This window comes from Phyllostomus hastatus, unplaced genomic scaffold, assembly GCF_019186645.2.
Source record: "Phyllostomus hastatus isolate PE091 unplaced genomic scaffold, TTU_PhHast_1.1 phas_contig_1162, whole genome shotgun sequence".
In the NCBI taxonomy this organism is placed as follows: domain Eukaryota; kingdom Metazoa; phylum Chordata; class Mammalia; order Chiroptera; family Phyllostomidae; genus Phyllostomus; species Phyllostomus hastatus.
In genome coordinates, this window is record NW_025333537.1 from 3129695 (window position 1) to 3236896 (window position 107202).

The 107202-nt window shown below is 53.2% G+C and overlaps 4 protein-coding genes and 1 pseudogene across 8 annotated transcripts; all 5 read right to left on the reverse strand.

Annotated features, from left to right (window-relative positions):
• Positions 1-18677: 18677 nt before the first annotated feature.
• On the reverse strand, positions 18678-25077 carry ACADS (acyl-CoA dehydrogenase short chain). Of its 2 annotated transcripts, none has more exons than XM_045845569.1 (10): positions 24921-25077; positions 23678-23829; positions 21656-21805; positions 21339-21450; positions 20787-20938; positions 20306-20476; positions 20085-20222; positions 19839-19934; positions 19612-19668; positions 18678-19430 (listed from the first exon to the last, which is right to left on the reverse strand). In XM_045845569.1, exons 1-10 carry the CDS (start codon positions 24967-24969, stop codon positions 19278-19280), a joined length of 1230 nt encoding a protein of 409 aa, XP_045701525.1. In that variant the 5' UTR covers positions 24970-25077; the 3' UTR covers positions 18678-19277. The 2 variants fall into 2 exon arrangements, with proteins under 2 accessions (XP_045701525.1, XP_045701515.1); XM_045845559.1 differs by having other exon boundaries at positions 23678-23874; positions 24921-25039.
• A 130-nt stretch (positions 25078-25207) lies between these two features.
• On the reverse strand, positions 25208-25330 carry LOC123823747 (annotated as a pseudogene).
• Positions 25331-28332: 3002 nt separating this feature from the next.
• Positions 28333-41085, reverse strand: UNC119B (unc-119 lipid binding chaperone B). Its single transcript, XM_045842678.1, has 5 exons — positions 40792-41085; positions 37705-37818; positions 35442-35553; positions 35147-35319; positions 28333-32875 (listed from the first exon to the last, which is right to left on the reverse strand). Exons 1-5 carry the CDS (start codon positions 41033-41035, stop codon positions 32763-32765), a joined length of 756 nt encoding a protein of 251 aa, XP_045698634.1. The 5' UTR covers positions 41036-41085; the 3' UTR covers positions 28333-32762.
• Positions 41086-51437: 10352 nt separating this feature from the next.
• On the reverse strand, positions 51438-60484 carry MLEC (malectin). Of its 2 annotated transcripts, none has more exons than XM_045842303.1 (5): positions 60353-60484; positions 54313-54491; positions 53563-53739; positions 53381-53438; positions 51438-52200 (listed from the first exon to the last, which is right to left on the reverse strand). In XM_045842303.1, exons 1-5 carry the CDS (start codon positions 60363-60365, stop codon positions 51971-51973), a joined length of 657 nt encoding a protein of 218 aa, XP_045698259.1. In that variant the 5' UTR covers positions 60366-60484; the 3' UTR covers positions 51438-51970. The 2 variants fall into 2 exon arrangements, with proteins under 2 accessions (XP_045698259.1, XP_045698249.1); XM_045842293.1 differs by having other exon boundaries at positions 60023-60427.
• A 10299-nt stretch (positions 60485-70783) lies between these two features.
• On the reverse strand, positions 70784-92267 carry CABP1 (calcium binding protein 1). Of its 3 annotated transcripts, none has more exons than XM_045843929.1 (7): positions 91548-92267; positions 78975-79154; positions 75783-75813; positions 75378-75521; positions 75048-75157; positions 74665-74812; positions 70784-71235 (listed from the first exon to the last, which is right to left on the reverse strand). In XM_045843929.1, exons 1-7 carry the CDS (start codon positions 92190-92192, stop codon positions 71210-71212), a joined length of 1284 nt encoding a protein of 427 aa, XP_045699885.1. In that variant the 5' UTR covers positions 92193-92267; the 3' UTR covers positions 70784-71209. The 3 variants fall into 3 exon arrangements, with proteins under 3 accessions (XP_045699885.1, XP_045699881.1, XP_045699872.1); XM_045843925.1 differs by lacking the exon at positions 91548-92267 and adding an exon at positions 83651-83827; XM_045843916.1 differs by lacking the exon at positions 78975-79154.
• Between the last annotated feature and the right edge of the window lie 14935 nt (positions 92268-107202).

A 107202-nucleotide genomic window follows, 5' to 3' on the forward strand; every position in this document is an offset into this window, starting at 1 on the left:
TACTAGAGATGATGTGTTTTTAAAAAGAGGCTGAGGCCTTGTTCGTACTGGGAGGCCCAGCCCTGACCTCTCAGGTGACAGAGCATCTCGGGTGAGTCCCAGTCTCCCAGTTTGACCCTGGGGACAGTGCCGCCCTCCCCGAGGCTGCGAGCGCGTCGGGGCCCCGGCCCACCCAGGACTCTGTAGACGGACAACACCCGCACCCCATTCGCCGCACCCTCCTTCCCCGCCCGCCTCCTCCCCTGCTCTGGCCCTTCCAACTGTCCTCGCTCACACTCTCGAGGCCCGCGCCGTTAGCTGTCACCTGGTGGGTCTCCCGGCTGCCATCTGGCTCTCACCATGGCCTCTGAGCTGTTTACCCAACAGACCCTGCCTTGCTGATGTGACCTGCAGCCGAGAGGGCCCTGGGCCGGCGGAAGGAGAGCGGATGGGAATCGCTGCGTTGGACGCAGACGGTGGAGTGGGGTCGGCCCCAGGGGCTGGGACCTGAGCGGTCGTCGGAACAGACCGAGAAGAGAAGATGCACGAGTTCTGTTCGGGCCAGCAGAGCAGCCCGCACCACAGAACGGGGCAGGGGTCTGAAGCCTGGGGAAACAGGGAGGTCTAGCGTGAAGGCGTCGGGCAGCACTTACACCTCCTGTAGCCCCGTGTGACCTGGCCTTAGTGACAGAGCCCTTCGGAGCCTTAATTTCTTGCTCTGGAGTGGGGATGAAGGAGCCTCATCTAAAGCACTAAGTGAAGGTTAGGTCCTGCCCACGTTGCGTTGACTGGTCGTCTGCATCTCCGTGTGCCCCGCACACTGTCTACCGGTCTCCACAGAGTCCGAGTACAATTAAAGTAACCCGGTTTAAGCAGATGTGCACACTCGCCTTGGTCAGACGACCACAGCTTCTGTAATACCTCCAGTTCCTCCGAGGGCCATGGTGGTCATCCCACCCCTCGGGGCGGAAGGGAGGGAGGGCTGGCACCTGAATCCCCGTCCAGGCTTCCAAAGCAAGTGGGTCTTCAGACAGAGCAGCATCTTTCACCGCAAGCCTCGGCCAGTCCAGGGTCTTGACCTTGTCCTCACACACTTGAAGGACTTGGTACGAAGGGGGGATGGTGGGCGAGCCTGTGCAGAGGTTTCCCATGTCTGCACGTCCACCCCCACTGCCGCAGACCCTCGGGGAAGGACCCGGCCCACGGACTCTGCCTGGCCAGGTCCCAGCAGCCACCTCCTAGTGCCCCGAGGGCCTTCCTCCAGCCAGCGTCCGCAGGTCGGCTTGGGCCAGTGACGACGGTTTGCAGCTGGGAGCCAGCAGAGTGCTCGCAGCAAGCACTGACCCCAGAACAAGGCAGGGAGGCCCCGGAGGTGCCCTTGCGGGTCACTGGGCCGGAGCAGGTCCCGCCTGGTGGATCCTGAACAGCTCGCTCAGCGCCACATCAGCCTCCGGCCCAGTTCCCCAGGCGGACGAGTGACGACACTATTCCATGCGTTCGCGTCTCTTCCGTGATGAGTGCCACCTCGGCCTCCCTTCACTCCCGTGCACCCGAGAGGCCTGCCTGCTGCCGGTCACGGCCGAGCTGCACTGCGCAGCGGCCCGTCGGCCATCCGAGGGCCTGTGTTCTCAGCCGTCGGGTTTTTCTCGGGCACAGTCGGATCCAAAGACCCAGTGGGCCGGATTCCCAGCCCAGGTTAAAACAGAGAGCAGGGTTGTCCTCGGCCTCCTGGTCCAGGTGAGCCCGCCGGACGGGAGAGGGGCAGGAGCCAGACAGGGCGCCAGACAGGGCGCCAGACGGGGCGGAGGGGAACGCGGGCGTGAGCGTGGCGTCCTGAGGGCTCTCTAAGCCGAGCTGGAGCAGTCCTCGCGGAAGTCGTCGCTGATGAAGCAGACTGATAATTACCTGAACGGCCCCACCCCAGAGGGACGGGGTGGGGGGATGGTCTCACAGTTACTAGGAGGGACAGCCCTGGCCTTTCCCCGAGGCCCAGCCTTGTCCAGCGTTTCCTCTGGACAATGTGGCTGAGAACTTGACCGCTGGGCTTAGCAAATTCGAGGAAAACTCCGAGCAAGGGGAAGGAGCGCACAGCTGGGATCCAGAGAGAGCTCAGAGGGCTAGGACGGCCGGTCCGTCCCGGGGAAGCTGGCGGAGAGCGCCTCTGCAGTGAGGGCCGGGCGTGGGCACACCTCGCCAGGGCGCTACCATTACCGGTTTGCCGAAGCGCTCCCCGGGCCCCCGAAACCGACTGGCCTGCGACCTTGACCATTGTACTTCCTGCTCACTGCAGAGTCACGGGTAGACCTCACCCTCAGAGAACAGCCGTTAAGCACTCCGGGATGGCTCACCACCGGCCTGCCAGCGCCAAAACGTTTGAAGTCCAGTTACTGCCCAGGGCAGATAAAGGGGGTTGGCACGGCCTCGACCCTGGTCTTGCCAGGCCCAGTGGGCATCCCCGTGGTGGGCCAAAGTGGGGGTCAGTCATCTCGGGTCAGTCACAGAAGTTCCTGGGGTGGTCCACGCAGGGCAGGTTTTATTGTCCGTTGTACAGGCGACCGGAAGACCCAGTTTCGAGGTCAGCTCGCTCGCCCCGGGTCTGCCTGCCTCCAGAGCGCAAGCTTACTGCCCAGGCTGTCAGAAGCCAGTCACCACACCCGGGTCTTGTAAACACGACTCGGTCAGCTTAACCGGCAGGGAGGGAGTCTGCACACCCAGGGGAGGACCGCACTGTCCCTTGGGAAGTGGGGGCCCGCCGACCGGGTCGGGGGGAGGGGAGCGCTGAAGTTCGGCTGCCTGAGCCCCGCGCTGGCCCAGCTGTCCAGAGGCGCACGCAGGGGTCCTCGTCCCGGTGACACTGTGGCAATGGGACTGCTCACCGGGACGCACGCCTGCTGGCCGGCCAGGACCAAACAAACAGACTCTCCCTGAGGTGCTCGCAGCGACCAGATGTCAGTGTCAAAATCATGACCCCCCACTGTTGTCACAAAGCAGCACGCCATGAAATCAGCTGTCAGTGCCTGTTCTGACCTCCAGCAACGATGGGCTGAGAGTCAGAGCAGCCCTCCTGCTAAAAAGCAACTTCATAGATAAAAATGTCTCCTGAAAGGCAACCGAGAGGGTTCTGCGGCTCCCGGGGAAGGGAGCCCCACCCACCAGCCAGTCCACAAGTGACAACTACAAATTGTCAACAAAACACGTAAGACAACTGTGTCACGGTGGAGAGAGCGGCCAGAGTTCCCAGGAGGCTGAGGGGAGCCGACAGTTGGACAGGAGGGCACCGATAAGTGTCCGGTTTCACGGCTTTTGCCTGAGGACAAGCCCCATCTGGCCCCAGACGGAGCTCGTAGACCTGCAACCGTACTGGCTTCAAAAGCCACAGGAAAGGGTTCAGAATGACCCCAGCACCTAAAAGTAAGGGGATAAATCCCAGAAAAAAAGAGAGGGGACCCTACCTTCTGTATATAAGCTCAGCTCAAATCTGTGGCCCCTAAATACACAGGTCAGATTTCAACCAGATTTTAAAATAAATAAATAAATTTCAGCTGCCACCCACCACAGGGTTTTTAGGTCTGAGTGTAGCCCAATTAACTGCTTGCAAGAAAACCTGATCCATACGCGAAAGAAAAGGCAAGTAATGGAAGCTGACTTTGAAATGACCCTGATGTTAGAATCAACGCTCAGGATTTTAAAGCAACTATTACATTATGCTCCAAGACCATAAAGGAAAAATGCTTATCATGAAAGAACACATCCGAATTGGCAGCAGAGAAACAGTAACAGAAAGAATGAAATAAAGATTCTAGAACTGAAGCCCTGGCTGGTGTAGCTCAGTGGATTGAGCGTGGGCTGCGAACCAAAGTGTCGCAGGTTCGATTCCCAGTCAGGGCACATGCCTGGGTTGCAGGCCACAGCCCCCAGCAACTGCACATTGATGTTTCTCTTTTTCTCCCTCCCTTCCCTCTCTAAAAATAAATAAATAAAATCTTTAAAAAAATGATCTCTATTAAAAAAATATTCTAGAACTGAAAAACCCAACACCTGAAGTAAACTCGATAGATGGGTTAATAGCACGTTGAAGGTGACAGATTAAAGAATAACTAAGCTTGAAAAACGGGGTTGAAAACCTCCTCAGTAAAGAGTAAATACTCCTGGCCTCACGGGTCACGGGTCCCCTCACGACCCGTGGGCGCTGCCACTGCCCCGTGAGAGCGGATGGGAACGCGAGGGCATTGTCGGATTCAGCGGGGACGGGGGGAGGGGCAACCAGCTTTTCCCAAACCCTGAAATATAGCAATGACCACCTCCTCTGAAGAATGGGGAGGAAAAAAAGATTGAAAAATTATCAGAGCCTCATTGACTTGTGGGACAATGTCAAACCGTCTAACGTACATAATTATAATCCCAGAAAGAGGGGAGGGAAAGAATTAGGAAGGCATTTTTTAGGGGCGGGTGGGGAGAATAATGGCCGCATGTTTCCGAAGTTGGGAGAAGTTCAAGGATCACAGCAATCTGCAAGCAGGATAAACACGAAGAAAACCACACCCTGGAACTTCATAGGCAAACTACGAGGAACTAAAAATAGCAAACCTGGAAAGCGGCAAGATAAAAGTGACACATTGCATAGGAGAATGACAACATAATTGTATGAATACGGCAACCTCCTCATCAGAGAGCAGAGAGACTAGAAGACAAGGTGATGACATCTCTAGAGGCGTGGAAGCAAAACATGTCCACCCAGAACTCTGCCTCCCGCGCAAACACCCTCCGAGCATGGTGCGGCAGCGCCGTGCTCACAGGGACTCTAAGTAACAGGACCCGCCAGCCGAGGACCGGCAGGATGGGCATTGCTCAAAGTTCTTCAGGCTCAAGGGAAGGGACGCCAGACGGGAATTCGGATTTACAGGAAGCGGTGAGACAACTAGCCAAGTCGTTTCGAAATGGTCCCCAGTGATGCCTCCTGGCGTCTGTTATGCTCTGCAGATGGCACCCTCCCACACTGCCCCAGACTGGTCTGAGTGGCCGCGGGAGTCTGAAGGGACAGCGTGTGGTTCCCCAGGCCACGTTACAGCAGATAGTGCCGCAGGTGTGGAATCTTCGTAACCGTGGGTCATGCCAAAGTTTCTTCGCTATAACACCTCAGGCACAAGCGACCAAAGAAGAAAGTCTAGTTACCCACGAGTTATCCACTAGTCTAGTTATCCAACTAGGTTAACTGAATTCAGATATCACTGAATATCCTATTGAATATCCTATTCAAACCAAGGTTTGAAGTCTAGTTATCCACTAGACTCCATCAAAGACCACAATCAAGAAAGTGAAAAGACAGCCCAAAGAATGGGAGAAATTATTTGTAAGTCATGTATCTGATGAGGATTTACGATATAGAATACATGAAGAACTCTTATGACTCAACAATAACTCGCTGGTTTAAATAGGCAAAAGATTTTAATATTTTTCCAGAGTAGATATGTAAGTGCTCAGTAAGCACATGAAAAGATGCTTTATGTTAGTCATCAGGGAAATGTGAATGAAAATCATGCAGTTTCTTGGGGAATGATGAAAGTATTTGGGAATTAAATGGTTCCACAACTTGGTGAATGTTTTTAAAAAACCACTGAACTGTATACTTTTTTAAAAGATTTTATTTATTTATTTATAGACAGAGGGGAAGGGAGTGAGAGAGGGAGAGAAACATCAGTGTGTGGTTGCCTCTCATGCGCCCCCTCCTGGAGACCTGGCCTGCAACCCAGGCATGTGCTCTAGACTGGGAATCAAACCAGCGACCCTTTGGTTTGCAGGCTGGTGCTCAATCCACTGAGCCACACCAGCCAGGGCCTGAACTGTATACTTTTTAAGGCTGAATTTTTGGGGTATGTGAATTATATCTCAATTTACAAAAAGGAAAATGGCATTTCCATCTTAATTTTGTGGACCACTCACAGCAGGGGGGGAGTTAAACACCACTTCATGCGGACACTCAAGCTGCCGTATGGAGAAGTTCATGTGGGGAGGAACTGAGGTCTCTTGCCAACCAACAGCCAGCATCCAATTGCTGCCATGTGGGAGTTCTTGGAAGCAGAACCCCCAAGTCAAGCCTTCAAATGACTGCAGCCCCAGCCAATATTTTGACAGAAATCTCACAAGAAACCACAAGCCAGGACCACCCAGCTAGGCCAGTCCTGATCCCTGCTTTGCAGAAACTGGAAGACAATAAATGCTCACTGTTCTCTCAAGTCACTGAGTTACGGGGTAGTTCATTATGTAGCAATAGGTAACTAATACAGCTGGCAACAGTAAATACGTAGATCCAATATGAAAGACTTTTCTCTTAATTTCTTTAATGTACCTATCACTGAGCAAAAATGTTAACATTGCGTAGTGGGGCTGGTGACGTATGAAGATGTCGATTTCTGTAACAACTATTGCATAAAATGTGGGTGGGTGGGGTGAGTGGACTTACACAGTTGCAATATTTTTATATTTTTGTGATGCGGTAAAATACTGACTCTAGGTAGGCTATCAAAGTTAAGGGTGTGGCCCTGACTGGTGTGGCTCAGGGGGCTGGGTGTCATCCTGCAAACAGAAAGGTCGCCAGTTCGATTCCCAGTCAGGGCACATGCCTGAGCTGCAGGTCGGATCCCCCACTGGGGGCAAGAGGCAGCCCATCTGTGTTCCCCCCTCTCTCTCTCTCCTTCCCTTCCCACAAAGTGTATTTTTTAAGTTAGGAATGTATTGGGTTAGCCAAAAAATTTCATTTGTTTTTTTTTCTGTAAGATGGCTCTTCTAGCACTTAGTTGTCTTAAACTTCATTAGAAACTATTTTGTTAGATTGTATCATGACAGCTGACGTATCAGCGTGCATTAAAAAAAAAAAAACTTATCGCCTGGCTGGCGTAGCTCAGTGGATTGAGTGTGGGCTTCGAACCAAAGTGTTGCAGTTTCGATTCCCAGTCAGGGCACATGCCTGGGTTGCAGGCCATGGCCCCCAGCAACCGCACATTGATGTTTCTCTCTTTCTCTCTCTTTCTCCCTCCCTTTCCTCTCTAAAAATGAATAAATAAAATCTTTTAAAAAACATCAAAATTGGTGAATTTTTGTGCAGCCATTTTAATATTGAAGATGGAAGGAGATACTCCACATTTTTAGCATATTATGTTTATTATTTTAAAAAGATAAAAACACAACTGAAATGCAAAAAATGATTTGCTCAATGTAGGGAGAAGATGCGGTGGCTGATCTAATGTGTCAAAAGTAGTTTGCAAAGTTTCTTGGTGCTGTTGACATTTTGGCCAAATAACTCTTTGCTGTGGGCTGCCTTATGCATTGGAAGATGTTTAGCAGCACCCCTGGCCTCCGCCCACTGGAAGCCAATAGTGGGAGATGGCCGACATACCCAAAATATCCAAATCGATAAAGTTACTGGTGAAAATGAAAAATGTGTCTTATTTTATGGGAAAAACTAAATGGACTTTTTGGCCAACCCAATACACACAATGGAATGAAATTTTGATACATGCTACAACATGGATGAACCTTGAAAACATACTAGATGAAATAATCCAGACAGAAGAAGACATGTAGTGCGTGATTTCACTTACATGAGGGACCCAAAATAGGCCAATTCATAGAGACGGAAAGTAGACCAGAGGCCATCAGCGGCTGGAGGAGGGACAGGAGGAAAGGTATTTTTAACGAGGACAGATTTTTGCTGGGGTGATGGAAAAGTTCTGGGTGTGTGCAGAGGTGAGGATGACACAACATTGTGAGTGTACTTAATGCCAATGAGTTGTATACTTACGAATAATGACAATGATAAATATGATGCCGTGTATACTCTACATAGGCAAAAAATAAAAATTAAAAATAAGAAAATGGAAGGTGAAATAAAGGCGTCTTCGGTTCAGACACGCAAAAGCGGAGGGAATTCATCATTTTTAGGCCGGCGCTATAAGACATGTTAAAGGAATGTCTTCGGGCAGGATGATGACACCAGACAGAGGTGGTATCTGCTTCCCCGGGAATGAGGAACACCAGAAACCGCAAATATGTAAGTAAGTATTTTAAAACTTTTATACTTTACATTTTTTTAAAGATAATTGACTGTTTTAAGTAAAAGCAATGAGATGTGGGCCCCATAATATACAGAAGTAAAATGTTCGGCAGCGATCACACAGTCTGGAGTGGGTGGGAATATCGATACATTGTTTTAACATTCGTGTGTGTGAAGAGGTGCAATATTACTTGAATGTGAACCGTGACAAGTGAAAGAAGTATGCTGCCAATCCTAGAGTAACCACTAAAATAAGAAAATAAGCCAAGGAAGGAGATAAAATGGAATTATAAAAATGACTCAGGAGAGGGAAGGAAACGAAGAAGAGAGGAGAAAAACAGAAAACAAACTGCGGGATGGGAGAGTTAAAACCAAACCTACCCACGACCACGTTGAATTGAAATGCTCCAAACACCCCAGCTGCAAGGCAGAGATTCTCAGGTGGGACTTTTAAATCGAGGCCCAATTATGAGAAACCGACTGCAAGGATTAAGTGAGCGATGAAGAGTAACGGGGGGAAAACACAGACCCTGCTCCTGCAGTGGCCGTGTTAATATCAGAGTAGATTTCAGAGCAAGGGTGATTACCGAGAATAAAACAGATCATTCAGCAATAATAATAAAATGGATAATTTATCAGAAGTACACATTAATCCTAAATGTTTATGTAGCTAATGATAAACTTCAAAGAACGTGAAGCAGAACCTGATAGATACAAGAGAAAAATAGTCCAACCTACAATTATATTTGAGATTTCAGTATCCCTCTCTCAGGAGCTTACAGACCAAATAACTAGAAAACAAGGACATAGGAGATTTAAATAACAAAATCAACCACCTTGACCCTAATGAATATTTATAGGACATTTCAACCAACAACAGAATACATATTCCTTTTGAGGGCACAAAGAACATTTACCAAGATAAGACCATATTCTGAGCCATAAAATAAGTCAGTAAATGAAAAAGGACTTAAATAATAGAAAGTACGTCTTCTACCACAATGAAATGAAATTAAAAGTCACAGAGATCCAAAAAATCCTCCAATATTTGGAAACTAAACAAGGAACTTGTAAATAACCCATTGTTATTTAAATAATAATCCATTGAATCACAAGGGGGGGAATCACACACACACACACACACACACACACACACACACGGAAGAAAACCGTTCTGAATGGAAAGAAAATGGAAACAAGTCTTGTCAAATGTGTGGGGTCCTGCCAAGGCAGGGCTTAGCGGGAATTTGTAATATTAATTGCTCATGTTTGAAATGCAGAAAAGTCTCACATAAATTACCTAACTTTCTACCTTAATAAACTAGACTAGGGAAGCCAGATCAACACAGAGTAAGCACAAGAGGAAATAATAAAGGTAACAGCCAATAGCAATGAAATCAAATATAGGAATATACTAGAGAAAAGTTAATTAGACCAAAAGCTGATTCTCTGAGACCGATAAACTTCATAAACATTTAACCAAACTGATTAAGAGGGAAAAGACACATATTACCAATATCGGGAATTAGAGTGGGGTATGTATAGAAAGCTATACATACAGAATCTGCATGTGTATATATATATAATAGTAGAATATTATGAAAAACCTTATGCCCATAAATACGGGAATTTAATTGAAATGGGAAAATTCCTCGAAAGACAAAAACTACCAAAGTTCAATGAAGAGGTAGCAGATAACCCAAACAGTCCTAGATCTATTCAATTGAATTTACAGTTTAAAGCCCGCCCACAAAGAGAACTCCGGGCCTAGATGTCTTCAGTGGTGAATGCTGCCAGATATTTGGGAAGGAAATATTACTAAGTCTCCAAGTTTTTCCCAGAAAAACGAAAATGCTTCCTGCAGGGGGTGGCGTTTCTGACGCCCAGGCTAGACAGACGGTACAAGAAAACCACAGACCAGTACAGTACCCTCGTGAATGCAGACACACAAAATCTTAAAATTTTAGCAAATTGAGCCCAACAACATATAAGAAGGATAATACATCATTGCCAAATGGGATTTGTTTCATGAATACAAGTTTGGATTAACTTTTAAACACCAATCAATGTCATTCATATTAACAGAATAGAAAAGAAAACAAAAAAACAGATGCAGAAAAGGCATTTAATAAAATCTAATATCCATTCATCATAAAAATCAGCAAATGAGCAACAGGAAAGAACTTAATAGGATGAAGTGCCTTTCCAAAAAAAACAAACAAACTAAAACAAGCATCCTACTTAATATTGAAAGAAATCAGCAGAAAACAGGAATTTGAGGGGGGAAAATGGTGATTCAGAAATCCATGTTCTGGGGTGTGCAGGGATGAATTTTGCTCATGATGCTTCAAACTATTGCTTTAATCAACTGTGTACGTGACACTGTCAGATTTTTTACCTTATATATGTTTGTGCTTGTAATTATCCTTAAAATCTTTTAGCTATAAAAATAAATTCACAAATTCTAAAACAATAATGACAAAAGAATGTAAATAATGGACTCACTAAATGGAGCTGAATTACTACACCTGCACAGAGCTGAGGAAATTATCCAAAGTGTAGCGCATAGAGACAGATGGAAATACGTAATTAAAAAAAATAATAAAATAAAGAAGTTAAGAAACGTGGAAGATAGAATGAGAAGGTCTGACGTGCATCTGCTAGGAATTCCAGGCGGAGCTGCCCGCGCCAGCCACTCAGGCTTGCTCCGGGGACCGGAGGAGGAGAAGGGCCATGAACCCCACACACGGCGTGTTCACCCGGGGCCACGGATGCCGTGTGTGGCGTTCCAGGGTGGCACGCCCACGCCAGCAAACACCGGGAGGCTATTCAGGAGCAGGAGGCAGATCTGTAAGAAGTGAGATCAGGTGTCCCTGCAGATCCGCGTTCCCGGGCGAGTGCGTGCCGCACAGGGGGGGCAGATGGGCCTGTTTATGGGAGCGCGACGCCAGCAGAAGCCACGGCCCTCGCCCAGGCGTCTGGGGGAAGGTAGAGGGACGGGTGACGGTCGCCGCTCCGCGGGGAAGCAGGGCAGGAAGTTAGACTGATGCCACTGTGAGCACGGCCTTTCTTTTTTCTTTTCTTTTCAGATTTTTTTTTATTTGGTTCTAGAGAGGGGGGCAGGGAGGGAGAAAGAAAGATCCGTCGGTTGCCTCTCGCACAGCCCCCGAGCAGGGACTGCCCCCGCCACCCGGGCATGTGCCCCGACCGGGAATGGAACCCGCGGCCTTTCACTTCGTGGGAACGAAGTCAGGGCACGGTCAGGGCACGGGCGCTCCTTTTCTGTGTGTGTTTTTAAATTTGCGTCTGCATGAATTAAAAAAAAAAAAAAACTTTAGTAAAAGAAAATTTTGCCAAGTAGTGGGAAACAGCCACCGGGGCCACTGCGTGTACACCAGGTGGGGTCCCGTCCCCAGGGTAGCCCCTGCGGTTGGTGACCACCGACTCCGGGCCGCCGACAGCCGGGCTCCTGGGCCGGGCTTGCCCGGGGCCCGGCCAGGCCGGGCGAGCGCTCCGCGTCCCAGACACGCCCTCCTGCGGTGAAGGGGAGCAAGACAGACGCGCCTGCTCCTCTTGCCCTCGGAAGGGGGTTAAGGTCCTGAAAGGAGGTAGCTTGTCATCACTCCCGAAGGAGGATACGTGATGCCGTAACAATCGGCGGCGGGGACACAATCCAGGGACAGGCTCCCGGAAGGCAAAGCGAGAAGCAGAAGTTCATGCTCTGTGCCCCTTTCTGGGAGACGTCATAGCCCCTCCCAGGCCCCCCCCCCCCCCACTTTCTGAGGAGCACAAACTGGAGACAGGGGCCTAAATATATTATTTAAAGGGAAAGACAGCAACTGGAAGAACGAAGAATGTCTTAGTTTTCCAAATCACCCAGGGGAAGACGTCACAGCCAAAGGTGAAGAGTACGGAAAACAAGAAAGAAGCATGAAAAGGGACCGTGTGGAAAAGGCGATGAATCCAACCACTTAGAAGTGACGCGGGAACTTCCAAAGTAAATGCTTGAGGAAAGATACACTAAGAAAATGTGCACTATAAGAAACAAGGGCATGATATTCCACATGCAACCCAGCCCAATTTTGGTAAAAAGTAGGAAGCACAATGCAAGTTTTGTAAAGTTTAGGACCCCAGTCCCCACTGAGTTTTTTTATGGATCCCACCTCGACTGCGAACTGGGGTTCCTTTCAGAGACGGGAGCGCAGCTCAGGGCCCAACACAGGGCCCGCCGGAAATTTTGAACACTTGGTGACAATGTCTTCAGTCGTTACTTCGGTCACTAGAAATTAAAATATTAAGATCTGGCATCGCTAGGAGCCTTCAGGGACAAACATATGGAACTATATAAGCAAAAATGCAAGACAAGAATCTGACAGAAACAGAAACGTTGTTGAATAACCACGCATTTCCTTTCAGCCCCTAACCATGCGGTCGTGGGGGAAGATGTGAATAGAAAGAAAAAGCTCCTTCCTGCTGAGACCGGTCTGGTGTTCTCCCTGACCACCACCTCTAATGATCAGTCCTGTCCCTCTCCGCATGAATGGCACTGCCTGCACTCCAGCCCGCCGAGCCCTCCACCCCACGCCTGCCCCGTCAGGCCCTCCCTGGCCCCTGTCCTTTTAACCTCCTAAGTGCCCTTGGGGGTCCCCGCTCCCCAAACCTGAGTGGAGAGACAGGACGGAAAATGTGCCTGGCTGACCTCCAGCATCCGGGCCTGTAATTGACCGAGAGCCCCAGCTGCTGGGCTTGGCAAGTCACAGGCGTCTCCCAGCCGAGGGCACAAGAAACGGGGACACTGAGGCAGGCCGGTTCCTGGGAGGCCCAGGACTCCTTTGACCGCCAAGGGGGCTTGAGGATTCCCTGACACCCTGGCAAAAACTTCCTTAGGCAGCACGGCCAACTAGGGCGCTTCCCTCCGACCTTGACCTCTGCTCTGTTCCACAGGTGCCGTTACATCTCAGTCTGACGGCCCTCCCAGCCTGAAGTGGCTCCCTCACTTTCTCTCGCACAGGTGTTTCCCCCTAAAAAAAGCCTTGCACCTTTAATCTCATCTGGGGGTGCTGCTTCTTGAAGGTCCGGGGCCAACAGGCGGCCTTCTGGAGGGACGGAACCTACAGGACATGTGACGCGCGTCAACAGGCAGAGAATAGAATCAGAAGAGTTTTTCTTCACTGTTTGGCGAGATTGGGGGAATAAGTGATAGGCACGCAGAACTAAACAAACAGAAAATGAGGCACTTACCCAACTCCAGGAAAGAAAACATAGTGGGGTGGGGGAACCACTCATTGCCTCGGCTGTGACAATAGGGGCATCGTCACAATAAGGTCAACACCAAATCCTGACCAAGACGGAAATGGTGACACAACTAGACTGAGCATGTGGAGGGAGAGGAGGTGGGAGAACGGGCTGGGGAAGGAGCGCTAGCATCTCAGCCTTTTTTTTTTTTTTAAGATTTTATTTATTTATTTTTAGAGAGGGAAGGTGTTTCTCTCTCTTTTTAGAGAGAAAATGAGAGAGAGAAACATCAATGTGCGGTTGCTGGGGCCCCGTGGCCTGCAACCCAGGAATGTGCCCTGACTGGGAATCGAACCTGCGATGCTTTGTTTCGCAGCCTGAGCTCAATCCACTGAGCTATGCCAGCCAGGGTGCATCTCAGCCTTTTTAACTGGGACATGAACATATAGAACCTAAAAGTTGTAAGTAAAGAGACAGAATAAATAACATACATATATAATCTCGGCACTAACATTCTTAAAGAGTGACAACATGTAAAGACTGGAAGAGTCTGGGGAAGCGAGAAGGGGGAGGGAGGGGACTGGGGGTTTAGTTACAGCCTTGCAACACTATTTCATCTTTGTACATTTTAAATTGAGGGGGAAATGAATATAAAATAAAAGCATTACATCCCAAAACCTAGAAGGCTTGTGCTGATGAAATTTAAGATCTGCACGCTTCCGTGGTCTGTTTTCTAGGAAAACATAAATTAACACACTTGATCCTAGAGAAGGCAGGAAAAAAGGAACCGGAAGAGACCGCTGCACATCTAGAACAAATAGAAAAAGTAGTTGAGAATCTGCCCTGCGTGGAAGTACTCTGTGTGAGACTGTAATGGTGGACACAAGCGGTTATACATTTGTCCCAACCCACAGAATGTACACCGCCAAGAGTGAATGAAGCCTAATGGAAACGATGGACTTGGGGGAAGAGAGAGGGGGAGAGAAACATTAATGTGAGAGAGAAACATCAGTCTTGCTTCTCATCATACACGCCCTGACTGGGGATCGAACCCACAACTCAGACATGGGCCCTGACTGGGAGTCAAACCGGTGACCTTTTGCTTTGTGGGACGACGCACAACACATTGAGCCACACCAGTCAGGGCAAAAAAATAATAATGTTTTACAACTGAATTTTAAAAAATGACCTGCCCCCGTCCTTAAAAAAAGGCATCTTACAACAAGTGTCCGTGAGGCTGCGGAGTGGCTGGAGCCCTCTGTCTCGGTGGGCAGGAGGGCGAACGGTGCGGCCGCTGGCGGGGATGCTGGGCCGCAGCTACTGAGTGCCGTGCACCCCCCGGCCGGCGGTTCCAGTCCCCGGCCTGCACCCAATGGAACTCAGTGCTTGTGTCCCCCGAGTGGTGCGGGCAAGGATGTTCACTTTGGCTACATTTACAACACACACAAAGGCTGGAAACAACCCCCAAATCCAGCAACAGTAGAATGGGTAAATAGATTGTGGCACATTATTATTATTATTATTTTATTTACTGGAGAGAGAGAGAGAGAGACACCAGTTTGTTTTTCCACCAATGCATGCATCCATTGGTTGGCTGTGGTATGTGGCCTGACCAGAGATCGAACCTGCAACCTTACCATATTGGGATGACACTCTAACCAGCTAAGCTGCTGGCCAGGATCGTGGCATATTATTAAAATGAATATATAGCCATAAAGAAAGAATGAACTACTGACCATAATTCAATATCACAAGTAAATCTCAGAGACACATATACACTGAGTGGAAAGAGTTAGACTCCAGGGGGTTCATATTGAACCACCATATTCTACGCACCTTGAACGCAGACAGAACCAATCTGTGACGATAGGGATGAGAATGGTGGTTGCCTGGGGGGGCTCCTGACCGCTCTGGAGGTACAAGGGAGCCCTGGGGTGCTCTGGGGATGTTCTGGACTCTTACCTGGATTCCGGTTATTCGAGCGTAGTTGTGTGGAAAAACACAGAGAGCTGTACACTTCAAATGTGCGGACCTTACTGGTTATAGTTCATTTTTTTAACAGAAAAATATGGTATCAAGCCCAGATGGTTTTATTGAAAGTTCTTTAAAGAAATGCTATTGCTAAATAAACTATTCCAGAGCACGTAAAAAGTTGGAAATGGCTTAACTCTTCTCCAACGATGACATAACCCTGACACCAGGACAGAATAAAACATGAGAACTTTATAGATCAACCATACTCAGGAATGCATATGCAAAAACCCTACTTGAATATTAACAAGCTAATTATCAACAGAGCAAAAACCCCACAGAATAGAAGAAAATATTTACAAATCACATCTCTGACTATGAGTTAATACCCAGAATATACAAACCACTCTTAAAACTCAATTGAAAAAGAAAAACACCCAAAACCCAAGCAACCAAATTCAAAAATAAACAAAGGACCTGAATAGGCATTTCTGCAAAGAAGATATACAAACGACCAATAAGCACATGAAAAGATGATCAATATCCTCAGTCATTAAGGAAATGCGAATCCAAACCATAGCGGTAAACCACATCATACCCAATTAGGATGGCTATTATTAAAAAACAAACAAACAAGCAAACAAACAAAATAACCAGTGTTGGAGAGGATGTCGAGAAACTGGAACCCTTGTACATTCCTGGTAGGAATGTAAAACGGTGCAGCCGTTACGGAAAACAGGACAGCGATTCCTCAAAAAGTTATAGAATTGCTATGTGATCCAGCAATTTTACCTCCAGGTATAAACCCAAAACAATGGGAGCTGGGGTTCAAACCGATATTTGTATACGCATGTTCATGGCAGTGTTATTCACAATACCGAAAAAGCAGAAACTAGCCAAAAATCCAACAGATGAGTGAATAAACAAAGTCTGTTATATGTTTCTAAAGACATATTATTCAGCCCTAAAAAAGGAGGAAGTTCTGAGACAAGCAACAATATGGACGAACGCCGAGGACTCGATGCCGAGTGCAATACACCAATCACAAAAGGAAAAATGTCGGGTCATCACTTACAGGAGGTTTCCAGGCATCAGCTGCGTAGCGACGGACGGAGGCGGGGCGGTTGCCAGGGCCTAGGGACGGGACTGGGAGAGTCACTGTCAAACCGGCACAGACTTCCGGTTTGCGAAGAAGCGACAGAGCCGCAGGCGGGTGAGGGGGGGGCCGCCCTGCGACGTCCGAGTACGGAGTGATCACTGACGTGCTCGCAGAAGCTGGGGTCAAGCCCGCTGTTGTGGCTGCAGCTCCTGCGCCTGGTGGCGTTGCCCTGAGCTCCCTTTCCGCCTCCCAGCAAAGAGAACCTCCAAAACGGTATAAGCTTCAAGTCTCAGAAAAGCTGTCTCTATCCCTGTGTCCCCGTACCCCAACACAGGGCCTTCCTCAGACTCTGCAGTCCCATTTTTATAATCCGCGTTCTTCCACATGTGAGCCCCACCCCCACCTCAGCCTCCTCCTTCTCAAGGAGACGTGGGAATCAAGGCAAAGTTCACAAACCCCTCCTTTGTTTCTTCCTGGCATCCTTGCATACAACGGCCCCCTCACCCTCCTCTGGGCCCGCAGGCCTCACGGAGCCACCTGTCAGGGACTCCGGCAGCGACAGGCCTCCATCTGCTCCCAGGTGAGGTGGGTCAAACCTGGTTGCCGCCCAGGGGCGGGGGGGAGGGGCGGGGAGGAAGCCTTGAAGCCCACCCAGCTCCCTACCCCTTCCGCTGGCACCTGAGCCCAGGGCGGGGACAGGGGACCCCAGGAGCCCCACAGAGGGTGCCAGCGAGGTGTTTACCTGGAGGGGGAGGAGGCACAGCCTTGGGCCTGCTGCCCTGGCGCCGCCGGAGCTCTGGAGCCCGCAGGGAGCTAAGTCCGACCATGAGGCAGCGTCTCATTCTCAAACTACGTCACCTGTGCACGGCGCCCCGCCCCACCAGCTCGTGGGCACCTGCCTGCCTGCAGGTGGTGGAAATCAGGACCTCAGTTCCCACGAGGAGCTCCTCTCTGCCCTGCAGGGCCCTCCACCCTCCGCCCTCCATGCCCCCTCCAGGGCTCCCTAGGCCAGGTGCTGGCCCGGAGTTTGTGCTAAGGGAGCCTCTTGCAAGGGGGCCTTTGTTTAGGCGTGGGGGCACTGCCTGCCGGGGTTTCTGGGCCCGCCGAGGTCAAGGGCAGCCTTGCAGCGTGCAGCCCTGAGCGGGTGGAGTGGGCAGCTGGAGGCTGGGTGAACCGTGCCTCCTCCCGCTCCAGGTAAGCTGGGAGGCCTCCAGGGCTTCTCCCCAGGAGCAGCCAGGTTTGACCCACCTCACCTGGGAGCAGATGAAGGTCACTTCCTGAGTGCCTGACCCCAAAAACGTCGGAGAGGGAGTGTCCAGGTGGCTCCATGGGGCCCCCCAGCCCCGAGGAGGGTGAGGGAACAGGTGCGAGGCTGTGGCTGCCTTTGGGGCATTCTCTCAGGTAGCGTGGAGCGGGAGGGGACTTTGAGGCGCAGAGGGAAGCAGAGGGAGCCCAAACTGAGCCTTAGTCCCAGGCAGGACACAGCCAGGCTGGAACCCAGCTCTCCCTGCTCAGGGCCAGGCCTCTCCTGGCTTGGTGGTCCAGAAGGCTTCAGGCCCACCGTGCTAACTTTTGGAAAGCTCCTGGGCCTTGAGGGGCCAACGGCAGCAGCCAGCAGGAGCCACTCCCGACCTCCAGGGCGAACGGCTGACCGCAGAGGAGTCTGCCCAGGCCCCGGGGGTGGGGGGGTGGGTAAGGGGGACAAGGGGCGGCAGCACCAGGCTTGGCACGGAAACCCACGCACAGCGAGGGCCCGGTGTTTGGTGCCCATTCGGTGGTGGCTCCACAAGGGTCATCTCTCCATTGTCTTCCCCTCCAGAGACCTCACAGCAATGACAGGTCAACCACCTTGCCCTTCCTGCTCCGTAGAGGGCTGTGCCCACCTCCTTGGGAATCTGGGCTTGCTCTCTGTCCTGTCTTCTCTGAACTCACCTCTCCGGGCCCCAGAGATGAAGCTCGAGGGCTCCGGCTGCAGAGGCGCCACGGCGCAAAGCCAGCCCTCCCGCACGGGCCCTCGCTCACAGACGCGGCGCTGGCCCACTGTGCGCACTCAGAGAGTAAGCAAAACGGGTGCCTAAAGTCTCTGTCTCCTCACTTGGGGCCCTGAACCAGCTTTGCTCCTTCCCTGGGTCCCCGTCCCTGGCCCATCTGGCACCTGGACACTCACCCAGGCCCACTGGACCCAGCTCCTCATTTGTGTGACCTGGGTCAACCCTGCCTCCTACTGGGGCTCCGGGGCTCTCCCTGGGTAGACAGACACCCCTGTCGCAGTTGCACACACGGAGGCATGCTTGCCCCCACCCCTGCCACCACAGCAGCAGCACGCAGGCGCAGACACAGGGCTCCAGGGACACAGGTGTGCTTTATTACTTAGTTCCCACACATGATGTCCTAAAGCCCAAACCAGACCAGCCACCTGCACACGCTGATACGTCACAAAGAACATGCCACGGTGTTTCCAAAGGCACAGCCCTGGGCCCGAGAGAGCACAGCTTCTGCTGCCCTGAGGCCCGTTAGTTCTCGCCCCCACCTCCTCCTCCTCCCAGCCCTCGGTCTCGGGAAAAGAGCAGACACCACCAGGACCCAGGCCCACCGGTCTCCGGCTGAGCTCCAGGGCAGTCCTTTAGCCCTTCCCACGGCCCCGATGAAGAAAATAAGGCACAGTTGTGAGGGGGGAGCAAAGCCAAGATACGGAGCTGCAGACGGGGGTGCTCAGGCACAGGTCACAGCCCCTCGCTCGCCTCGCCTCCCCCGAGACCCGCTCCCCGGCACTCTGGCCTCGGGCAGGCAGAGGTCCACGCCAGACGGCCTGGGGCCTGGGAGGCCTGTCCTCCCCACGGTGTCTGGGAGTCGGGGGCAGGCCACGCAGCTCCCACTCCCTTGCCCACAGTCCTTGGGCCAGCCCCGTGCTGGGTGGAGCGCTGGTCAGCCCGGCCGGGGGGCTCAGTTCCGGTAGCTCTTGAGCAGGTGCCCCGCGATGACCAGCCTCTGGATCTCGCTGGTGCCTTCGTAGATCTCGGTGATGCGGGCGTCACGGTAGTGCCGCTCGGCCGGCATCTCCGTCACGTAGCCCATGCCACCCAGGACCTGAATGGCCTAAGGGGAAGAGCAGGGGCTCAGGAGGGAGAAGAGCCCCCGGCCTCAAGGAAGGACAGGGGGAGGATCAGCCATGTGGAAGGGTGGGCCGGGGGAGGGGTGGCGGACACTTCTCCTCAACCCCGGCGCCTCGCCCGGGCACCATGTCCATGCACCACGTCCATGCACCAGGGACACTCACCTGGTGGCTGATGTCAGTGGCGGCCTCTGATGCAGCCAGCTTGGCCATCGCTGCCTCCTAACCACAGGGGACAGTGGGGTCAGAAGCTTTCCCTTGCAGGGAGCCCCTAGCACCGGCCCCTGGGCGGCATGCCCAAGGACTGGGACCCCACCTGGACTGCTCCCTCAGGCCCTCAGCCCGCCAGGGGGCCCATGACGGGGTGGGGGGGGACCCTTTCCCACAGGCACCTTGGTGAAAGGCTTCTTGTTATCCTTCAACATGGCAGCGCGCCAGGTCAGCAGCCGGGCGCTCTCCAGGGCCAGGGCCATGTCCGCCAACTTGAACTGCAACAACCAGGCCCCAGACCCCCGGTCAGTGGTTGCCCCTCCCTCCCTCAAAGGACTCGAGGGAGGAGAGGCGAGCACGGGAGCAGTGAAAGCGAGTGCCCCCCCTCCAGGGCCCACGCTGGGCTGCTGAAGTCTCCACCTCGTTACCTGGATGCCCTGGAGCTTGGTGAGGGGCGCCCCAAAGGCCCTACGGTTCTCGGCGTAGTTCACAGCACAGTCCAGGGCGGCCTGGGCGATGCCCAGAGCCTGGGCGGCAATGCCAATGCGGCCCATGTCCAGGGTTTGCTGTGGGGACCGCCCGGTCAGTAGTTGGCCAGCTGGGCCCCAGGGCCTCGACCCAGGGCCCCCACTCCCGCTCCTGGGCTCACCATGGCTATCTTGAAGCCCATCCCCAGCTCCCCCAGCAGGTTCTCCTTGGGTATTCGACAGTCCTCAAAGATGAGGTTGGCCGTGGACGAGGCCCGGATGCCCAGTTTGTCTTCCTTCTTCCCCAAGGAGAGCCCAGGCGTTGGCATGGGAACCAGGAAGGCACTGATGCCCTGAAAGAACAGAAAACCCAGGCAGTGATTTTCCCAGAAGCTGCCCCAGGCGACGCCCCTCACCAAACCACACCAGACACCAGCCCCAGCCCTTCCCTCCACTCCCCAAAGGCCGCCCTCTGCTGGCTCCTCCAGGAAGGTGCAGGCACCAGCCCCAGGCCAAGGGCAGGCAGGGGAGGCAAAGGGAAACCCCAGGGTGCCCCGGAGCAGAAACTGCTCCATCAGGCCAGGGAGACCTGGATCTAGAAACTACGAAATGACTGCAGCCTAGAGGCCTCCCTGGCCCCGTCTCTGTCTCTGGGGTCCCCACCTTGTTATGCAAGGACCTGTCGGTGCTGGCAAAGACCACCGTGGCAGAGGCCTCCCAGGAATTGGTGATCCAGGCTTTGGTGCCGTTCAGGACCCAGGAGTCACCCTCTGCCCGGGCGGTGGTGGAGGCGGCTCCCGCGTCACTGCCATTCCCTGCCCCATACGCAGACTCAGAATGCAGGGCCACCTCCACCCCCGGCCACCCAAGGGCACCGCTGCCAACTCAGCAGGGAACCCAGCCCCCCGGCCCCGGCTGGTGAGCACAGCCAGGCTCTGAAGAGTCAGGGTCTGCCCCCCCAGGAAGCTCCAAGGCCACCCAGCTCCCAAAGCGATCAGAGCAAAGGGGGAGGGGTCGAGGCGTGCTGCAGCCGCGCAGCTTCAGGCCAAAGAGACCCCAGGGCCGAGCGTCCCTCCCAGCCCGGCTGAGGTGACCGCCCAGGGGGGCACAGGCCCCAGCTCCTGCCTCTCCCCCAGGGGCAGCCGGCTCCAGCCTGACTCAGTCACCCTGATTCTGAGGGGAGGGGGCAGGGGGACGGCTGTCCTACTGCAGCACCTGGTTCACTGAGGGCAAAGCAGCCAATCTTGTCGCCACTGGTGAACGGCGTGATCCACTTCTGCTTCTGCTCCTTGGAGCCAAACTTCAGGATGGGCCCCAAGTAGAGGGACTGTGGGGACAGAGGGGAGAGGTCAGAGGCCTTCCAGCCCAGGCACACCTTCCCGCCTGTGGGCCCCACCGAGAGGCCTGCTCTCTCCAGAGCCCGAAGGACCCAGTCCAGAGGAGGCCAGAAGCTGGAAACCATGGTCCTCATGTTGGGACTCGCGCCCACCCCCCGCCTGCCTGCCCATGGGCCCGGGGCCGGGGGGACTCACGTTGTTGACACTCATGATGACGCCGGTGGCGGCACAGCCCCGGCTGATCTCCTCGATGGCGATGGCGTAGGCCAGGTAGTCGAGGCCAGCACCGCTCAGCTCCTCCGGCACGTCCATGGCCAGAAGCCCCAGCGCGCCCATCTTCTTCACCTGGTCTCAGGGAAGGAGGTCGCAGCAATGGCAGCTGGCAGCCGGTGCCCGCCCTCAGAGCCCCAAACCCTCCTGCCCCCAAGCCAGTGCCTGTGGCCCCACCCACCCATCCACCCCAAGATCCCTGAGTCCAACGCTGAGACCCAGCCTCAGCAAAGGCATGAGTGACAGCACCGTGCACTCGAGCCATCCTGTCCCCACACTCCGCACTGGCTCATCACCTGTGTCTGCAGCCACAACCATGGAGAAGGCGGAAGAAGGAACAGGAAGCCTTCAGGAGCCTCCAAGGTGAGGCGCATGGCAGCATCATACCACAGTAGTCTTCTTTCAGTCCCTTGAGCACACCGCGCACACCCCCTTCCCCACCACAGGGCCTTTGCTCGTGCTGCTCCCTGTGGGTCATGACCTTTACCAACTAGGTGTTATCCACCTCGGCCCTCACTGAGTCAGATCCTGTCATCACACACTCTCGCTGGGCCTGTGCCTCTCTGCTGTGCTTCTGCAGCAGGAAGGTCACCTACCATTGTGCTCATATTGATCAAGGTCTTTCTCCCTGCCCACGAGGGCAGACTGTGTGTCTGCTCACTGCTATGTTCCCAAGGCAGCGAGAGAATGAATGAACAGTAAGAGCTTGGGATTTCTGACGTGGAGTAACAATAACAATCATGGCGAACCATCAAGGGCCTATGACATGCCAAAGCCTGCCTGGGTGCCTTGCACTCTTCCGTGCAAGTCTGTCTGTGAGAACGGTGCTGAGTCAGCCCCCCGTCACCGGTGAGGAAAGCGGAGCTCAGACCCCGTGAGTGACGCAGCTGGGACTGAAACCGGGCGATGATGCCAGGGTTTTAACCAGCTCAGCACACGGCCCAGCTCTGCCCTTCTGACCCAGAACAAACTCCTTACCCTCTGCAAGCCTGCTTTTCACCCGAGAAATGTGGCGCCCAGCAGAGCCGACCTGGTTTCAGGAAGAAACAACTGAAACCAGCTGCCTCTGGGAAGCAGGGCTCCAGCAAGAAAGTGGTGTCGATTTTCACCTGCCCTGATTACAGATTTAAGATGTTCCTGATGGCGTTGGCGACAGAAACACCTATCGGCTGCCTCTTGCACACTCCCAACCAGGGACCTGGCCCGCAACCCAGGCACGTGCCCTGAGCAGGAATCAAACTGGCAAACTTTTGGTTTGTGGGATGACGCCCAACCCACTGGCTGATTCTCTTACATGCCCTGATGGGGGATTGAACCCAGCACCTCGGCGTATTAGGACAATGCTCTAACCAACTGAGCTGCCCAGCCAGGACCAGCAGGAACACCTTAACCCTGCAATCGCAGATGGACTGACACAAATGGAGGGAGGACACACCATGGCAGGGGAGGGACTTGGACCAGAGTCTGGCAGGAGACAGACTTGGGTGCAAGCCCTTGCCCTGCAGCTCATTGGCTGCATGACCTCGGGCATGTTTTCTAGCCCTCTCACCAGCCTGAGTTGCATCAGCTGCTCCTTAGGGCGTACAGCACCAGCACCTTCACCTCGTGGGATGGCCATGGGGAACAGATGAGAGAACATTTTCCAAGTCCCAAGGACAGTGCCTAGCACATGCCAAGAAGCTTACATTTTGAATATTATTATTAACGCAATGCCTGCCACATGGTAAGCATGTCAACCATTCACCATTATTATTGTTATTCCAAAAGTTCAGTCCTGCTACAGACCTCATTCTGGACAAGGGAAACTTCCAGAGCCTTTCCTGGGTCCCCAGACCTGCGTTAGGGTTCCTTGACTGGAGTCTCAGTGTCCCTGGCTGTCACTGTCACCACTCACCCAGGAGCTGAGGGCAGACCTCCATCGTGTACGGCTGAGGTTGGTGCTCTCACCTGAGCCGCTGGGAAGCGGTGCTCCTTGTCCAGCTTGGCCGCGATGGGAACCAGCTCCTTCTCAGCAAAGTCCCGGCATGTCTGGCGCAGCATCTGGTGTGTCTCGGGCAGCTCCACAGACTGGTAGATGGTGTGTAACGGACGGCAGAGAGCTGCCAGCGGGAACAGTGGGGGTCCGCGGAAGGGGCACGCGAGGTCTTATACAATCATGATAACAGTGACCCACTAACTCACTGGTTCACCACCAGGGATGGTTTTGCCCCCCCCCCCAAGGGACATGTGGCAATGTCTGGAGACATTTTTGGTTGTCACAAGTGCATGGGGAAATGGTATGGAGAGACTAAAAACAGGGACGCTGCTAAACATCCTAACAATACACAGGACAGCCCTCACGACAAAAAATTATCAACCCAAATGTCAATCAACAGTGCTGCTGTTGAGAACCCCCACAGTAACTATTGACAACGCTTGCCAAACACTTCTCATACACCCTCCCACTCGGTCTTCAGTACAGTGCCGCCGAGAACAGTAAGGGCGCAGCTCTGTGACCTTAGGCCAGGGTCTGAACTGCACGGAGCCTCAGCTAACATTTAGGGCGGAGGGCAACAGGGTTGAGTATCTGGGGATAGGAGGTTAAAAGATACTAACTGTAGCATTTAGCGCATGGCCTGGCACAGAGAGCTCTCAGTGAGGGTTCCCTTTCCTGTTATTGCCCAGGGCGACTGGGTTTGGCCAGGCAAAGGAAGCCCTAGAAGCTCCAGCTGGAGAGAAATGGTAAGACGGGAAAGGAGGTAACATATACTGGGTGGTGTTACGTACCAGGCACTGTATTAAGTGTTTTACATATCCTGTGATCTAATCTTTACAACTCTGTTTAAGAATAGTAATTCATTATTGTAGTCATTTTACACAGGGGCCGATTGAGGTCGGTGGGGACTGTGTCTTGCCCAAGGTCACAGATTCAGACTGCGGGCTCACTCCCAAGCTTGGCTCCTTTGGAAGGGCTCACCCTGAATCCCACTGGGGGGTGAAATGAGGAGAGAAAATGCAGCTGCAGCCCTGAGACCTGGGCTGGGGGTCGGCGTCTGAGCAGGAGCTGCTGTCACTTTAGCGCCCGACCGCGCAGGCGCGAGATGCAACCGAACTGGCGCAAAGGTCACGCACGCTCCAAAGGGGGGCCCCGCCCGTCTGCTTGGCCAGACCCGGGCCGCGGCGCCGCCGTAGGGAGTCGGAGAACACTCACCTCTGCGGACGGGCCCGTAGGCCCGGGCAAGCAGCGCGGCGCAGGCCATGGAGGACCGTGGGGGCGCACGGTTATCCCCTAGACTCCCTCCGCAGGCAGTTTCCGGCTGCTGGGGGCGGGCTCTAGCCGGTCACGGGCCCCGCCCCCAAGGTCTAGGGGCGGGGCCTGCCGGGCCCCCTCCCGTGCCCCGCCTCCCTTCGTGGAGATACAACCAAACAGTCCGGTGTCTGTCGGGTCTCAGAGGTAAGGTCCTCGTACTTTTTCTTCGTTTTTCTCTTTTCCTGAGCTACTATGGGAAAGGCGAGTGGCAGCTGCGGGCACTACGCTGACGAGAGCTGTCAAAGTCTCCCAGTTGCTCCGGCATGCAGTTGGAGATCCCATGGCTACTACCAGCCCTTGGCTGGGTCCTCATCCGTTCTTAATACACTTCCATGGCTGGCCTATGGAATCTATCATAATATCCAATTTCATGGCCTAAAAAGCTCTATATCACACCCGCCCCCCGCTCCGGCCTCATGGCCGCCATTCCTTTTCTGTCTTGGCTCCGGCCACACGTGCAGCGTTTCTCTTAGACACCTAGCCAGTTCGAGCCTCAGGGCCTTTGTCACCCACCCCTGTTCTCTTTGCTGGAAGGCTCTCCGTTCGGATCCCACTCACCGAGGCCTACCCTGACCCCAGGAGGCTAGTGTTGCTCCCCACACACTCTCTATCCCATGGTTGGCTTTTTATATAATTCGTGACACTTAGCCTCCGAAATCTTATCGAGTCGCCCAATAGTCTGTGAACCCCAAGAAGGGCAAAGGGTCTAGTCTTGCTCTGGTGCTTGATATTACCCCCAGAAATTGTGAATGTGGAGGGGCACTGCCACTTCCCTGTGCCACTGTGGTTCCATCTGTCTCATTCCCAATATTGCCACGCATTTGGTCCTCAGCATCCTCTTCAGGATGCCTTCACGCCGCCCAAGAAGCTGTGGCAATGTCACCTGTCTCACAAGAGTTTTCCCCAGGCACACGTGAGAGTCAGACTTCCATGCCCTCCCAGGCACCCACACATCCCTCCTGCTGCCTTTCTCCCCTCGTAACTCACCCAAGCATCTTTCCCCGCACTAACCCACATGCCAAAAATGGTCTTCCGCCCCCCTTCCACCATGTGAGGACACCAAATTTGCTGGTGCCTTGATTGGGAACTCAACCTCTACAACTGGGAAGTAAATTTGTTATTAAAAAAATTTTTTTTGTCTTCTGCCAAAATCTTCCTCTACTTCCTGGAGATCAGTCAAAAGATACAGCAAAGTTGTTAATATGTTACCTCTTATTTAAAGAAAGGCTTAGGCCCTGGCTGGTGTAGCTCAGTGGATTGAGCGCAGGCCTGTGAATCAAACGGTTGCCAGTTTGATTCCCAGTCAGGGCACATGCTTGGGTTGCGGGCCAGTTCCCCACTGGGGGACACATAAAAGGCAACCACACACTGATGTTTCTCTCTCTCTCCTTCTCCTCTAAAAATATATATATATATTTTAAAGATTTTATTTATTTATTTTTAAAGAGGGAAGGGAGGGAGATAGAATCAATGTGCAGTTGCTGGGGGTCATGGCCTGCAACCCAGGCATGTGCCCTGACTGGGAATCGAACCTGCAATGCTTTGGTTCGCAGCCCGCGATAAATCCACTGAGCTATGCCAGCCAGGGCATAAATAAAATATATTTTTTAATGAAGGTTTTTTTTGTATGCAAGTCACTTGACTAATACAATATTTTTAAGATTTTATTTATTTTTAGAGAAGGAAGGGGAGAGAGAGAGAGCGAGAGAGAAACATCAATGTGCAGTTGCTGGGGGTCATGGCCTGCAACCTAGGCATGTGCCCTGACTGGGAATCGAACCTGTGATGCCTGGTTCGCAGCCTGCGCTCAATCCAGAGCTACACCAGCCAGGGCAAATATTTTTTTTTTAAATGAAAGGCTTAGCCCTGCCTGGCTGGTGTGGCTCAGTGGATTGAGTGCTGGCCTGCAAACCAAAGGATTGCCAGTTTGATCCCAACCAGGGCATATGCCAGCTGACCAGCTCCCCAGCTGGGGCACGTGAGAGGCAACCACACATTCTCTCCCTCTCCTTCCTTTAAAAAGATAATAAAATGCTTAAATTTAAAAGAAAGCCTCCTCTAGTCCACAGTACTTTAAAGCCAAACAAATTACTGTCTTTGGCAAATGCTCTAAGGTCTTCTCCACCTTCCCGTCACCCCACAGGGCCATGAGCCCTGGGGGAGGAAGGTGGGAGAGGAGTGAGTGGCGTTTATGGACAGAGGCCAATGATTGCTGCAGGTGCCCCAGACCATTTAAACCAGACGTATTTTAAAACTGAATTGTTAGCCCTGGCTGGCGTAGCTCAGTGGATTGAGCGCGGGCTGGGAACCAAAGTGTCCCAGGTTCGATTCCCAGCCAGGGTACATGCCTGGGTTGCAGGCCATAACCCCCAGCAACCACACATTGATGTTTCTCTCTCTATCTCCCTCCCTTCCCTCTCTAAAAATAAATAAAATATTAAAAAAAAAAAACTGAATTGTTGCCCTGGCCGGTGTGGCTGTTGGTTAGAGCATCATCCTGTCACTGAAAGGTTGCAGGTCTGATTCCCTACCAGAGCACACACCTAGGCTGCGGGTTCAATCCCTGGCCTGGGTGCGTGTGACCCCTGGGTCAGGACGTGCAGGATCCCTGGTCCGGGCGTGGACAGGAGGGACCAATCGATGCTTCTTTCTCACATCAATGTTTCTCTCTCTAAAAGCAATGAAGTGTCCTCAGGTGACCATAAAAGTTTCTTTTTTTTTAATAAAGTGAATTATCTGTGACCTTAAACACTGACATACATTCCATGTGAAAGGTGTACAAGTTCTCCAGGACAGATCCGCGGAAGAACTGGCCACAAACACCAGGGGTTTGAGGGAACTTTTTGGGGTGACAGAAATGCCCTGTATTGTGATCGTGATGGGGGTAATAAGACTGTATACATTTGTCAACCCTCATCAAACCGTACTCTTAAACTAGGTGAATTTTACTGTAGTCAAAGCACACTTTTTAAAAAAGATTTTATTTTTAGAGAGAGGGAGAGAAACGTTGATGTGTGAGAGAAACACCCACAGGTTACTTCCTCAGGCCCCCAACCGGGGGCCTTTCACCGGCAGGCTGGTGCTCAATCCACTTAGCCACACCGGCCAGGGCTTACCTTTTAAATATGCATAGAAATTTTGAATTCTCGAAGGCCCCCAGCAAAATAAAGCAAAATGATTAAAACCAAAGCCCAACACCATTCCCCAATCACCCTAAAGCAGCTCTGTTCAAACTATGTGCGGAAGGGCCACCCTGCCCCTTACCTGCTCCTCCAGCAACTGAAGAGCCCAGTCAGGAGACAAGCGAGTCACATACTGAGAAAGTCTTTCTTTTATTTCTGTCTCTTGTGGCAAAATAATGTTTTATACAAATAAGTCATCTAGTTTACTTTGGGCACAAAGACAGCGAAAACTGGAGTGAGGGAGAAGGCTGTGCCACAGCGGCTGGGGCTGAGCCTTGCCAGCCCCTCCCCAGCAGATCTTCGCGCCAGTCAGCCAGCCAGCCCTGCTCCGCTGTTCCCACGTGCGGCCGAAAGGCGGAGACCGACAATGTCAGTGTTGGAGGAGAGGCAGCAGGACTCCGTGGAATGTGCTACTGGGGCGTGGGAGAAACAGGACGCAGAGCCGGGTGCTGCAGCCCACGCTAAGCCGTGAGAGAAGCACGCTCCCTGTTGGGAGCGGGAGCACACCAAACCTTTCCCTTCCCTCTTCTACTGTCGTCTCTCCCCTGTTTGTTGCACTCACTGGGCAGCACCGGGTAACAAAGTACGGAGGTTTCAGGAGCACAATCCCACCACACAGCACCTGCACACCCTGTCCCGTCTTCTGCCCCCAGACACCTTCCTCTCTCCCGAGGCCCTGCTCCGGCCTCTGGAATGTGTTTCCCGAGCCTACACAGCCCGGCTGGCTCGCTCCTGCCACCTCTGTTAACACTAAATGAACCTGCTGTTGGAATTTGGAAAAAAGGGGGGAGTTTGACAAGTACAACCCCACCAGGCACTGCATCATGGGGAGGAACTTCGGTAGTTACGTGACACGTGAAAGCAAACACTTCGTCCACTTCTGCCGGGGCCAAGTGGCCATTCTTCTGTTCAAATCTGGTTAAAGTGAACTGCACCACACCCCAGTGGTCCATCCCAAAACGAGGATTGCAGCCTAAATTCCAAATACCAGAGACTGAAATCTTCAGCCTTGCTTAAAGGAACACCTTGATCTTGAACCTTTATTGTGTTTGTACAGGGCATTCCCTGTACTCCTCTGTTGGTTATAACACAGTTAGCAAAACAGAAAAAATAAAAACGAATGAGGTCCTTAGGTGAAGGGGAAAGAGGAGGAAGGACAGACCAGGTCACTGGTGCTTCTCACAGTCTGTGAAAACAGAGTCACAGGAAAAACATACGTTCACAACTTTGGTGCCCCCGCATGATCTTCTGTAAAGCAAGGGAAATCCGCCCCGTGGCTCAGATGTTCTGCAACACGGAGTGCATCGTGACGGTTCAGAGACCAGGCTCCCGCACCTGGCCCAGCGGCGCCCTCTGTCAGGAACTCTCGTGCACCTGCAGGGAGTCTGTGCTGATTTTTAAGACAGACGGCCCCCATTCCCCAGACCTTCTGGTGACAATGACCCCCAGAAAAAAGTGATTTTACAGAGGAAAAAGAGAGCACCCTGGGAGCCTACCAGGGCGGCAGAACACGCTACGTTAAGACTTGCCCTATCCGCCCCTTAGGCACAGCCTGTTAAACCCACTCCACGGTGAGCTCCACTTCAACTGGAAGAAGTGGCAGATTCCCCAGTCACTGCCATTTCGAGAGTGACTATGATCAGACCCGACATTCCCAAAGCACTGCCCTTATCTGGGAATCGGAGGCCCAAGGCGGTGGGTGTCTTCAGGCTGCACCGCCTTCTCTGCAAGGCAACGTCGAGCTGACGCGTGTTGTTAGTTCCTCTTTACTCTTTAGAACACAGAACAAAACAAACCGGGACCACCTCTGGAGCAGCTGGGACGTCTGGGGCCAAAGGCTTCACAGGAAAAGAGAGGCTCCCTCCCAGGAGGTTCCAAGGCAGAGGGACAAGAGCAAAACAGGCGAGGAAGGGGTGCAGGCAGCGGGCCCGTGGGACCAGGCGGCCCACTGGAATGTGCTCCCTCTGCGAGCGGCCTCTCGGATGCCAGGCAGCTCTGAAAAGGGGGCGCGGGCTCCCAAGCGGGGCGCTTTCTCCTCCCATCGTATCACCCACAAAATAATGGCTACCAACAGTCCGATTCCTCGCTAACTTGGCTTCCTGTTCTGACTCCACTTTTGATTGGTTTAGATGCTTTCAGAGAAAGCGTGACTTCCAATTCTCTCCCCAGTTCAGATACAAAATTTCAAACTCACCCTGGTTAACACCCCAGAGTGGTAATGCTTCTCGAGAGATTTCCTGAGTAGCTGGACGCAAGGATCCAGAGTCTCAGGTAGAGACCACCAGACCTTCAGGTGCAGAAGATGGCAAAACCCTGTGGTGCGGGGCAGTCTGAGCACTTGGCCTCAAGAAGGTCTCCAGTGAGACTAAGGCCACAGGGGAAGAGGACGCGGCACTACTCAAGCCTGCCGCTCTGCCCTGCCGGCCCTCCTCCACACAGAGGCTAACACTGCCAGTGAGAGCCGTGGTACACAGGGCGCAGTCTGCCCTGGGACAGTTTCAAGACATGCTACTGAGCAGAGCTCTGGGCAGCTCCAGAAACCACATTCTAGGTGCTTATTAAGGATCAAATAGTAGACGTTCTCCCGATCGGGCTTCTGTACAGAGGGGCTATTCTGAAGCCCGACAGAACCATGTGCTAGAGGGGCCACAGTGAAAAACAGCGCGGGAGCAGTGCTGATGTCCGCCGCCAGCGGGGAGGGACCGGGGCAGGGAGCCTTCCCCAGCAGCAGATGGGACAGAGCCCCGAGTAAGGCACCTGGGTTTGCAGTCGGCTCCAGTTCTGAGATGCCCCGGTCTGCAGGGTGCCCGGTGTCCTCCTTCCCTCAGTGGCTGGATCCAGTCTAGTCTCACAGGGCTAATCCAGGGCTTTCTCGGAGAGAACGCCATCAGCACCTGGCACAGCCCAGCCCCTGGCCTGGCGCAAAGCACTGGGTCGAGGTTCAAGGCCACCCACGCTCTAGAATCCAAACCAGGAGCATCACTGGTCAGTGAATATGGGGACTCTATGGCCGCGTGCTGGCCCCGCTCCCTGGCCCCACCACACGGCCTTCCTCCCAAGCACTTTGGGAAACAGCTTTCCTGTCACCGTCACTGTGACAGCAACAGTGACTATTACTACATAACTGGGACCTTCCTACAGTTATTGATACTTTCCTATGACTGCTAAATCCTGGCCACAGCAACAACCTTCCGGGACTCTGGGTGGACCATCCACGGCTCCCGCAGTCAGACAGCCGCAGGGAGAGAAGATGAGCGTGTCCCACAAGGGCCTGAGGATGCAGGTGCTGGGCTGTGCAAGGAGGCTTTTCTGGGAACACACCTCTCTGACTCACCCAGCTGAAACAGGCTGAGGGCCTCAGACCCCAAAAGGCTGGAGGATCAAATACGCATTATTTAGATCAACCCGGCAGGATGGTTCTATAAACTACATCAGTAGAAAGGCAGATAGAAAAAATCCTCCTAAATAGGAAATCTACAAAGTTTTAGAGGCAAAGCCCCATCAGAAGCCACTCCTCCAGGCTGTGCTGCAGAGAAAATCAAAAGCCTCCTTCACACAGCTGCTGGTTCGTAACTACACCAGCCCGGACACGAGCCAGATTCACCCTGAGCGCCTGAACTGCACACTGTCACAAGTCTTAACCGCACATCACACATGCTGGGACCACCACTGACACTTTATAAAACCTCCCATAAGGGAGCCTGGAAATGGAACAGAAAAAACAAAAACAAAAACGACGCCGCCTGCTCGGGCCTTGAGAGATACTACTGTTCCAAGAGCCAAACTGACATTCTATTTCCGAAGGTGCTCGAACGTCAGGAGCCCAGAGAAGCAGCGTGAGCTCATCTCTCCCCTCGAACAAGCGCAGGAAGGCACTGCCAGGCCGCCACCGCGCCGGAGCCCCAGGGGCCGGCTGAGGACCCTGGAAGCCAGAGGGGTGAGCCCGCCTCCCCAGAAAATGGATCTTTCAGTGTGGGCAGCCGTACCCAGCCCGACTGCCTCACCTCTTCGCACCACTCCCTCCCCCCATGCCCTTTCAAGTTTCTTTCCAACTGGTTTACAACTATGCACAGGCTGAGGTCAGATTGTGCTGATGGCAACACAGGAAATAAGAGGAGATGCCTGCAAGAGGCCGACCCTGCGGCCTCCCACAGCGCCGGGAACCTACAGAAGAGCCACTCACCTGCGGGCGGGCCGGCCGGCGCCTCCTCGCCCGGGCGCAGAGACCCAGGCTGGTCAGGACAGCCAGTTGGCAGCTATGACTACGTGATAATAAACTTTCTTTTTTATCTGGATTCCAGGAACCTTAACCTAACCTTTTACTTTACTATACAGTACCTCTGCGACCTAAGGGGCAGGGCAAAAAGGGAGGAAAAAAACACTGGGGAAGGAAACACAGTGCTGCTCGGCACCTCTCTCGGAGCACAGGCAGCTGCCGCCCCAGCCTCGGCTTCCCGGGGCCAGGTTCCAGGCGTGCGCTGCCACACAGCAGCTTTAACCACTTCCGTGTGCCGGGACCACGGGCCGCAGCACAGCGCCCCCCAGTCCAGGCCCGCAGCCGCTACTGGCCTCCGTTATAGGCATAATCGGCCTTGTTGTGCATTATCAGCTTGTTGTCAACAAAGTAGAAGCTGTCAGAACGGGTCTCGTAGGGGTTTTCAATCATCAGACGAACTGCAGGACATGAAAAGGAGAAAAGCAAAGGCTTAATATGTGAGTCTGCCCCATGGGCTAGGTGGAAAAAAAACTCAGTACTCCCTCTAAAATTCATAAGCTGGTCCTTCCAGAAAATGTGGGTACACTGCCCCAGAACAGTGAGGTCAGAACAGAGAGAGCCAGCCCTTGACAGCTGGAGAGAACTGGGGACCACAGAGGGCTCGAAACTGAACACGAGGCCCTGACCGGGTGGCTCAGATGGTTAGAGCATTGTCCCTATACGTCAAGGTTGCAGGTTCAATCCTGGGTCAGGGCGCACACAAGAAATAACCAACAAATTCATAAATAAGTGGAAGAATACAGTGATGTATGTTTCTTTCCCTCTCTTAAACAAACAAACATGATACCACTTAAACACACGGATGCGATGAATCTCTGACCTCAGTCATCCCCCGCCTGGGTTCTGCGCCAGCACTCAGTGGAATGTGCCTGCCCTTCTGCCAACACGGACTACAGCAACTTATTCACTCAGTGTTTCTGGTCTGTTCCCCTGACACTCTGGTCCCAACACAGAAAGCTGTGCCTCACTGTGCTGCCGCCCACAGGCACCCCTGGCAACCAGAGGGATCCTCGCTGAACACAAGTGCAGGGGGAGAAAGGGCAAGGTGCAAAGGGCAAGGAGCCTTTTCCAGAAACGGCTCAGGGCATTAACTCAGAAATAATCCAGCAAAAGGTCTGTCTGTCCTGAGATCCAGATTTAAATCTTCTGTTTGCTCGGGCAACTGCCCAGGCCTCTTTCACCATGCTGGAAAGTCAAGATAGCTGAACAGTCACTACCTCTGACCAGTTTGGAGTTAATTATTACATGCTATTTTGAGTCCCCTGGAGGAAATGTTACTTTTCAGCACAATTCGAAAAAGGTAATTGATTGTTTAAAATTTTTGAGCCTACCCAGGCCGAAGTTATTTTGTTTACATAGAATGTTACCCTCTATACTCTTCTAGCTTATGCGGTTTCAAGAGGAAAAGTCATAGTTGCCTTGGGTAAACTTGAAATCCATTATGTTCTCTTGCAAGTCTACAGATTCCAGCCCATTTCAGGGAGCAGGGCTCAGACCACGACCCAATGCGGTCATAAACACCCCTCCCCACGCCTCAGCTATCCTCGTTTTCCCCGGGACCAGCACCGCCACACTAGTAAAGAGTACCTGGTTGTCAGAATACGACAAATTTAAGGACCCACGACTGAGAAAACTAGTCAGTATAAGTAAATCCTTCCCTACAACCAAGCAAATTCTGCCATTATACACAGATCCCACTCACATCCTCATTGCTCTGCAGCAATTTCCCGTCATGACTAAATGAGGAAGCGAACCTGAGAGCTAGACCGAAGCCGTAGAAACTGAAAAGCCTGATCTGCCCTGGCTGGTGGGGCCCCGTGGCCCGAGCGCCGGCCTGCGGACCGACAAGTGCGGCCGGTTCAACTCCAAGTCACGACACCTTGTGCTCGGGCTGCGGGTCAGGTCCCCAGTTCGGGGCGCAGAGGCAACTGATGGCTGTTTCTCTCCCTCTTTTTTGCCTCTCCTTTTCCCTCTCTTTAAGAATAAATAAATATAATCTTAAAAAAAAAAAAAAAGCCTGTTCTTTCCCTTTCCGAGGCCCATCTCTTCCCTCGCCCCAGCTGCTCTCTCCGGTGCCTCCCCCAGTTCTTGCTCCATGCGACTGCGGGATCTGCCTTCGTACGACATTGCTTCCACGTGCTCCTCTTGCTCCGCCACCTCTAGCAGCTCCCTGCTTCCTGCTGGCTCTACTCTAGTAGTCCATCTAATCAACCTTCTGCTTGCAGGGAACGGGCAAGAGGAGGTCCTCAGGCCTATGATTCCATTTCATTTAGCCCCGTGTCATGTCTAGCTGTGACTAAGGAAAAAGTCAGAGTGCCGAGCAGATGCCGAGAACCCAGCGGGAAACCACGGCTAACAGTGGGTGGGGGAGGCACTCTATCTCACCAGAGTCCCAGGAATTGTCCGGCCTCCTCTTATCTCCCTCAGCCACACTCTTTCCCACAGCAGGCATCTAAAAGGGATGTCCTGTGTTACTAAAACCTTCCATGCTCCCACACGGGCGGTGACAGGAGCCACAGGAAATGAGAAGCCTGGGGTCAAATGACCAGAGATGCATCATGCCACTATCTCCCTCCTCTGCAAAACGAGGGCATGGGACCAGGTGGATTTCAAGGGTCGTCCTTCTGGCCCGTGCACCTAGACTGCTGTGCCCGCCAGGGGATACGTACTGACATCCTCAGAAAGCTGGGGGAACTCATAGATATGTTCACACGTGTTCCTGCTGCTGGGAATGCAGAAGCCGAAATCAAAGTCAAAGTTTTTCAGCAAGCGCTCCCGGAAATAGTGCCGTTCGATCATCCGGAAGTTTGACACAGGTTTGTCTCCCACAGTGAACTCCACCCTACAAAATAAATCTCTGTGAGCCCCACTGTGTCCCCCCCCTCCTCCCCAGCCAACCCAACAGAGAACATTCTCCCCTGCAGACACGCAGATGCCCCACCCTCCGGAAACACCGGTACTCACGTGGCCCCGACCGTCCGCAGCCGGAGAAACGCTGGTGTGAACTGGTATCGGACGAAACGCCCTGCGCTGATATCCACATCTCCCCCTTCCTCCTCGTCGTCCTCCTCGTGGTCTGAAAGTGGGCAGAGGCGGGGCTTAAGTGCACCGTCTCTCTGAACTGCGCAATCGGTTAACGGCACTAATACCAACAGCGGGGTGGCTGGCATTTGCTGTGCGCTTGTTACATGCCGGTCCTGTGCTACACGCTACAGAGAATCCTCACAGTTGCCCTGTGAGGTGTTACTATCACTTCCATGTTACAGATCAGGAAGCGCAGGCCCAGAGAGGTTAAGCATCATGTCCCAAGTCCTCCAAACAGGGAGCAGAGAGTGGAATCCAGGCCCCTTTGGCGGAAGTCCTGGGGACCAAGCTGACGCACTGGCCGCTAGCGGAAAGAGTGAGACCACGACAGCTGCAGCTCGTCGAGAGGTCCCCTCGGAGCGCACAGACATTTCTGACCGCAGCAAAGGCAACCCCCCGAAGAGTTCTGTTCTTTAAACGGAAGACTCTGACCTACAGCCTCGGAGTACTGTACTTCCGTGGCCTAATGACTGTTCCAGGCCACACCGGGCCCAACGGGGACCTGGGAAAGGGGGAAGCAGATTGGCAATGAACCGATGTGTGGGACGAGAATGGGGGTCCACAAGGGTAGTGTCGGTCTCTAGTCCAGTCCATTCCTGAACCCAGGAAAGATCTGCAGGATGAATTGGAAAGCCATCCCATTGTGAACAAAGATAGTTCCCTCTAGCAGCCACCCAGCGTCCGGCAAGGACCTTTTCTCTAGGTCTAGGCTGAACATGGGTACAACGTGAGAGGTGCTTCTAGCGTCGAACATCTCTGGCTGTGACAAGCCCAAGAGCAATGGGCCACCAGCACGAGTAGGGCCCGCACCCAAAGACTCTGGAGCCCCGGCCCCAGCCCTGTGACCCAGAGAGTCACCCAAATCTTCTCAGACCAGGTGCAGCTGGAGGGACTGCCTCCCTGCGAGCACACTCCAAGTGAATCCAGACCCTTAAAGCCACAGACTGGGCGGTTAAACAGCAAGGCCTAGTTATAGTGTCTGAAGCAGACATTTTGGAGACAGTTCAGTTCCGTACCGAAATGACTATTCTGAGCCCAGTTTAACTCAAATCCACACATGGGAAGTGGTTCCAGGGTCCTCGAACCATCCTGAGAACTAAGACACGTGGTTTAGGGATGTGAACGCCAGGCCCAGGACCCTGGGCCCTGACCCTCCGCACAAACTGCGTGCCCACAAGCTTGAGCCTTACGTGCCTCGGTCGGTACTCAATGACACAGCATAAAGAATACTGGGTGGCGTGAGGAGACCACGGCTCTACCCTTGACAATGCAGTTAACCTGACTGAGCTGAGACTCTCAGGAAAGTCTTTTGACTTAACAAATTTACAAGCTCTTTCTGAGTAGCAAACCAGATGAGAAAAGCTTTGCAGAGAGATATGTTAGTACAGCTCCCGGTTGATACTCCGAAGGGTTATCTGTGCTGGTGTCCTAAGAACTAGCTCCAGGGGGCGCTACATCTCCAGTGATGCGCTCCGAAGACAGTGTGGTCCAGCAGCCGGGAATGAATCACCCTGCAACTGCATCACGAGCACCGGAAGGGACTATTCAAGGCTGATTTAAGGAATCCCTAGTAGATGGGTTCACAGACCCGGCTTTATGTTCGCCCAGAAGATGGTGGAGATTAAAATCCAGACCAGGGCTTACTGGGAAATAGGAGTCACTGTTTAAAGGAAAGAAAGTGAGACGCCAGATGAAACTGCCTCCTGATCTGGACCAGAATGCGCAGTATCACCTTTCTAGAGTGTCCGCAAGACTCAAGGCTCAGGTGAGCTGCTCTCGTGACAGTTTAATTTCAAGGATTCCTTTCCTAAGTGAGGGCAATACGGTAAGCTGAAAGAGTACAGGACCTTAGGAAAGTCACTTGGAAATTCTGGGCCTGTTTCCTTTATCTGTAAAAGGGAGAGAGTAACCCCTCCCAGAGGCGTGAGGGTGACACGAGTGGAGACAAACAGAAGGCTGTGGAACACAGTCACCTGCACCAACAGCAGCCTCCCAGCACAGCCTCAAACCAGCACGCCCGGCAGCCGCGGCTTCAGGAAGAGGTCACGGAAGTAGGACACGCCGAGTCCATGACACAGGATGCGGCAGCACACAAAAACTCAAGCTCCGAAGGCCTTGTGCCTGTCACAATACAGAGGCCTACCTGAAACACAAGGTTTGGCGATCTCAAAAAGCACGGTCCCTGTCTCCAGGTCTCGAATTTTGAAGCGGGTGAAATCAATACTGTAGATGTTGTCTTCCGGTTTACACAAATAATCTGAAAACGAGAGCGAGAAAGATCAGTGCCGTCAACTAATTCTCCAAAACGACCATTCATTCATTTCTCAAGTTTTGAAGCAAACTCTGGTTTTTTTTCTCACACAATTCACTTGAGATATATACAAAAAAATTTATGTTATAAGGAAAAGTTGCACGTGAAGAGAGCTAGGGGATCCAAGAAAAAAAAAATACCATAGATGTGGTATGGATAAAAGATTATCATAACACTTTTAGAAACAGGAGTAAAAAAAGATTTTCTTTGGAAACACCTCAAAAATGGCGTACAAATCGTTCATGATCTATCAACTTGGATGTCATGAATGAGAATTTTTTTACAATTCATTTAAAAATACCTACGCTAATCTTATGGCTAACAAGCATTTGTTTGCCAAAGTACCACACAGCAGAGATCAGTAAACTTTTTCTGCAATGCGCCAGGTCACAAACAATGAGGCTTTGCAGCCACTCAGGCTCTGTCGCAGCTACTCAGCTCTGTCACTTAGTGCAGAAGCAGCCACAGACCACACGTACGTGAGTGAGCATGGCTGTACTGGAGTAAAACTATTTATGGACACTGATGTATAAATTTTATAGAACCACGTGTTGCAAGACATTCCTTCCCCGCTCCCCAACTCTTTAAAATGGAAGAACCATTTTTAGCCTGTGGGTTATACAAAATCCAGTGGCCAGATGGTGGGCCACACCTACACAGGTGGCAGGGCAGATTTGGTGGTGAGGGCATTAGGCCAACGTGAAGTAAAGCCCACAACTACCAGAGCAGCTACTCAAAACAGTATCTATCGATCACAGAAAATTTCACTGATTTCTTTCTGCAGTAACTCCTGACAGCATCTTCTGCACAACTCACTGGGGCACTTCATCTTATTTCACCTGTTTGTTAGTTGTTTCATGTTTTACCACATGTCTCTCCATCCAGTAAGATGGCAAACTTGACAGCTGCTGGTTATTCTGTGACTCCTAAGAAGGCTGAAATCAGCTCCATACTTTTAGAGGGCACTCACTGAATAACCTGCTCCAGTGTCCGGTGGGGCTCCAGGGGCTGGACATCCTCCTGCCAGCCCAAAGCTGGCCAGTTCGATTCCCAGGGTCAGGTCACAGGCCTGGGTTGCAGGCCAGGTCACCAGTTAGGGGGCGTGAAAGAGGCACAACGATGTTTCTCTCCCTCCATTCCCCTCTCTCCAAAAACAACTAAAAAAATTTTTAAAGGTTTTATTTATTTATTTTTTTTAGACAGAGGGAAAGGAAGGGAGAGAGGGAGAGAAACATCAATGTGTGGCTGCCTCTCAGGCGCCCCCAACTAGGGACCTGGCCCGCAACCCCGGCATGTACCCTGACTAGGAATGAACCAGCAACACTTTGGTTTGCAGGCCGGCACTCAATCCACTGAGCCACACCAGCCATGGCTAAAAATTAAAATCTTTAAAAATAAATAAACAGTTTGCTAAAGGAGAACAGATTTTAAGAAGAGTAACAAAATCCAAAGGTCACCAAGCTCTGACCTATGGCTTTCTCCAGTGAGCTGCAGAGCACCGACCCCAAGCTGCCACACAGCACCTGAGTGTCTACCAAGACTGCTGCTCAGGCTGGGCCTGGGACCGGCCTAATTCACCGCTGATATCAGGATAAGGCAGGAGCTTAAAAAGACCAGGCGATGAGCACTTCTTTACTTTCAGAGTCAGAACAGAGGCAGCTTTTTCACGTTTCAATGAAAGTGAACAGCAAGACCTTCCGAAGATCTACTCAGGCATGCAAAGGCCAGTCCCAACCCAAAAGAGTGATGAAAAATGGGAAATCAAAATATCCAGAATCGAATTAAAACTATTTTAGGAGATGGGAATTTCCTTTTATACAGTCGGGACAAAGCCCCCCCCCCGCCCCCTCCAGACTCCCACCCCCAAATCACTGGGGCAGCCACCTGCCGCCCAAAGTACCAATAAGCAGCCCCGGGCTGACGACTAAAGCGACTCAGCAGGTAGTACTACTACAGCAGCCTCAGGTCCGTGGCGGGAGCTGGTGTTGCAGGGGCGGAAGGCTGGAGGGGTGGGGGAGGGGCGGGGCAAGCAGGGCCTAACCAGGTGACTGCAAACTCTTGCAGGGAAGTAACAAGAGAAAGGACATTACATCAGGGCTTGGCGTGGAAGAAAACTGAAAAAGAGAAAGAGACCCGGGTTAGGGGGTGGGCAATATATTTCTTCCCATCCTCCCTTATATCATTGAAAAGGTGTAGGATGGTTACATTTTTCTGCCAGAAACGCATTTCTGAAACTCTAATTCACTCGAACAAGTGTCAAAAGCAGGATTGCATTTAAGATACTGTACAAAAACGGAAACTTTATTATTTTTAAGCTGTGGTACTGTTTTAAATTTGCATGAAATGCCCCGACAATGTGTTTGAGGAAGGAAGAGCCCACCTGCACACAAAGGGGCAACGCTTGCGGCCACAAGAGGTAGGGGGCCGAGGCGGACTGGGAAGGGGGGGAGGGGCTGGCAGGGGCCGCACGGAGGGAAACGGAGGGAAACGCAGAGAAAGCAGGTAGGGTCTGGGCTGCGGGAGCTGCGAGGAAGCAGCGTGAGGCGGCCGGCTAAGCGGGAACTTCACCGATGGCTGGGGGGTTCCCAGGATGGGGGGTCTGGAGGCTGCGGTTAAGCTAAGGGGTCCCCTACGCAAGCAAGTCCAGCTGAGAAGGGGAACGGCCCAGCCCGAACGGCGGACAGGCTCAGGGGGATGCCGGCAAGCTCAAGAGGAACCCCTTCCCACCCCCGCCTAGGCGGCGGTGGGGAGCGCAGGCCGGACCCGACGGCGCTGGGGACAGCGCGGCCTGGTGGGCCGGAGGGGAAGGTGGCAGGGCGGACCCCGGGCCGGTCGAGCGGCGAGCGGCCGGCTGCACCGCAAACTGCAAGGGGCCCGAGTCCCAGCGCGAGGGGAAGGCGCGGCCGGCCCCGCACTCACTCTCGGTGACCCGGCTGAGGCGCAGGACGTGCTCGGGCCGGATGGCGTCCAGGGCCAGCAGCTCCTGCTCCGTGACCGCTGCCCCGAGGCCGTCGTCGGCTGCGTGGTGGGGCGCCTGCCGCCGCGCCTTGAGCCTGTTCAGGACGCCGCCGCCTGCCTTCTTCTTCTCGTCCTTGTTAGCCACCAGCCCCCGGGCCCCAGCCGTCGACCCCGCGCCCGCCGCCTTCGGGTTCGAGCCGCTCATCGCTCCGCCGCCAAGATGGCCGCCGCCTCCAGGGCGCCGTAACTATGGAGAGCGGGGGCGGGGCCGGGCGGACCCCCCGCAGGGGCGAGGCGGGGCCGGCGGGCAACGGCGGCCGCCCTGCGCCAGCCCTGTTCCAGCCAGGTGGTGGGCACTGGGCGTGTCTGCGAACTTAGTACTTCATAGCCGATCAGGTCCCCAAAGTCACCCCGGATGTTTTTTTTAAATACCTCGTACGGTCATATGACTGTCACACAAGTTGTGGACAAGGCCTCTTGAGAAAATGTGTTTTTTAAAAGATTTTATTTATTTATTTTTTTAGACAGGGAAGGGAGAGGGGGAGAGAAAGAGAGAGAAACATCAGTGTGCGGTTGCTGGGGGTCATGGCCTGCAACCCAGGCATGTGCCCTGACTGGGAATCAAACCTGCAACACTTTGGTTCGCAGCCCGTAATCCACTGAGCTACGCCAGCCAGGGCGAGAAAATGTTTTTAAATCTGTAGCACACAAAAGTTAAAACAGTACTTGCTATGCAAAGGCAGCTTTCCAATTAGATTGTCATTGCCAACCCCTACTGTGCCAGACTTCAGGCTAGACACTGGGCTGGGCTACACGGAATATAAAATGAAGGAGGTTAAGGATTTGAGTCTGCCTTATTCACCACTGTATTGGGTAATGGGTTCCCAATAGTGATTACTGATTGGGTGAATGAATAAGAGAAGGAAAGCCCTGCTATGGAGAAGTTCCCAGTTTGTTGGGGAAGACCGTGAAGTACCTAATTCATCACGTGGCCCTTCCTCTGGGCCAGCCCAGTAAGTATGAACCAGGGGACAAACCAGAGTGTTGACGGCTTTCAGAGGTACATACAGCAAAGGCGCTTACCTGAGTGCACAGGAGGGGGCTGGGGGATCAGGAAGAGGCTTCACAGGAGTGACCTCTGCACTGAACCTTGGAAGTTAACCACGATTTCACCAATGGGAGGTAGGTAGGGGGTGGAGGGAGGCTGCCCTCTCACGGCACAAGTGGCTCCTTCTCTAGGCATTCTGGATCCACACTCTTCCGTGTTGGACGCCTGGGCCTGACTGATGCGGTGTGCCTGCCAGGTCTGGCTTCGCCTCCCAGTCAGACAGGCCAGAGTGAAACTGCCCCCTCCTGCACCGTCAGCCTCAGGACTTGCTGGGTCCCTCTCACCTGATGGGAGGAGCTTGGGAGGGGTTGACAGGCCTCGCCTGGTTCCTGGACAAAATCCCGACTTCACTCCAGTCCAGTTGCCCAGCCTGGTGGGACAGGGTGTGGCTAAGTCACTATCTAAATGCTGTCCTGTCTTCGAGAGGTTACCACTGAGCAGCACTTACCAAACCATTCAGGACATTTTAATAGAGGTGTACAAAGAATGAAAGTCTCGCGCTTTGCAAACAACTCTTTTTAAACCACTCAGCAGTGAGTGGTTACTGAAAATTTTTCAAAACCTGTAATATGTTCCTTGATAGTGAATCACCAAGAGGGGGTTTCCTACACAGCCCCTTCCCACTCATTTGCTCCCTGGACCTTTGTTCTCAGGGCACCAGGACTAGAGTTACCTGGACCCCAGCTTTTCTCTTTCTAGGAATGGTAACAAGTGTACTAGCCCCTCTTCCGGCAATTCCACATCCAGGAACTTAGCCTACAAGTAAGCATGAATATTTTTACTGCAGGACCATCTGTAGCATTTAAAAAATTCTCGATTACAGTTGTATTCAAGTTATGCAACTGTTAAAAGAATGAGATCCATGTGTATGGACTAGTATGGAGAGGTCTCAGAGCTATACTAAGAGGGGCAGGAAAACAGAATCTCATTTGTTTAAAATTAAAAAGCATATAAATATGCAGATGTGCATTTAGAACTGCAAAGGAAGGGGTTTAGATAGACACGAGTGTTCACCACGGTTCCCTCTGGGAAGGAGAGTACCAGAAGGCTGGAAGGGACTACAGGGGGTCTATTCATTGGTGACACTATTTAGAGCTACTTCCGTACTGCTTCATTGCAACAAGCATGTGATCGAGGGCTGCTGGTGTATTTTTATATATATATATATAAAAAATCTTTGGATCTATTTCTGGAAGGCAGAGGCTAACCCTTGTTTTCTCCCAAAATTAAAAGCAACCTCAGCCCTGGCTGGCGTAGCTCAGTGGACTGAGCGTGGGCTGCGAACCAAAGTGTCCCAGGTTCGATTCCCAGTCAGGGTACATGTCTGGGTTGCAGGCCATGACCCCCAGCAACCACACATTGATGTTTCTCTCTCTCTTTCTCTCTCCCTTCCCTCTCCAAAAATAAATAAATAAAATCTTAAAAAAAAAAAAAGCAACCTCAATCTCAATCACTTTTTTCTGTTCAAAGAAAAAAAATAAATAAATCCTGCCCTCTAAGGGACTTGGGGTCTGTCCTCTCTCTAGTTATTTATTCATGAATTGTGGTTAAAAGGAGAAGACTGTGTGTTTAAGAAAACAGAAAACACAAAAAGAGAAAATGTGTTTACCTGTCACCTTTTTTAAAAGGAGTGGGGAAAATTAGGACTGTAACTTCCACTCTTCCTAAGGTATGTCAAAAGGCTCTTTTTTTTTTAAAGGCTCTTTTTAAAAAAGTGTTCTTATGCAGCACTTAATCATTTGATAACATTGTTCATGATCTGGAAAACAAATTATATACGTTGTAAATTTGTAAATTAAGAAATAAAGATGAATGCAAAAAAAAGTAAAAATTAAAAAAAAATTTTGGAAAGTACATACATTAACACCCCCATTTGAAGGAAAAAGGAAAACTGGTATTTACCACATTCAATCATGACCCCGAGGCTCCCCAGGGCTAGACCTGGGAGGACTGGAGGAGAAAGGCTGGCGTCCCTTTCACCTGGCTGGGTGCTCTGCCCAGCCAGTCCCTCTCTCTTCACCAGTTCTTTTGTCACCGTGAGAGGTGTGCCGGTGCCTGTTTTCCAGGGCAGTCCCAGAGCAGCCAGGCAGCCCGCCTCGAATCAGGCCAGTCAGGTGGGGCCCAGAGCTGGTGCGGCCAAGAGAAGCAAGATTATCGAGGGTATTTTTCTGCAGAGGCTGCAAAGTTCGGGCGCCCCTCCTACTGCCTCCCTGAGGGTGGCGCACGCACGGCATCCACGTCAATGGTTCCTGGCTGGGGCTGCGGGCCTTGCGGGCTGGGGCTGAGAGTGAGGATTCCCCTATTGCCAGAGTCACTTCTTTCCCTGACCGAGGGCTGTTCTGAAAACGCATGCATTTATTATTTATATGCCGCCTGTTTCCAAAAAGGATTTCTGGCACATTCCAAAGTCATCGCACAAGACTGGTGAGTGAAAATTCATGCAGCCTTGTCGGGGGCAGCACTTTCAAAATTTTAAATGAATATACCATCTGATCCAGTAGTTCTGTGACGGATTTCTAAAGAAACATTTGCACACGTGCAGAGTAATTACATGTTTAAATATATATAAACGTGTATGTGTAACAAAAGACACACACCAAACTCACCTGTACCGCCCTCCAGGGACTGGAGTAGTGGGAATGGGAAGGATGAGTTTTCACACTTCGCACCCCATATAATTTTTTTCTAAATGCACTTATGCATTTTGTATCACTGATTCTTAAAAGGTCACTTTCTTTTTTCAGAGCAAGAACATTATAAACCTCCATGTAAAATGTCACCCGGCTTCATCGGTTATCCACATTCAAAGGTTCTTTTTTAAAAAGAGTACATCCTGGCGTTAAGAGCACAGGCTTTGTCGTTAGACGGAGCTGAGTTCCGGTCCTCAGTCTGTCACTTACCAGCCAGGGGACTCTGGGCAGGTCATTTATCCCCTCTGAGCCCTTGTCTCATTTGTAAGTCAGGCTAGTCCCACGTCTTCCCTAGAGGTGTGAAGAGGATATAAAAAACAGCAATAAAAGCCCAAGGCTAGCACCAGGGACAGCATCTGATGGCCACTGAGGCAATGTATTTAAGGGGCCTCTCTCCCCAGGGCCCCACTGCCGAGGGCAGGCACAGGGAACGGGGAGAAGCCACAGCGCTGGATGGGACAGTGCAGTGACTGCAAAGAACACTCAGTCAGAGCTAGGAGGAAACCAGCTGGGGACCAGGCCTTGAGGAAGCCATAGGCGGATTCCAGTGGAAGCTGTGAGGAAACCCAGGAGGGTCAGTCTTAGTACAAGGCCAAAGCCAACGCCAGTGGGTTATTTTTTACTGCCACAAGTGGCTGGCGACAAACCAAGCACAGTCACCTCCTGGGCCAGAGGGGCAGTGAGGTGCCATTCAGCTCAGGCGGCAGCTGCAGAGCGGCCACCCACTCCTGAGCCTCCCCGCTCCACCTCCCTTCTGCCCTTGACCCCTCACCACCGCTGTGGCAACAGCTTTCCAGTAAATGCTGGAAAAACGCATTTCTCTTCCTCTGTGGGGGATGGAGGGGGAGGGATGACACTGAGTGTGAGGGAAGGTCTGGCACACCGGCTCCCGCCGCCCGGGAGCCTGATTTCCTCAGCGAGATTAAGATCTGGACCCACGGAGGACTTGACCCAGGCCCCGGCACGCGGCCCGGGATCTTCTGCCAGACGGTTCCCCTGCCTGCCACTCCCCGGAGCAGGGCTTCTTCAGGTCCCCTCCCCAGCTGGCAGCTCACGCAGAGCTCCTTGAAATAGCAACAGCTGAACCCAAATTAGTCCACAGCTCCAGCTCTAGGTGGGCTCACGCTAAGAAAGAGGCTCTGTGGGCCTTCTGGCTTCTCCGGGCCCTGAGAACAGACTCGGCCAACACTGGCCTCATTCTTCCGAGTTCAGCGCTGAATTCTGCCCTTCAAGGGCTAGGAGGGAGGGAGGCCCAGCTCCTCCTCCCTCTCTCCAAACCAGCAGCCTCGGTTCCTGCAGGGAGGCGGGTACAGCAGGTAGGCGCCAGAGCATTGTGGGGAAATGGAAGGCAGCTGAGTGATGACTGAGAGCAAGCTCCAGTCCAACCCCATCTCTGCGTCCTGCCGGCTGTGTGGCCTTGGGCAAGTCACTTCCCCTCTGAACGGCTCATACCTGTTGGTTTGGTGACGATTAAACGGGCAACATCTGTAAAAGTGCACGTCAACCTACCCATTTCAAGGACTCGGGGAAGGATGGCTGTAACTATTACTCTTACGGCTTTGGAAAGAGCACGGGCCGTGCAGGCAGGCTAGGTGTGAGTCCCAGCTCCCCACTTCCTGGCTAGCCCGGGGTAAGTCACTGAGTTTCTGTTCCTCGGCTGTAAAACACGGCAGACACATTACGGGGAGAAAAATCCTTCCTGCTCTTTCTGCCCCTTCCCAGTGCGTACTCAACGCTGGCGACGCACCGGAAAAGGAGGAAGCAAGGAGACCTGTCCCATGGTCCTGTGCCTGCAGGCGGAGGTGGGAGCTGAGGGAATGAGGGGCAGCCAGGCCCCGGCGTGCCTTGGACCGAGTCCGCCGTGGCCTGGTGTTCCAGTGAAAGTGGAAACAAAACGTTCACTTTTCCTTGAATGTGCTGTTGGCTGAACTGGCCAGGCATGGTTTTACAGTTTCACTTCCTTAACCCAACACCCCAGTGCAAAGACAGGCAAGAGCCATGTGGCTAAACGTGCCCCGTGCCGAGTGAACGCCTGGGCCGGCCTTCTCCCACCCCGTCACCTCACCTCTTCACAATCAAGCTCAAAGTCAATCCCAACACAGAGTGTCACTGCAAATTGTTTATTAAAACACAAAGCAATGGACAGTGAAAAACATCCTGATTTTTTTTCTTTTTGGTGGGAGTAGGGTGGGGCACAGAAGGGGCAGGGACAGGTGGACACAGCCCAGAAGGAAAGACAGCTCTATCCACCCCTACTGCTCTCCCGGGCCAGCCAGGGTCAAAGCCCCTCGGTCCGTCTCACTGTGCGGCTGTAAGTGCGCGTCGTGGCCACAGAGTTGGTTTCGCCTCCGCGGGGAGAGGATGGGGGTCTTGAGTAGGAACTACAAAAGGGCTGCTAAGAACTCGACACTACTCTCCAGCACGTGGTGTACAGAACACCACGGGACCAGTCAGGAGGGGCGGGCTGGGCCCGCAGACAAGCCAGGTAGATGGCTGAAGCGGCTGCTCTGAGCTCAGAACGGGCAGCCGGCCCCAACGTGGGAGAACTCGGTGGAAGAAAAACCCAAGGAGGAAACTAACCCAGGGTCAAATTTCTTTTCATTCCCTGGACCCCGACACGTCAGGGCAGAGGAGTCGGGGATGTCTCAGTCCTGGTTTCACCGAGCCGTCTCTCCCTGCCAGCGCTCCCCTCCCGCCCGGCGACGCGGCCCTGCCTTCCCGACAGTTGTCCTTTGCAAAGATGAGTGCGCACTTCAGTTTGTTATTGTTTCTTCTCGTGCTGAAGGAAAGCGCGGAAGCTCAAAATAGAGGTGAGAACGGAGTTCTGCTCTGCCTGGCGCTGCGTGCCCCCCTCGCACGAGACTGCCTGGATGCGAGCGGCGCCAGGGCCCTCTCTGCCAACTCTGCCAGGCACCGCTGTCTGCCCGGCTGCCAGCACGATCCTGGCTCCTTGCTTTTGTACTCCTGGCGGGCGGGGGGGCGGGCCCCATCCCAAGAGTTCTATCCTGCTCTTTTTCTGCCAACCCAGCCGGTCCTCAAAGCATCTGTTCTTATCAAAAAGATGTGGCAACCCAAAGTAGGCTGGCCAGAAGGCCGCTGGGGAGGGACAAACCAGATCGGCAGCAAGCCACCCATGCACAGAGAGGAAACCCACCCTCGCTAGGCAGCTGACCCGTCGGTGCCAATCTCATCTCGTAACAAAATGAGGAAGCCTAGCCCTCTTGCTCCAGGAGCGGCCTCGATGCAGAAAGAGTCGCAGCTCAGACTGAAAGGGAAAAACTACGCTGAGCGCTCTGAAGCTCGAGCAGTAAGGCTTCTTTGCAATTTCCTTAGAGCTCTTTGATCCCTAATTCTATCTTCCCATAGAAGAGAGAGCTCTGAACAGACCCTAGGTGTTCCCGGTTCTGCTTGGCCCCGGCCTCTGCCCCTGGAGCCACAGCGGAAGACGGCCCACAGCTCTCCCTCTGCCCTTCTTTCAAACAGAAGCATCTTTTAGCCTCTCACTTCGGAGAGCTCCCCCGCTCTCCTCGGTCCGTCTGGAGAGGCATGGAGGACAGTATTACATGGTGCCACTTGATGCCATTAAGGCTCCTCGGGGCAAGAAGACACTTGAATTAGGTCAGAGCTGGCCAGCCAAGGGGAAGGGGAAGAAGGGAGGGGGAAGCAGCCCCAGGGCAGGGACTGGAAGACCGCTGCCCAGACCTGAATTGGAGGGAATGCCCACCCTGGTGCAGAGCAGGCGAGGAAAAGGCACTGTGCTGACCCGGGGCGGGGGGTCCTTCCCCGACCCCCAGGGAGGGCAGAGAGCCCGCTGACTCCTTCCCTGGGCTTCTCAAGTGGGCCGTTTTGTAGGGAAGGGTGTGTAAGTGCTGCGAGAGGGAACATACCGCTGCCGTTTTCTGACTTTCAGCTGAGATTCTAGAAGCCATGGCCAGGCCTTCCCAAGCGCGGGTAGAGGCAGGGTAAGAAGGAAGAGAAATTCCTTAAAACAGAAGCTTCTTCAAAAAGATAAAGTCGAATCACAATTCTGAAACTGGATTACCCAGTTCCCAGGCACAGAAAGAGGAAGGTAAACGTAACGCAAACTTCGCCCTCTCTCTTAAAAGCCTAAGTGACTTCTTATGTGCTCCCCGATTGCAGGCCGGCGTCCCCTAGGCAAACAGCGGAACGAGAGAATGAGACCGCACTCCCGAACCACAGGTGGCCCGGCGGTCCTCCCGGGAGTCTGACACCACTGACACTGAAGACGACCATCTTTCAGGTCCCCAGAGCTCAGTGTCTTCACTGAGCAGCTTCTCCTCGATAGTGGGAATTTCTCCAAGAATGGATCTCCTTAGGGGCCATGGGACCCACAGACTGCTTCCTGGTACAATGTTTCAGCATGAGAGAAGCTCAAAGAAGTCCCATTAGAGGCCAGCTGGCCCCTGGCCCAAATCAGAGCGACACCACAGACCCTCTGGCCATCTTCAGCAGACACCTTTGCGTGGTCCACCCAGAATGACGGAAGCCACGCTTCTGGCAAAAGGAGCTCCACCCTGGCCATCTGCTCTTAGCTCTGGCCAGCTGGTCTCAGGGGACCTAAGCAGCCTGGGGCAGAGCGTAGATCCAGGGGAAGAGCCCAGGCCGCTGCTTCCCCACCCCTAACTGCCCCCGCTGCGCACCCCCAAACCCCAACAGACCCCCTACAGCGCAGGCTCTCTGTCCTAGCACGAGCTCAAAATACAGGCAAGGGAACAAACAGTGCAAAAAGCAAAAGATGAACTACTGAGTAATTCTTAGCCCACACAATACAAAAATAAAAATAAAGAGTGCCCCATCCCACCGCTTTAACCTAAATTTCACGTACCTATATCATCTGGGAGGGGGAAAAAAAAAAACGCTTTCAAGTTCAGCATCATGAGCCAGCTGTGACCAGCCCTTGGCCCAGGGGACTCTACCCCAGCCCCCACCATTTCTTCCTGTTACCTCATTTCCCCTTCAGTTTTTGTCGGCCAGAGAAAGATGTTCCTTCCTTTCAGACACAACCGAAGAGGAAAGTGCCCATCCCTACCCCCGAGCTCAGGGGAAAAGGGTGGGCTGGGAGACAGAGGCAGCGGCGGGGCTGCTTGGCTTACAGTACCATGAGGAAATGGCCCCAGGAGCCGAGGTTTCCTTCTGAGACTCTGAGTCACGGAAGGGATGCGCGGAGGTGAGGAGGTGGGGACCCCTCCTTCCTCAGTGAGACCCAGGCAAACGAATGCGGCAGAACGGAGGCAGCGAGTCTTCCTTCCTCAGCTTGTCACCAGTCCAGGCCGTAGCCCCCGGCCCTGGGGAGTTGGGACGGGATGGGATGGGACGGGACGGAATGGGGGCCGAAGCCACTGTCAGAAGCCCCATGGATAGTCAGGATGCCCGCTGCCCCGGGCAGGTGGTCCCAGGATGGAGGGTCCGCCATCCTTTACAGCAGGGAGCTCTGTACAGCTCTCCACCTTCCCGACCGCGGCCTTCGGCCACAACCGTGCAGCTGCCTGACTCAACACCCGAGCACTGAGGCTGAAGTCGCAGCCAGAACGAAGGGCCACGATGGTCAGAGGACGAAATGCCGGCCCAGACTCACTCGTGAAAAGCCAAAACCCAGCTCGTGAGCCCGAGGACGACTTACTTTGTCACATACGAAGTAGTTCAAATAGATGGAGCTCTTTACAAAAAACATCCAAAAAAGACCAACTCGAAATTAAACACCTTCACAAAATTGCCCTGGCCTGAGATGCTCTGCTGCCCCAGCCCAAGCAGAAGCCAGCCCTGCTGCCTTCCATCCACAGAGCTCCTCGCAGCCGGGAAGCAGGAGACAGAGACCAGAGCCGGCACAGCGGGGAAGAACCGCTTCCTGCAGAGAAGCCTTTCCGGGGAATTCAAGATGGACACTTAGATGCCACGGTGGGCTCCAGGGCCACCAGGACGACGGCTGCCTGGAACTCTGTCCCTGCTGCCACACCAAGAACCTGACTGCTACTTGCAGAGGAAAATGAAAAGACAGAGGGGCAGATTGTTAAGACCGGTGAGCAGCGTCCCTGGGCCAGGGACAGTCAGTCTAGCTCCTTGGGGCAGCAGACCCAGAACTGGCTGAACCGTGACATAAAAGGACAGAGGAGTAAATGAACATCAGACACTAGACATTCTAAACAGTGGTCAGTCACTTCGCAGCGTTCAAGTCTCTGAGGTTGCTCCTAAGGGATGCTTACATAAGCCTTTTCTAATCCAAAGACCAGAAGAGACTCTTAAGGTCAAGTGTTCTGTCGCTGCAGGCTGGAAAGCATCTCTGTCCCCTGGCAGCAAGCCCCTGCAAAGGGGCCAGTGCAAGAACTGCTCGGGTCAGGTCTTCCTGCTGCTGGCTCAGAGCTCCAGGGAGGGAGGTACCGTCAAGGTGAAGTGGTAGGTGATAAGACATTCAAGCAGAGGGAATCCCAAGTCCTCATGTCGTCTTCCCTTGGCAATTACTTAGTGAGATGGTTGAGAGAGAATTCAAATGAGCCAGATGAAGAAACAAAAAACAAACAAAAAAAAGAGAGAGAGAGAAAGAAAGAAAGAAGAAATTAAGTCCCCAACAAACACTGAAATCAAAATGATTTGCTGTGGTAACAAGCCAGAGGCGATCTGCGGGCCTGACGTACACTGACCGTCTCGGGCGCCAGACCGCCCCCTCCCCGGGCCGCGCCAGGGAAGCAGGCGGCGGCAGAAAGCTCAGACAGGAAGTTGGAACTGCCGATGGGCTAAAACCAGAAAGGCTTCCAAGTAGGAAAGTATCTACTTTTCTTTCTTTTTTTTTAAAAAAAAAAAAACCCTTCTGTTTTCACCCCTATCATACAAAGTATACATCTTCACACATGCGCAGACCGCGCCCACTCCCAATCCCGGGGGCATCTGGAAACGCATCTGGACACGCGTTCAGGACATACCCAACTCCCAGGGCTGGTCTTCTCAGGGAACAAGATGACTGTGTCCCTGCTGTTAATTGCAACCCTAAAAAGGGGGTCTGCTCCAAGTTCAGAGTCCTTTCCACTAGGTAAACAGACGAGGGTCCTTGAGCAGGGAGGACCCGTCCACCCGAGCGAGGTGCCTCGGAGAGGAAAGGGACGGTGGGGCCGCTCGAGCGGAGGCCCGGGGCCGAGGCAGGCTGGGGGCCCGGTGGTGCCGAAGGAGGGCTGCTCTCCACGCGCTCTGCCTCTCGTTAGCTCCTTTAATTTTTTTGTGGTGTTTTTAGTTTGTTTGTTTGTGTTAATCACCGTGAAAAGGACAGGAACCAAACAACGCGTCCGGTCTCTTTCCCGCACCCCTCCACCCTGCTCAGGACGGTGACTTGCGCTCACAACCGGCAGAGGCAGAAGAGGGTCGGAATGAAGACCCCGAAGGCCACCAGGATGGGAAACATGAGGCTGCTGTTGTCCGAGGCGTAGGGGTTGGGCGTGCGGGGGCCGGACTGCACGCGGTTCTTATTGGTCTGTCTTTTCAGATTGGATCCTTCATCGTACTCTTCTTCCTCCTCTTCCTCTTCCTTCTTCTCCAGTCCTGGATGAGGCTGCAGCTTTGGCACATCTGACACAAGAAAGAGGATACCTTTTAATAAGACCCACAGCACTGACGGGAGACCCTTAGACGCGGTAAATGAGTCACAATAAAGAGACGCTGTGACCTAACCAGGGGCTGCAGGGAGGGGCCGAAGGAGCAGAAATAGCTTCCGGCCTAGAGAACTGCAGGTTCCGGAGCACAGCAGCCGTCTTCGGATTCGGCTAAGACGCAGTGAAAGCCCTGCACACGGGGAGGGTCACTCTCTCCCCTACGGGTCCCACTTCTCCAGGTCCCCAAGAGGACGGACGGGACAGGGATGACAACACAACACCCAGGCTTCCCCTTTTCAAACCCCTCCTCCTCCCTGCCACAATCCCACGTTCTCTTCTGATTCACAAAGCAGCCGAGGCAGAGCCGATGCACAGAGTTCTGGGCTCTCACACATACTACCCCTCTTCTGTCTCCTCCTCGGGCACTCGGAACCATAAATCTGTGGGCTGTAAGACATCTGCCTGGATGTCATCCTATCAGCACGTGGGGGACATCGAGACAATGGGATGAGACCCTCAGCGCCTTCAGGATGAGTTGGGAAAGGGTACAGAGGTGGGATGGGGAGAAAAGGTACTAAGACACTAGCTTTCTCTGCAAAAATCCGCCTGGGAAGCTGGCAGCCAGCATAATCTCAGCCTTGAGAAGGAAACGTACCCTGTGGCTGGATCACAAGGACAAGGAGACCATAATAAATGAACTTCTGCCCAGTGTGGCCCGGCAACACTGGAGTCTGGGAGAGACGGAGCAGACCAGAACAGTGAAGAACTCCTCCTTCTGCCCCCCCACCCCCGCCCCAGGGAACAGGCATCAAAGAAGCAGAATAAGGACACATTCTGGACAATTCCAAACGGCTACAAGGGTCTGGCACACCAACAAGTGTGTTCATCACAATTTACAGGAAAAGTTAAAGGAATTCGTCCCAAACCACACAGCTGATTAAATGGCAGCAACGCAAGTCAAACACAGGTCTGGCTCCGAGGCTCATCCCTATCCCTACACCGAGCTACACTCCATCCCCAGCCTCCTGACCCCGGGGCCCCCACCGTTGGGCTTTCAGTAATCGTTTTCAAAATATGGGGCAGCTAAATTATCCCCCGAGGGTTTTCTCGACCACACCCGTCGGCCCAAGTCCAAAAGCAGATCGAAAACAACTCACCGTCCACCGTCCCAGCCATGATGTAGAGCGCACACACTTTGGGATTGTCATAGTACCCCTGCGGCCGCGCGGGAGAGAACGGGAGACGGCGGTCAGCCCTGCGCGGCGGCCCGTGGTGCCCCCACCCCCCGCCCCACTCTCGGGAGCTCTCCCTCGGCGCCAAGGGCACCACGGGGCATTACCTTGACGAACTCGATGTACAGTTTCCCCGTGAAGGTGGACACCTCTCCCTGGACACTCAGCTTCCCTTTTCTGATGCTCATCGGGATGATTTCATCGTGAGCGGTGCTGTGCCCGACGCGATCGAAGATGTCCAGGTCCTTCACCACGACGTGGCCGTTCAATCGCACGTCAAACACCTTCCAAGACGGAAAAAGGAGACAGCGTCAAAACCATCAGCTCCATGCCCTTGCAGCGGCGGGACAACACACGCCTGTCTGGGCTTCAAGTTCAAAAGCAATTTAAGGAACGACAGGGCCGGATATGCTCCAGGATAGCTAGCGTCCTCTACCTGAGCCACTCCAAGTCCATGTCCCTTCCCTCTCAAGGAGGCCTCACACTGGCCTTAGGGAACAAACAAAAAAGCTCAACATGGAAACAAGGAAATTCATAAGAAGGGACGGTAAAAGAACAAGGCTAAAAAAAAAAAAAAAGCAGGTGCAGACACCAAGAAGAAAGATAATCCGGAGGGCCTCAAAGGACAGGGTCGGTTTGCTGCGAAGAGTCCTCTGTCACCAGCCCCGGGCAAGTGCAGCCTCGTGAGCAGTGGGACACGGCTTCTCTAGCCGCAAAGGGAACCCAGCTTTCCCCTCAAAGGTCGGGGGTTCCTCCCTCCTGAGGAGGTCTGCAGGTCCCGGAGGACTGGCCGAAAGTGGCGCTGTCTCGCTGGTCAGGGCGGGGGGGCAGGGGTGGGGGCACTGACCAGGCCTCACCTTCTGCTGGGACTGCGCGAAGTAGACCTCGGCGAACTTCAACACCAGCACGTAGTCCCCCTCGTCCTTGATGGGCACTTCGTAGCCGAAGGTCTCCTCGTTGTACCGCTCGGTCTGGTACAGGATCTGGTCCTCGGGGTTGGAGCGGAGGATCGGCAGCTTCATGCCGTAGTCGGAGGCTGGGGACAAAAGATAACGAGAAATCACATCAGAGGCAAAACATGAAAGAAGAGCAGAGACCCCCGAACGGCCGGAGGCATTTCCAGGGCAAAGCTAATAACCGCCAGGCGGAAGGGAAGGGGCCGGCCCCTTTGCTCCTGGCTCCCAGCAGACCAGACGCAAAGGCAAGAAAGCCATTACTAAGCCAGAGTGAAAAAATGAAAGAGACGGAAGCCTAATCACCCCAACAGCTCCCGTGGCCCCTAGAGCAACCCCCAGAGCGGGATTTTCTGCAAGTTTTTCTTTCAGACATGACTTTTTCAGAGAACAGGTCTAACTCATTATTAGAACAAAGCACTACGGCCCAGCTGCCTGATGCCCTGCAAGGGGGCACTTCAGAGAAACCTCATAAAACAAGGGGGATGGCCCAGAACTCTGCAAGACCAATACGTGCAAAAAGAATGTGTTTTTCTTATTCAGAAAAGCTCCGAGTCTGGGAAGCAGGGTATCTGTTAGGACAGTCATTCTTCATTGTCTTCACCACAAACAAGTCACCCAGCTTCAGTTGCTTTTTATGACTTTTCGTTGAAAAAGTCTGAAGGCGCTAAAGAAGGGTTCGATGCTCTCCAATTTCCTTCAGGTCCAAGCACCTTTCTTCCCACAGACGCACACAATTCAACCTCGCCTCCTCTCCTGCACACTTCCCCCAGTTAAACAAAAAGGAGGAAGAAACTTCCTACTGTACCTCCCGCACCCAGCACGGTTCCTGCAAAGCGATGAAGCCACGTGCTTCTCCCCACGGGGCTAGAGCCACCCTGGCGGGGAGAGAAAACCTGCCACGGTCCTAGTACCTGAGATGCCCGAGTTCTGGGGCAGCGAGCGGCCCTCCCGTCTCACAGACTGACAAGGGGGGAGGCAGGGTAAAAGCAAAAAGATACTCGCCTCAGGTCGGTGTCAGAACAGCCAAAAGCCTCTACTGCCTCGGGTCCTCCCCCAGACTTGGCAGGAGATGATACAGTGTGAGGTGTGTCTTCCCCCAACCTAACAAACTAAACCGGGGTCTTTCCTCAAACATAAGACACTGCACTCCAGCCCCAGGGGGAGTGGTCATGCTTCCTTCTTCAGACAGGAGCCTCTCCGACTCCTTCATCCCGGGAACACAAGGAGGCTGCCCGGAGTTCCACAAATCTACCTCCCGCAGGCCTGGTTTCTCCTCCAGCCCAGACTTGAGAGCTCACGGCCACCTTCCCGTCTCACACAGTGGCTCTGGTGACACTGGGCCCCTAGATCCTTTGGGAGATGTCTACGAGTGACCATCCCTGGGCATTATCTTCTGAATCACAAAAACCAGAGAGAGAGAGAGAGAGAGAGATGCGAGTGCGAGCACACGCCAGCGCGCGTGAATCTGGAGATAAAAAAGCAACTGAGAGACGCAGTGGCTAAGGTCAAGCCCTCAAAAAAATAAACATAAGTATTAACAGTTCCTGTAAGTGAACAGTAGCCTGAGATCAGATGCACTAATGAGACAAAGTAACAGGAAACTCAGTGCACTTTTGTCTTCGGGCATTTCTTCTTCCTACTTCTCCTCCCGAAATCAAAGGGGAGCAGCTGAGCAGCTCTACAAAGGATGTACTGCGGGCCGCCCCAGGCTCTCTCCCCGGCTCATGTGACATTACACTGGGGCATAAACCTATCAAGATGAAAAGACGGCTATTTTTCATTCAATTGAGTTCTAAGAATTTCCTTCTTCCGTGAGGGACCGTAATCCTTACAAATTTGGAAAGTTAACTAGATTTGCTTTTTAGATACACAGAAAAAGTTGTGCATGTGTGGGAAATCATGGTTTTTGTTTTGTTTTGCTTTGTTTTCCCCTTGCCAAGTGGAAAAAGTGAGAAACTGTCAGTAATGTAATCTCTGGCAGTCCCAGTCCCACAAGAAAACGCAGCCATGCGAACAAAAAAACCACTTAATAACCTGGGAATTACCTTTAACTATTTTCCCGTTCAAGTGGCCTTCCCAAGAGATCTGCCACATGCCAAGCTGAATGTGCCCAAGGCCCAGGAGATACAGCAGCAAAAAGGATTTTTTCCTTCCCTCCGGTGCCTTCACGTAGTCACAGCCCGACAGATCTCTCCAGAACACGGCGACGCGTACAGAGCACACTGCAGCTCAGACAGCCACAGAGGAAGGGGGTCCCGGGGCCTACATTTGCCCACTGCTGCTTAGTCCCGGACAATGGAGTGGCCAGCCCAGGTTTCAGAGTACGCGAGCCGAGGATTTCAGTCCTAGAGTATGTGGCTCAGGACAAGTATTTCCTCTGGGTGTTTTCTCGCCTGTAAAATGGGGATATCGCCTCCCCAGATTCTCCGCGAACTTCTGCTACTCGGAGGGCCTGCGCGTGAAGCCCGCATCTTAGGTGGCGGTGTTGGGCCAGGATTCTACACAAATCTGTGTCTTAAGCAAACCAGAGGCATCCTGTCTTTCAAGCGCGTATCTCACCGAGGCCAAATCCTTCCTCAGCCAAAAGGAAGGCTGCCCAGAAAAGGGTCTTCTCCTCAGGCCCACAGCATCAGTAACGTGATAGGCTCAGGCCCCTGGCCAGCTTCTTCCCTTCTGCAGCCACGTTCTGCCCTACTTTTAAATTCCCTGTAAAAGGTCATCAAGCAAAGAAACAGGTAGAGACACTTTAACCTACTCTGGACAAGGGAGTTCTCAGGTCCATGTCACTGATTTCTGAAGCATGAGAAGTTTTACTAAGAAGGAAAATAAGGCTCAGAGAAGGTACAGCAAGTTCTTCAAGGTAATACGAACGATTAGCAGGTGTCTTTCTATGAAGAGAAAATAGCCTCTCCTAAAACCAAGCCAGGCACTATGCCCTCAGGCTAAATAACCAGGTCTTCTCTCCCTTAGACGCAAGGGGAACCCAGCAGCAGCAAGTTAAAAAGAACCTAGAATATGCGGCATGCCAAAATCCCAAATCGAGCGTGTCTGAACCACTCTCCGTAACGGTACTTTCATCTGCTGAAGCGCACCGGTTGAAAAAGCCTTTCCCAGGCTGTCACTATCTCCTGTGAACACCAAGTATCCTGGCGGGTGAAGTTCAATAAACATTGCCAAGCGCCTTTGAACGCTAAAGCCACTAGGTGCCCTGGGCCACTCACAGTTATATGAATGCTGAACTACAAAGACACTACAGAGAAAGAGCAAGTTCAAAAGCAGGCCAAACCCTTATCTGGATTAACTTGGCAACAGATACCTGAATTCATTCAACATAAAATGAACTTTCTTTAGCACGCTGGAAACAGTATCACAGGCATGTGGGAAAAGATATAAGCATACAGCTCTTGCTGCAATCAGTGTGAATAGCTACATGAGGCCCAGGTCTCCAAATCGCTGGCGCGCCCTTATCCAGAGCCAGAGAAGGAAAGCAGCGCGAACAGCTGCGCTTCCCTGGGTGGTGCCACACTCCTTAGCACAGAAGAAACTACAGAGCTGCCTCCCGAGAGTGGAAGCTTAATCACACCTCAGCCCCAGACCTAATGCCAGCAAAAAGCTGGTCTCAGGCACCCAGAAGCATAATATTGCAACAGGCTGGTCCAAGCAGCAGCAGAAAAGCATCTTCCACTCCTCATGCAGGCCCTAATACTGCTACATTCCGACCCAGGCTGATCGACTGGAGCAGGAAACCTCTGATGGCAGACTGCCTCGAAGGCCAGGGCCCGGGATAGGACTCTAGTACGCTTGAGCTTTGGTAGGTCTCGGGTAATTCTACTTGCTACAAAAAAACTCAGAAGGAACTGCAACCATGGGCCAAGAACCCAAAGACAAGGAGCCTGGTCACTGCTGATCAGGCCAAAAACCTAAATAAATAAATAAATAAATAAATAAATAAATAATTCTTTAAAAAAAAAAAAAAACACCGCCACCTGTACCAGCAAACTAAAACCAGGATTGCTGAATGAGAGGAGTAGCGGGGAACCAAACCTGTGTGGTCCTGACTTCCTCCTCTGTACAACGGACCTGAAAGCCTGGTATCTGCATAAATGAAAGGAACCATCTGCACACAGTCCTCACCACAGCTCTCTCAAGGGGCAAAGTCCGCAAACGGTTGCTCTCAAATTTCCTCAAGGGCCCATGCCCACGAAGAGGAAGGGTCCAGATGGAGACGGTAGCACCGCCTGCTAGGAAGTCTGACTTTGGCGGCCGTTACAGCTGCTAAACATGGGGCCCCCCTGACTCAGCTGAATCCAGCCTACTGAGACCTACATGCCAAGGCTACATAAATTCCAAGACAAACACAGAACTTCAGAAAACAGCTCTGTGTCCCAACTCTCTCACATATATGTAAGCCATAAACTCCCTAATATGCTCTGGGTATAGAATATAGCAAATCTCAAGGCACTGCAATTAACTTGGAATAACCAAGTTAAATACTTGAGTCCAGGCAAGAGCCAAATCTGGGCATCGTGGAAAGAAAGAGTTGGAGAAAGTCTGTCTCCTAGTTTTCTGGAGATGGCATATTGCCAATTTGCCAGCCTCTGAACCCAGCATACAGTATAAATCTTCCAACATTATGAAGCAAGGGCCTCCTTCTTAAACCTGTTTTTCAATCATACGTACAGAAGAGACAGAGTCTAGAGCAGATTTGCCCCAAGAGAGGTGTGGTCTGGGGATGACTTACATCAGAAGCCTCTGGTACAGAAACCTGGGTTTAATTTCTTAGGTCTGGGGTTTGCATTTTTAACCAGCTCTCCTGGCAATTCTTCCACCAACTTGGAGAGAACTGTGCAGCTCTGTAATAACCACTATTGCTCAATCAGTTAAGTCAAAATCATTTTTCCCATAAGCTGGGATCATACCTCTCTGGACCACTTAGCATAAGTTCTACACACTCTCAAACTATTCAGAACTTACACTGGCTGACCCAGCTGACACACCACCAGCCTCCAGTGCAGGACGATTTCGATATAACCATCCTCTGGGGGCGGCCTGCAGCTTCTGCTTTTAAGCACACATAGCCCTCGCTCCAAAGCGGGGCGGGGAGAGGAGGCTGCGATCAAACTTTTCTGGCCCGTCCTCTTCAAAGATTCCTTTCTATTCTGGCTAAGTATCAAGCCCCACTCCTGCAGAACCAGTAAGGAAAGCGGCCGATGTCTGGGGTCGGCAAAATTCCACCAGGAACTGACTTGAGAGGAGAGAACCACCCGGGCCAGGGACCCCGATAACCTACAATCGTGAGGCCTCGAGGTGGCAATAGGCCGCCCTCGTCTTTACTTTTTTCCCAGCTCGGGTCGAGGCGAGGAGTTAGGAAAATGCAGGATGCGAGGTCCAACTATAACTTCTCGCTAACTCTATGCCTCAATGGCTCTTGGTAGCTTCTCAAGCCAGTGCCAGGCTCTGAGCTGTGACCCGGTCCCTGTAAACTGCAGAAACTTTGCTCCAGAGACGTGGCCCCAGGGGTCGAGGAAGGGGGTTCGGGGCCCGCAGCCCTTAGCCGGCTGCACCCAGCACGGCAGGCCTGGGATCCCGCGGCTCCGCGAGAGGCTCTCACCTCGGCCCACCCGGCCTTCCAAAGGGTCCTTGCGGAAGTGGATCCCGTGCACGTCCACATGCGCTTCGCCGCCCGCGTTGACTGCCCAAATAACGCTCTCGGGCAGCCCGGCTCCCACCAAGCCAACCATGCCGAGCCCCGGCCCGCTGAAAGCCGGCAGCAGCAGCAGCAGCAGCAGTCGCAGGAGCGCTACAGAGGCTCCCTCAACCGCCCGGGCCCCCAGCATGGCGGCCACCAAAGCGGGGGCAGCCTCCTCCAACCCTCGTTCTCAGCCGGCCTCCAGGCCGCCCTGGACTCAGAGAAACAGCGCCACGGGCCGCTCTGTCTCACCCGCCGGGTACATGTCGATCTCAGGCCTCCTTCTCAACGACCGCTACCACCTCCCACCTCGGGAACAACCTATCCCGTCGGCCAGCCCCCGGCCACGATCTGCAGCCAATCAGCGTCCGGGCCTCATTAATTAGCCAACACCTCGCCGGGGTTCACCCGCCCATTGGCTACCAGGAGCGGGGAAGGGCGTGGCTACTCCCAGGCGCCGGCCCAACCCTCAGGCACAGGAGGGAACGCGCTCAGAGGTTCGGAGTTCGGTTGAAACGGTGTTTCAATAAGGAAGTGTCGGAAGTGTCGGGGTGCAGCGCCCAGACGGCCCCGGAATCTCGTAGCTGAATAGGAAAGGTGGCCGAGGGAGGAACGTTTAGGGTAGAGCGCACCAACACGTTGCCAGCACTTCCGGTGCTCCAGATCCTAGGACCGAATGGGCACCAGAGGGGGCGTGGCCGATTTGCCCTCACCCTTTCTCTGAGACATGAACATAAGCTCTAGTAGAAGCAATGGACACTCTCCCGACCTCAGAGTCTTTGTCCCCTTGTGAATCAGGAAACCCATCCTCCCACAGAAAGCCACATGCACTGGTCTTGAGGACTTGACTCCCACGGGAACAAGACCCCGCCCCCACGCCCTATTGGGCTCGTCCAGATGGCCATCCAATCAGAAGGCTCCAACGCAGCGGAAACGCGTGGCTTAGTGGGGGAGGGCCTCCAGGCTACCTTTGTCTCCATGGCAACGGCCTCAGGCGGGCCCAGGCGTCGTAGGGGGTGGATCCGGGGCTTCCCCAGCGACAGAGAGGAGAGTGGCGAGCGGAGGCCTGTGTGGAGATCTAGTCTGTTCCATCTGCTCTTGCATGATCGGAGCTCCCTGTCTGCTGTGTGACAGTCCACCCAACGTCCTCTCACACTGGCGATCCCTGCGCTGTGGTCGCTACTCGAACTCCCACTTTTAAGATAGTAAAACAGGCCCAGAGAGGGCAGTGTTGCCCGAAGGGTCACACAGCAAGTTTAGGGCACAGTCAAGGCAAAATCCCATTTATCTATTTATAGAAACCCTACAATTAAGGTTGTCAGATTTAGCGGATAAAATACAGAAAGCTTAAATTTAAGTCTCAGCATAAACAAATGGGACATGCTTATACCAAAAAATAATTCATTGTGTGAAATTCAAATTTAGCCCTGGCTGGTGTGGCTCAGTGGATTGGGCGCCGGCTTGCGAACCCAAAGGTCACCAGTTTGATTCCCAGTCAGGGCACATGCCTGGGTTGCCGGCCAGGTCCCCAGCTGGGGGCGTATGAGAGGCAACCGATGGATGAATCTCTCACACATTGATGTTTCTCACCCTCTTTTTCTCCCTGCCTTCCCCTCTCTAAAAGTAAATAAATAAAATCTTTTTAAAATAAATAATAAACAAAGTTAAAAATAAAATAAAATTCAAATTTAACGGGGCTTTTGCATTTTCTCTAACAACTCTGCCTCCTGGGGGCCAGGCAACAAGCTTTGTGCAGCAGTGAACAAAACCACACCAGGCATCCTGCTTGGGAATCACAGTCCCAGGATTCAAATAGTTAGAAAGATGGTGAGTGCTACGAAGGAACAAAATGGGGTGCCGAAATGGAGAGCATTAATAGGGGGTTTTATTTAATTTATTTTTCAGAGAGAGGGGAAGGGAGAGAGAGAAACATAGATTGTTTGCCTTTCACACGCCCCCAACTGGGGACCTGGCCCACCACACAGACATGTGCCCTGACCCCACCGAGAAGTGAACCTGTGACCCTTTAGTTCACAGGTCGTTGGTACTCAATCTACTAAGCCACCAGAATTCCTTCCCTAGTCCCCAGGTTCACACAGAAGTAGCTTTTGGACCGTCCCCTCCTGGTTCCACTTTTCCCCCTTTTTTGCAAGGATCTGGACATGCTTCCTGCTACGTGTTTTCCCTTTGGGGCTGTTCTGGGGCCCTGCACTTGGGCTTCTAATCCCACTTCCTTCTCTCTGAAAACTGTCATCTTTGGAGCAGCCGGGCGATTTAGAGCTTGAATAACTCTCAGGGCAGAGGTGATGCGGGCTTCCTACCGCCAACCACCAGATTACCCTCAGAGCCCGTGGTCTAGCCACACACTCACTTCCTCCAGGAACTCAGGTTTATTTTATCTCCAAGGCCATCTAGTTCAGGAGAAAACCATAACAGGAATGGCTTAAACTTTCCTCAAAAGATCTTACAAAGTTAAGGGCTTAAAGAGCCTTCTCTCAGCTCCCCAGGTCCTTGGTCAGTGGAAGGAAGTGATCAAGATTCCTGGCTAGCATCCACTGGGCTCAAGTTCTCTACCTGTGTGGGTAGACAAGCTCTACCAAAGAGCTTGTCTCCATTTTTGAGATTCAACAGCTTGTGGATGAGGCTACCTTTCAGGTAAAATGAAATCTCTGAGACCCTGGAGGCAGGATGAATGTGGAATCTAAGTTAGACTGCCTGGGTTCCGAGCCCTGCTCCCCCACCTACTGTGTGGCCTTGAACAGGTAACATACCTCTCTGAATTTCAGTTTTCTCAACTGCGAAAGACATAATAATACTTCCGACTTCAAAGGGTGGGTGTATGAGTAGAGAAGGTAGTACAACCATCTAGCAATGTCATTCCATTTCTCCCAATAGAAATGGAAACATATGTTCACACACAAACCTGTACACAAACGTTCATGGCAACATTATTCATAATAGTCAAAAAGTAGAAGCAGCCTGGATGTAAAGTACAGCAAAGGAAACGCAGTCAATCATACTGTAGTAATTCTGTATGGTGCCTGCTGGCTACTGGCAATATCAGAAGGAATGCTTTGTCAAGTATATGGTTGTCTACCCACTAGGTTGTACACCTGAAACTAATACAAAATTTCTTTTCTCTGGGCCTCAGTTTCCTCATCTATAAAATGCAAATAAGAATACCCACCATACAAGGGTGTTAGGAGCCCTGAACACAGTGGCTGGCCTATAGTAACATCCTCAGTGCGCCATGGCTATTAATCATGTCAGAAGAAATAATTATAGCATGTGATGCTAACACTTGATAAATAGTGTTAGCAAAGGCCTCGGTGAAGTGCTCAGGCTGAGGAGCTGGGAAAAAACCCTTCCGCCCCAGGGAGGGAAAAGCCCAAGGGAACCAGGTTCAAACGTGGAAAAGGAGCAGCTGTGTGTGAGCCCCCAGAGGCGGTTTCACCTTGACCCACAAAACTGAAAAGGGGTGTGTCTTCCTGTACAGATAAGGATCAGAAGAACAAAGCATGCTATTAATTGTCTTGCCTATTTTAAGTCTGTGGAATATTTTTCCCCCTTAAAGATAAGCTAACAATAAAAGTTCAAAAGGTAAACACAGAAAGCGGGTGGAGGCCAGTCTTGCCTACTACCAAACCCGCCCTGCCAGCCCTTGCACTCAGAGTGGGCGGTGTGGTACCAAAGCCAAGTTTTCTAGCCCAGGGCCTATGGCAGTGAGATGGCAAGGGGACCAGAGCCACCCAGAGAGTCAGGAAACCACCGTGTTGCCCGGTCCTGGCCCCAGGTGGGTCTCTTGCACCAAGAGAAGCCTGGCTGGGTCTCAAACTTCACAGGAGGGCGAATGGACTTGGCTTTTCTTTGGTTCCCCCAGGAGGATATGAGTCACAGGGAAGAAGCCAGCCAGGCCTAGGACTGCCCAGGATAAGGACAGAAATGCCAGCCGTCTTCCCATCTGGATGGCCTTGGGCAAGTCACTTCCCTTCTGCACTACGCTTTCCTCACCTGTCAAGGATGTGAGGAGAATTTTCAGGCTCCTAGAGTTAGGATGACGATTATATAAAGCGAACTTCAGGAGAGTGACTTACGTGACCATCGTAAGCAAGCACTCTATGTGTTAGCTGTGCTCACTGTCTCCCAGGCTCCTTTAATTGTGTGAAGGATACAATTTATGAGATTGAGAACACCAAGGACAGTCTATATTATCTACTGCAGGTGCAAGCTTGGTGAGCCACATTTCCTCTCTGAACCTCAGCCTCCTCATCTGTAAAATAGGTTGAGATGATGAAGAAAAAGGACGTAACACAAAACTGAAAATAACTCACAAATAAACAAAGCGGCTGCTTTGTTTTTTCCATTCCCTTCCCTAGAACTGGGCACATTAGGGAAGCGACAAGAAGAAGCAGGATAGCCAGAGCTTGGCCACTGGATGGTAAATGGCCCTTTAGGCCAGAGCTTTCTGCCATGATGGACGTATACCACATATACCATGGCTGTACCATCTAGTACAGTAACCACCAAGCATACATGGCTACTGAACATATGAAATGGGGCTGGTATGTCTAGGGAACTGAATTTTTATTTAATTTTAACTAATTTAAACTTAATAACCACATGTGGCTAGTGGCTACCATGCTGGACAATGCAGCTCAGACTGGGAGCTCCAGGAGACCAGCCGTCAAATCTGTCTTTCTGTCCCTGCCCCTAACACCCAGCAGCGGACCTGTGTTCAGTTCGTATTTGTTGAATGAAAGAATTAACAGACGTTGGAACTGAAAAGCAAACGTTTCGATAACTGTTTCCCTCCTCTTTCCCGTGAACTTTCCAAGACTTACCTGTGAAATGGGAGTAAGAGTAATCCCTATATCATGGAGTTGCAATGAGAGTTAACAAGTTACTATTTGGGAAGGGCTTAACAGAATGCCAGCAACACAGCTGGTGGCATACAAGTGTTTATTAATTAAAAGTAAAACTCATCTGGCCTGTGTGAGCTCTTCCTTTTCGGAGAGTCTGTCACATTTTAGTTTGGTTGCAACTGCAGGAAAAATTCAAAGTAATAATGGCTGTAATGACACAGAAGTTTTCCTCTCTCTTTTAAAGGGGTGTGACATAAGGCACCCCAGGGCTTCTGGGGTGGCTTCCAGCAGGTGTCAGGGACCCCGGTTCCTTCAGTTGGTTGTTCTCAGTACCGTCCTCAGTACCAACTTCTTCCTCATGGTCCAAAATGGCTGCCCTAGCTCCAAGCCTCAGGGTCACATCCCAGCTAGCAAAAAGAAGGAAGAAAGGCAAGGGAAGCCAGGTCTTTCCTTTTAAGGACACTTAACCAGAAATTGCCTGTACTTGCTTCTATTCATTATCTAGAACTTGGTCACAGGGCTACATACAGCTAGAAAGCAAGGGAGGCTGGGAAATGTAGTCTTGATTCTAAATGTAATAGAAAATGGAAATTTTGTTATTAAGGAAGATGGGAAGAACGAATGTTGACAGAAACGCAGCGTCTCTCCAGATCTCCAGTTTCACCCCAGGATTCGGTTCTCGGTGGCTGTTTCAAGCATTTGTAGCTATTGAAACTAGTGACAACACATATGTGTACCTGACTACACACGTGTGTACGTGACCTACATCAGCATTCGTGTCTGTTACCTGATCTGGTCACTGAAAGTCTTCCAAGCAGGTGTGGTGGTGGTGGTGGTACTCCCTTTGAATAGGTGAGAAAACTGAAGCTAAGACCAAAAGGCTCAAGGTCCCAGAGATTGTAAACGACTGACCAAGGACTAGAACCTAGGTCGGTCCGACTCCCAATCTTTTCTGGTCTATTCCACGGCCCTGCCTGCAACATCAAGGCTTCTGCTGCACAAGGAAAGGGTCCTGAAAGACCGGACATCAGAGCAGAGGGAGGCCGGAGGTCAGGAGGCCACAGGGACGGGCCTGGAGCCCTTCCTGCACCTGAGGGTGGCAGTCACAGATGGCTGCCTTCTCCTGCACCCCCAGGCGCGCATCCCTCTGGCCAGCATTCGCTGACTGCGCGCTGCTGAGCACCCAGCCGAATGCGAGGCTTCAGGACATACGGCAGGGGGTAAGTCCGACAAGGTCTCCGCACCATGTCCTTCAAAGGCCATTTCCCATGAGGAAAAACTCATGATGGAGAAGCGAACAAATGTATTCATTTGCACATTGGTGGATTTTGTTCACGTATTCAATAAATAATTACTGAGTACCTACTAGACGCTAGAGACATACTGCAGTGAACAACGAAGAAATGGCCTCTGCCTGCATGGAGCTCACATTCCAGGGACGGACGGGGGCATCAATCAGTAAGCAGACAAGCAGAAATAGATCGTGATATAATAGATACATCAGGTCCTAACTTTCATAGATGCTCTAAAGAACGTAAGTGAGATGTGGCCGTGGCTTCCTTCCTTCAATAGGGGAGTCAGGGACACATTTAATCCCAGTCCCAAGAGTAGAGAAGGGTCCGGCCATTCAAAGAACGCAGGGAAGAGCATTCCAGGAACAGAGAAGAGTCTGCGTGAAGGCCCTCCACTAAGTATAGTGCCTGGATTACTTTATCACAGTCGCCCCACCAGGGAGGCGCAATAATCATCACGAATGGGTGACGAGGCTCAAAGAGGAAGAGGGACTCTCTCCTGACTCACGCGCCCCTTAGCTCCCTTCCGTGGCAGAGCTGGGGTGAGACCCGAGGTTTGACCGTCCCCGAAGCTCAAGCCAAGCCTTGACCGTGACACTCAGCCCCTTTGTCCTCTCTCTAGGAAAGACAGCAAGGGAACAGGAGCAGGTGGCAGGCACCCCAGAGGGTGAAGGGATATTCTGTTCCTGCAACCTGAGCCTCAGGCATGGCCAGCAGGATCGGGGCCACCTTGCTGGACCATTCTGTGTGGACGGCACCTCCCGCGCCATAGAGCCAGATCCCAGACTGGAGCTGCGCTCGTCTTGCCGTTGAGCACGGCCACCGAAAGCTGTCGTGGCTGGCTCTTCCTCCCCCTTCCTCGAGAGAGGGATCCCAGAAACTTGAGGACTCATGGGAGAGGGGGCAGGGAGATAGGGAATAACAATACAACAATCACTGCAAAAATGTTTATCACATGTACTGTGTGCCAGGCAGTTTTCTGAAGGCTTCGAGTACACTGACTCATTCAAGCTTCAGAACACCCTAAACATCATCCCGAGATGAGGAAGCTGAGGCCCAGAGGGTGGTGAAACTTACCCAAGAGGGTACAGTTAATAAGCGGCAGAGCTGGGTTTTGAATCCAGGTGGCTGGCCCCTGAGTTCGCCTTCTTAAAATTCTTTTTATTGTAAAACAAGACAAATAGAAGAAACATACAGAACAAATGTGCAACTCAGTGAATTATAAAGCAAGAAAACCCCACATGGGTTGAGAAATTGAACTTTGCCTGACACCCCCTCTCTGTGACCCCCTCTCTGTGACTCTCACAGCTGCCCCTCCCCAATCTCTGAAAGCAACTGCTTATTTAGACTTTCACGGGAATAATTGCCTTGTGTTTCTTTGTGGTTTTTTTCACCCTAAACACTGCTCAGTCAGGCCCATTTTTTCCTAACTTGGTTTCTCTAACTTGATGTTTTTCTAACATTTTTTTCTCTCCGAAATCTCTTTTAATCTCCAAGTCCTCCCTCCGTCTCTTGCTTTTTCTTGTCATTTGTCTGTTGAAGAGCTCGACCACTTGACCTGGGGGTTTCCCAGTCTGAGTTCGCTGATGCAATACAGAACCACTCAACGCTCCTCTGTCCTCTGAACTTCCTGCCAATTGCCCGCTGGCTCTGGAGGCGTGATCAGACTCAAGGTTCATCCTTTGGGCAAGACCCCACGGGCTGTGTTCTTCCCTCAGGGGCACAGAATGTCTGTTTTCTCTGCCTTTTGATCATAGCCATGTTCTTAACCACAGTGCCGCAGGCTGCCTGCCCGCAGCTGCCCTGTGATTTGCTCCACCCTCTGGACCTACCTGCCCCAAAGGCAAGCCTGCCTGGGCACCAAGGCTTCTGCCGCCATGGGCCTGGCTCACACCAGAAGGCAGCCCCTCGGAGGTCCCACCTGAGCCTCCCCACACTCCCAGGCCTGCGGTGCCATCGGACCCTGCCCCTCTGATGAGCGTCATCTCTCTCTGCATCTCCCTCCAGCCCAGAACACCAGGCAGATGGATTGCTTCATTTCCCAAAGGGGCCATGCTCTTCTTTCCTCTGGGCTTTGCTTGTGCTGTTCCCTCAACCAGAAACACTCTTCCCCTCACTGCCTCTAAGCACAGCTGATCCTTCAGGTCCCAGCACATCTGTCCCTTCCACCCTGACCCAGCCAGATTGGACTGGCTGACTTTTATGTACCCCCACTTCTCCTAGGCTGACCTTGGGGAGTAACCCAGGAAGCAGTACTATTACATCATACCTGTCTGTTTTCTTATGTTTTCCCTCCTAGAGTCTGAGCTCCTTGAAGACAGGGACCTGGGCACAGGACCTGGCACATAATAGCTGCTCAGTAATTATCAGTTTGCATGCAGGTGTGAATGAACTGGACTTGGCGGGTCACTGGGAGGCAAAGCCAGGCTCCAGGCTCCAGGCTCCAGGCTCCGTGTGAGAGCTCTCAGACAAGCAGAGCTCCTCTGAGATGACACACACAGCGAGGGCCCCATGAGGGGGTGCCACGCTGTTGTGCAGTACGGGTCGCGGGAAGAATTTCTGCCTTGGATGGGGTCCTTCTGGGACAATGGGTCTCGGTCTTGGAAAGTAACACAGCCCTTTCTTCAAACAATCTTACTAGGCACCCCTAAATTTAAGACAAGTTCAAGGTGAGGCGTTCTAGTTTCAGCCTTGGAGGAGGCACAGGCCCACCCAGCCCCTGGGCCTCCCCTTGTCCTGGGCACGAGGGCTCCTCTGAACTGTTCCTTGGCTACATCGCCAAGTCACGTAATCAAAGCCACGTGTCTGTTCTCCTAAGAGGTCACACTAAGGACAGAAGTGTCCTACCTAACACCCCAAGTACACCCCCTCCCTACGGTGCCCCAGGGGCTCGCCCTGGCAGCTAACAGACACCCCCTTGCCACAGATTGCTCCCCCGGCCCTCCAAAACCGCTGTGTTTCTGAAACAGTGCAGATCTGGGGCCTCTGGGCCGAGCCGAGTGGGCACCGGAGCAGCAGGGCCGCAGGCTGCCAGGGGGCACGGCGCCAAGGGCTTAGCCTCAGAATTGGATTGAGAGAATTTGTAGCTCTCGGCCCTCCTGCCCTCCAGGACATGGGGATTACACAGGCTTCTGGCAGGGGCCCGCAGTCTTTCCCACATCTCCCACCAGGTCTAAGAACAAGGATCGTCCCTGGGCCGCACCGCTCGGGCACGGCAGAGTCCACTCACCTCCCACCTCCAGCCTTCAGTCCTCGGCACCCCTCCCCCTCGGCCGCCTGGAAGCACACCTGCCTCCCACATGTCTGGAATTTATAGCTCTGCTATTCAAATTGTGGTCCACAGGCTGGGCAGCGTCAGCATCCCCTGGGAGCTTGTTAGGGATGCAGAGTCATGGACCCCACCCCAAACACTGCATCAGAACCACCAGAGTCGGCCCCGGATCTGCGGCCTCACAAATCCTCCAGGAGATTCTTAACATGCACTAGGAGAGCCACTGGCTTGGAACACCTGCTGATTATGCCCCATGCCTGTCAAAGATTCTGGGCAACCTCCACCCACAGGCTTCTCCTCTGGACTCCTTCCACCCTTCACTTAGCTGAATGACTTACGATGATTATAATGGGCTGTGAAATAATTGTGCCACATGGCGCAATTCCACTGTAGTTAGGTCAATAGCGGCCCCTAGAGGTGTGCAACGCAATGCCCTGAGAGCACTTACTATGAACTTCATCAACCTTTATTATCCCCACATTACATTTGAGCAAACTGAGGTTTAGAGAGGGGAGGTGACTGGCCCAAAGACACACAGCAAATAAACCCAGAGCCTAACCACCCTACAATTCTGCTTCTTGCCAGGAGGAGAGGATGGCAGCTGTTTCTACATCTGTCCCCTCATACACATGTGGGTGTCCTCCAGTGCGAAAACCTTGTCCTCACTTCCTCAGGAGAGCCTCCCTGATCTGCCCAGAGAAGGCCGGTCCTCCTCATTACAACCCATCGAAGGTCCCTTTTTCCTTAATGGTAGCATCACAGTTCGTAACCATATGACAGTGTGATCATTTCATGTCGGTTTCCCTGACCAATGTGGAAGTGCCAGTAAGACAGGAAGTGGGGCAGACCCTGCTAGATGCTTACCCAATGCCCTTTCTTTTTCTTATACGGCAGGTCCTAGAATAATGAGATGCGTAGGAACTTAACTGTTGCTTGTATCCAACAGCCTATGGTAAAATTGGTTTCGTTATATGTCGTTTCACTTGAACACTGAGGACTTACTGTAGCACCTGACCTTATGTGTGCCAGCTGCGTCCCAGCTACATCACTACAGCCTCAAGCCTGCCTTTTGGGTAAAGGTACCAGGTTCTGGCTCCTGAGGTCAGTGAGGAGGTGGCTGGGAGTCTAAGGGGCCCTCAGTAAGTGCATGTTGAAAGCAGGAATGTTCAGCCAGTTCTGGGCATGCAGCTGGTACCCAAGAAACATGTCATCCCACCAGGCCCAAAAAGCAAAGACCCCCACGGCTGTCTTGCTCTCGGAAATATTTTTATTGGTTCTGAGATAACAGGGCTGAGGCGAGCTGGGATGGGCACAGAGCTGGGAGGGCAGCAAGAGGCTTTGCCCTGGGGCAGACATGCTGTGGTGGGATCTGCTGGCGGGCTCCCTGGCCCACCCAGCCAGCAGCGGCTGGGTACATAGCACTTGGTGCCTGGCATGACCTCTGCGGGCTTGGCACTGTGGCCTCCTTGTCGGCGGGCGCCCCCCTTTCCAGTTGCAGGAATCACGAGTCTTTCACAGTGCGGAGGGGTGGGGGGTCCGGGGTGGGCACCTCCCCAGGGTGCAGGCAGGCCCCATCCGCCAGTACGTCCTGGGCTCTTGGCAGCTACAGCGGGGTGAGGCGAGCTCCGGCTCCTCTTCCCCCTGCCCGTGGGAGCTTGGCGGTCCTGGAGGGGCCCTTCCGGCCTCAGCGGGACATCATCCGGACAAACTCTGGGAGGGCACAGGAGAGCGGGGAGAGAGCAGCTGTCAGGGCTGGCGCAGGGCACTGCCTCCAAACCTCCTCAGGTCCCCTCTCTGTCGCCACTGCTCCTGACTCCGGCTGGCCCCCCACATCAGGGGCCCCCTCCAACCCACCTTCTTTCTACACAGCAGCTGGCTCGAGCTTTCTAAGCAGCATATCCGACTCCCTTCTCAAACCTGACCCTCACCACATTACCGTGGATGCTCATGGATAATGTCCCTTATCCTCACATCACCTCCAGGCCCTCCCTCCTCTGGCCCCGGCTGACACCTCCAGCCTCCTGTCTCCCCGCTCACCCCCCCGCCCCTCCCCTTAGCGCTCTCCCCTGCGGCACCGTTGGGGCCACGGGCTCACTCCCACTCCTTTCACCCCTTCACAGCTTCCTTGCAGCTTGTCCCCTCGCTCTTCTTCTTTCAGACTGGACTTTCCCCTTTAGAGCAGTTTTAGGTTCACAGCAAAGTCAAGCACCGAGTACGGAGAGTTCCCACACACTCCCCACTTCCACACAGGCACCCCTCCCCCGCCACCAACAACTGTTACAATGGATGAGCGGCGGCGCCGGCACGTCGCCATCACCCCAAGCCCAGTCCACAGGAGGTCCAGCCGTGGTGGTGTCCGTTCTACGGTGTGAACACATGTGTGTAATGAATGACACGTGCCCACCGTCCCTGTCTCACACAGGGCGGTTTCGCTGCCCCAACCCTCTGCTCCGCCCACTCGCCCCTCCCTCCCTCCCGGCACAGCCTCCCCCACAAGCCCTGGTCCGTTCCTGGCTCCAAAGCGCCACCTTTTCCAGAATGTCCTAGAGTTGGAGTCACACACCAGGTAGCCTTTCCAGACGGGCTCCTTCCACTCAGTATAGTATGAATTCAAGTTTCCTCCATATCTTCTCATGGCTTGATAGCTCGTTTCTTCCCAGCTCTGAATAACATCCCATTGTCAAATGGACCACAGATTATTTATCCATCCGTCTACCGAAGGACATCTTGGTTGCTGCCAGGTTTTGGCAGTTACGAACAAAGCTGCTATAAACATCCATGTGCAGGTTTCATTTGGATAAATATTTCTTCCTTCGTTTTCACCTGGTAGCTCCTACTCATTTCTTAGCGCTCTGTTTATGTATAAGCTCCTCCAGAAAGCCTTCCCTAATCCCTCCTGCAGATTGGTGCAGGCGCCCCCTCTGCACGCCACAGCCCACTACACTTCCCCGCAAACAGCACGAGCTGTATTGCTGGCTTCTGTTCCCTTGCTGGTCTTAGGCTCCCCAAGGCAGGGGGACTGGGTCTCAGCACACAGAGGTGCATGACCATGCAGGAGGAGTAAATGGGGGCGCTGGGCCCTCAGGGAAGGGCAGCCACCTGTGAGGGGCACTCACCTGACACAGGACATCCTGAGATGTTCCATCTGGAGGCAGCAAAGCCTTCTCTCCCTCCAGTCACACTCTACTCAACCTTGAAGAACAACTACTCCCCATAAAGGGCCTCCCGACCTCTGTGTTCTGGACACACAGCCAGGCATGTGCTCATCCAGCCTTCCTGCTCAGCACCCCGTGTCTGGAGAATGGAGTCGGTGCTTTCCTGCACCTTTCCCACACAGCTCACAGCGCTGCACACGGCGCCGAGCACGGTGAGACGGGTGCAGCGGCTGAGATGCCAGGCCTGGGCTGATGGCACAGCTCTGCCTCTTACTAGTTAGGCGACCCTGAGCAAGTCACATGACTGCTCTGAGCCTTGGCTTCCTCCTCTCATGAGGCAATAACAGTGCAGTCTAGAGAGTCTTTGCAAGGGTTAAATGAGGTAAAATATGTAAAGCGACTGGTACACAATAAATGTACAATAAAGGCTAACTACTGTGATTGTTGCTGATTCCTTAAAAAAAAACTTTCACGGAGCATTAGCTACGTGCCAGGTACTGAGTTACACGGGAAGTGCAGAGAGAAGGAAAACAAGGTTCCTCTTATGAAAAAGTTCAGAATCAAGCAGAGGGGCAACTGTGAGTGGCAGGTAGGGGACAATGTGAAGAACAAGGGTGACCCTGACGTGCCGTGAGGCGCAGGAAAGAGGAAGTGTGATCGGGAGAACCCGGGAAGAATGGCGGAAGGGAGTGCCCCACAGCAGGCTCTTGAAGGATGAGCAGAACTGAAGATGAACAGAACTTAGCCCACACGGACAACGGAACAAAAGGCATCCTGATAGAAAGAACACTGTGTTCAAACAGGAGCCTCGCAAGTTCACGGACCACAAGTACTGTGGTCCGGCTGTAAGGGGCGGTGGGAGCGAAGAAATGGCAGGAGCCGCAGATGGGAAGGTGGGCTGTGGTCAGCTCTTGGGGGCCCACCTGCCACGTTTTTCGGACCACAAGACGCACCTAGGTTTCAGAGGAGGAAAATAGGAAAAAAAATTTTTGAAGCAAAAAATGTGGTAAAATATTTAATAACATAAATGACATAATATTTCGCCAATGTAAATGTAAACAGAACTCAACAGCAGCATTAACGACCACCATTCCTCCCAAATTTGGCAGGAAGTGGGGGAGAAATGTGCGTCTTATAGTCCGAAAAACATGGGTCAGCGCCAGTGTGAGGGACGTGGCATTTGGAAAACACCTTCCGTGGAGGGACACGGACAGACTGGTGGAGACAGACGGATGGACGGATGCGTAGATGGACTACATGGGAAAGTGACTATACGGATAGATGAACAGACCAATGAGGTACGGGTAGGAATACAGGTAGATAGATACATACACAAACGTTTGAACAAAGGTAGAGACGCACGGATGCGTGGACAGATGCACGCAGGTAGACGGGTGAGCGGAGGGATGCGTGGGAGAATGACAGGAGGACGAGTGGCCCTGGCTGGTGCGGCTCAGTGAATTTAGCACCGGCCTTCAAACCAAAGGGTCACTGGTTCAATTCCCAGTCAGGGCACATGCCTGGGTTGCAGACCAGGTCCCCCGTAGGGGGCACGTAAGAGGTGACCACACATTGCTGTTTCTCTCCCTCTCTCCCCCCCTTCCTCTCTCTCTAAAAATAAATACATAAAATCTAAAAACGAAGAAGAATGAGTGGATGAATGGGTGGATAGAGAAGCGCATAGGTAAATGGTTCTGTGAATAACTGTTTAGAGATGGATGAGTGGATAAATAGGAACCTGGAGAGATGAAGAGATGGATGGATGGACGGACGGACGGACAGAGAGACAGGGATGGACGGGTGGGTCGACAGGCAAGTGGATGGGTACAGAGACGGGAGGCAGACTGGCGTGCACGGATGGAGGGCCGGCAGGACGGAAGCGTGGGGGATGGAAGCGGGAACGGACTGATGGGTGCGTGGTGGGCGTACCGGGGCAGGGCTCCACGGATGGCCACTTTCTTGCCCACTTGCAAGCCCCACCTACCTTCAAAGTCCACGCGGCCATCCCCATTGAGGTCCACGTCTCGGATAATTTCCTCTATGTCTCGATGTCCCACCTGATGACCGAGGAGTTTCCTCATGGCCTCTCGCAACTCACTGGTGCTGATCTCCCCGTCACCGTTGGTGTCGAACTAGGGGGGCAGGAAGGAGGGAGAGGCAGCTACAGCACGGAGACGGGCAGGAGCAGATCCCCAGGGTGAGCTCCTTCTCCAGAGTCACTGCCCCTCCTCCCCCCAGAGAACTTTCTCTGCCCAAGCCCCTTCTTGGGGCTGGAACCCAGCGTTCAGGTTCCTTTTCAAGCTGCCACAATGGGGCTGGGATCCTAGCGACCTACCCACGCCCCCCTGCCCACTGCCCGTCACTCACCTCTCGGAAGGCGTCTCGCAGTTCTTTCACTCCAATCATATCGGCCGTCTCCGCCAGGAGTTTAGGTCCCATTAGCTCCACAAAGTCATCAAAGTCCACATGGCCACCCACTGGGGACAGAGGAAAGAGTCAGGCCCTCCATCTAACCATTCCACGTCTCCAGCCAGGCGGCGGAGGGCACCACCAACCCCTCCTTGACCTGCCCAGGGCCAGGTCCAAGGTTTAACCAAAGGCCACATGAGACAGAGAGGTGGCCACGGGCAGGTGGTTTGTCCAAGAATGGCTCCAGGTGGCGGGGCCAGGGAAGGAGGTGCCCGCGGAGGGACTCACGGTTCATGTTGATCTGCTGGGACAGCTCAATAAGCTCCATCTCGGTGGGCATGTAGCCCATGGTGCGCATGCAGTTGCCCAGGTCCCGGCAGTTGATGTAGCCGTCCTTGTCCTTGTCAAACTCTCTGAAGGCCTCTCGGAGCTCTGGGGAAGGGAACAAAGGTGGGCGTGGTTGGGGGTGGGACCCGCAGAGCCTCTGGGGGTGAAGACAGCCACAGGGCCCACTGGCTTGGAGCGGCCCCTGACCGTGCACCCCTCTGACCCCCGGTCCGAGAGGATGCCCGGCTCTGACAGGCCCTGTCCCTGCAGGCCAGGGTGTCCCTGCCTCTCCTCCCCCCAGGCTCCCTTCCCTCAGCTTCCGGGATGGCTGCTGAGAAACCCTTTCCCCGAAGGGCCAGGTCTTACCTTCGATCTCCTCTGGCCGCAGTGATCTGTCCTGAAACGAAAGAACATGTCCTGTTAGCGGCTGCGAGGGGCCCGGACTCCCAGAATGCCCAGCCTGCAGGCCATGCAAGGAAGTGGCAGCAGGCGATGGGTGGAGGCGTTGGGGCTGCAGCAGCGGCAAGCCTGGACCCCGGCCCTGAGGGGAGAATGTGCGCCCCCAGGCCTCCCCCAGTCATGGGAGATGCCCGGGGACCCAAGGGCTCCATCAAGCCTGGGTGCAGAAACTCTGCGCCCAGCCCCTTATTTCGGACACAAGAATACGTCAGAGAACAGAGCTGGTCCTGAGGCGAAAACCTGCAAATGGAATAGGGTCTGCGGGAGGTCACGACACAAGGGAGGCCTGCAAGGTAATGGGAGGAGAGAGGGGCTGGAGGGGAGAGAAAGCAGGGACTAAACAGGCGGGCCGAGAGAGGAGGAGGAGGACCCGAGGCTGCGGAGGCAGGATTAGAGCTGTGCCCTGCTTCTCGGGCACTGCTCTACCTTCTCCGATGTGACTCCCAGCCTACACTTTGCCCTGTTGGAGGACACAGCGTAGGACCCTGGGGGCCGCCAGTGTCTCCGGCTGCCACCAGGGTCCAGAGCACACAACTAAAGCCTCAAGCAGTGCCCAAGCCTCCTTGAGGGTCAAGGAAACCCTGGGTCTCAGCATCACAACAGATGGCAGAGAAGTCTCTAAAGAGCAGGCCCACAGGATGCAGAGGGCGGCTGCAGCTGGTGAGGAGCCAGCGGCTCCGGGCCTGCCCAGGAGGGACGCCGACTGCACGAAACGGGTGCGGCTGCCCAGCTGGACCTGCTTAGTAAACTCCCAAACCGGTCCACGGGGCTCCTCTTCCCCACGTGACACAGCTCCCTGCCTTTGGCCAGGGAGAACATGGGGCAGGTGTGCTTGGCCCGAGGAAGTGCACGCCAGGTATGGGCACACCTGTCGTGAATACAGACATGCAGGTGTGCCACCGTGAGCATGAGGCATCTCAGCTGTGCACACAAGCTGTTCTAGCCAAAAGGGATGGCAGTTGATGTAGCCGTCCCTGTCCTTGTCAAACTCTCTGAAGGCCTCTCGGAGCTCTGGGGAAGGGAACAAAGGTGGACGTGGTTGGGGCGGGGAGGGTAGACAGCTGCGGCCGACCCACTCCAAACCAGCCTCGGAGAAAGGAACCCCAGCCCCGGAAAATCGGAGCATCTTCTGGAAAGGGGCTACTAGGCAACGTCCTGTGGGGCAAGCAGGCGCACAGGACCTGGTGCTCAGAAGAGGCTCTAAGAGGCAGGGCAGCATTGACTGTGTACGTATGCTTGGAGCGGGCAGGCTGCGAGCTGCCAGGTCCTGCCCTTGTGGCCGAGGGCAGGCTTCACGGAAGGTGTGTGCCTCTGTTAGATGACCATACGGACTGCCACTAACGAGCCTGTCATGGTGCACAGTGCACAGGTTGTCACTCCACCCCCCCCCCACCTAACCCCCCCATCTTCCCCCCCACCCCCGTAGCCGGTCTAAGTCAGACTTGGATCTTGAGTAACTAAAAAAGATGTCTTCTGCAAGGCCCAGCCCCCAGGAAGCAAAAGTGAGCGAGCACCATGGGTGTGCCTGTGGCAGAGAGTGCTCGCCGGGACAAGTTGCTTAGACATAACAGTCCTTCCCGCTGTTCAGGCTCCAGCAGCCCCCCGCTTCCCCAGGACCCAGCTCTGAAGAACTGGAGAAGTGAGGTGCTGCTGACCCCCACTGCAGCCTCCCCCACGCCTCCTGTACAGACGGAGTCAGGGGGCGGGAAAGCCAGGCGCCCCCCCTTGGCCGCGGACCTGTGGTCTGGCTCGTCCTGGTGGCTGGCGCTTGCGCCGCACCCTCCTCTGTGCAGAGACGCAGGGGTTTGTGCGCTGTGCTCTGGAGCGGAACGGAGATGCCCGCCCACGTGGCAGGGGGCCCATGAGCAATGTGGGGGGAAGTCAGGTGGAAACGAGCACGCGCACACTCCTTTCTCCCCGACCTGCGTGGCCAGGGAGAAGAGCTCGGCTTCCAGAGTCAGACAGACTCGGTGCAAAGTTCAGATCTGCTACTTCCTAGCTACGGGCGGGCCACTTCTGTGAGCCGCGGGCTCCTCGTCTGTGAAAGAGGGCCACACCAGGACCCACCTCCAGAGCCTCTGCCAGCGCCACGGAACGAAGCGTGTGAAGTGTCTAGTGCGAGGCGTTCAATAAGTGGAACCTACGCACGTTTGTGTCTGTAACACCATCATTGTTTCCCTCCTCCCTGTGGCTGTTCAGACACCTGAGGGAGGTTGGCCAATACAGCAGCCACGTGTGGCTATTTAAATTTGAATGGGAATTAGCCCTGGCTGGCGTAGCTCAATGGATTGAGCGCGGGCTGGGAACCAAAGTGTCCCAGGTTCGATTCCCAGCCAGGGCACATTCCTGGGTTGCAGGCCACGGCCCCCAGCAACTGCACATTGATGTTTCTCTCTCTCTCTCTCTCTCTCTCCCCCTCCCTTCCCTCTCTAAAAAATAAATAAATAAAATATTAAAATAAAATAAAATAAATTTGAATGGGAATTAAACAGAATTAATAATTCAGTTCCTCAGTTACACTAGTCATATATCAAGTGCTCAGTGGCCACACGCAGCTAGTGGCCACTGTACTGGGCAGCGCAGGTTGCAGAGCGTTGCCAGCATGGCAGGAAGTCCTGCTGGACAGTGCTGTGCACCCGGCACTACTGTTCTGGGCGCAGGAGGCCCTGACTCAGCTCCCTGAGTCTGAGTCCTACCTCCAACACCCACAAGCTGTTACCTTGGGCAGGTTACTTCTCCAATTCAGTTTCCTCATCTGTAAAATGGGATAATAGTACCCACCCTCTTAGAGTTGCTGAGTCTTAAACGAGAAAACGCACCAAAGCTCTTAGCACAGCGCCTGGCACGTAGTTAAGTGCTCGGAAAAAATCCCACAGCAATGTTAGCTGCTGTCGTTACTTCTTGCTGATGGAGGCGGACTCACCAGTGCTTTGCAGCCATGAGCGGGAAACTTTAGGGGTCAGGTTCGCAGGTTAGGGTCTGAGGTGTGTCTGCTGGGGGACACACACTTCCGTGTACAGAGCCCTGCATCTTCCCAGCACCTCCTCACGCCCTGTGAAGCCAAGCCCAGCGTGGCTCCGCTGGGGCCGACTTACGTACAGGCTGCCTGTTCTCAGCGAAGCCCTTGCGCAGGAAGATGCATGCAGGGCCCAGCAGGTTGTGCATGACGGCACAGTTCTGGGCCAGCATCAGGAGCGGTCCCGGAAGGTCGCCGCCAGCCGCCAGCCCCTCCTCGCTCGTCTGCACCGCCCTGTAGCTGGTCGTCTCCTCCTGGCGCATCTTCAGCCAGCACCAAGCAAACATAAAAGAGAGGCAGGCGTCACCTCCCCGCCCAACAGGGCCGCCTGGCCCCAGCCGGGCTCTTGGTCCTAGAGAGGGCTGTCCTCAAGAGCAGACCCGTGAGAGTCCAGCAGCAGGGGTCAGAGAGCCCTCAGGATGCTCAAGAGCAGGCGTTAAATTGGTCCAACAGTTGGTCTCCGGTCCTTGGCTGAAACAGATGTTCCAGGGAGAGCTGGGTGTGGTACCCACCAGGTGGCTCAGGTGCATACACACACACACACACAAACATCACACACACACGTGTAGAGAATCACACTCATGTATGCGCAGAGGCTCAGAGAGAAAGGCAGGCAGTGGGAGGCTTCCGTTCCAACCAATGGCAAGTTTCCATTGAGAGACGAATGGAGGAACGCCCTCTCCCAGCACTGTCCCAACGCCCCAGTGAAACCCTGGGGCTGAGTTCCCAAACTGCCTTCCGGCCCTACCCCCGCTGGACCCCCACTGGACCCCCGCTGGACCCCCGCTGGACCCCCGCTGGAAGGCAGTGAGGACAGTCGGAGCAGGGGGCAACCTCAGCTGGTCTGCTGGGCTGGGGGCTCCACGGCTACCGTGAGCGAAGCGGGCGGGCGTGAGCGGTGGGAGGCTGGGGCTAAATGGAGGCTCCGTGTGCCCTCCGAAGGAGGGGCCCAAAGCATCAGACCTTCCGGCGAGTAACACAAAGCCCGTCTGCGGGTCGGATCCCACCCAGTTTGCGGCCTCCAGACTAGACACTCGTTCACCAGCAAGTCTCCCTTCCCCCTCCCGCCTCCCTGGCTCCCCGCCTGGTGCAGCCTGCTGACCTCTGGAGGCTGAGGCACGGGCCCTCTCTGCTTACCGAATATAGCTGTGCTCCCAGGCCCCGGCCAACCCATCCTCCGCCCTGGCGGTTCCCATGCAGCTATAAAAAGTCAGCACTGCCCACAGACCGTCCCCCTCAGGACAACAGCAGCATCCAGACACAACATTCTATTCCACCCCAGCCTCCGCAGGACGACCGGGGCCCCCAGGAGTCCAGAGCTGCACACCCCACACTTTCATCTTGCTTCACACTCTTCTTCCTGCCGGGCTCCTCTGGCTCAAAGAAGGTCAAACCGGGAAGAAGATCTTAATGTATGGGCAGCCTGCCCTCCCCAGCTGAGAAGCAGAGTAACCTGCCCCTGTCGCCTTGCCCTCTCACGTGTCCTCTCCCCAGGGGCCCACACCGTGGGGCCGGCTACAGACTAGACTCCCCTTTGCCTTCCTAAGCCCCTTCCAGGCCTAGAGAGGGAGAAACAGTATTCTGGTTCCATGAAGGGGAAGCAGCAACTCAAGATCCAAGGTGAAGGACCTCAGTCCAAGGCCCAAGTTCAGTGACTGCAGTAAGGGTGAGTTTTAGGTAATCTCAGAATTTAAGGGATGCTAAGCAGACCAATGGCCATTCTGGTTTGAAGCCAAAGGAGATTCAGAGCCTCAGCCGCACTCGCACGGTCTCCCAGGACGTAGCCAGAGCGAGGCCAGAGCCAGAGGGACCTTCCCGACCAACCGGAGGCTGGCTCCAAGGAAGCCTGGGACCACACATGGTGGCTCAGTCCCAGGGCACAACCTCAGGAGACGTTTGGAGAGAGGCAGCCATTTAGTTCTCGCTGCCTCGCGCACACACTGGGCCCAGAATGAGCACAGCCCAGGCAGGAGGCAGCGGCAGGCGGTGCGGAACTCTGAGAGGCGGTTTGTGCACCTGCTTTGGACTCGAACAGTCTTAGGGACGATTCCGGCTCTGCCACTTGCTTGCTTTGTGACCTTGGGCCAGTCACTTCCCCTGTCTGCGCTCTAGTTTCCTTCTGTATGCAATGGGGATAACCATGGCGACGCATGGGACTCTTGTGAGAAATGAAAGAGCTAGCGCCTAGAACCTGGTAAAAGAGGAATCCGTGGGGTTGCCATGGAGATGACAATGACGACGACAAGGACGATGACGATGATAGTAACAGTGATGCAACTTAAGAGCCGCCGGGTGCCAGAAGGCATTTACTTCTGGCTCCAGAGGAAGCGGGGGAATGCTTGCCAGTCAGGAAAGACAAGAGAAGGATGGAGGACAACTTGCTCCCACGGAGAATGAGCCCGTGGCGGCTGGGGACTTTCCACTGAGCCTCTGGATCATAATCCTGCCTGGCACCAAGTTGCCCCGGGAGGCTGCTGTTCTTCCCTGGCCCGTGATGGCACCCGACAGCCTGGGCTCGCCCTCTTAGCGCCTGGAGCAGGCCGCCTCTCCCCATCGCCAGTTCCCCGCAGGAAGCCCGGCGGGCGGTGTCCCACGGGTGGACCGCGTCCCCAGCACCAAGTGGACGGCTCCTGAGGGTGGCATGGCAACAGTAGGGCCCAGAAGGCCTCATGACCTAACAGCTCTCTAGCCGCAGAAGCTGGCCAAGGTCAGACGGGTCCAAGCTCCCTCTCCCCGAAGGCGCTCAAGGAGAAGCTGAAGGAGTGAGTGCCCAGTGAGGTGGGAGCGGGCAGTGCTGCCGTCAGTGGGAATCTGGACCAGATGACGTGTCAGGTCAGACTGCAGACTCTATGAATAACATTTCTGACAGCAGGAAGAAGGGAGAGGCAAAAATAAAAATGAAATACCAGCCCTGGATTCACACAGGCCGGGGTTTAAGGCCCAGCTTGGTGTCCAGTTGGCTGGGTGGCCTTAGGGAAGTTCTGATCTCAGAGTCCAGCTCCTTTGCCTCTAACACAGCCAAGAGAACTATTTGGTGGAAAAGAGAAAACGAGATAACAGGCTGGGTACATTGCAAATATTCATGAAAAAGCAACTGTTGCTTTTATTAAAAACATGAAATTGATACAATAAGTTTTATTGCAACCTTTAACCTTACTCCCTAGACTCAAAACCTCTCCTATTTTCCCTTTTTCCCCACCCACCTTCTCAGAACACTGAGTGGAAAATTATGATTACGATGGTACTACTAGCTAACATTCATTGAGTCTATAATCCAGGCAGTGTGCCCGGCACTTTATTTAGTTCTCACAATCACCTGACCAGGTGGCTATTAGTATTTCCACTTGATGGACAGAAAAGCTGAGGCCCAGAGAGGTCAGGTAACTTGCCCAAGGTCACACAGCTGGAAAGAGGAAACCTGAGAAGTCTGACTCTTAAGCCCTCTGCTGCGTAAGGGAAGATGGGTGGGGTGGCACCAAGGAATAATTCTTGTTCTTAAATTCGCCTCTTCAAGCTCTGGACAGAACCAGGGGAAAAGCCACTCTGTGGTCCTCTAAACGAAATCAGATCAATTTCTACTTCTCTGCAACAGCGTGGAGGCCGCTTCTGGTAAAGATGACCCCCCTAAGAAGATGGCAGATGATGGGAGGAGGGTGCACAGAAGAAACATCCAACCCTCAGGAGGATCCAAGAACAGCAAAGACGAAAGGGAATTTGAGGCGAGCAGCTCAGTGAAATGAGGAAGACGATGAGCAGCAGAAAAGCCTGCGATGTCCTCAGCTGAGAGGCTGTCAGCTGACCAAGGAGGTAGGAGGGGGCTGGGGGCAGAGGTGTCATTAGCTAACCTGAGACCTTGGGTAAGTCACTTAACCTGGGTGGCAGTTTGAGTTCCTTGTCTGGAAAAAGAAAGTGCTGCAGGGAGGCATCCCCCTCACTCCCTCTTCCTCTAGGAAGTGACAACTAGGAGTTTCCTCCATGGACCTGACTACAGAGGACCGAGACACAGGCAGAGCCCGCCGGAAGCAAACCCTGCAGATGCCAGCCCAGGCTTGCACGAAAGATGTGCTGGAGAGGATTACTCGCTTTCCAAAAGGAGTTCCTGCAAGAAGATACTGTCCCGGTATACAGCACTGAATCCACTGCTCAACATCCTATTTCTCAGTGGAAACCACTCTGGTCCCTGAACCAGTCTGGTCCTAGCTGAGGCTCTCTGACCTGATCAAGAATTATCGAGGGTAACAGGGGATACCCTGCTTGCTTCCTTTCAGTGGCAATAGGCTCTACCTAAAACCCACAACTCTGAGGGCTTGGAGACCCACCAGAGAGGGTCCGAGACCCTCACAGGAGGCGAGGAAGCCCAAGGCCCTAATACTGAGGAGCCTTAGGAACAGCGAGGCCAAAGCTCAACTCAGCCATCTTCCGATCCTGCCAGCTTCAAGGGGTCTGCCCACTCAGACACCCACAGGACCCACACTTTCCGTTTCACATCGCAGGAGCTACCTGGTTCTTCCCCACATTTTGTGCCCATTCCCAAACAGCCCCCCATGCGGCTCCATGTCCCGTCTCCAGCTCCGAGTCTGGGACGCAAGGAAGTGTTGCAGGAGGTAAGCAGGAGGTTACCACGGGGAAGCAGCTCTAGACAGAACCCACAGGAAGGGTAGCAAGCCTCAGATGCCCACCCCCTCCACGCTCACCCTCTGGGACGGGTGGGAAGATGCCCGAATCCCCCACTCCGGGTCTTGGGAACCCAGAAACATACCTTCCTAGAGAGGTTCCTCAGAGGAGACTTGACACAGTTGCCCATCCTAAGCTGAGGCAGCCCCTCTCAGGATCCCCGGGTCCATGAAGGAGGCTCCTGGGGGCTCAGAGACCTCAGCCCCGGTCACTGCCAACCCCAGCCTCCCTCCGCCTGCGCCGCTCTTCCTCCAGGACTGATCTGAGCCCTCTCCAGCGCGCGTGCTCCCTCACTCGTCTGCCTGCTCCTGATTTTTTTTTTTTTTGGTGGATTGTGTGTGTCTGTTTGTGTGTGTGTGTTTAACTTTCTGGGCACTTTCTTAAGGAGATGAAGGCAGGAGGGGAGCATGCAGGGCACAGAGAGAATCGCCCAGGGAGCTGATGGCAGAGGGCAGCGGAGCTGGGAGAGGGCGGCTGGATCATCTCCACCAGATTAGCGCTCAGTCCTCTCGGGCCCATTCCCCCCCACCCCCAGCCCCTCCTCTCCCAGCTGCCAAAGCTGCAGAGAGATTGCCTTCGGTGGGTTTGGGGGGGGGGGGGGAGTGTCCAGAATGGCAGCTGCAGCTGGGAATTAGGCCAGCAGACCCAGGAGGGGAATCAGGCCAGTTTGGGTCCCCAAAGCCAGAGCGCCTCCCAGCTCCCAGCCTCGTATGTGCACTCACTCACACACAGAGAGACGCAAGCACACAGGGACAAGCTCATCCAAACAGCCCCCTGGCAATCGCAGCTGGAGTGAGAGCAGGCCTGGGAGAGCTTGTGACGTCTCCATCACGCTCCATTTTTCACACTCGCCTTGTCAGTGAAATGGGATGAGGCTCCAGGGACTGGAAGCACAGCGGAGCCAGCAGCAGTGAGCAGCAGCACTGCTCCCTTCGCCGCGCAGTTGCAGAGGGCTTGGGTGAGGGCCACGAGCCTGCCCCTAATCCTCTGCCCAACCCTGAGCAAGGGTCTCTCACCAGCGTCCTCCCGGTGCAGGGCAGAGAGATGGCCCTCTGCAGAGCAGTCTTCAAGTCCCACGATGAACTTATTAGGTGACTGGCTCTTCCTCGTTATTCCAGGTTCCAGCTTTGGTATCAGTTCATCTTGAGCCTCAGATGTGACACTGGAGATCCACAGCCCCAGCCAGATGACCCAAGACAGAGGTGCCGCTGTTTCCCTGCACCCAGCCTTTCCCAGCAGGGGGCACCAGAGGTAGGTTGGCAAGCCGAATTCTTCCCAGCCCCGATTGCGACAACCGTTACCCGCGCCAGTGAAAGAGCTTTCAGTCCCCAGGGCTCCTCTTCCAGGACTCCGTGTCCAGTTTTGGGCGGCTAGTCAGAACTCCCCTCAGGGCAGACAGACGAGCGGGGCGCTGCCCAGAAGGCGCCACAGGCTTGCTCGCAGGTTGCTGGGGAAGACGGTCCCTGGGCAACTCCTGAAGACAGTGCTGCTGATGAGGGCCGCATCAGCGTCAGGACGGTGTAGTCGGGCTAGCTGTTCTGTGGCCTTGTTTGGGCCAAACCTCTGGAGGGGATGTGGAGAAGGAGGGGCAGCCCCTGAGGGCAGAGGGAGGAGCCTGGGGGGTGGTTTTCCCCAAAAGGGAAGACAAGGGGTGAAGACACTGAGGACCTGGAAGAGCAAGCAGCCAACCTAAGTGCCTTCTTCAAAGCCCTGTTCCTGGGAAACAGAGCACAAAGCAGCAACCCTGAGGGGGCTGCGGGTCAGGCAGGGGTCAGGGTCATGAAGAAGAGCAACGGACTCAGATGAATGGGGAGGATCTACAAGCCTGGGTCGAGTTCTGCCTCTGCTGGCTTCTGACGTCTCACGTTCCAGAGCTTCAGTGTCCTTGCCTGGAAAACGGGGTTTCCTCTCTCTTGCTTGTAAAGCGTCCACGGCGAAGTGCATGGCACATGGCAGGTACTCTATAAGCAATTATTCAGATGGAAGGAATAAGTATCGTGACGTCCAGTATTTACGTGCCAGGCACCGTGCCTGGCTCTGGACGTGTGGCAACAGGGGAAACACGGTCCCTGGTGTCAAGGAGCTTACGTTCTCGCAGGTGGGCGAGGGATAATGGAGAGCTAGGAACACACTTAATTACATATCAGGTAAACACTATGAAGGGGAAACACAAAAACTCGGAGAACGTGACTTAATTCAGGAAGATCAGGAAAGACTTGTAGCCCAAAGCTAGAAAACGGACCACCTGCAGGCTCTTTGGAAAAGCTCACAGATGATATAGTATAGAATTGTACCCCTAAAACCTATATAATTGTGTTAACAAATGTCACCCTCATAAATTCAATAAAAAATAAAAAGAAAGGTAAGTTTTAAAAAAAGAAGAAAAAAGAAAGCAACGCTAGGGCTCATGAGAGCCCCCCAGGGACGAAGTGGGCTAGGTTCCGGGTGGGAACGCGGCTCGCACTGCCTGCACAAGCGGACACGTGGGAAGGCGGCAGAGTGAAACGCAGACCTCCCAGCACCGGCTGCAGGCCAGGCTCGCTGGGGAGCTTCCCCGGACACCCTGGTTTATCAGGTACGGTGGGCCCCAGTAAGCCTGTGCCCACAACGACTGACACGGAGCCTAAGAGCTTGGAATGCAGAGTCGGACTCAGGTTCAAATCTTGCCCTGCTGCCTAGCAGCTACTGTGTGACCTTGAAGACCTGTTCACCTTCCTCTTTCTCTCTTTTTTTAAAGATTATACTTATTTTTAGAGAGAGGGGAAAGGAAGGAGAAAGAAACAACGTGTGGTTGCCTCTCATGCACCCCCCAACTGGGGACCTGGCCCGCAACCCAGGCATGTGTCCAGACTGGAACTGAACCAGTGACCCTTTGGTTTGCAGGTCGGCACTCAATCCACTGAGCCACACCAGCCAGGGCCTGTTCATTTTTCTGAGCCTGGGATTCTTTATTGATAAAATGGTACTCTAATAACCCTTCCCTCATAGGGCTCATCTGAGGAGTTAATGAGTTAATGCATGCAAAGGCTTGGCATAGTGCCAGGAACCTAGAAGGTGCCCCTTCCCCTGCCCAGGATTGGTCTTAGAGAACCAGGTGGGGCCTCCATTCCCGTAGCAGGGTACCCACACAGACCTGGTGACTCCTGCCCCCTGCAGGCCATCCCGAGCACAGCACCCGCTTGTCAAAATGGCTTGTCCTTGGAAACGGGAAGCAGGAGGGCTGTCCCCTATGGAGAAGTCATGCACTTTGCCCTGGCACACTTTTTTAAATGTTGCTCACTTTAGATGTAGACATTTGGAGATGGGTCGGAGGTTTTGCTTGTGATGGAGAGTGTGGACAATTGAATAAGAAAATAGATCACACCCCTCAACGTGACGCCTGGCACTTAGTGGACCCTCAGTCAATGCTAACAGGACATAAGAATGTAGACTATGGAGTCCCAAGGGTGGGATGTGAGGCCCAGTTTACCATTTTCTAACCACGTGGCCTGTATAAATGAGTCCATTTCTCTGAATCCCAGTTTCCTTAATTGTAACATGGACATAATATCTGACCTTTCTATCTTGGAGGATTGTGGTGAAGACCACAGCTACAGACAGAAAAACACTGCTAAGCAAAGGCTTTGCAAAGTAAGGTATTATTTCTGCCCTCCATTGTCACCTGAAAACATGATTAAAATAATAAATTCCTGACCTTAACTTGTTAATTAAGTCACATACTTTGAAGAAACCCCATCATTCTTGAGGGAGGAGGATGTTGATCCCAGCTGGAGGCGTAGGGGCAGCCAGGGACTCAGTGATTCAAACTTAGAGCTTGCTTAAGTTATTTTTTGGCTCAGCAGGCAGGGAACTGATGATCCTGAGTGACAGGGGGAACCGGCAATCTGGGAGGGGCAGGTGGCTCAACCTTTCCTAGGAAGGTTTTTGTGGGGCTGGCTGGTGGGAGCTTCTCAGAGGAGCAGAGCGCATGGCGCAGCCCCACCCCCCCATCCGCATTCAGTGTGGCAGCAGGGCCGGGCCCCTGGGAGCCACACTTGGAGGTCTGGGATGGAATAATAGGATCAGAGGGATAAGAAGGATAAACCCGTTGCTGATGATTCCTGATTAGGAACGAGGCTGCCCTTCACTGGCTCTGATCATTTCGATCGCCAGCATTTGAACTTGGATGGCAGCCCAGAGTTAAGACATTCAGAAAAAAACAGGTCATAACTTGTACTCTGCGGTTCCTTTTGACAAATAGAAAACACACTTCAGTGACTTCCCCCCAGACCAGTAGGTATGGCACAGGCAGGTGGTTCAGAGATGGGCAGACCACTTCACGGTCCTGTGTGACCTTTGCACCGGCCACGTCCCCTCTCCTGAGTCTCTGCACTCTCTAAAATGCTGGAAGATAATGCTAATCTTCACAGGTTGCTGTGAAGATAAGACAATGAGAAGATACTTTGTCAACTGTTACGTGGGCTCTAGACAAATGTCTCAAGTACCCTTGTTGCTTCCCCAAAACAGCCAGAGGCAAATGCAGACATCCTGGGGAACCTTCCTCGACTGATGTTAACCACAAACTGACCTTCGCTGTCTCCTTTCCCAGGCCCCAGGGGAGAGGCAGTGAGGGCTCCCAGCCCTCTCTGAGAGCAGCAGGGAGAGACGTGGCCTGGCAGGAGTGAATGCTATGCACAGCCCTCATCCCGGAAACACAGGCCTGGGGCAACTAAATCTGTTAGGACCCGCACCATCATGGTCTCTCTCCCGCATCGATACTATAGGAGCTAAGAAACCTCTGCAGTCCAGAGGCGGGAGACATCAATCATTCATTCATTGATTCACCCACTAGGACAGAGGATCACAGTGATCCTACTATGTGCAAAGCAGTTTGGGAATTGGAATAACCTACCCAAATTAAAAGAGATGTGTCTATAGCTTAAAAAAAAAAAAAAGATGGAGCAGCACCGTGGGCTTTATTCGCATTTGTCTCCTCTGCACGGGGTGTTTCTCCCCAAACTTAGGGTATGGAACAAAAACACCGTTCTTAAATAGTTTTCCAAGACCCGATGCCAAGAGTTGCCCCACGTCAGGCACATTCTGAGTTAGTTTCTGATAGCACAGCTCTCCAGGCAGCTGGGTGACATGTCCACAGCCAGCCACAGAGAGGGTACTAGGGAAGGGCCTTCGTCATTCAGCTCCTTCCTTTAACGGCCTCCCTCACCTGGCTCAGAGACAGCTTGCAAAGTACGGGCCCTCATTCAGACAATTACTCTATGAACAAGAGTAATAATGTCAATGAAGGCTGCCCTCTTTCCAACACCCACTCTGAGCCAGGCCATTTGACATACTTAATCTTGTAGAAGCTTTGCAATAATTCTGCAAAGTAGTTTTTGTCAATCTCATTCCTGGATGAACAGAACAAAAGAGAAAAAAAAGAGGCCCAAGGTCACGGCGCTGGGCAGTGATAGAGCTGAGACTGGGACCTGCAGCCCTACACTCTCCCCAGGTTCAACCTTAAAACCACACTGGCTCCCTGCAGGCAGTGAGGATGCTCTGTAAGGTCACTGGAAGAATCCTGATTCCTCTCCCCCCTACTGTCGGAGTCTGTCTTGGTACCTTCAGTGTCCCTGGGAACCCTGGCTCTCCCCGCCTCTATCACAAACAGAAGGAAAACGACCCGACAGGGCCCTTGGTGGTTAATCAACAGCAGCAGCAATACCAACAATAACGAACGCTGATGGAGCCTTTGATTGGGGCCACGCACTGGGCCGAGCTCTGTGCAGGCACCCTGATCCCATTCAATCTCCCCCAGCCCTGCTGAGGTGCTGTTACTGTCCCTACTGTGCAGATAAAGGGACAGGCCCGATGAAGTTAAGTGACCACTTAACATGCACTTGGGAGACACAACAAATACTCTCCCCAGGGTTTATATTTTGTCTAGGCAGATCCTATCTGAGAGTTTCTGCATTCAGAATCCCACTTCCCTTTTCTTGGTCCTGACCCTGTGTCTCAGGACAGAAATGTCAATGTAAACAGAAGTGAAGGAGAGACTTATTCCCCGTTGCAGGAGACTAGCACAGAAGTCCCAGGCGAGGCTTTGCTGCTATTGCCGATGCTGTCCAAGCAGATGCCTCAGAGCCGTCAGCAGGGAGCCCAACTGTATGTACCAGAGCTTTGAAGAAAGACTCTGCTGCTCCCACGGCAAGAGCTTCCAGAAGGAGGTGGTAAATATTTGATGGGACCTTCCAGCTCTTCCTGACTCAGATGACTCTGGTGACATTTCGGAACATTGGGCTGGAGAATATTCTTCATTTAACGACTGAGAAAGTAGAAGTGGGAAGAAAAGCAGGTAGCTGAGGTACGCTGAGCTCACTAAGGGCCCATGCAGGTATATTCTACGAGACTGGAAGGAAAGGGCTCTTTTTCCAGAGACGAAGTCAAGTCACCAGCAAACAAAATAACCAGCGAGTGTGCGGCTCTGGATCCATAACCTGCCCTCCAAACAGCTGAACTACAAGCTCCAGGGGGGCCGGCACCCCAGCTCCCTGTTCACTGCTGTCTCCCTGTTCATTGCCTCTGCCTGAGCAACGCCCCAACACCCCGCACCCCGCACCTCCCCACCACATCAGCCACCGCAGCAAACCTTTCCCGCAACGTGTTGCCACACTAACTCTCACAGCTCCGCTGCATCCAAATCTCTGTGCTGGAGAATGGTTTCCAGCAAACTTGGCTAACGAGGGCTCCCCGTGGGAACAAAGCCACGCGCTGGTGGCCCGTCACCCCACCACAGCAACCCCGTGAGACTCAGCTCCGTGTGTAGCTGCCTTCATGTCGGTCCTCCACCGGCATCAGCCACTGCGAAGTAGTATTTTGGAAAGCAATGTGCAGATCTGAGGCAAAACATACACGGCCTCCTTGGAATTCTGATCTGGCACAGTAAGCCAGGAGCTTGAAACGGACTCTCTCCACTACAGAAAGACTCAGCCCCCGCTTCCGTTACACACAGAGCAAACCGGCTGACCAGACCTCTGCATCACACCCCTCCTTGGCTGCAGCAGAACTGTATCAGCGCCGTGTCAGTGAGTTTGATTTAATTATGGGCTCAGCACTAAAGGACATCCTGGCTTTGCTCGGGAGTGCACAGGTTCCTTTCTGTTGGGGCTCTCCCCCCAGCAGCACACCCCCAAACTGGATTATGACTACAGGGCTCTTTTTAAAGGTCAGATGTCCGGCTGCCTGGTCCCTTGAGAGAAAGGCCTAAAGGAAACCACAGGAGCCACTGGAGACCCCTTAGTCACCTTCCCGACCCTAGAATGCACACCAACTCACACTAGGAGTCTCAGGATATAATTCCCCACCCTGTGACTCACAATTGCCCACCTGCTATCCCAATGGCCCCCCTGAAGCCATAACGTCCTAAACACCCCAAAGTTCCACGGTGAGCAACAGCTCTGCACAGCCCCTCCATGCCTACCCAGACTCGTCTCATATTTTAGCTCCACTAACTTTCCCCAGTCTTCGTGGCAACCACAGGCAATGGCTAGAGTGCATCATCCCCTAGCAAGGCTGCGTGCCCCGAGGTGCCCCACTCTTGACCCCAAGGCCCCAAACCCATTGCTCTCGTAAGTCGCGCACTGGTGGTCTTGGCCAGAGTCCAGAAAAGTGGGTTTGGTGGTACCTGATCAGAGCTCCCCTCCTTGACCCCTGCAAATCTCCAGGCGACTTGTGGAGGTCATCCCTTCCAGAACAGGCCCACTGTGGCAGGTGGAGAAGCTATGCGGTGGTGTCTCACCCAAAAGAGGCCCGGAGCGTGGACAGCGCACAGGGTGCTGAATCAGGCACCGGGGGAGGAGTACCGCGGGCAAGGGCGCGTAGCTGCAGGAGGACTGGGAAAGCGTGACTGGGGGCCGCAGGCAGCGGGAGGAAGGCTGTGGGTGCGCAGTCGCGGCAGGGTCCCGAGTGCCTCTCCAGCGAGCACGGACGGGAGGCGCGGCCCTTACCTGGCCGAAGGCGGAGCTGAGCATGGGGTGCAGCCGGTGGAGGAACGGGTCTGCCTCGGACGCGGCAGCTGGAGCGGAGACCCCGCGACCCGGGGCTCGCTGCGAGCACCGGAGGAGCTCCGGGGACAGCCCCCGTTCCTCCCCATCCCGCCCGCGGGCCAGCGGCAGCGGGGACCGGGGCGAAGGTCGGGACGCCGCGGCCGGCAGCGCCTCCCGGGGCCTGCAGTGTGCCTGGGGGAGCCCGCGCCGGCTCCCCCGCGCACCCTCCTCTCGCGGAGCCGGCCAGCACAGGGGCCTCCGCGAACTGGGGTCCCCGGACGGCAGCGGCGTGCCAGGGCAGGTATCGGGCAGCCGGCGGCTAGGCAGCCCTGTCTCCCGAGCAGGGCCGTGGCGGGGAACCCGGCTGCCCCCGCTCGTCGCCGCAGCCGCCTTCAGCAGCGACGTCTTGGACTCGCTTTTGGCGATGTGCGAGCTCATCGCAGCGGGGCCCGCGCTCGCATGGCCGGGCGCAGGAGGCGCGGTGCGGCGAGCGGGGCCCCGGGTGGGCAGAGAGCGGGGCGCCTGGCGGGATCCAAGCCCGAGGACTCGCTGGAGGCGGGCGCCGTACCCCGGCCGCTTAAATGCGGCCCCGTCGCCACCGCCCATGTGACAGAGCAGCCTCTACGCCCGGAGCCCTGAGCTCCGAGGCTCCTGGCAGTGCAGATCTGGGGGACGCAGGCTGTCCCCGGAGAGCCCACCCCCGGCTCCAGGGCGGCCCAGGTACTGCTGTGCCCCGCCCCTTTCCCCGCCCCACGCTCGAGGAGCCCCGCTTCAGGGCGGCCCCTGGTGGCTGAGGGGGCGCTGCGGCGCGGATCTAGGAGCGCAAGGGAAGGGGGTTGGCGAAGGGCCTCAAAGACGTGCAGTCCTTGGTATCGCCAGAACTACCCCGTAATAATACGCCTGGAGGCTCCCACAGGAACCTAGAACCTCCCGAACCTCCAGACATGCAGGCGGGGTTACTCCCAGGGGGTACAACTTTGAAACTGAGGATGAGACAGGTGCAGTACACTAAAGACCCAAGGAGGATGAAGGCACTCTACGACAGCACTGCGCACAGTCACAGGAGCCAGAATGACGTCCAAGGACACTGCTGGGGGGACAGGTTCCACTCTGTGAGCACTCCATCCAGCCCCAAGACCATGCTGGGGGGGCCAGGATGACCCTGGTAAAGCAGCCGCAGAATTTTCAGTTCTCAGAAGAGAAGCCAGGTGGCATCTGATTAGCCTGGATTTGCAGGGCCTGGTGATAATCCAGTCTCAGGCAGGACCCATTTGTTGCCCCTACAGCTCCTGTGCCCCGTCACCTTCATGCCCTTCTAGATGTTAGAGAATTTTCACTCTCGGCAGGCAGCCAGGGAGTCACACAGGCCTGGGTTGAGTCTCAAATCCCAGCTCTGCCACTTACCATCTGGGTCACTTGGCAAATGCATTCAACCTCTCTGAGCCTGTTTACCTCTTCTGCGAAATGCAGACAGCAACAACTTCCGGGTAACGTACAATGACACTGGGCACATAGAAGGCCTGACCCCATGCTCAGAACAAGGCCCACGTGCAGCTAAGCTAGTTCCCTCCTCTCTACTCCCAAGGAGGTCCCACCTTCCACAGCTGTTTAGTAACGGGACACTTGGGATTGGGGTGTGATGGCCTTCCCAGACTCTCCCTGTTTTGGTCTCTGGCTGTGCATGAGAACAGGGCAAGCCTGGTGACCATTCAGCCTCAGCAGCAGGACAGGTGGCCTGATGGCCAATATGCACTGTACCCATGCCAAGCGCTCACCCTTCTCTGTGCTGCCTGCTGCTTTTACACACCGAGAGGCGAGGATTTCAGAAAAACAGGAGGGGCGAGCAAAGCCACTGCCCGAGGCCAAAGTGAACGAGGGAAGTGCGGCAAATCGCTCCCCAGCTTCCCGACCCTCGGACTGCACTGCCATTTCACATCCACTCAGGCACCCAGTGCACAAGTCACCAGGCGGTCTGCGCCGCCGCGGCCCTGAAGCCTCGTCGAAATGTCTCAACAGCCACTCAGACCAGAAGGGTGGAGTAGCCGCCCTTTTGGTGTCTCCCAGCCACACTGGAAGAAAGCTGTCTTGGGCCACACAGTAAATTACACAAACAGTAACAAAAAGTGATGAGCAGGAAAAAAAAGGTTTTAAGTAAATTTACGATTTTGTGCTGAGCCGCATTCACAGCCGTTCTGGGCCGCACGTGGCCCGCAGGATATGAGCTGGACACCCCAAAGGACCCACCCTCTCAGAGCATGGGGTCAATCAGTGTCTCACCTGCTCCAGCCCCAGAAGAGCTGGTGTTCGGCGGGGTTAACCACAAATGTGCAGAGTATCGCAATCCCCCAGGAGCTGCCGAGCGCCAGTGGGCTGCAGGGCACTGCAAATCCCTGCTGTGCCACCGGGGGTTAGCTTTCCGAAATTCCCTAAACACTCTTGGGCAAGACCTCTGTCAGCAACCAGTTCCTGAAAAAGTCAAGAACCTGGTTCCACCAGCTATGAAATTAGAGAAAATGAATCAGGGTCGCGTTCATGGAGCGAACGGGCGACACGCGTGCACGCAGAGCCTGGGCACTCCTGGGAGTGGGCCAAGACTCCACTTCGTTTGTAGAACGCGTTCATGTGGCTGTTCACTTAACAAACAGTTCTAGAACTAGGCCTTGTGTTAGAAACCGGGGATACAAAGGTTCATCCATCCATCCAGCAGACACTTGAGTGAGCTATCTGTCAGGTGCTGTCCTAGTTACCAGGGGCATGACACCGAACAAGAGAGTCCCCATCCTCAGCAACAAATACACAACTGCATGAACGCACCGGGATGGGAATGCACCTGGGACACACTGGTGGCGGGCGGTGCTGTAAGGAGAAACGAAGCCGGTGGGAGAGGAGGGCCTCGTGGAGGGCTAGTGCAGACAGTGACTGGGGACGGCCTTTCCCAGAAGGGGACATTTGAGCAGAGACCACGATGAAAGGAGGGGGCGAGCCCAGCACACAACGGGGGGGAGAGCTTTCGGTGCAGAAGTCCTGAGGACGGAACACCTGGGCACATCTGAAGAGAAGCAAAGAGACACGCGAGGCTGCAGCGAGCGAGGGGGAGGGTGGGAGCGGTGAGCCTGGAGAGGAAGGCAGGGGCTTTGTTTTTCTCCCCAGTCTGCAGGGAAGCCGCCAGCAGGCTTGTGGCAGAGCGGCGGCATATGGCTGTTTACACTGTTAAAGGATCATTGGCTGCTTTGCAGGAAGTCCACTGCTGGATGGCAGTGTGGCAATATGGAGCCAGTCAGGTGCTGTCACATGGAACAGGTGAGACAGAGTGACGGCTCGGACCCAAGTGACAGTCGGCGGAAGCGGGTGGAAAGAAGTGATCAGATTTGAGAGCCATTTAGAGAATTTCAGTAAGACTCAGTCCCTGCTCTCAAGGAACTTGCACCCACAATAAAAAAGAATAAAACCCATCACAATGCAATGGGAATGACATGCGAGGTTACAGAGGCAGGCAGAGGTCATGCCAGGCAGAGGGGACAGCCTCAGCGAAGGCTTGGAGGTGTGGAACTGCAGAATGCATTTGGGGAAGCTGTTAAGTGGTTTGGGGGGAGCATGGTGAGGGCTGGAAGACGGGCCCACAAAGGTGGCTGGAACCAGACTGTGAAGGATCTTGAAGGTGACATTCGGGAGTATCCCGTTATTCCACGGATAAGAGAGAGTCCTTGAAGGTTTTATGAGAGTGTACAGGACATGAGCGGAACCGTATTTCTGAAGCTAATGCTGATTCATTACGGAGTAGACTAGAAGGACACTGAAGACAAAACCAATGAGGAAATGAGGTTCATTCATTTAACAAAGATGATTAAGTGCCCACCATGTGGGAGCAGGTGATACATAAGTAAATATAGTGCCTTTCTTTTTTTTTAAGATTTTATTTATTTTCAGAGAGAGGGGAAGGGAAGGAGAAAGAGGGAAGGAAACATCCATGTGTTAGAGAAACATCGACTGGCTGCCTCCTGCATGCCCCCAACTGGGGACCTGGCCCACAACCCAGGCGTGTGCCCTGACTGGGAATTGAACCAGTGACCCTTTGGTTTGCAGGCTGGTGCTCAATCCACTGACCCACACCAGCCAAGACATAGTGCCTTTCTTTATGGATTTTAAGTCTGGGCAGGGGGTAAGATACAGGCAATACTTTAGACATACCATCATTAAGATGTAGGAAGTCTTGGGTGGAAATGACGATGAGTCTTGCCTGTCTATAAGATATAATGGGAATATAATCACTGCAAAGTCTCCTGATGCGTAGAAACAATTTTTAAATAATATTTTGGGGCTGTATATACCTTTATAGCTTTAAAAGCATTTTCATATAAAGCCTCTTACATGACTATATGTTATACAAATTGTAATTATTAAATAATTAATGTTGTTGTTATGATTTGACTGTATAACCCTGGGTGAAAGTTAGGCAAAAGCAGAGGTGTTCTGGAGAGCGGGAAAGGCGTCCCCGCAGATAAGGACAACGCAACAGAGACGATGGGCCTGGTACCACAGGTGACATCCGTCTCCAGAGAACAGTGTGTTTAGCTGTCTTTTCGTCTCAACTCTGGGAGGATCCATGTAGAAGGAGTAAGACAGGGCCAAGGACAAAATTCTTCAAATGTACAGGGGTCTCTCGTTGATCAGTCTCAGTTTAATAATGTCGTGTCTCCGGAGCAAACTGCTTTAGAAACGGACCTTTCCTGACCGGGGCCGGGCATCACACCTGGAGTCCCGAAACAGGCTGTGGGGCAGGAGCACAGCGGTGCCCGAATTAATTCTCCACCGTGTTTCTGGCCTAGGGGGCTCCTTTCTGCTGTTGTCAGAATCAAATTCCGCACTAATCTCTCCCTTGTTTTCAAATGACAAAATCGCTCTGTTAGGTCTCAGAAAGCTGGGATTACACAATGTTCTTAGGGCTTTAAGTCCTCTGGTGATTGGGGAACTCGGGAAAGGATTGGATAAAAAAAAAAAAAATGGGGGGAGGGGCAGCCGTGGACTGAATAGGGGATTCCTTTCCAGAAATCTGCCTGTGGACCCAAATGTTCGTCACTTAAGAGGATTCTAAGACTCTTTACATAAAGTGAAAAGGGATGTGGATTTCAAGAATATACATGTGTCAAAACTGAACTCTCCACTGAAGATGGTGCATCTCACTGTGTATAATTATAACTCAGTAATAAGAAAAATCAAGCAAGCAGGACAGAGAGATAGAAAACTCATTAATACCAACAAGCAGAACCAAATGCTCTGGACTGTCTGAGGGCGATGAATTACACTTTTTCAAAACAGGGTGGCCGGCCTCGGTGGGTAAAGGCTCTGACAGTGAGTCCCAGGCTGCCAGACGCGGATTCCTATGCAGGCCATTAGCTGGCCGTGGTTTTATGGGTGCGGTTTGCACCCCTCACCTGAGCTAGCAAGTCCTGTATTTGTTTCCTGGTTTCAAGGACAAAAGAGAGGAAAAGCATAGATGAAGGCAATCCTATCCTCTACAAGGGACCGATTGGCCAGAATTTACCATTTTCTTTTAAAAACAGCATATCAGGTCTCCAAATACTAGAAGACATCCTCACCACCAGTCTCATTCAGAACATTCCTCCCTTTCCTTCCCCACCCCAGAGCAGTTCTCAGCTTCTCAGAGACCTTGAATGGCTGTAGGAAGTGACCACCCCCCTGCCATTACTCCTGTAACACAGGCCCCGCCCCTGAACTTGAGGCGTGTAGAACATCATGGTTCTGGCTGACGGGGCCTTGCTGGGAGACTCCTCACTTTACAGAGTTCTGAGACAATTTTCCTTTAGCGAGGGTGACGGGTCAGTATACTACACCCCGGAAGTCACCATTACATCCATGCAGTTTCCATTAGCTGAAATGCAACCCATGGTGAGTTGACCTAATGACACTCTAACCACAGTGGCCTCCTTTACTAGCTGTCTCCCCCGCTGGACTGCAAGTTCCATGAAAGCAGAACCTGGGTCTGTTTTATTCACTACTGGACCTGCGGCACCTACTACAGAGACTGACACATGACAGCACGGTAGGTGCTCACCTAATATTCAGTGAATGAGGAACCAATGAAAAGAAGCAAAACAATTCTGACTGGCGCAGCTCGGTGGACTGGGTGTCGTCCTACAAACCAAAAGGTCCCTGGTTCAGTCCCTGGTCAGGGCACATGCCCAAGGTCTCTGGTTGGGGGCATGTGACAGAAAACCCGTGTTTCTCACACATCGATGTTTCTCTCCCTTTCTTTCTCCCTTCCCCTCTCTCTATAAATAAATAAATAATAAAAGCTTAAAAGAAGCAAAACATTTTTGGCTTTACAGAAATTAATCCCCTGTGCTTGGAAATAGGATTGAAAGAAGATTCTACCTGATTTGGAGTGCTTTTCTCCTTCAGACAGATCACTTCTGTTGAACAACCTGGATGCCAAACGGCCAGCTTAGCATGAAGGTGCATGTGACCTTCAAGGACCAGGCGTGTTTTTGCCGCAGGCAGGAAGGTTCTGCGTGTTAATTGCCCGGGGGTTCCGTCAGAAACCGGAGCCAGCCAACAGTGCAGTCTGTGAGCAGGGTGGTTACATCTGCGGCACTTGGCACAGCGCCTGGTCCTGCGCCGCGCAGACCTCCCGGTACCGCGTGGTTGGAAACAAAATAGGTTGGGAAAAGGAAGCTCATGTTGCTGCAGGGAAAGGTATAACTATTCATGAAATCACCTAAAATAAGACCCTCTCAACAGACCTAGCACTGGGATGGGAGGCACTTGGGAGCGCAAAGATATAACTATTTACCAACCATGCTTCCACTGATGTGGAAGTACTGCAATACTTCAGCAACCGAAAGGCAATACCGGAGCACGTCAGCTGATTCCCGGCCCAAGGTGTCAGAAGTATACCCACCACAGGATGTCCCCGGAGCCGCTGCTTCCTTGGAAGCTGCCATTTTGGGGTTTTTAGATGCGAGGGATAGGCGACTTCTAAACATCATGGTTCTGGCTGACAAGGCCTTGCTGGGCGATGCCTCACTTTGCAGAGTTCTGAGATGATTCTCCTTCAGCCAGGGTGACGCCACTGACCTGGAGGTGGGTTCCAGGCAACTGCCCTGCCTCGGGAACAATCAGGGCTGTGCAGGTCTGTGACTCACCGTGAGAGAGAGAAACTCGGAGACCTTTGCAAGCAGAGCTCCACTCTTCCAGCTGTCCCCAGACTACGTGTAACCCAGCAACAAGGACGCATGGCGGGGCGGGGGTGGGGGGGAGGACGGATCGGGAGAGACGAGGACATCAGAGGTCTGGAGCTATGCTCTCTGAGACACTCAGCCTTTAATGGAGGAAGGCTTTTAGAAAAGATCTGGTGAATTCTCTGCCCTTTCAACTTCACTTTCTGTTCTCTTTTTATCCGCTTTCAGCCTTTCCAATTAATCTTGGATTGAGAGCCCAAGGCAAGAAGCCAGTGGTGCCTGAGGAATGCTAAAGAGCAAGCTGGTCCTGGGAACGAGTGCCAGCGAGGGACCCCACCGCAGAGAGACAGGCACTGCGCGCAACCCTCCCGTTACCAGGAGGCCTGCGAGGCGTGTGCGCGGGTCTCCGCATTGGCACCATCTGCCGATTCCTCGGGAGGACAGAACAAACCAGCGAGGCATGAAGATTAGATTATGTAACGCTCGAGGATTGCTGTTTTCAAAGAGGAAACAAATGGAACGAATTGATTTGCTTGTCAGAGTCGTGTCACTAAAGGTGACTCGTTCCCTCCTCTTCCAAGAGAACTTCATTAACGAGGAGAATGGTTTCACAGATTCCGAGCTCGGGAGACCACAATCGACTCCATTCACGGGAGGGAGTCCAACTCCCAGAGTTGCACTGACAAACCCTATTCTGTTCCCCCTGCCTGGAAAACGACTATTCAACCAGCACCAAAAATGTACCAACGTGGCAAGGAACCTAACGACCAGGACCAGCTGCCACTCATAAGCGAAATTCCGATCCTGTGTGCGTTGCCTAAACGGAACTCTCTTGCTTCTAGGGGAACAGCCTCTGATTTTGAGACCAGTGGGGTGACCTTTATTATTTGGAGCTCTAAACAGTACTTTGATAGAGTGGGGATGCGTTCTTAAAGACGCATGCGTCAGGGAGGAGGTGCGCCACATTTCTGGGGTTCTCCTGTCACTGCCAGGCTTCTCCCAGAATGCCCAGTGCAGCACTTCTCACAGTGTGTCCAGCAGACCTGAAGAGTGAGCCAGTGATAACCCCGGAGCTGCCCCCGCAGTGGCATTCCTGGAGATTTCATTGTCTCGTTACCATACCAAAATTTAAATGCCAGGTCTTCATTCAACATGGAAATGAAGCCTGCTGTACCAGAGATTTTCCACGTGCCCCTCTAGGTCCAGTCTCTATCCATCCTGCTCTCTACCCCGGGGTGCTAACCCGTCAAAACCCATGTGGACTGCACGGACCGGCTCCTTGGCCCTCCAGCTTCCTTTCTGGTATGGCTGATGGGAGGCGGCAGCAGGAACTGCAGAGCAGAAGGAGAATGAGCTTCAAGTATTTATTCATTCCCCCAGTTCTCTCCCTGCCAGATCGCCTCAGGGTGGTTGTGTCTTCTGATAAAAGGTCTCGGCTCCTTCTCCAAGCAGCCCTCTCCTTTGAGAGAAGGAGAACGAAACAGCTCTCTGTCTGGGTTCTGTCATTTCTTTCAACCTTCAACTTTCTGATCGAGGACTGGTGAAGATCCTGGGTATTTATCACCAGCCCCCTGGGTCCTACGCTATCTATACGATCTCCCTATACCCTACCCAAACCTCTAAAAACAACCCCTTTACTAGACCCTCCTCCTCTAATGCTCCAACTAGAGCACGCCATCTGTTGTCTTATACACACCCTGCCTGACACACCTATTGCGTGTGTTGGTCTGATCCCAGCCCTGCACCACAGTTTAAAAGGACAGGAGCAAAATTAATAATATGATATGCTACTACTTTATAGTTATTCTGAATGTTCACCTTTACCCAAGGCTATAATAACAACTTCAAGATAAAACCTAATTCCTCTTTACAACATAATTGTGCAGTAGAGTGTGTATGAGCTAAATATAAGCCAAAGAACAAGCTTTTCCATGTCATCAAAATTCATGTTAACAACTAAAAAGAGAGAACTGCAGAACGGATGCCCCTGGCTTGAGATTTTTTTGGGGAAAAAAACATATTCCAGTATTTAAATCAATCCCACAAATATTCAAAAGCCTACTCTGTGGCCAGAAAAGTATCCATCTTACTGTGAGGGACAAGTACACATGGGCTCAGACTTTGTGAACCTTGGTCTTCTGTTTTTTTTTTTTAATTTTTAAACTGTTTATTTTTTATTTTAGACACAGAGGAAGGGGGGAAAGAGAGAGAGAGACATCAATCAGCTGTGCCCCACCCCCACCCCCCACACCCAGACTGGGGACATTGTCTGACACCCACAACCTCCCGTGTACAGGACGAAGCTCCAACCAACCGAGCCGCACCAGCAAGGGCCCTTGGTCTCATTTTATGCAATAAACGTGTTCCTTAAAAGGTGAGTACAAATCAGATATGTTGTATGATGGTGGGAAGCTTACTACCTAAACCATAATTTTGTAGAATAGTCACTGTTTGATCTTTGAACCCCATCCAGAGTTTTCTTCCATCCAACTCACTTCAAAAGAAATCTCTCTTCAGTCTGCAGGGGAGATGGGTCTCCTCCGGTGCTCCTGGAATAGCAGAAATTACGGAATGGAATTCAGAGAAAAGATAAGGGAACTACTATTTATAGACCCCATATAGGATCCTAGGCAATTTGCATCTGTTAGCACATTTAATCCTGGAGATAAATACATATTCCACCATTCCCTTCTTTTCTGCTTCTGAAAAAAATATAGTACGGCAGGTGTGGAAGTCAAATCTTTTTTTTTTTTTTCTGTCTGAATGAGAAAGCAAGGCAAAAATATTATTCGGTACAGGACTATAAAGATCACATTATTCCCCGGCTTCAACGGCTTCCCACTGCTCTTAGGCTCAAGTCCAAAATCCTTCACACGGCCACCGTTCCCGCCCGAGTTCTCTCCTCCATCCAGGCTCCTTCCCACTTCGCACCCACTGTTCCCAGATTTGTCTGCAGGCGCTTCCTCTCCCCTCTTCTCCAGCCTCACTCAGACTCAGCCCTCCAGTCTGCGCTCACTTTACACTAGCTCGGGAACGTCTGTTCCTCCAGCTGGGCCTGTGAGTCCCTCGGTCCCCAGGGCCCAACACCTGTCTGAGCAAACGAGCAAGGGCTGCCCAGGCCGGCGGTGGCCAATTTTACCATTTTTCTCCGTTGGCTTTCCTTCGGAGCCCGGGGCCCAGCGGAGCCTCCCTCAGGAAATGGAAAGGCTGAAGGAGCCTCATTAGGGATTCTAGAAGGTTTTCGCCTTCTCTCTCCCACGTCAGGCGCATACTCAGGCGCTCCAGAACTCACAGCTCCAGCCTACGTGGCAACAAAGCAGTCCCAAGCGTCCCAAAGCGAGCAGACCATCCGGCAAGCCTTGCACCAATGGCCCGTGTGGCACGGGGTCACGTGACGAGCGGCGGTTGCGCATGCGTAGTTACTTAGCACATGTTCTCCGCAGTGTAGCTTGGCCATTGCAGCTGCGCCTTTCGGTCTGGGCTGCTGCATGGCAGGAGGCCGAGTAGGGTTGAGAGCAGAATTCTTTCTGGAGGTCACAGGTTGGGCCTGGGATGTATTGAGCATCGACTAGTGGCAGGCATTGGAGCGATGTATCTCACAGAATACTGCCAATGGCTTAGTGTCGTGGGCTTGATGAGTCCATTTTACAGGTGGGGAAACAGGTGCCTGTGATTCTTGGGACTTGTTCAGAGGTACAGGAAATGACAGTCCTGGGATCTGAACCAAGGTTCTCTGGCTCCCAAATGCCCAAGCTCTATAGGCCCATGTTCATCTTTCAAAAGTAAAGTTCGGCCCTGGCTGGCATAGCTCAATGGATTGAGCGCGGGCTGCGAACCAAAGCATCGCAGGTTCGATTCCCAGTCAGGGCACATGCCTGGGTTGCAGGCCATGACCCCCAGCAACCGCACGTTGATGTTTCTCTCTCTTTCTCTCTCTTTCTCCCTCCCTTCCCTCTCTAAAATAAATAAAATCTTAAAAAAAAAAAGATTAAAGTTTGTTCCCCTAAAAGATGGCTGCCACTGGGAGGGGCTTCCTCTCCCTTTCCCTAGTAACTCAGAGCCAGCTGCCTGCCTGAGTTCGTGTCCTGGCTGTGTGACTGTAGGGCAAGTCTTGTCACCAGTCAGCCTCGGTTTCATCATCTGTACAATGACAGCATTGCTTGCTGCCCATTACTTACGACAATTTATTCTAACAACAATGTAGTGATGCTTCCCCGATGCCAGGTACTGCGCTAGGTAGGGCAAGGGTGTGCCAAAACAGATGAGGTCGTGTAATTAACTGAATAATGTGTGAACATGCTAATAAACTCCACAGTCCATTAATATACATTACACGTTAGGTGATGGCCAAGTGTCATGGAGAAATAGTAAGCAGGGAAAGGAAAGAGGGGTGTATTGTTTGGGTGTAATTTTAAAAAAATTTTTATTTATTTATTTTTAGAGAGGGAAAGGAGGGAGAAAGAGAGAGAGAGAGAAACATCAATGAGTGGTTGCTGGGGGCCATGGCCTGCAACCCAGGCATATGCCCTGACTGGGAATCAAACCTGCAATGCTTTGGTTTGCAGCCGCACTCAATCCACTGAGCTACGCCAGCCAGGGCCTGCTTGGGTGTAATTTTAAGTAGAATGGTCAGGGAAGGCCTCACTGAGAAGCTAGCATTTCAGCCAAGACCTGAAGGAGGTGACAGAGGGAGACACGCCAGGGACTGCTGTAAAACCTGGACAGGCTTGGACCCATTTCCCATTAAGAGCAGACGAGATCTAAAAATGGCCCTGGCATCCCCGTGAAAGCCTGCAGCTCTCCTGTGGGCTTCCCTCATGGAAAGGTGGGCAGCTCCGCTGCGGGTTTCTCACAGCTGGCTCCTGTGGAAGTGGAAACAACCTGCCACAGGTGTGCGGATTCACAGCCAACGAGCTCTGCCTTTGTGTCTGCAGAGCAGTGGATGTTTCTACCAATTAGAGGAGGGTCGCCATGCCCTTGGAAATTGCTACTTTTTGCTCCATTGAAAACAAAAGAAGCAGGAAGACAGAAATAGGACCAATGCTGACATTTTGCTGAATGCCCCATCTCAGCCAGCTTCTCAAACACACGGAGAGACTCATTCCCACAAATGCATCTGCTCGAAGCCCCTAACATAGATATGAGAGTGGCTTGAACACAGCACAGAGAAGTCTAGTCTGGAAGAAAAATACCAAACCAAGCCTTGGCCAGCTCTCCTCTTAGCAAAGTTTGTAGAAAAAAAATATTAGGAGCTAAAAGCAAAGGGAGAGAGCCCTAAGGCTGTCCAAATTGGGAGGTCACTGAGTCCAATAGACTAAGGCCCAGAGAGGTGAGGTTAGCTGTCCAGGGTCACACAGCAAGTCTGTGAAAATCCCAGGGAAGTCATGGTCAGCTGGGGTCTGAAAATATTAAATGGGAAATTTCAGAAATAAACAATTTCTGAGTTTAAAAACTGAGTAGGGTGGTAAAGTCTCCTGCAGTCCTGCTCCGACCCACCCAGGACGTGAACCACCCCTTTGTCCAGTGAGTCCACGCACAGATGTTCCCCACCCAGTAGTCACTTAGTAGGCACCTCAGTTATCAGGTCCTCACTTGCCGCGGGACCACAGTGCTTGTGTTCGAGTCACCCTGTTTTACTCAATGATGGCCTCAAAGCACCAGAGTAGTGATGCTGGCAATTTAGATAGGCCAGAGAAACGCTGTACACTTTATCATCGTTTGGTCCGTGGAGGAAAGAAACAGTGTGTATAGGGCGTGGTACTGTTTGCGGTTTTGGGCATCCACTGGGGGTGTTGGAGTGGATCCCCTGTGGATACGGAGGGACTGTCACACAGTAAATGAGGAATATATATAGTCTGTTAGGTGACAGCAAGTGCCATGGAGAAAAATTAAAGAGGGAAAGGGCACAAGGAGTACAATGAATGGGCAGGATTCAGTAGAATGATCAAGGAAGGCCCCACTGAGAAGTTGACATGTAAGCAAAGACCTGAAGGAGGCGAGGGAGGAAGACATGGCGGTGTCTGGGGGAGGGGCAGTGGCGCAGGAGGAGGAGACAGAGCAGAGGCCCTAAGGCAGGAGGCTACTGAAGTGAAGGGAACAAGGAGGAGGTGGGAGGTTAGAAGGAAAAGGAGCCGGAGCATGTGTGTGCTTTGTAGGCCTCTGCAAGGACCTTGGCCTTCCCTTCCAATGCGATGGGGAACCATTGGAGAGTTCGGGGCGGAGAAATGACATGATCTGACCCAATAAAAAAGCCTGAAGCTGCCATCATTCATTCACTCAGTCATTCCATCACTCAGGCCTCTCAGGTGCGAGGCACTGTGCTGATGACCAGCTGAACACGCCCTGAGTGAGCCGCAGGGCAGTGAGTTTTGTGCTGATGGGAGAGTCCACAGCCGGGTGAAAGGAGGCTCAACCACCGTCTTCCCCCATCACGTCCCTGCCCTTCCTCACCCAGGGAGGGGGCCCCAGGTATCTGCAGAGCTTCTTGCTCAGAAGGCTGCTAGAACCTGCAGGTTATAAATAGCATCTCCAGGAGCTGGGAATCGAGCTGCACCATCTGAATGAGTCAGAAGCTCAGAGCCACAGCGCCCCCAGACTGCAACTCCGTTCCCCCCACACACAGCTCTCCATCCCGGACGCCCTTGCTGACCTCCTAATCAAAGCTGGGCCTCTGCTTCTCACCATGACCCTCTCCGGCCTTGTCACTCCCCCTTTACCCCAGGCTCTCCCACCTGGAGCACCAGAAAGCCCTTTGGTCCCTCAGTTCTAAGAGGCAGGACTGTGTGAATATTTAAAAACCCGAGATCTGCATTTAGGCCTACCTGGATTTCAGTCCCAAATCGGCCACTTCCTGGCTGTGTGACCCTGAACAAGTGACTTCACACGTGGGAGCCCCATTTTCCTCATTCATAATAATGGGAATGATTGCAATGACAATACCTACTCCATGTAGAATTAGAATGGGGATTCAATGAGATACCCCCATAGAGTGCTTAGCCCATTGTCCTGCATTAGGTAACTATTCAATTAATGGAGTGATAGTCCCTGTACTCAATTAGATTATAATGCAGAGAAGTGTGATAATAAGAAAATGACAGCTTTCTTCTATTCTACTGATTATCTACCATGTGCTTGAAGTATGGGTTCCTGACATAAAATGCAGTAGTATCTTTAATCTTTAGAGACAAGCAAATTTCTTTTTCTTCATCTCACGCAGGAAGAAACAGACTTGAAGACAGCCAGGTGACTGGTCCAAGGCCACACGGCACCCAAGCAGGCAGAATCTCATGGCAGCAGAAAGGAACAACGATGTCCCCTGAGGCCCTGGGGACACGTACAGCCGCTGCTCCCAGCCCTCCCCACCCCTGAGGTGATGCTGTGAGTGGACGAAAAAGTAAAGGTGGGGTCGGGGAAGGGGGACAGGTAGGCAGGGGCACAAGGTATCTCTGCTTCCTGTAGCCATCCCTTCCAGCTCCTAAGGTGAGAAGCCCTCTGTCACCTCCCCAGAGCTCCTGTCCTTTGAGTGATGCTGAATAAAAAGCTCTCACTACCGAATGGCTCCCCCAAAGAAGCTCTGTTTAACAAGTTTTACATCGGTTAAGGATGAAGGTGATGGTGACATTTTGGCTTCACCGACACCCTTTGGTCCGCCAGGGTTGTGTCTGGTCATCCCCCCAAACCCTGAGGTTCTAGAAAGATCCCCTTGGGTTCCCCCCTCCACCATGCTGGAAGCCTCATAAAACACTAGAAAGGGCACGTGTTCGGGGGTCAGGCAAATCTGGGCTCGCTCCTGGCTCTGTCCTCTCCTAGCCGAGTTCAGGTCTCAGAGTCTCATTCACTTCTCCATTCACTTAGCAAACATATGTGTAGCAATGTCTCCTGTGCTCCAGGCTCTGCCGTAGCCCCTGGCGCCACTGCAGTGGGTCAGAGACAGAACCTCTGCCTTCACGGGGCTTTCACTTTGGCGGAGGGAGGGGAGAGACGTAACAGACAAGCAAATAATTTCAGGAATGATATGTTAATGGGGAAAATGGAACATGGCAATGGGATCATCATGGCAGGGGGTAGGGTGGGACGGGGTAGAGTTCCCTTTGAGATACAGTGGTTGGGGAGAAAGGGACATTTTTTTTCTCTGAGACCTGAATGATGAGCAGGCACTTAGGCCTGGAGAAGAGAACGAGTTTGGTGCGTGGAGTTGGAGCCCTGGGAGTGGGGCGAGCCGAGGGAGACAGGGAGGAGGTGAGGTCAGAGAGGGGGCAGGGGCTAGATCACAGAGCACCCGGGGACGGGAATCCCAACCCCGTAGCTGTGGGCATTTGTGAGACACGGCATAAATCCAGCGCAGGACCTGGCGTACGGTGGGCGCTCAATACTCAGAAACTATATGATGTTTATGCTCCTTCCTGTCCTCCTCCTCC

Bases quoted from the DNA above. Each gene is read 5' to 3' on its own strand.
- ACADS (XM_045845559.1), bottom strand. From the start codon at position 24,969: ATGGCCTGCGCCGCGCTGCTTGCCCGGGCCTACGGGCCCGTCCGCAGA. The intron at 23,875-24,920 runs GTGAGTGTTCTC...TGATTGTATAAG, and splicing joins CTACGGGCCCGTCCGCAGAG to ACCTCGCGTGCCCCTTCCGC. The intron at 20,223-20,305 runs GTGAGCCCAGGA...CGGTCCCCACAG, and splicing joins TGGGCTTCAAGATAGCCATG to CAAACCCTGGACATGGGCCG.
- UNC119B (XM_045842678.1), bottom strand. From the start codon at position 41,035: ATGAGCGGCTCGAACCCGAAGGCGGCGGGCGCGGGGTCGACGGCTGGG. The intron at 35,554-37,704 runs GTAGGCCTCTGT...GCCCACTTTCAG, and splicing joins CGCCAAACCTTGTGTTTCAG to ACCACGAGGAGGACGACGAG. The intron at 32,876-35,146 runs GTACGTATCCCC...CATGTCCTGCAG, and splicing joins CCAGCTTTCTGAGGATGTCA to TTCGTCTGATGATTGAAAAC.
- MLEC (XM_045842293.1), bottom strand. From the start codon at position 60,248: ATGCTGGGGGCCCGGGCGGTTGAGGGAGCCTCTGTAGCGCTCCTGCGA. The intron at 53,740-54,312 runs GTGAGGCCTGGT...CCGTCTTGGAAG, and splicing joins TCGCGCAGTCCCAGCAGAAG to GTGTTTGACGTGCGATTGAA. The intron at 53,439-53,562 runs GTAATGCCCCGT...GCGCGGCCGCAG, and splicing joins TGTACATCGAGTTCGTCAAG to GGGTACTATGACAATCCCAA.
- CABP1 (XM_045843929.1), bottom strand. From the start codon at position 92,192: ATGGGCGGTGGCGACGGGGCCGCATTTAAGCGGCCGGGGTACGGCGCC. The intron at 75,522-75,782 runs GTAAGACCTGGC...TCCCTTCCCCAG, and splicing joins GCGGCCAGAGGAGATCGAAG to AGCTCCGAGAGGCCTTCAGA. The intron at 71,236-74,664 runs GTAGGTGGGGCT...GTGCCCTCCCAG, and splicing joins TGGCCGCGTGGACTTTGAAG to AGTTTGTCCGGATGATGTCC.